Source organism: Urocitellus parryii, chromosome 6 (assembly GCF_045843805.1).
Source record: "Urocitellus parryii isolate mUroPar1 chromosome 6, mUroPar1.hap1, whole genome shotgun sequence".
NCBI classification, from domain to species: domain Eukaryota; kingdom Metazoa; phylum Chordata; class Mammalia; order Rodentia; family Sciuridae; genus Urocitellus; species Urocitellus parryii.
Genome location: NC_135536.1, coordinates 169,377,706 through 169,512,245, shown reverse-complemented (window position 1 = coordinate 169,512,245; position 134,540 = coordinate 169,377,706). Strand labels below are relative to the sequence as shown.

General features: G+C 42.6%; 1 protein-coding gene across 2 annotated transcripts; it reads right to left on the bottom strand.

Moving 5' to 3' along the window:
* Positions 1 to 17,057: 17,057 nt before the first annotated feature.
* Positions 17,058 to 130,723, bottom strand: Slc23a2 (solute carrier family 23 member 2). Of its 2 annotated transcripts, XM_026385813.2 has the most exons (17): positions 130,647 to 130,723; positions 108,199 to 108,308; positions 78,302 to 78,548; positions 60,974 to 61,072; positions 59,999 to 60,115; positions 56,945 to 57,102; positions 45,877 to 45,965; positions 44,806 to 44,876; positions 43,629 to 43,810; positions 37,625 to 37,745; positions 36,979 to 37,135; positions 33,384 to 33,531; positions 31,832 to 31,937; positions 26,459 to 26,588; positions 25,523 to 25,660; positions 23,117 to 23,212; positions 17,058 to 21,729 (listed from the first exon to the last, which is right to left on the bottom strand). In XM_026385813.2, the coding sequence occupies exons 3-17, from the start codon at positions 78,407 to 78,409 to the stop codon at positions 21,497 to 21,499; spliced, it is 1,953 nt and encodes a 650-aa protein (XP_026241598.1). In that variant the 5' UTR covers positions 78,410 to 78,548; positions 108,199 to 108,308; positions 130,647 to 130,723; the 3' UTR covers positions 17,058 to 21,496. The 2 variants fall into 2 exon arrangements, with proteins under 2 accessions (XP_026241598.1, XP_077655955.1); XM_077799829.1 differs by lacking the exons at positions 17,058 to 21,729; positions 23,117 to 23,212; positions 25,523 to 25,660; ... (4 more) ...; positions 37,625 to 37,745; positions 45,877 to 45,965 and having other exon boundaries at positions 43,723 to 43,810.
* Between the last annotated feature and the right edge of the window lie 3,817 nt (positions 130,724 to 134,540).

Below are 134,540 nucleotides of genomic sequence, written 5' to 3'. Positions count from 1 at the left end.
TTGAGAGTGGCTTGTTATAAAACAAGTTTATCCCTTGTGTTCTGTCTCTTTGTCTCTTTTGAATGCACCTGCTTGCCCTACCATTCTTTACCACAAGTTGAAGCAGCACATGATCGTCACCAGATGTGGCCAATCAATCTCGAACTTCGCAGCATCCAGAATCGTAAGGCAAAAGAAACTTCTTCTCTCTCTCTCTCTCTCTCTCTCTCTCTCTCTCTCTCTCTCTCTCTCTCCAAATTACCTAATCTCAGGTATTCTGTTATAGCAAACAGAAAATGGAGTAAGACACTAACCCAGAACTGACCACAGACAGCTGAGAGAGCCCATCTGGGTTCAGTCCAAATACCCAATAAAAGCACAACTAAACAGGTTGCCATTGTAAGCTACTAGAATTTGGGGCGGCTTGTTTTATAGCAATGGCTAACTGCTAAAGAACTTAACAGGTCCTGTGGTCATGGCTGATGTGACTGGGGTATCAAATGGACCAAGCCTGGAGGCCCTGGATTTGTTCATGAGCTTGTGAGGTACCTCTGGGAACTCCCCTGTCCTGCCTGCCTGGGTCCCTGAACCATCCAAAGCAGCAGAGAGGTGTTTTCAAATGGCTTAAGTGTGAATGAGCTGGTGACATTTAGATTTATAGCTGTTAATATGACTCCACTTTATTTTCTCAAGCTGGAGAGACCCAGGGAAATTTGAGTAACAAAGATGTTTGTCAGTAACCTCTACAAGTTTTTCTTTCATGGGAAAGAACTATCTTAATTAAAAGAGTCCACTTTATCTACCATGAAGAAATTTCCATGGTATCTAAAATATTTATATGGGACAGTGTCTGGATCCATCCTTGGAGATGGCAAGGGTATACTTAAATCTTTTGTAAAGCCCCAGACAGAAAACTTACCAGATGTTCCCTCCTGCAGTTAAAACACAAACAAAGGGTGATAAGAAGGAAAAAGGAAAGCAAAGAATCCAAAGCATATGATCTAGACTTACTCTTGCCACCAAATATGTCTCTTTTCACAAAAAGTATTTGCTAGTGAGCCTCAAGGCCAAACTCTCTCTCTCTCTCAGAAGCCATCCTGCTAAACAAATTGCTTATGAATAGTCTGGTAACTGAACTGTTTCAAATTAGATGGAATACTTCATAGAATTTTCCTAGGAATCTATTCAAGTTTCCTTTACCCCAGGGTTACATTCCACCAAAGATCCTTTCCCATTTTTGGAAGGAAATATCAGTTTCTTGGTGTGAATCCATACGTACCATCATAATAAATATTGAGTGTCCACTTAAAAAGAACCATAAAGCCCCAAACAGTATTAGGTAGCATCTTGTCCAGAAATATATTTGGTGGGTTCAACGATTGGAACTTAAGAGAAATCAAGTCACCATAGCATTTGGTTGCAAGAAACAGAAGCCATTTGAACGAGCTTAAGTAAAGAGAGATTCATTTTAAAGAACTAAGGTTCTCTGGCAGGGCCCACAGGAAGGAAGTGAGCCAGGTCCAAGGTGGGTCATGACTGCAACCTGGAGAGTCTTCTCTCCCCTTCTCTTTCCTTGTTGCTCCCTGATTCTTGTATTACCTTCTCTTTCCTGCTCCAAGTTATGCCCCGATGGCGGCCTTCCTTGACATGCACTACAACGTCTACATTGTTGAAGCAGCTGTCATCAACTCACTTGACCTCTGGTGCCATCAGCAGTAGCCAGGAAGGAAGTGGGGACCAGGATGTGGTATGGGTCCATGTTCTCAGAAGGTGAGGGGCAGGCAGCTCCTATGGCCTGTTCATCTCTCCCTTGTTGGTGCTTATACCCAGGTTTGTGGCCAGGCTTGAGGGCTCCTCTCCACCTGCCTCTGGCCCTGAGCATCCCTAAGTGATCCTAGATGGGGGAGGGGGTCTCTGATTCACACCTTTTTGGGGGGTGTGGGGATACCAGGGATTGAATTCAGGGGCACTCAACCACTGAACCCTTTTTTGTATTTTATTTAGAGACAGAGTCTCACTGAGTCGCCTAGAGCCTCAGTAAGTTGCTGAAGCTGGCTTTGAACTCGTGATCCTCCTATCTCAGCCTCCCAAGCCTCTGGGACTACAGGCGTGCTGATTCATGCCTTTTCTTTCTCCACATATTTTCCCAAGTATTTTCCTTCTCCTGAGATGTTCTTACCTCCTCTCCCTGCTGACAAAGCTAAGGGTGGTCTTTCCTGGGCCATGGTAACTTTTTCAGTGCCCTCTGCTCTTCAGCCTCTCAATTTAAACATATAATCTAATTAAAAAAAATCATCAAACATACCACCCAATACATCCCCTGAGTTCCTTGGTTCAACTAGAACTGTTCCCCAAACCCTCATTTTGGAGCTGCTCCTCAGGCCGACTCATCTTCCAAAACTTGGCCCAAGTGCCACCTCTCCTGGGGACCAGGCCCATTTGGGACCTGGCCCCCTCCCTGACCAGCCTTTCCTCACTCACCACCCCCCCAACCACCACTTCCTCAGCCTTCTCACCATCTCCAAATGCAGCACAGTGAGCACTTCCTCCAATCTACCAGCCAAGAACCAGGATGGGGATTTATTTACCAGTTCATCTCCTTCTCACCTGCCGCCCTGAGAACAGTGAACACAGAAGAAATTCATCTAGCCGTTGTGTTGGGTACTCACAGTGTGGCAGAGGAGAGTATAACATAGGTTATACAGGATATGTATAACTGCCATTCAAATCTCATCCCAGTACAAGCATTAACTCATTCATCCTCATCCACCTAAGAGGTGGCATGATTATTATTCTCACTTTAGACACAAGGAAACTGAAGCACAGAGTAGTTAGATAACTTGCCCAGGATCATAGCCAGAAGGGACCAGAGCTGGGATGTGAATCCCTGAATCCATCTCTAGTCTCTCTCCCAACTTCTGTGCTTTCTGCCCCCGCCCTGTGCAGCCAGGTTCAGTAGAGGTATGATACCCAGACTGCTAGCCTCAACCAACACGTCAAACCATTCGGGCAACCTGGGGCTGGAGGTTGGCATAAGTCCTAGGGTGAGGGAGAGAGAGTCAGGGTTATTACTTCCTTGCAATTTTCCCAGGGTTGGGCATAGGAAGCAGCAGAAACCTCACTACAGAGCCCCTGGGGTGACAGTTCAATGTCCACCAAGCTGTGAGGCCAGCACAAGTTGGCCTTAGTGTACGACCCTCACTCCCATTTCTTCCCCTCTACTCACCCCCCTTTTTTTCTTTGATTATGATGTGGAAGGCTCCGTCATTCACCAATTCATTCAGCAAACATTTAACAGGCATCTGCCATGACAGAACTGTCTCCCCACTCAGAAGGCAAAGCCCTGTTCATCATTATAGTGCGATGAGAGAAGTGAATATGTATCACCCTAGTGAAATAATATATCGACGTGTTCACAGATCTCCCCACATACACACACACACACACACACACACACACACACACACACACATCTGAGTTGTTGAGCTTTCCTCTGAGCCAGAGAGAGACTACTTGCCAACACTCGAGAAAGGCTTTGTCTTCACTGGATAAAAATTGTGACCAATAATTTTCTCCTGAATTCAATAACATAATGAAAGCAAAAAAAATAATAAAAATAATAAATAAAAAGTTAAGTACACAAGAAAAGATAAATACACAAGGAAAATAATACAATGGAAACAAAGGACAACTATAACTGCTGCCGGGGCTCAGGAAAAAAGTAAGACAGAAAAATAAACCATCACTGAAGTGAAAAGACCCAATAAAGGAGAAAACACTGAAGAAAATTTAGAGAGGACCATGGGAGGTCCTTCGGAAAAAATGAACACAGCAACATGGAGAATAACAAGAATTCTAAAAGGCGGAAGATGAAATAATAAGTGTGGGAAATCTAACATGTATAATTGGCATTCAAATGTATAAATTAAGAAAAATTTCCTCAAACAATTTGATTTTATAGTTAAAAGAGCATACTGTATTGAGAAATGGATATAGTCTGTTTTTCTTTTTTAGTTTTTTACCAGAATGTTCCGTGGGGTGTGCTGTATTAGTCAGCTTACCGTCACTGTAACAAAATATCTGAGATAATCAACTCATAAGGAGGAAAAGTTTATTTTGGCTCATGGTTTCAGACCATGGTCTCTTGGTCCTGTTTCTTTTGGGTCTTATCAAGGGTCATAGTGGGGAGGGTACAGTGGAGCAAGCTGTTTACCTTACCACAGCCAGGAAATGAAAGAGAGAGAAAAGGAAGGGCCTGGGGTCCCACTGTCCCCTTTGAGGTCATGCCACTAATGATCCAAATTCCTCCCACCAGATTCCAGTTCTTAAGATTTCTATCACCTTTCAATAGTGCCACGCTGGGGACTAAGTCTTTAACACAGAGACCTCTGGGGAGCATTCTAGATCCAAACTAGAGCATCCGAGGACAGAGATTTTTATCCTTTTACATCAATGCTATGCTCTTCATGCTTAAATCATGCCTGGTACCTGGGAGGCCCCAATAAGCATTTGACAAATTAATAACTAAAGAAACAAGCCAACTGACACCAATATATCCCATCAATGTTACCTTATTTCAAAATAAGTATTCTTTGATTACTCAGAAGAAAGGTCAAATTACCCATTTATTTATTTATTTTTTTGAGAATTTTAATATTTATTTTTTAGTTTTCGGTGGACACAACATCTTTGTTTGTATGTGGTGCTGAGGATCGAACCCGGGCCGCACACATGCCAGGCGAGCTACCACTTGAGCCACATCCCCAGCCCCAAAGATTGGCAAAATTACCCATTTAAAAAAAAAGAAAAAGCCTAACTAGAAATTTCAGCCCAATAATGCCAAAGCTAGAGTATAAAAAGTTAGTCTTGTCCTTTTTATGCTACCATGATGTTCTCAAGAAAGAAAATAGGATCCGGGAACTTTATATCCACTCAAACCCTAAGCCAACCATAAATCATGCAATTAAAAAAAAAAAAAAAAACTCAGTTATATTGAAAAAAAATATTAAAAAAACAAGTTTGGTAAACAAATAAAGGAAAAAAAACGGTAAAAACACCCATAGGGAGCACTGAATACATTTAGTTTGAGATTTAATTTAAAACAACTATTGCAATTCTGGTTACAAAACGAAACATAAATGTTATAAACCATTATGGTGTAGAAGCTAAAAAAGAAATGAAAGTAAGAATTTGTTAAGTGTCCTGAGCTCCTCATGTTTTAATGGAAGGGAATGAGAAGTTTTGTTTAAAGTAGGTGGCCCAACTAGTCGAGAAATAAACGAATTCAAGGTTATGCAAGCATCCAGTAGTTAGAGGGAGGCACCCGCATCTTTGGTGGTCTTGGGGCTCAAGCAGCGCTGATGTCATTTCATGTGTTGGACCAAAGACGAAGAGCAGACTGCAAAGTGCTCCACTGTCTTGGACAAAGAAGATTTGTCTCCTACAAACAGAGTGTCCCTGTGGAGAAATAAAATACTGGAACTAATAATAGCAATAAGCAACCAAAACAGAGGGGAGAATAGAAGGGGGAGGAAATGGAAGCAAAACGATTTGGTCCTTGATTGTAGTGGACCTTCAATTCCTTATGCCCAAAGAGGATAATAGAGGATTAAATAAAGAGTATAAAAAGATGAGGACTCTTTTGTACTATTTGGCTTGTTTCAATATACATATGTTAATCAATATACATATATAATATACAATATGCCTATATTAATCAATCAAAAAAATAATAATTAAAATGAAAAGAAGAACAGCCGGGCACGGTGGTGCATGCCTGTAACAGCAGCTCCGGAGGCTGAGGCAGGAGGATCACAAGTTCAAAGCCAGCCTCAGCAATGGAAAGGTGCTAAGCAACTCAGTGAGACCCTGTCTCTAAAGAAAATACAAAATAGGGCTGGGGATGTGGCTCAGTGGGTGAGGGCCCCTGAGTTCAATCCCTGTTTAGCTCCACCACCCCCCTCCCCCCCAAAAAAGAAGAGTCTAAGGGGTAGGGAGGGGAGAGAAAAGGTGGGAAGAAGCAAGCTGGGAGGGAAGCCAGTCAGCTGGGTGCTGATGGGATCCTGAAAAGGTGACTAGCATGCTACCTTCTCTATAGGTTAATCCAGAAGGATGGGAACGAGCAATGAGACCCTCTACTTTCAAGCTGGGGTGGGATCTGAAAGCAGAAAAGTGTACCCACTTCCCATCAGTCTCCTGAAGCAACATGGCATCCATGGCATGTGGCCACTTAGGGCGTCCTCAGCAGTGATGGACCAGAGCCAGAGAGCTTCTGCAGGATGCAGGGAGCTGTGGGAAAGAAGCCAACGGTTCCCCCACCCCAGAGAAGGCCCTGGAAGCCAGAGGGAGGAAGCTGGGGGTTCCAAGTCCATCTCACAGTTGGGATAAGAGGACCCACAAAGAGATCATGTTTAAGCCATGCTAGAGATGACAGGAGGCTCAGACATCTTGGGGGAGCCAGGGTGGAAGATGCTGTACCCAGAACAAGCATGCCACCTGCCCAGGGCTAGATTTCCCCACTCACCCCCCAAAATTGCCAAGATGTTACATAAGCCCACTGCCCCCACCAAAATGGAGATGAGACTCGGAGGGTGGGGCAAGCAGAATTCACTGATTTTTCACCTGAAATGAATGAGTTTACCAGAAATCGACCCTCCATGTTTTTTTGTTACTAACTGAACGGAAATTCAAAATAGAGGCTAATTTTTTTTTTTTAACTAAAAAGTTTCTTCTAAGCAAAATAAACAATCTGTGAGGTGAATAGAGAGCCTACATCTTGGGAGCAAATCTTTACCCCTCACAATCAGATAGAGCACTAATCTGCAGGGTATTTTAAAGAGCTCAAAAAGCTAAACACCAAAAAACCAAATAACCCAATCAATAAATGGGCCAAGGAACTGAACAGACACTTCTCAGAAGAGGATATACAATCAATCAACAAATAAATGAAAAAATGTTCATCATCCCTAGCGATTAGAGAAATGCAAATCAAAATTACACTAAGATTTCATCTCACTCCAGTTAGAATGGCAGCTATTAAAATACAAACAACAATAAGTGTTGGTCGAGCAATGTGGGGAAAAAGTCACACTCATACATTGCTGATGTGACGGCAAATTGGCGTGGCCAATATGGAAAGCAGTATGGAGATTTCTTGGAAAATTGGGAATGGAACCACCATTTGACCCAGCTATCCTTCTCCTCGGTCTACATTCAAAGGACTTAAAAACAGCATACTATAGGGACACAGCCACATCAATGTTTATAGCAGCACAATTCACAATAGCTAAACTGTGGAACCAACCTAGACTCCCTTCAATAGATGAATGAATTTTTAAAAATGTGGCATATATACATAATGGAATATTGCTCAACAATAAAGGAGAATAAAAGCATGACATTTGCAGGTAAATGGATGGAGTTAGAGAAGATAATGTTAAAGGAAGTTAGCCAATCCCAAAAAAACAAATGCCAAATGTTTTCTCTGATATAAGGAGGCTGATTCATAGTGGGGTAGGGAGGGGAGCATGGGAGGAATAGAGGAACTCTAGATAGGACTGAGGGGTGGGAGGGGAAGGGAGGGGACATGGGTTAGAAATAATGGTGGAATGTGATGGACATTTGTGGTGAGCCGTTTCTGTGTACTGTGGCAGCCATTACAAGATGGCGCTGGTCTCCGCTGTAGTCTGTGACAAACAACTCCTTATCAGAATGAGTTGGCACGCTGTGACTTGGCACCCTATGAGAAAAGTCCACGTGGCAGTTGTGCATTGGGGCTTTATCTGCTTTATTAATGCTGGGGCACACGGGAGTAGAGAGAGAAACAAGCTAAAAGACATGTCAAAACAAAGGCCTGAATAAACTGCTGAAGGAAGAATCCTGTGTCGTGTTTCCTTTGCTGGCGAGGGGTCGCAGCAGACATTATTATCCAAAGCACATGCATGAAGACACGAATTGGTGTCAACATACTTTGTATACAACCAGAGATATGAAAAATTGTGCTCTATATGTGTAATAAGAATTATAATGCATTCTTCAGTCATATATAAATATAAAAATTAATTTAAAAAAGAAATATACCTTGAGTACAATGTGAATTAAAAATCTTTTCATTAAAAAAAAATTCCATATAGTCATATGTCAATGTATTTGACCTGAAATTTCAAGTGAGAATACGAGATAAATGTTTTAGATCTTTCCAAATCAGAGTGTGGTCCAGAGGCCAGCATCATCATCATCACCTAGAAGTTGGTGATAAATTCAGAACCAGGCCTCAGGCTGTGTTAAATTGTAATAAGACGACCAGGTGCTGCATGCAAGTAGGCAGAGATCTCGACTGTAATACAGTGGCAGGTGTTACCTGGCAGCACCTAGGAAGATATATACATAAGGTATTTAAGGGGTGACCTTGAGAAGGAGGTGACATCTGGTTTGAGTCTTAAAGGTTAGCAGGAGTTCCTGAGATGGGGCAGGACAATGCAGGCAGAGGTAGTAGCAAGTTCAAAGCCATGAAAAATCTGGCTCAGTCAGAGATCGGTGTGTGGTCCATTGTGACTGGAACAAAAGGTGGGAAATGAGAGGTGTTTTATGTTCCCCTTATGCAGCCAAGAAACAAAACTCCAGATGAGCGGAGTTCCCGGTTTCCTGTGGCGCTTCAGGGACACAGTGCACCTTCCCCTGTGTGTGAACCTGGTTCAAACTGCAGAGCTGGCTGGGGAGCAAAGCCACCTCCTCTCACAGGGAGATGCAGACCCTTCTGAGAGGAGCCAGCTGGGGAAGTTTCTTGGAGGACACATGTGCTTCCTGGGCCAAGAACCTCAGCAAGGAGCCAAGGAAGGAGGGGGGGCGGGGTTGGTGCAGCCAGCGAGGCAGCCCATGAGCGCCTCTTCCAGTCTGTCCTGAGATGCTGACCCTCTGCCCAGAGCTGGCCACACCTCTGCAGTTGCAAAGCCAACTTCCTAAGTTGTACTGCTTTGAGACCTTGACAGCCTCTCCTCCCTGTCCCTGGCCCACCCACTCTCCACTCTGCACAGAGATGAACGCACGTTTAGCGTGTTCTCACCCACCCTACCTCATCACTTTGCTATGGAGAGTTCCCCTCGCCTTCCTGCTGTGCCCCGATTGAGAACAGGCCCCAGCCACCCAGCCCTTCCAACAAGCTTAACCTCTTCTTCTCCAACCCCAGCCACCAGGGAGGAGTGGGGAAGGAGGGTCTTAAGCAGTTAAGTGACCCACTGAGAATGGAATTGCCAGCGCTCAGTCGAAGGGCTCTTGCTCTGTGGGAAGAAGTTAGTGTCCAGGTAAAGCAGGGAGGGTGTGAAGAGATGGGCACTGGATCTGGAGGAGGAGAGAGGGGCCAGGTCTGGTCTTGTGGGCTGTGGTAAGGAGTTTGGGGTTTCATTCATATTGCAATGGGCTGCCCTTGCATAACGGACTTGCTATAGAGCTGAGACCTCACGCCCTTGTGGGAGAAGCTGGTGAGGTAACATCTATAAGAAGACCATCGGGAGCTCAGAAGAAAGTCACAGGGGAAGTGATGAAGAAATCTACGGAAGGCTGTTGCTTGTGTGTGCGGTGGTAAGCCTGAGTCAGCAAGGGAGGCCTGGGAAGAAAAGGTGGACACAAAGTGAGGGAAAGAAAGGATGGACGGAAACTCAGGGAGGGACACGGAAACCCGTGAGGACACACTGGAACATGTGTCTTTCCCACAGCTGGGAGTGACTTGCAGGAGATGCTAATGCACTAAGACTCACAGCTGCACGTGGAGGCAATCCAGGGTGAGAAAGAGGAGCAGTTGGCCTAACTGGCCTCGCACTAAAGAAGCCAGGCAGTAGCAGCTGGGGGATAGGGACAGATGCAGCTGTGGTTGGTGGCACCTGGATCCTGCACTTATCTTCCAAGTGCTGCTGCTGCTGCTGCTGCTGCTTTGTGTCTTTTTTTTCAGAATGTGCACAAGTTTCTCTCGTGAACAACTTTGACTTGGACCTGCAGAGGGAAGAGAACTCCAGGAAATGTGATTCCAGCTTAATCTGATTGATACAGAAGAAGCGACCGCAGAGTCCAAGCAGAGACCTGGGGGGAGCCTAAGTTGAGAGCTCTAATTCTGGTTTTGTTTAATATTACAAAGGCACTCAGATCAACGACTTTGTACTAGTTTCTGAATGCTGTTTTGAGAAACTGCATTTATAAGAGTGTGATGGCATTCAATGACTTTGCTCTTAATTTTTTTTTTTGCATTCCATCTTTTACTCGATAAGTGTGTTTACCTTCTGCTTTTCATGTTGAGGTGCATACACTTAAGCCTTCTAATAACTGTATTAAAAGTACTTTAACTGGGGCCAGAGATGGAGCTCAGCGGTAGAGTGCTTTCCTAGTATGCATGAGGCTCTGGAATTGATCCTCAGCACCACAACCACAAAGTGCTTTAATTGATCTTAAAAAAATTACAATAGAATGCCATAGATTTATTTGAGGTAGGAAAGGATTATGATTAGAACATGTAAACTGGTTGAGGAGTTATTATGGAAGTTGAGGAACAAAACTGTTACATCAGTCAGAGTTACATCAGTCTAGAGTTACATCACTCAGGGGTTGCCATGATATTCCTTTTTTAAAAACAGCCCTAAAGCTCAGTGTTTAAAATGATGTTCATTGGTGGGGAGCAGTTGGGACAGTTCTGCTTCCTGCTGCAGTTCTGCCCTGCCTGTCTCTCATAATCACCAAATCAGTGGCTATCTGGGGACTGTTCTTCTCATGGTGATGTCTGAGGTGCAAGAGAGCAAGCCCTACCCAAGCACATTTCGTGTCTTTGTGACATCCCATTGGCTGAAGTAAGTCACACGTCCAAGCTCAAAGTCAAGGTTTATAGAAGTATACCCTACCTGCAGAGGGAGGAATTGCAAAATCACATGGCAAAGAGTGTGGATCCAGGGTGGGTCAAGAATTGAGAAAAGGGATGCAATCTATTACAAGAGGTAGCAGTGTGTGTTCGTCAGCCTTCTGTCACTATAACAAATTCCCGAGATACGTCAGCATAAAGGAGAAAAGGTTTGTTTACTTTGGCTCACAGTTTCAGAGATTTTAGTCCATGGTCAGCTAGTCTATTGTTTGGGGGCCTGTGGTTATGCAGAGCATCCTGGTGGAAACACCTGGTTGAACAAAGCTGCTCATCTCATGGAAGGAAGTGAAAGAGAAGAGGAGGGGCTGGGATCCTAGTATCACTTTCAAGGACACTCCCCCAATGACCTAACTTCCTTCCATTAGGCCTCACCTTCTAAAGGTTCCATCACCTCCTAATAGCACCATTGACTGAGGACCAAGACATTCGGCCATGTCTTGGGACATAGGAGACATTCTAGATCCAAAATACAGCCCAGTGGATGTGCAGAGAGGAGGACAGACTCAGGAGGCGGTTGCAAGGCAGAACTCCCCGGCTTTGATGACAGACAGACGTGTAAGATGGCAGACAGAGAGGCACTGCAAGTGACAGCCAGGTTTTCAGTGAGGGTGTTGCGGCTGGAAGAGAAGGATCTCTGGTGAAGAGGGGAGGTGATGTCTTCAGTTGGAGAGGATCCGTGGTTACTTCAGGTAAGCAGGAGGCTTTAGGGCTGGAAACTCAGACATGAGGTCTGGGTGAAGTGTAGAATTTCTAGTCACCAGCTTGTCAGTGCCCCCCAGAGGGCTTTGAGTAGCAGTAACCCATGATATCACAGGAGATCTGTCCTCCTTTCCCCAACCCACACCTTGACATGGACCCCTAAAGACAAAAGACCCACGAGACTAAGTTCAAGGGGCACCGCACTGCCACATGAAAGAACCGTTCTCACTCAAATTTGGAGAGCTCAGAGGAGGACATAACTCTACAGAGAAAGTCTGTGTTGTTTTGAGAAAATTATCTGTAAAAGCTTCAGAGTAATGTGCAACCTCCCAGGCCTCTACCCCTAAGAGGGAGCACCTGTGAAAATTGGTGATAACTGTGGTGGGTGTCATAGTTTGGGGTCTCTCAAATGCAGACAGTGAGGCACAGATTAAAAGTGCAAGTTGCTAAGGTGGACAGTGGGTGTCGAGCGGGAAGGGGCAGTAAATGACCCTAACACACACCTATGGAGCAGGTTACCACCATGGGCAACTGGGCTCCATCCTGCAATCCCACTTCTAGGGATGGATTTTATCTTGTTTAAACTTATAGGCAACAATGTTTTTTTTTTTTTTTTTTTTTTTTGTGGCTCTATGTGATGATCAAAAAAACTGGGAATAAAATATCCCTGAACTCTGAATTCAAACTACGGTAAATCCACAGAAAGCAATATTATAAAACCAGCATGAATAAAATCAAGAGTGATGCCAGCTAAATTATTTCCACAAGTTATCACTGAGGGTTCCATTCAAGGTACAGAAAAGTATGTCTATATTTTCACTTTATGGTTTAGATATGTCCCCCAAAAGCTCATGTATAAGACCATAATCAGTGGATTAATTAATCTACCAATGTAAATTAACTGGGTAGTGTAGATGTGACTAGAGTTAATATGTCACTGGGGGTGTACCTTTGGGGTTTATATTTTGTCCCTGGTGAGCAGAGCTCTGCTTCCTGTCATGTCCTGAACTATTTCCTGCTGCCATGGCCTTCCACCATTATGTTCTGCCTCACCTTGGGCCCAGAGGTATGGAGTCAGCTGTCCGTGGACTGAACCTCCGAAACCATGAGCCAAAATGAAGTTTTCCTCCCCTACATTGTTCTTGTCAGGTCATTTGGTCACAGTGACATACACACACAGTGTGTGTGTGTGTGTGTGTGTGTGTGTGTGTGTGTGTGTATGTGTACAAGTAGAATAGCTAGACAGATAGATGTTTACATGGTTATATGAACACAGAGAAATATATGAATGATACAAAGAAGGTTGCTAACATGTATTACTACAGCAATCAGAAGCTGGGCAGGAGAGGGAAATGGAAGAGGAAAGGCAAGTAAACAGAGAAGATGAATAAAAGGCTGAACTGAAAAGAAATCCATGGGCATAGGGTCTTGTTCATAAGACTGCATCTCCACGCACAAAATGTTAGAGAATGCAGGATAGGTCTCTCTCTTCCCATTTGTAGGAATGCCCAAGCTGCATTCCTAAAGGGAAAAAGCCAAGTTACACAATGTATATGCTACAGTTCTATTTCAGGAAAACAAGCAGGCAAGCCTGGCCCTTGTATATGTGCCTTATGATGGTGTCAGATATGTTAAACAAGGAGAACACAGTGAAAGGACACACCTGGTGGAAGTAATGGGTTACTCTAAGGGAGGGTGGTTTGGGTGCAGAAGAATAGTAGTTTTCACATCTTTTTTTTTTTTTCAGAGAGAGAATTTTTTAATATTTATTTTTTAGTTTTCGGTGGACACAACATCTTTATTTTATTTGTATGTGGTGCTGAGGATTGAACCCAGCGCCCCGCACATGCCAGGCAAGTGCGCTACCGCTTGAGCCACATCCCCAGCCCAAGTTTTCACATCTTTATATTGATTCCAGTGGTTCATGGCCCCTAGCCGGGCCAGTTTGTGCAGCTAAAGCACACACACCATGACAGTGGCTCTATAAAGCTATTGATGTATGCCTGGAAAGGAACTGAGGAGGAATGGAATCGAATTTATTGAGGATCTATATTTTAACCTCTCTACTCCTTTCTACAACTATTATTTCCATTTTATAGAGAAGAAAACAGAAGACCAAAGTTCAAGTTGCATGCTCCAAGGAGCTCGGATGGTCAATTGTGAGGTTGAACGCTATGAACTGCTAGTCTAATTTCAAATTACTTTGTATCTACAAAATCCCTGATGGTCAAGGACACAGCTGTATTGATTACAGCAGACACTCAAGTAACAAAGGTTTAAATAATTGTTCTCTCTTGTGCCAAAGTTTGGGCTGAAGTCATCAGAAGAAACCCTGGGATTTCGGAATCCTTTTGTATTTTTCTGCCTTGCCGGGTGCTGTCCTTGTCTGAATGGACCATGTTGGTTGACCACCATTCTACTTTTCAACAGTGGGGGCAAAGGCAAAGATGGGGATAAACAAGATACTATTTAAGAACACAACTCAGAAGTTGCCTGCCTCTCAGGTTTGACTATGCCTCACTGGCTAGAGCCCAGTCACATGTCACACTGAGCCACCAGAAAGGCTGGGAAATGTAGTCTTGAGTACTTCTCAAATTCTACAGCTGTGAAAGAGTGGGAGAGCAGAGCCTGGGGGACACTGGTAATCTCTGTCCTCTTGGAAGAGGACACTTTGCGATCTGAACATGGATGACTACCTACCAAACTCCTTGTCTGATCACCGAACCACACCAAAAATGGTTAGGATTTTACTTGAGGTGAAAACTTTTTATTTTTCTAAAAGTCTTTTCTTGGGCATTCCTAGGAGGACCTCCCTGGAGGTTATTTATTTATTTATTTATTTATTTATTTATTTTTCTCCTGCTTCAAACTCATTCAGAATTTTTCTGAGGCCACAAGGGATCATTTGCTTCCCAAGAGGCAAAGACATAACAGATAAACTGTATGAGTTCATAAGTATACAAACACGCGCACATGACCCACAGACATCTTTAAATCTCCAGACAGCTGCTTCATCGGTGCAACACTAGAATGTTAAGGCTCACGGTATCTCCAAGGGGTTTGAAGCTTGGGGCTGGAATAGAAGTTTTTTTTTGTCAATCTGCCCAGGGATGTGTCCACTTCTGGATACTGCTCAGAGGCAGATGCCCAAATCTCACCATCCTAGAATCTTTTATCTGGTTGGAGCTTGTGGTTTCAAGCCCAATGTCGTCCCCACCTCCTCCCACCCCCAACCCATATTCTTCTAGAATACTCTGGACAACCTCATGTAAGGAAAACCTTCCCATACAGGACAAAAGGGAGCAAATACGAACGAGATAGCTCAGGAGTAATATTAGAGTGCTAAAGCTATGTTAAAACTCTTTAAAAGTCAAGAACAAATTGAGGAAAAACATAATAAAGTCTTATTTTAGTATTCAAGGAGTACAGGGGCTTTCCTACTTCTTCAACTCTGGTATTACCAAATATTTGTAATAGAATTTATACTTGCTACTGACCTTACAATGTTACTTAAAAAAGAAAAAACTTAAATCTTTGAAAAAAAATTTATACAATTATTGTTGTTAATAGTAAGAGGAGATACTAAAAAATAAAGATGGGGGGGAAGGAATAAAAGTCACTCAGAGCTGCACCTCTGAAAGAATGATCTTTCAAGCACACCATCATTATTTAAAAAAATACACACTCACATAAATATGAAGGTATCTGTAATAAAACCAAAATATCAGCATATCTATGATGAGTTATTGATGCTGAATAAAGAGTCTGGCAAGCGGATGCAGCCGTAACCTAACAGAAGTGGATGAAATGACAGGCCAACTCCATAGTCTAAGGAATTTTATGTCACTTCATGAAACAAGTTTTTTTTTTTTTGGGAAAAAAAAAATCACCCACCCAATTCTGCTGCTGAATACACACAATCTTCCCTCTTCAATAACAACAGTAAGAAAATCATCAGATATGTGAAAAGTTTCGAGTTGGAAGAAACGTGCCCATGAAACAACTTACATGAAACGGCTCCCTAAGTTATCTGTGCAGCAGGACTTGAGGGAATAGAGCATCTATGAAAAGATCTTATGGTGGAAGACTGTGTCTTCCTTTAAAATACAACCTTAGACATGAGATGCAACTCGAGTGTTCTGACCCAGTCAGAGGTGTTACTCACTACGCTACTGGCCCCATTGCCCAAATGGACCCAAATCTGTTCCAGAAAACACTGAAAGCAGAGAAACGTGTTAAAAGGGGATGTACTCCACATCTACTGAAGGAAACCACATAAATCACTCAACAAGTTGTAAGGAAGAGAACATGAGAGAGACCTAGACACTTGGGAAGACATGACTTATCAGCCAATGGCAAAATGTGGATCTCAGGTGGAATCTATTTCAAATATTTGAGACTGGAAATTTAAACGCTAGCTAGATGTTTGATTGTATTGTGGAAATATTGTTAATTTTTAAAGGTATACTCATTGCATAAGGTTTTTTTTTTAAATTATCTTTTAGTTGTAACTACTAAAGTGTAGATGAAGTGCTGTCTGAGATTTGCTTCAAAACAACAGGAAAGTGGAGGAGTGTATTTGAAATAAGATTGGCATTGAGTCCATACCTATTAGCTGGGTGATGGGCACAAGGGGTTTGGTTTTGGGGTGGGCTGTTTTTGGTGATGAGAGATCAAATCCAGGGCTTTGGGCATGCTAAACAAGCGTTCTACCACCGAGCTGAACTTCCTGCTTCCCACAGGGGTTTATTGTGCGATTCTCTCTACTGTTGTGTTTGAAAATGACTAAACACAGGAGCAAGAGGTTGGAACTGGGGTAGGAGGGGGTGGGGTTGTGGCTCAGCAGTAGCGCTCTCGCCTAGCATGTGCGAGGCGCTGGGTTCAATCCTCAGCACCACATATAAATAAATAAAAAAGTTATTGTGTCCAACTACAACTAAAAAATACATATATTTTAAAAATTAAAAAAAAAAGAGATTGGAATTCTATAAACCCCAGTTGGTGATTCAGATAATTGCTCTGGAAATTCTTCCAGACTCTTTTGAGGAAATGGAAAGAGAAAATGAGTGACAGTATATAAAACAGATCTAAGAGATGCAGTATAAATGGAAAAGTCAGAATTGCAGAAGGAAACCAATAGAGAAAAAAATGATAAGATTTTTGGTGGGGAGGTACTGGAGATGGAACCCAGGGGCACTCTACCCCTTAGCACATCTCCAGCCTGTCTTTTGAGCCTGTCTTGCTAAGTGGCCAAGGCTGGCCTTGAACCGGTGGTCCTCCTGCTTCAGCCCCAAGTAGCTGGGATTATAAGTGTTTGGCACCACGCCTGGCTAAACTGAATTTCTTATAAGCTGATTTTTCTTGCCTCGGTGATGGCTTTTAACAAATTACAATTTTCTTAAACACTGGCCAAAGGAGGAGGCATGCAAACAGCAAAACGGCATCCAGGAGAGCTTTTATTTGTACGGAACAGTTTTAAAAATACAGAATAAAATAGCTTTATCTCTACTATTATTCACAACATCTGGTCCAAATATTACATATTTTTAAAATACTTAAACGTTTAATGAAGCCATGTTAGAAAAAACAATATGAAAATTCTTTTTTAAAAACTCCATAAAAGAATTACACATCTCAAAAAACAACCCCACCCCAAATACCCTCGGTATGCAAAATAAAAAAACAAACAAAATCCCAGAAAGGTATATAGGCAAAGTCAGTCACAAAAACTCAAGGAAAATAGAGGCATCTCCACTGTTTTAAGAACAGTCAGAAATTTATTAATGTGTCAAACAAAGGTTGTTAGGAACGAACAGAAAAGGGTGTTTGTCTGAACTGTCAGTTGGGTGGCAATGCTGGTAAGGGTGTCCAAAGTGCCTGGAACTACATACAGCAATTCTACGGACGCTGGATGTCAGAGTGATGAAGAGGCACAGTCAACAGCAACCTGAAGGGACGGGAATGTCTGCGAGGCTGCTGACGGAGGCCAGCACTGCCGGGCTGTGGGGGCTGCAGGGACCCAGCGGTGGAAGCTGAAAACTGGCGACACGGGCAGCCTTCTTGCACTACTCGGGTTCTGACTGTAGGAGGAGGAGAGGGTGGGAGATGTCCTATTCTCTGTGTCCAGATCACAGGGGACAGAGGACAACATGCAGCATGTGAAACCCCAGCTTCTTCTCTGAAGCCAAGGGTCAGTTTCCTGGAGATGGGAGTTGTGTGAACACTCAGGCATGGGAGCTGCCTGGGTGTGGCTGGGTGTGCACAGTAGGCCCTCACGCCGACCCATCCCAGGCCACCCCAGGCCTGCAGCCAAGTGTACAGCCCAAGCACAACCACCTGCCGATACCAACTCTCCTCCGGCCAGATGGAATGAGGCTTCTGCCACTGCTCCTTATTCACCTTCTGTCTGGCCTGTCTGTTCTTGTGGCACTGGTATTACTGAAGATTGGACTTGCCAACTTTAAAACTAAGTTGCTAGTTATCAATATCTCAGCAGGGATGTGAATGAAAGAAATTACAACTTAGCTCATGGTCATAAAATATACATACGGGTAAATAAAGTATACACACAATACTAGAGATTCATCAATGGAGAAATTCTATCAGCACATGACATTGTCATGAAAATTATATCATTCCCTCCCTGGAAAACTGTGACTATTATCCTGGGCAGAAATGTTACTTTACTATATGGAAATACTGCGAGATTCATGCATAAACCAAGTTGTCGTGAAAGTCAGTATTCTACAGTATAAAGCAAATTTTGCATGTGAATTTGTTACCATGAAAATAGGAAACCATCGGGACCCGAGATGCTTCATTTTAGCTGGTCTGGTAAAGCCACTTCTCTTGCCTTAATCAATCCCAAGAAACTAAAAGTTAACACTGGAAAAAGGAAGATTCTGAAAACAAATGTATCCATGAATCTAAGTTTAACTCCCTAATGAGAATGAAATCACAAAGACTGGAGCCATTCCCCAGTATTTTCTGGACCTGTGGAGGGGTCTCCCCATTTGTGAATCTGTCAGCATCTCCTATCTGTTAAATGCTATTTCTATCTTCCATGGCCAACACAAATGCCTTCCTTCAGGGACCCAGGCAGGTGAAAATGGTGGACAGGTGGTCACTGCAAAGTTAAGAGACTGAACGCCCTACAAGAACATGCACATCTAAAATACTCCGTTAACATTCTATTGGCAAAATGAAGCACAGCAGTGCACAGCCCCACGATGCAGGCCAACAAATGTGCACGAGAAGGATACCAGGCACAGAACATAGGTGACCACTGTATTCAAAAACTCCCCTTCAGGTATGGCAGGGTTTCAAGCAGAAAAATATATCCCTATTCCTTTCAATTACAGACTTTCATTCTGTGACACATTTGCTAGCAGGAGGACTACTTCCTAAAATGGTTTGCATACTTACGCATTCTATGTGCAAGATTTACTAGTGATGAAGGAACTCCAATCACTCAAGGCTGTGCAGAAACTACCAGACTCACTGGGGGCATCTGATCTAGCTACTCTTTTTTTCTCCCACCACCTGTTGCCTCTCTCCTTCCTTAGAACATCAGAGCTGGCCTCAATGGAAGAAGGAGGGTGGAAACTGTCTCCCATGGCAAGTGTGGGCATGTGGATGCTTGCTGAGGACCTTCCCCCCCAGACCAACAGAGTTGAAGCATCACAATATAATCTGGCCCAATGAGGTGTTCAGAGGTCCACACCCCGAGTGGAACTCACCAGGAGGGGAGATGCCTAGTGCCCAGTCAAGCTGAAGGGAAATGTGTGTGAATCATCAATGGTTCTGATGGCTTTCCTTGGACATATGCTGCTGCGACTTACCTTAGAGAGCTAGGATTCTGAAAATGACATATTTAGCAGTTCTCCCCATTTTTCAAAGCAGAGAAGTTGGGCGATATTGAGAAAAACAGGAATATTAGGGAAACGTAGTGCAGGAGAGCCGTCCGGCTCGGGGGCTTACCAAGGTAAGAGTGATGGGAACCATTAACCAGTGTGCTTCTAAAGTAAATATGCACTGAATAAACATTTTTTTTTAAATACAAAAATTAAATGCAGTTTAGAATCTAAGATCTTTACTCAATCTGCAGTAAGATTTTGGCAAAACAAGGCAGTGGCTCTGAGGTGTTCTTGAAGCCCAAAACTTCCAGAGTCAAGAGGGCTATAGTGGCAACCAAAGACCTCATAATGTGGTGAAATCAAGTCAGCCTGGGGGCTGAGGGCACAGAAATGCACCTTGTGGACACCAGGCCACCAAGAACCACACTGTACTGTGGGAAACAGGAACACCCACTGCCACCCAAAGCTCAGCCAGGTCAATGACCACGTGAGAGGCAGAATCTCATGAACCAAGGTCACTACTTCATGTCTCAGGCTTTTCCTTTGGCTGAAAAACTTCAAACTGAATCCAACAGAAGTCATTTTGTCAGAAAGAATTTAGTGTTATAAAATAGAACTCTTAACAGAGGGAGCCTGCTAGGTTCTTTTCTCACGGTCTTCTGCAACAACATAAATAAGGCAATATCTGGCTAAGGAATCTAACCTTCCCTTCTGTAAAATCAAGATCCAGTGGACAAGTACTATGACAACCCTTCAAGTCTCCTTAAGCCACGACTGCCAAAAATGACTTGCAACAGAAGAATGAATTTATCAGGATGATGGACCGTTCAATATGGGGGTTCTGTTTGTTACCTGTCCCAACTTCCCTTCTTCACAAAACAAATTCACGTGTAACTTGACCCATGTTTTCTGGGCTCTGGTCCAGTAGTCAGTTTTGATAAATAGATTAGGCATTATAACAGTATTTACACTTTCATGGTATCAAGCAATACAAAACACAACCACAACAATGGTTACTGGCCTTAACAGCCGTTACAACAAGCTTCCCTGATGGTATCCACAGCTTTACAATGCTGGTTCTTTTCTTAATGGGGATAGGGGGGTGCAGGACAAGTAGTAGGATGCAAGGGAAGAAGGTCAAATGGAAAAACACTGGATTTCGAAAATCTGCTATAGTCAAAAACATTAAATAGGAATAAAACCTCGTAATTACAGACGCGCGCAACAGTAACATCCACATGACAGGAGAGCCAAGACGCCCACAGACGTATCTGACTGGTGCCCCTGTGTGGCACTCTGTACCCATCACACCAGCCAGTAGTGACAAATGCCAAATAGGGTGTCTCAGCCACTAGAAGAGGCCAGTATGAAATGTGCTGGCCACAGAGTGGCAGGGAGAAGGGACAGTTGAGGATAATATTGACTTCAGGGTCCTTTCCCTTCCTTTTGATCCCCTGAACAGAGTTGGTTCAATATCTGTATTATTGAACAAAGATGTTAAGCATGCCCACATCTGGGTCAGTCAGGTCAAGAGCCCCCTACAGGAGTATCAGGGACAAGAGAATCTCACTTGACCAGGCAACTGTGATAATGCAAGGACACTCATGTCCCTTGGCCACAGGAGGTCTCTGAAGGTACAGGGTAAGGTCAAGTGCAGAAAAAGTGGGTCCAAGTGCTTCTGAGACAAAAAACCCCCGGACCCTGGAGGCTGCCTGTAGAAAAGCCAGCAACAGGGACTGGAGAGGACTGCGAGGAAGGAAGAGGAACGGCTGCAGATTTCACACATCTATTCCCACAGGAGAACTGGAATTTCAAGTTCAGTGACCATGGCCAGCAATGGACACTCTCAAGGGGCAAGAGGTCAAGGGCTTAAATAAGGACATAGGTGAGACACCATATTAGACACAAATCACTACCCACAACAGAAAAGCAATGTGCAACCTGTCTCAGCTCTGGGGTGCAGGATGTAAATGTAGATATACAAACATATACTTTACTTCTTGTTTCTCAGTAAGGAACTACAGATACTGCCTCACTGCGGCCAAGCCACAGGGCACAGCTAGGGCTATACTGTGGCCTGTGAGTCTTCGTCTGAACTCCGGCTATTTTCATTCTTCCCGAAGCCTTTCCACGTGTAACCTGCAAAGGTTGGGCTGATGGGTAGGTAGCTGAAGCATCTGTATTTTTTAATAATGTTCATGCCAAATGGCAAATTGTAGGATTCCATGCCATCGAGTGACTTGTTCCCTTTGCTCACACCCTTCTTCCATTTCCTGATTCCTCTTTCCTCTGGGGTACCTGTCACACACACATGCACACAACAGATAAAACAAAGGAATGCTTAGTTTGAACTCTTCTGTCAGGAATGAGACTCAAGATTTTATTTACACATGTGTGCGCGCATGCGCACAAACACCGTGCTAGAGATCAAACCTGCCTGGATGACAGCAGAGAAGTTGAATGTACTCAGTTCTCCAGGTGCCCAGACTCGAAGCCTAAGAACCACCAGCCCCTCCTTATCCCTCTTGCACCACATTTAAGTGACCTCCTGATGTCTTTATGTGTCCCTGACCTGCTGCATGACCCACATTGTTGATGTTGATGGCTAAAGTCTGGCCCAAGCCACATTACACCTTTCCTTGGCCTCAGTGTCAGTACTATACACACCTAAATTTTATACTGCTTTGCTCTATTTTAGGTATGGTATGGAGTGGGGTACACCAGCCTTGTATTGGGCTTAAAGACTTTGCAATTTCCCCCCTTAAAACAATCCTTCTCCAAAATGCTTCAATCAAGAGACTGCTTGGGGGTTCCCTCGGTAGAACATCAGGCAGCATTACATCATTCTTCCTTGAAGGCAGCATGTAGAAGCCATCTCTAGGACACTGAGAAGGCTCCAGGTGGGACCACATCCCAGCAAGTCTATTGCCTAGTTCTCCTGAAGGACCACTTACCCATGAGGGCTCCTATGCTGCAGGGACAGCTGTTTTCTTATGTCTCATCACTGACCTGGCCTTGCGGATCTCAGCCCTTGCCTACCATCCTTCGGTAGTGGGCTGAAAGTTCGCCTTAGGAATAATTCATTTAAAGAACAGGGACCGGGGAAGAGGTATCACAGGCTGTAACCAGCAACTCAAGAGTGTACCAATGAGTCTGTGAGTCCATGGAAGCCACAGTGGAGAGACCCAAAGTCAATCAACTTATTAACAAAAATAGATTCACATATCATCTCAACTGCTTTAGAAGGCAGTTTTTTGCTTTTTTAAACTTTTTGGTACCAGGGATTGAATCCAGGGGTGTGCCTTGCTAAATGCTGAGGCTGGCTTTGAACTTTTGATCCTCCTGCCTCAGTCTCCCGAGTTGTTATGATTATAGGCATGTTTCACCATGCCTAGGTAGATGACAATTCTAATAAATGATGGCTTTTGATCTGTTTTACTTTTCTTGATTCTTTTTTATTTATGTTGGAAACAGGGTCTTACTACGTTGTCCAGGATGGCCTCAAACTCCAAGGCTCAAGCAATTCCTCCTGCCTCAGCCTCCCAAGTAGCTTGGGACTACAGGTGCATGCCACCACAACCAGCTTCTGCTTCTTGTTTTCATTTGGCAAAAAACAAAACAAAACAACAACAACAACAAAAAGCCCTCACACATGTAGTAAGCATGATCGATATACACCACATACCTGGGATGGTGTTGTCCAAAATAAAGGCCACACAGCCTCCAACAAACATAGCCGTTGTAAGAAGGACATTCAACACTTGATCAATTCCTGTTATGCCTAGAAGAAGAAAGAAACCATCATGAGGTCATCACTGCAAGCCTGCCCTTGACTCAGGAAAGGGTAGTGGGTGGGCACGACTCTGCCAGTCAGGTCTACAGCATATGAAAGTGTACATTTCCCAGTTGTACATCAATAAAGTTTTGCCACTAATGTTTTAAACTAATATGAATACTTCAACAATAATCCAACGATACCTCCATAAGGAAAAGTCCTAACAGTAGAGCATAGGAGATGAACGTAATAGAGTGACATTGACCCTATAACAAACTATGAAGCCACTATAAAAGCATTGTTTATAGTTTTTTTTTTTTTGGGGGGGGGTACCAGAGATTGAACTCAGGGGCACTTAACCACTGAGCCACATCCCCAGCCTTTTATATTTTATTTAGAGACAGGGTCTCCTTGGGTTGCTTAGGGTCTTGCTAATTGTCCATAGATTTTTAAAATAAAGACATCCTCCCATGAAATGTGACAGATTAAAATGTAAAACACAGCAAGGATATCCTTGTTATTAGGAAGTTCTACACTTAAAACATGATGATCCTCAACAGAAAATAAATGTTGATGAGCATGTGAACAAAGGAATTCTGTGTACACATAGCTGATGGGATTGTAAAATGGTGCAGTCACCATGGAAAACAGTTCAGCAGTTCCTCAAAAAGTTAAATATAGAATTACCATATGACTCAGCAATTCAATTCTTGGATATCTACCCAGAAGAACTCAAAACAGGTACCCTAACAAATATAGTCTATGTTCATCATTTGCAGTTTTTGTGTTTGTGAATTGCACTAAGACTTACCCGTAAACTCAAAATGAACACTCTTGGTGCTCATGCCATCTCATGAGCATGCACAACAGTGGAAAATCTGAGTTCCCAACACACATATTCCTACCTGAAGTCAAACAAGGTGACCCCTACTTTTCAATTCTCCTCTAAATAAATCTCCTTTCTGTAGTCTCTATAAAGCCATGTTTATCACACTTTGTGCTTTTCCTTGGTGATTTTGTGATTTAAAATGATCACCAAGTGTTGTGCTGAAGTGCTGTCCAGTGTTTCTCAGTACAAGAAGTCTGGGTGAGTATCAGGTAAGATTCACTCAGACATGAGTTATAGTACTACTGGCCACATTCCCCCAGAAGCAGTGGTTCAGTGTTTGCTAATTCTGTTTGATGCAATTATATAGAACATAATAATAGTCATACATGAGAAGTGTTTATACATGTGTACCACTGGTCACAAGAGCTAAAACATGGAAACAAATGCTCATTAAGGGGTGAGTGGATAAACAAATTATGGCATATACATGTTAGTCATAAAAAATGAAATAACTATTATGCTAAGTGAAAGACAGACACAATAGGTCATATATTGTACAATTCCATTTATATGAAATATACAGAATGGGTAAACCCAGAGACAGAAAAAGCCAGATTGGTGGAGCCAGGAACTGGGAGAGGAGGTTAACAGCTTAAGGAATATGGAGTTTTACTGTGACATGATGACAAGTTTTAGAAAACTGGATAGAGGTAGCGGTTGCACATAACATTGTGGATGTATTAAATGCCATTTTAAATTGGTTAATTTTACATGGGAATTTCACCTAAAAACATACAAAGAATGGTTCTCAACTGTGAGTTTGCTAAAATATCAGTAGCAATAGCTACTTCTTAAGATGGTTTTTCCCTTGTTCGTTCTTCATGATATCAGGATATTAAAAATAGAAGTTACAAAGGTTAATTTTAAATTGAAAATAGCCACAATCCCAGTAGGAAAACATGTATCTCAAAGTCTATCAAGTTGAGTTTTAAGAAATTACGCACCTTTTTTCTTTTTTGCAGTGCCGGAGATAGAACCCAAGGGTTCTCTACCACTGAGCCCCAGCCCATTTTTAAATTTTTATTTTAAGACAGGGTCTCCCTAAGTTGCCCAGCTAGGCATTGAACTTGACATCCTCCTATCCCTGTGTCCCAAGTAAATGGCATGCACCACTATACCTGGCTAAGAAATTATAACTCTTAATACAGAACTAGTCTGAGAAATCAAAAGATTTTATAGAGAGGCATTCTCCCTTAGGGGGTCCAGGTAGAGAAACAAACCGTAGCTTCCCTTCAGTTAGGTGTACGTTGGCTTATGTGAGAGGCCCCAGGCTTCCAAAGAAATGGCCCAGGGTGAGTGAGATTCAGGAAAATGCAAAGATGAAGGTTCAGCAACACAACTGAAGCCGCAAGGCCCTCTTCCTACTGGAAAACGGCTGTGAATGCAGCCACCCACTCACCCAGAGATTTAAGGCCTGTTTTCCCTACCTGTGACTAGAGGGTTCTGTCTGAGGTAACTCGGAAGGACGAGCCCAAAGAAGATTGAGAAGCCAAGCACAAATAAGTTCCGGGAAGAATTTAAGTCGATGAACTGCAGGTTAGAGAGGCCGACGGCTGTGATCATTCCTAGAGAGAAAACACCAGACACAGGTTCCATTAAGTTCACCTGCAGCATGGTGATGGGTCACTCAGGGCAGTCCTTTCTCTATCAGAAACAAACCAGGAGACCAGCACAGTGGCGGTAAGAGGAGGAGTCCTGGGGGTGGAATGGGACCACTCTGTCTCTGGTCCAAAACATCTACATCACACTAATTTGCCTTAGATGAAGGAGATGGAGATGGGAACTGGTTCCTTCTCTACACAAACACATCAACTAAATTGGGAACACACTCAAATTATCTGGTCATGTCCCTGATTACTGTAACCAAATAGTGCACCCATTAAATTCAGAGCGCCCTTTAAAAATGATCAGTTTTAAATGGTTCATTCACAGGAACAATATTTGAACTAAATCAATTAGAAATTCTAACTAAACAGACTATTCTTAATTAATTTTTGTAGCATAATTTTCTAATTGCTGGCTCTACCTTTAATGTAAATTCAACTCAGAGAGTGATGTAGTCTTTAATTTTTTAAAAAAATATATTTTTAGTTGTAGATGGGCACAATACCTTTATTTTCTTTATTTTTATGTGGTGCCGAGGATCAAACCCAGTGCCTCACACGTGTCAGGCAAGTGCTCTACCATTGAGCCACAACCCCCGTTTGAAAGACATAATCTTTTATATTTTAAAATAGAAATTTATTGTTATCTTCAATTTTAATAAAGGGAGTTGGCAAAAACATCATGATCTTATTAAAAATTAACAAATGTGATGAAAGGCGCCTGGGAGGACACCCACTATTAAGGAGGTAGAATTTTACCAAAGAGAGTGCAGAAGAGGGCTCCGAGAACAGGGTCCGGGAGGGATGCGAAGAGCGCGCTGAACTTGCCAATCATGCCCAGCCCAAGCATGAGTGCTGCGCCATACTGGATCACTCGGCGGCTGCCAACCTGTGAACACATCAGAGGGCAGACAAGGGCTCGCCAGCCATCCTCTAACAGCATGATTTCCAGCCCAGCCTCCCAGGGCCCAAGGCAAATGTGACGAACCCTCAGGCAGTGCTGAGAGCCATTAGCCAAGTAGGTATGACAATTTCCTTGCCAGCGTACCCCATGTTGCTTAGAGGAAGGACTCGTGGAAATGGACTTGCCTTGGACATTTGCAGTGACATTGCATGTATGTTTGAGAAAGGTGACCCTGCTCAAGGACCAGGGTGGATCCGGGTTTAAGGAGGATCCTACTGGATTAGGGCGGATCCAGGTTTAGGGTGTATCCTGCTGGGAATAGGGAGTATCCCGCTCCTTGGGTTTAGGGCGGTTCCAGGTTTAATATGTACCCTGCTGGGAATAGGGTGTATCCTGCTGCCTCAGGCACGCCCGCTCCCAGAGTATTTGGGATTCAGCACGTGCTGAGAACGTGAATTTTCCCCAGAATGTGTGTAGAGTGCCAGTGTGAGTTCGGGAATAAAGAATTGCTGTTTGAATCTACAAGGTGTGTGGTGGCTCGTGATTTTGTGCCCAGCCAGACTACGGCAAGGCAGAACCTAGATTATTTGTTAAACCTTCAGCTAGCAGTGATTGAACTCCAAACATAATTACTATAAGGACACCCCCAAGTAGAGCTTCCCATCTCCAATCCTTCCTCTATTCTCCCTTCCCCCTCCGCTGAGTCTTCTCATCTTGACTGTGGGCAGGTGGCCCCAGGGATTGGGGACCAACCTTTGCTTCTCCATTCCCTGAACAGGGTCACCCTTGCTCAGGTCTTGGGTCTCCAATGACTTCCCACATGGTCATTGGCTGGGATGATCCTCTGGGGTCTCAGATGCTACATTCTGGTTCTTTCCTGGGTTTCCTTGTACCACCTTTTACCTAGTCAACTCAATCAGAAGCACTGCATCCTCAATTCCATCTTCCCTACCTCTCTCCCTGAGCCAGACAAACCACAATTCCAGCATTTCTGGAACTACCTCTGTTATTATCTGTGAGAGATGGTACGGTTCAGGGCCAAGAGTACAGAATTTTCGAGCCCAACAGCTATTGTGTATGCCCACTCCACCTATGTATGACTGGGCAAGTCAGCCTCTCTGGGTCTTAGGATCCTTACTCTATGCAGCTACACCCTATGATTTTGCTTAAAGGATTAAATGACATAATATGCCTGAAATAGCTGAATGGTGCCTGGTCCTTACTTCACCCACCGAAACAGAGTGATCTAACACACTGATTTGGGGATGTCAGCCCCTTGCTTAAATCCTCTGGGGCATAGGAAATAAAGCACACTTCTCAGACTCTTCTCAACAAAGCTGTACCTGTTGGTGAGCCCCCTCTCCGCTAGTTGTGTTATGAGCTTATTTCCTATTAACCCTGGCCTCTGCTTTCTAGAGGCTGTATCTTGCTGGGATCTGACTCAAGAATCTTGTACTGGTGGCCCCTATTCTTTGTCTCCTCCCTGGAGACTACACTCTGAGGTTGTAAATTAGGTATAAAAGGTCTTGGAAACATTTGGGGGAGTGCCCACAGGGCTTTACATATGACTTAGAGTGAGGTGGTTAATGAAATATAGATCAATTAAAATGAAACTCAACTTTAAATTCTTCCTTTGCACTGGCCACACTTTTAAGTACTCATTAGGCATGTGTGACTAGTGGCACAGATGGTGGAAGATGGTGCTAGTCCCCAGCTCCTGGCAGCCTCAAGGATCCAGAGGCAGCTAGATAAGCATCAAAGCCTAAACTTTCACTAAAAGAGTGAAAAGATGGCTCTCTGTTGGACAGCTGACACTGGCTTCCAGTTACTTCCACCCCAATTCATCCCCTCCCCACTCCCAAAAGAGCAAGTAAACAGTGGGAAAGACCACACAAATTGCTGAATGAACAAAATGACTCATGCCTGGCTCTGATTACATGATAAGGACCTTATCATCAAAATGATGCAATTTTCAGAAAACATTTTGAGGATGTGACTAGCACGCACTAGAGGTGGATACAAGATGAATAAGTCACATGCTTGTGATCAAATAACTGCACTGTTCCACTGTGAGGCAGTCCAGTGGCAGGGAAGAAATTTGAGTTTGGGAGAGTTTTTGGAGATGATCTTGAGGTCTGAGTAAGAGTTCACTGTCAAACTGAGAGATTAGCCTATATGTGAATTCCCAGGAATACCACAGCCAGAGAGACAGTGTTTACTCTGTTCCTAGAAATAAAACAAGGGCTAGACAGCACCAATGAGGGCACCTACAGCTTCCTGTGTACCTGCTACACTCCAGAAGGCTGAGCTAAGTGCTTTACATCAGTGACTGATTCCAACACCTTCAGAAACAAGGGTGTGGAGACCAGAGAGGTAATGAAACTTGCCTATGGTCACATTGAGATTAAGTAATGGAGCTATGGCTGGAGTCCAAAGCGCCTCCCCACCGTGTAGTGCTGCCTCTCTGAAGGACGGACATGGAATGCACTTAGTGAAGAGCAAGGGTAGGTAACCCCAACTCTAAATAAGATAGGTGAGCAATTCCATGTATAGAGAACGCAATAATTGAATGAACATAACATTCAATAACAGAATTGCCAGGAAGTGGAGGCAGAGCCTATGGGGAAGCTGCAGACCATCCTTTTATATACCACAGGAGTCTGGTTCAATGGTCTGGATCAGTACTGTTCAGTAGAACTGAGTGTGGATACATCCTTCAGCTGTGCTGTCCAGTAGCCATTAAGCCACAAGGTATCGGGAGTCTAGACGTGGTCAGTGCGACTGGGGGAATCAGTGTTTAATTTTGACTTGTTTAAACTTACACAGCCAGATATGGCTCCTGACTACCCCACCGGACAACACAGATCAAGACACGTAACCCTAGGACTATAGAGCAGAACTCTACTCCGAGAAATGGCTTATCCAAGGCTCCAGCTGGATGAAGGGCAGGTCATAGCACAGAACTCAAGCCTCCTTTCTCCTTTCCCAGGTGAGGATCTTCCCATAGGCTGTGGGGCTTGACACACAGATATTCCTGAGCTGCAAGTCTCACCTTCCCACTCAAATAGAGATGGGAAATGACCTCAACTGTACCCTTTTTCCTGGAATTGAGTCTTGAGATTCAGGGTAACACAAATTGGATTCCAGAGCTGACACTGTGACTCTGACTTGACGCAGCCTTTGCCTGGGAAAGTAGCCTGGATGTCTGGGTGCAAAGGGATTCAGGACAACATCAATTAGTTCACTGAAAAGTGCTGGCAGAGTGCCTTTTCAGAATAAGCTGGCACCATTCAAATTTTAATAAAGATAATAATTCCCTAAGTCATTGGTAATGATGTAGAACAATACTTTGCTTGCTTCCTTTAGTGACCTTGGCTAAGTTATGTAATGTGTTTTAAAAGGGTCCAGAAAGGGAGGTGGCTAGTTAAACTGTTAATTCTTCCAAGAGTCGCCCTCCATCTATAACAATTTTACCGCTGTCTTCTTATTAGGGACCAGTTACATGTTCATGGCAGCAAACACTCAGGAGAAACATGGCTTATGCCCCACTCTGTGGCCATTAGACCCTTCCCTCAGTTCCTTGGGCTCCACACCTGCTTCTCACCACAGCCAGCAACAGGACCTCAGGAATAACCCTATAGGAAGTGCCCATTGGGCAGCCACCTCTCCCATGCCATGCATTGAAAGCAACGGGCAGCAGATGGGGTCATCAGTACACCTGAAGCTGAACTCTGGCCCAGCCCTATCAACTTGGGGGAAAAACAACTAACAAGCCAAGCATGCACCCTGCATGTGTGCACAGCTCCTTCTCACCTGGATTTGTAATCAAGATTAGTGGAACTTAGTATATGGTTTCTTTTTATCTGATTATAGAATCTTACAAGGAGCTAGGGTGAAGATTTCTTTGGAAATTCACTCCTGCCTAATTTCACAGAGGTCAAACAGGTCTCGAAGGCTTCTGGGCTTGCCCCCAAGTTCTCAGATGAAGGGACCTGTGATTCACGCAGGCCATTAGGTTTGGGGAACCAGTTTTAACAGTCTCTAGTTGCAGAACACTCAAGGGCCAGTGAGTTGAGCTGTATTCCTCAACATCCTGGCAAACAGCACTCTAGCCTAAGGCAACCGGAATATAAAGTTTATTTGCTAGCAATAAAGTCGAAAGGCCTGGGAGCAGGATCCTTCTTTCGGAAACGGAGTTTTGGGGTGGGTCAGTCCCAGGTTTCCTAATCTGTTGTCTAGCTAGGGTGGAGTTGGGTACGGTGGGGAGGAGAACTAGTGGGTAGGACTGGGACTCAAGCTCTGCTTCAACTTCATGACTCACTGTGACACGAAATCAGATTTCACTTGAAAGAGGATTCTGCCACTGGAGTTTGAAAACGATATTACTTCTTTAACATAAAATGCACTTATTTTTCTGTGGTGAGTGGCATTACCTCTCATTTAGAACTACTGACGCCCCTAACTGGTCCCCTGTTTCTACCCTGCCATGGTCTAACCTCTACACTGCAGTCAAAATCAGATCAAGTTTCTCTCTAAAGTGCCCTCTTCTACACCAGTGTCTATGGACACCAACAGGCCCTGTGTTACCTGTTCTTCATTTCTGTATTCTTCCCCCATTGGCCTTGGTGCTAACCTTCCACTTCCCGAAGACTGTTCTGCACGGGCCACACCCTTTCCTGGAATGTCCTTCCTCAGATTATCTGCAGGCTCCCTTCCTCCATCCTGGAGGTGCGCGTTCAGGGTCATTCTCTTGGTGAGGCCTGGGTTGATCACCCTATTTCACTTACTAACCCTTCCTCTTGGTCCCCTACCTCGTGTTCTCCCCTCTTCTCTTCCCTGGCTGACACACTATTGTTTACTGACTTGCTATGCTGACTAATGGGTGTCTTGCTAGGATGCAAACTCCCGCATTTCTATTGACTGATGTACCCACAAGTACCTAAAATAGCAGTAAGGCACAGGTTCCTGCTCAATACGTATTTGTAGACTGCATGAGAATGAATGACAGCACCCGAGAGTCTCCCACCAAAGCTCCTCCTACCAAAGCTGGCCTGCCTCCAAACAAACAGGCATTCCAGAGACTCATCAAAGGGAAAAGAGGAGATGTGGGAGGAAGATGATCTCAGAATCCCAAACCCTTCTTGTTGGAACTCGCAGAGGTCAAACCAACCGGTGAAAAGAATAAACGCTTAGTGGCCCCGATCATTTAATTAGAAAAATATGTGTACCTTCGTAATTCCCAAAACTCCAATGTTGGGACTGGATGAAGTAGAGCCATTCCCAGTACCAAATATGCCATCGAGAACACAGGAGAGACCCTCCACGAAAATCCCCCTAAAATGTAAAGGAATCGGGGAAAGAGAAACATTCAATGGGGAAACACTGAAAACAGGCTCAAATGTTTGCAACCCATACATGTGGTCCACAGACCTACAGCTTCTGCACCTCCTGGGAAGGAGGGGTTAAAATGAAGAATCCCAGGCCCTACCCAGACTTGCTGAAACAGAACTGGTATTCCAACAGGATCCCTGAGCTCATGGATTCTAAGAAGGCCCTTTCTAAAAAAAAAATCCCACATTAGACACAGGTGTTTTGAAATCAATTGAAAACAAAGACTTTAGCCAGACAATAAAGCCATTTCCTGTCCACTGAAGTAAAAACTTACTAATCTGATTCTTTCCTATTAAAATCCAGTTTCTTCAGAAAAAAAATACTTTGAAATTTGGTAAACACTGAAATTATTAAAAGAATCGATCCACAAGCAGGTTTCATCAAATGCAACAACTCCATTAAAGAAAGATGGAAAACCAGGAATGAAAACCCCTGGAGAGGCCACACAATCCCTTTGGAGAAGCAGCAGATGGCTGGGACCTGATCTGGACTATTCTCTTTTCTCTGCAGCCTCCGTAGGGTCAGTTCCCCACCAACTTCCAGAACTGTCTGGAGGGTATAACCCCAGATTTCATAAAGCTCTAGATCCTGCAAATTTCACCTCTCCCTGATCTTTCCTCCCTATTTCTATGAACTGTAACTGTGAATAGATCACATAGCGCCTCCTCTTAAGAGCAGCTGGAATGCATCTAACTAATAAAACTGGAATAGTTACCATCTGCTGCTAAGATTTCCAATTCAGATGCAAGAAAAAAGTGTTCTTGGGGCTGGGGCTACGGTTCAGTGGTAGAGCACTTGTCTGGCATGTGTCAAGCACTGGGTTTGATTCTCAGCACCACATATAAATAAATAAAATAAAGTTCTATCAACAACTAAAAAAAATATTTTTTTTAAAAAAGTGTTCTTATGCCTCTGTCTGATTGTGGCAGCCAATCAAATGGGTGGGTAGGGTATTGGCACAGAATTTTTGCAATTCAGAAATAACCTTATAAACTGTGAAGAGGCTGTTTTATTCAAAAGAGTCTAAAATTTTAATTTACATGGAAAAACTAAAAGAATAGTTGGGAAAAATAGACAACAAAAAAATCAAAGTAGACATATCAAAATGACACAAAACCAAGCAAACAATGAAGGCAATGCTTGGCATTTGTTCTGGTGAGTTACAGGTTTATGGTGGTCTCCCAGAGTGTCTGATTGTCACTGGGAGGTAGAAAGGTTACAGATGAGGAAAATGACAGAAAATGGGGGCAGTGAGTAATCCAAAGACAAACAGCCATAAGTAGATTGTCCTGCTGTCTGGCTGCCCTCATGCTGAAACTCCTGCTTTCTCCTCCACATGTATCTAAACCAACAGCCTGGATGAAGAACAAGGTCTTCTCAAGGACGCACCTGTTTATTGCGTGGATGGGAGGCGGTGGGGCACAGGAGAGCCTGGCGCAGGCGTAGTAGTCACCAATGGACTCGATAATGCTAGCGACGACGGCGCTAAGCATGCCAATGACACCAGCAGCAGACACGGTGGGCAGCCCCCACTGAACTGAGGAAGGAAGACAACCGTGAAAGGTGCATGCACTTTCCTAGAGGAACAGCAAAAGTTACCGAGACCTCAGGGGACCATGCAGGATCTGCTCGGGTTTTGAATTGCATGGAAAGTGTATTTTTAAATCTTAATGATGGACATGTCAGATGCCTGGGAAAGTTACTGAGTGAGGGCCCCAGTGAAGACTGATCTCCTCTGTGGCTTTATTTTAAAAAAACAAAATCACTTGGCTAGGAGGCAGATTCTTTTCCTCCTGCTTCAAAGTCATACTCAGTGTCTACTAAATTACTATTTAACACACCCAATGTGCAGGGGTAGAAATTTGTATGAGGGATTCATAGCACTGCTGTAGAGAGCATGGTATACAATAATGGAGATCTTTCCCAGAGGGTGGTATCAAATGAAAGAGCAGTAAGAATCACCAACTAAATCCATATTTAACAGTAAAGTGTGCCACAAGGTATGGTCAATCCTTCTCTCCTATGCTACTGGCATTTTTTTTTTAAAGTAGACCACAAACCATATTATAAAAAATAAATTTTATTTTAGAAAGCAAAGCAAAGCCCTATAATAGTTTCATTTGGAATATCTGATTTAATTCTTCATTAAATCTTTTTTTTCTTTGAAAGTATAGATACATTTTGACTATTAGTACCAATAGATTCCTTTGATAAAGTTGCTGGCCTTTCTATCCTGATTCTTAGGTATAAGGTACCCAATAAGGATAAGGCACAGTGGGAAAAGAAAGATGGGTAAAATTCAGTCTATCGAACAAGAATCAAATCCAGTAGCTTGGGATATAGGACACTGACAGGAGGGGGTGGGGCGGGGGTGGGGCAGGGGGGGGGGGTCCAGAACAAATTCAAATGAAGGCAAGCCAGGTACAAGTAAATGAGGAAATGCCCCTATCCAGGGAAGGAAATGAGAAGGTGGTAAAAATGCAGGTGGCCCTTGAGGAATGGGGAAGGTGGGGGGCAAATTTCGGGAATGGGCTGGTGCTTGGGAGATAGGGACCTGTGAGACACACATGAACTCCACAAGCCACCTAGAGGGGTGTGGTTTGTGTCACAGGTGACATGGAGCAGATTCAAACTTGGGAAGATTAAAACGACACAAAGTAAGTGTGAGGACAGAACTGCTCCCACATGGGGCTGTGCGGTCCTGCGGGAACACAGGAGGCAGAGGCATCCGGGGTCAGAGGCACAAGGTGCAGGTCCTAGGCACAGGCTCCCCCTCACCAGCAACCTACTTAGCTGTCAACTCTCAGGGCTGGTTCCGGGGCCTTCTTTACCAAGTCACATTTTGGGTTTTCTAAATAACCTTTTATGCTGTTACCACGTTACCTGCTACGGTACTGTGGTTCATTTTGGTGTCTTGATTTTGAGATGGTATTCTTATTTTGTTTTTACAGATTGAGCATCCCTAATCTGAAAATCCAAAATGCTCCTAATCTGGTATTTTTTGAGCATCATCATGACAAAAAGTGCACTAAAAATATTATATAAAATCACCTTTCAAGCTCTGTTTAAGGTTATAAAACATAAAAGAAACTTCATGTTTAGACTTGGGTCTCATCCCCAGTATGTATTATTAGGATATGCAAATATTCCAAAATCTAAAAAATATTCAAAATCCAAATACTTGGGCTGATCCTAAGCACTTTGGAAAAGGGATATTCAGTCTGTATTATTTTTCAGAAAGTGTTTTTTTTCCTCAGTCTCTTTACTTTTTTAACCTCTTACCCTTTGTCCTTATTATGATTTCTAAAATTTTTTTTTTTTTTTGTACCAGGGATTAAACCCAGGGGTATTTTACCACTCAGCCACATCCCCAGCCCTTCTTATTTTCTACTTTGAGACAGAATCTTGCTAAGTTACTAAGTCTCATTAAATTGCTGAGGTGGTCTCAAACTTGCACTCCTCTTGCCTCAGCCTCCCAAATCACTGGGATTACAGGTATATCTTAAAGCTGTTATTTCATCTCTACCTTTAACTAGAACTTTAAATTTGTTCTGTTACTTTATAGCATTTTTTTCTAAACCTTGGCATTGCTGACTTTCAGAACAGAAACCTGAATGTTAACAGTCAATCCAGGTAATTCTTAGCATACCAAAGACTGAGAACTGCTACTCTTGATATTTGAAAACCTGCCTTTGAATTGATCCCCATCACTGGGGAGCACACAGGATGAGGTCTCTGGAGCTGGTTTTTCATCCTGGAGAGCTGGGGCAATTCACCAGCTCTCAAAGCCAGGGACTGCTCTGAAGAGGAGCCCTATGTGCGCCTCACGACTGTCGTTCCAGTGAGAGGCAGCATCTCACACACAGCTTGCGCAGTGCTCCTACTGGCGCTCACCTTGGGAACCACCTGCATGTGCTAAGGAGGCTTCCTCCCACCTGTGCTCCTATGCCACCTCCTGACTCACCAAGTGACTTTTAATCTCACAGGTATGTTTATGAACCATGCACATTCTTTTTTTGAAACAGGACAGATACACACTTAAACCCCATATGATCTGATGAGAATGTTCTTTTAGAAAGACTAAACTTTAAAAAGTTTTTGTGAAAGTATCCAGAGCAAAGGGGACAATATCCAAACTGTCATCATTCAACATGCTTGAAGGAGACATCTTTTGATATTCTTGGTTTTTCTTCCTTGTCATTATACAATATGAAAATAAGATAGCTTGACAGGGAAATGAATTGGCTCAACCTGAGCAAGCTCAGGCTTCAAGTCTAAAAAAAAAATCCCAATGCTGCATATAGAATCTTCACAACAGAACAATGGAATGTGTTAACAACCACTGGCTCATGTGAGTCGTTTTAGGGGCTGGGGTCTAGAAAATGCTACATGTGACTCCAGGTGATACCTCAGCTAGAGATCAAATTCTCTGTCCCACAGTGTCACCCAACACTCAAATTATAACTTAAGATCCATCTTCTGGCCAGTTGTGACTATCAACTTACCTCTGCAGCTGTGACTAAATTAAAAAGATTATGTCCACCCATTAAGCGATTATCTAAATTCCATCACGCTTGGGCGGTTTGCTCCCTAATCTCCAGGTCTTGCTCTCTGGTCTTTTCATTTTGGCAGTGCTGGTACTAAGCAGCTCCGTACTTGCCTTTCTCAGAGCTGCCCTCAAATCCTGGCTGCCAAAACTCAAGCTTGGCAAGAACCCTTGTCCAGGATTTCATCCTAGTAGAGCCCAAAGAACCAACTAGCTAATCTGAGAAGGGAGCTGTTGATCTGTGTTGATGACTGTCCTCTGGGGACAAGGCCTTCCTTTTCTGTAGTCTAATCCTCTAATGACCAGAACAGCCAGACTCTTAGGAGACACTCTGGGACAAAAGAGGCTTTTCATGTTGTAGAGCCTTCTGCCTGTTTCCCACCCCTTAAAGGAAGGCACTCCTGGGCTCCTGACCCCTCTGGCCGCCTGGATACTTACACGGGTATGGTACCTTGAACCACGGGGCTACCAGGAGCACACCCTGTCTGGCATCTGTGCGTGCATAGAAGCCATACTTGTTGCTGTCAGGAGGGAAGACGTCTGTGACCGTGAAGATGAAGCAGAGAAGCCAGGACACGAGGATAGCCAGGATTATCTGAAGTGGTCAAGGGGAGAAGCTTTGTCAGGATAATGGAGCTCGTGACTATCGACCACACAACCTTTCCTACAGTGAAACCACCACACCTCAGAACCCACCACCATCAGTATTTTACAGACACACTCCCTGAATGGAACTGCACTGAGAGCACCTTTATGCAGGTAAATTCACTTTGCTTTCCGAAGTCTTGTTAGTCAAGAATGGCAATATGCTTGTGGAGGCCACACAGGGTCAAATCTCAGTCCCAAAGACAGTGAGTGTCCTCCTCTTGACACCACTAAAAGGATGGAACTGGAACTTGCACAGCTTCTAAACTTCAAGGCCAAGATGACTGGGCTGGTCATAAGTACCCCAATGTCATCCCCAGAAATGATCACCCTCAGGAGGACCTGCTTATAATACAGACTTTCCTTCATCTAAATATCTACACACGAACTAAAGGCAAAACTGTCAGGGTTTAAAAAAAAAAAAAAGCCAACTACTCACGGGGAACATTTTGAAAAGTTGTAACTTGTATGCAGTCCACCCTTTCTTGGATTTGTAAATCGGGAGAGGAAATTTAACATTCCTGGCATATTGAGAAAATAGTAATACAAGGAAAATTGTCCTAAGAAAGAAAGAAAATAAATGAGGTTAAGGTTGCTATATCCTTGAAAAAGCCTAAAAAACTGACTATGTGTTCAACTCATTTAACCAGAGAGTTGTTAACCCTCTTTGCTACAATTTGGAAATCATATCTATCACCTGGGGGAAGATGTCGCACAGCTCACTTACCTAGCATTTTTTGATATAGAAATGAAAATGCAATATTAAAGCTTTGGTTAAATTTTCCCAGGAAGAGTATGAAAACACAAAGAATATACATACTGAGGGGAAAACTCACAGTGTATCAGGGAAAGATGCCAGAAACTACACATCGAACAATATATTTACAACTAGGAATTAACTAAAAAGCAAACTGAGAAAATACATTGAGCATGTGCACATACACGCTACTGGGTGAGAAGGATGTGATCCAAAATGCTCAAGGGGACTGACTTTGGAAAATATGATATGTGACTACTTTTTCCTACTTTTATGCATTTTCTGATTTATACACAACAAGTATAAATTACTTTTAAAAAGCAAGAAGTGAAACTTCAATATTTAAGAAAATACATTAGGTAGAATCAGTGATAATATTCTGAGAGGTTTGTGTGTGCTGGACATTACATTAAGGCTTTTCTATGCATATCTCAGATTTCTGGAGTGGTTTCCAGATGCTCTTTTTATAAAGACACAACGCCAGTGTTCCAAGATCACACAGTGAGGTTTGCAGGGTGTAGGACCAGGATGGCAGCAGAAGTCCTTGATCCCTAAGCCTCACATTCCTGACCCAGCTTTGCTGAGTGCTACACAGAAGTCAGGGATAGGTAGCGACCTCCCTACAACAGGAAGCTGACACTTCCTCATCAGTCTGATGTCCCCATGTGGCTGGCAAGTGTGGGACCACTTCTCATGCTCTTGGGTAGACATCATCACCAAAATAATATAGGCAAGCAATGATGTGCCTAATCACCCAAGAAGGTGCCTAATCCTCCACTTGGACTCACGCTTTCACTTACAACCTGAGGTAGAGTTGGCAGGAATCATGGGTTCTCAAAGCTAAGCTTAATTATTCCTGGGCACTGCTCCAATTGGCAAGATGGAATTATTAGCTCCACTGACAGCTAGTCAAGCACAGCTCCCTTGTCACATTCCTATTGAGATGCAGACCAAAGCTTGGCTGGAGAACATGTGTGTGTTCCACAGGCCTCCTAGCCTATCTAGACACTTGGGTGAACTGGTGAGCCCTCAGAAGTGTCTGACAATACCAGCTCAAGGTGGAAACATGGTGCCCAAGTTATTTCAATTCCTCTGGGATAGTGAAGTCTAACAAAAAACCAATATAGCAATGAGAGATGTTAAAACTGACATTATTTTAAGTTTGTAAATTTTTCATTTTTTTTAAAAAAAAGCTACTTATTTGTTTCAAAGTAATTAATACTATGAAATCCAAAAAACACACCAAGTTTGGTGCTATTATTATTTCAGATGACACCCACCTGTGCAAAGTGCTCACTTTTCAAAGCACATTTAAGAGGGGATGGGGAACACAGACAATCTAGGAAAGACAACCAGATCCCAGGCCCCACCATGTGTCAACTCAAATTAAAAAAAAATTTTTTTAGTTGTAGATGGACACAATACCTTTATTTAATTTATTTATTTAAATGTAGTGCTGAGGATCAAACCTAGGGCCTCATACATGCTAGGCAAGTGCTCTACTAATGAGCTACAACTGCAGCCCCTAAGTAAGTGAGCAGATTAGGCAGATAGACACACTTATTTTCTTCCTACTACAAAAGCCATCTATTTCTATATTATTTTTATCCTCAAATGCATGGGGTAGGGAACAGGCATCTGCTTGACAGGGAGACAAGAACAGAGGCTCAGAGTGGGGGCATGCTATGCTCACAAAGAAAAAGGACAAAGGTCTTAGCCCAAGTCCTCAGGCTGTGGTACACCTACTGCCCTGGGTACTTTACATGTTACCTTTAAATTTCACCTTACATTTACATGTTGCCTTTTTAAAAAAATCTTTCTTTTACTTTAATATAAGGCAAGTGATGCATAGTAAAGTGTAGAGAAAATTTAAAGGCAGATAAGCAAAAGCAAAGAGACAAAATTCTGAAGCTCACTCATAATCCATTAGGTGATAAAAAAAACACATAACACTCCCATCGATCCAAAAGGGATTTTATTCTCTGGATATTCATGGGAGGCTGGACACTGGGATCAAAAAAGATAGGTGACCATTGGTTGCCACCATCTTTGGGGCACAAGGAGGTCATTATCTAACCCAACCTGGGAGCATACTTTACAGGCTGCTTCCTAACCAGATTTTAGCACTTACTAATGCCAAGAACACCTTTAGACCTCAATATATGGTGTAAACTATCAGTGCCTGAATGGCTGCTTAGCTTAGCATTCCATTTAATGGGCATCTTGTTTAGCAATTTCTGTATACATGACAACGGAAGCAATGTGAACAATGATGTAAGCCCAAAGAGACCAAGAATGTCCATTTGCTACTTATTGCAACATGGGGTCTTATCATACTTTTAAATGCTTGCCAATTTCAACAACTTAAAAAATATCACTTATTTTAATATTATTCTTTATGCATAAGGATACATATTTCAGCATATGTTTACAATAGCAAATGGCTTAAATAGCGTGCATGAGTATCAATTGGGGAATGGCCACATAAATTACAGCTCATTCATACTTAATTAGTGTACTTTTAGAATGAATCAGACCCACCTAAAAACACTATCTTGGAAAGGTGAGCCCCCAAAGAACAAACTACAAAATAATCTGATGTCAACACTATACATGTGCATGTTTATATTGATCTGCATGAAAACAAAAAAATATGGGAGAATAAACATTGAATTACAAGTTATCATGAGGGGTTGTTTCTGAGAGATAGGTGAGTGGGAAGACTTGCTTTATGTTAGATTTCTCTGTTTAATAACTTAATTTCAAATGAATAGAACCAAGTGAAATGGAGGGGGCTAGGGAACAGTGGGGTATAGGTGAAAAAAGACTGCTCCAGAGTGTTTGGTGACAGAACATGGGCCATTAAACTAATCTCTCTTCTTTTGAATAGTTTGAAATTTTTCATAAGAAAAGCAAATTTTTAAAAATTAATGTTCTTAGGAAGAATACTGTTCCTATTAAAGATATATGCACTGTGCTGGAAATGGCAGTCACAGATGAGCTACCCTTACCAACCCTGGGGATATGTCCCTAAATGCTGACTGTTGGAGCAAACCCACACTTGCACAACTTGGTCCACTCTCACTCCTAACAAAGTTGGTGTAGATAACACACATTTTGATAACTAGGAAAGATAAACCTTCTTACATGTCATTTAGCTATTTTTATTTCCTTTTTGCTTTACAGCTGCTCATATTGTATCATTTAATCATTACTCCACTGGGATTCTCTGTCTTTTAAACTTTATGAATTAAGGACATTAGCCTTTCTTGAGAATTTGTCTTCTCAGATTCATTTTAGATTGCTTCAGTGTTTTTTTCTAATATTTTTTAGTTGTAGATGGATACAATACCTTTATTTTACTTATTTTATGTGGTGCTGAGGCTCAAACCCAGTGCCTCACACATTCTAAGCAAGCGCTCTACCACTGAGCTACAACCACAGTCTCTGTTTCATTGGTTTTTAAATGCAGCTGTGGTGAAATCTATCAAATTTTATCTTTTCAGTATCTTTTAAAAAAGATTTCTCACTTTAGGATTAAATATTTATGTAGATTTTTTCCTAGCACTTTTTTCCATATTCATATTTTTATATATACGCATTTATTAACATGTGGTGCTGAAAATCAAACCCAGTGCCTCCCATGTGCTAGGCAAGCGCTCTACCACTGAGCCACAGCCCAGCCCTTTTCTAGTTCCTCCATTTAAGTATTTAATTCAACTGAAATGAATTGCTATAAACTAGGAATCTTTTTTTCCATAATTATCTAATTTTTCCTACATAATTCTTCCACTCCTCACTAGTTTCAAGTATGTCATCTTACACTAAATATTTTTTAGTGTGTCACGGTTTTTTAGTCATAAAAACTTATTGATAAAATACACTATGGACCCATGATAAGTTTTAATAGATTGTCTGATATTTAATCATTCTTGAATTCCTGAAATGATACATAATGCGCTATTCTTTCAATTAAGTATGGGCAGTGCTGGATTCTCAGGCTCTTTTCTGGGAAGAGTCTTACACATTTGCATCTTAAAAAATCCCAGGGAACCTTACAGTAGACAAAGATGCTGAACTTTAGCATTCTACCTGAACATATATGAACCCAGAACTCTTTGCTTGGAACATCCTCCAAAACCACCAGTCAACTCTGGGTTTTTTTCCTTAACATAACCCTAGAAAGGAAAAATGAGAGCCAATGGTTCTTCTGTATTATTAGCTCAGTTAGGTTTCACCATTAAAATAAAATCAGGAAATTTTCCTTCTTTCTCAAAGCTCTAGAATACTATAAACAGGAATTCTGTCTTCCCTGAAGATTTAATACACTCGCTGTCAACTATTTGGGCAAAGCTTCCTTAAGGATCATTCTTGACTGTTACGGTGGACGTGGGCTTTCTCCACTCCCAGGGCTTCCCACACTCACTCATATGGTGCTTACCAAGCACCTACTTTGTAACAGAAGGTGGACCAGGTGCTGGGTGTGCCATGGAACTGGCCCATAGCTGACACCTGCTCTCAGGTGACATCCCAAGGACAAACGGTCTTGGAAACCAAAAATCACAAGAGCAGAAATGAAAAATCCCACCGAAGGATTAACAGGTACAGTTGAGGAAAACAGAGGAGAAAAACAACAAGATAGAAAAGGAGAGAGAAGTGGAAGAATCCAGGAGATCCAACATCCTAGGAGTTCTAGAAAGAGATGAGCAGGAGTGGAGGGGAGGCAGACATCTGAGAAGGAATTCAAATTTCCCACCTCTGCCTGTCGGAGCTCGCAGAGAAAGGCCCCCAAGCACCAGGCCAAGAGATGCAAACAGACTCACCAAGAGGCAGCAGGTGAGGTTTCAGATGTTGGAACAAGACCTAAAAGCTTCCAGAAGTCTAGCTGTGTCCAACTGGAGTTTCAAAAGGAGGGGACAGAGGAAGAGGCCTGGAAGACACTAATGGATAAGCATGTTACAGGACTGGGAATGGTCAGGAAGGGAGAGGAGATAAGCTGGAGAACAGTGAGGAGTCAGTGGCTGAGGGTGGGCCATAGAGCAGTGAAGGCCTGGAGAGGAAAACAGACCCAGGGTTTGCTATAGAGTCAAGTGTACGACCCCACTGTATGTGGGGAATGGAGGAAGGGAAGAGTCAAGGACGTCACTAGGGTTTCTGGCATAAGCAATGGGGAGCGTATCAGTTTGAGTTGTCTTGTGAAATATCAAGCAGAGACAGCAAGCTGGGCACTGATTCTGGAAGTCCGGAGTTCAGAGGTCTGAGCTACAGGTTTATGTGAAATCTCTGACATGGATAGGATGAGCTCTAAAAAATGTGGCTTCTCAGTATTTCAACTCATGCACAAGAGACTTGGTGCGACTCACAAGGTGAGAGCTGGTGGTGCCTCCATGTTACCCCTCATCAAAGCTTACGCCTTCTGGACCCTCCCTCTCCACATCACTGCCACATCTGCGTTTGTGACACCGACTATATGTCACTTCCCAAACTCTAAGAAAACCCTTCAACTATTCCCAAGCATGAATCAAAGTTTAAAATGTCAGAACATTCTTCTTCGGTTTTTTCTTTTTCTTTTTTTATTACGGCTTTCTGAAGTCTGTGCAAACGTTCCAAATACTCTCAAAGGTTCTCGTGGCAGTAGTGGGGGAGAGTCTGCCTGTCCCCACTTGGGTGCGTTCAGAACACTCACAGCATGGCGATGCCCCAGTGCTTTCCTGCTCTCTCTCCTGCTGCCTGGAAACCGGAGAGCCCAATGAGGGCCACTGTAGGCGTGATGGTCAGGGGCCCGATGTACCTCAGCAGAGCCCCAGGCAGGCCAAGGAATCCGATGACCACTTCTATCAACGAGGACATGATGATGGCCCCCTGGATCTGAAATAAGAGAAAATACAACATGAGAATGAGCAGCTTGGATGTCCAATACTTGGAATGTCACCTGTAACCACAACTGACAACTCTGCCAGGCCATAAGTTATTATAATGTATAGTAGGCCCAATAGCTAAAATAAATCCTTGGGAACCCACCAAAAAAACTTCAGTGGAGGTATTAAGGTCTAGAAAACTTGAGTATGACATCGGCAATGTTAGAAAATTGTAGAAAGGGGCACTGAACACAAAGCCAGCTTGCCTTTTCCACTGATAAATGAAATATATAAAATGTATGATTCTCGTTTAAGAAGACATTTCCAAACCAGCCTTATAGGAAGAGTACCACACTGGCTTTAAAGAGCGAGACCCAGGGCTGGGGCCACAGCTCAGTGGTAAAATGCTTGTCTAGCATGCTCAAGACCCTGAGTTCAATCCCTAGTACCACGGGAGGTTGGGAGGGGGGGGTGACACAACATTTAAAAGACAATATCACGACAAAACTTCTAGAGGAATGGCTCTATCCTGCAGAATGGTCATATCCAGGCTAATTCTACTGATCTTGTGAGCCTGGGAAGATATGTATACACTGTCAGCTGCTCTTCATGTCTGGAGTCTGCCACACACCGCTAGGTTCAACCGCACTTTAGTAGACAAATATCTTCACTTCTTTCAACAAACACAGGCAAATGCCGAGGGCAGCACAGCCAATTCTGCTGCCTGTGACAAGCCTGGGCAGCTCCTCCAAGTGAGCCGTGAGCCTCAACTTACTAGAGGGTGTGCGTGGGCAGGTCTGTGGGTCTGCAGGAGGAAAGAACAACACTGTCTGGTGGCACGAAGCCATGGAGTAAATTTAGTTTAACAACAGGAATAAACATCTCGGTAACTGAAGAGAAAAAGGAAGACTTGTAAAGCAACGGTGCTTTCTTGGGCACACCCAGCACGGGAGCCGAGAAGAAGAAACACAGAGAAGCTGCAAGCCAGTGGCGCGGGTCCTTTACCTCGCGGATCCGGGGGTACCAGATGTGCTCCGTGTGCAACAGCTCAGCTGTCCCGTTGGCAACTGAAACATCTTGAAAACAAAAACAAAGACAAAGTTTTCCTTGTAGTGACGGCGATGTTTCACAGGACATCCTCATTTTACCCTTTAAGAGGAATTTTCTCCCTGTTTTAAGTATATTTGTGACATTACCCATCCCTAGAATTCAACCTACAACAGAAGGGCTTATCACACTGCAAAGTGGAGTCCCCAGCACTAATTTAATCAATGTACTCGTCTTCTGAGAGCTCCCCAACGTGTCAAAAACGGACTGAAGTGGTGCTACCCATTACTAGACCAGCTTCACACAGAAAACCAACCTTTGCAAGCAGCTAACTGAAATGCCCGATGGCAAGGTGGCTGGACTGAGGTTGTAAAACCCTAGATAAAACAGAGGGTCTTCTCCAGTTCCTAAATCAAACTAATGGTCACAAAGTAACTCCTAGGAGCAACAAAGGAAATGAAGGCTGAAAAGTTTGGCTCCTAGAACCTCAAAATGTAACTATTTTGAGAGTACCACAGGTCTGAGTCTGATTTCCCAAACTTCCCTGTCTTTTCCTGTCCTTATCGGGTACCTTAAGGATCTTTGCAATCACTAAGAAGGGGGAATGAAAGTCATTTGCAGAAAACCACAGTAGCCAGATCCTTAAAAAGCAAAGATGTCTCAGAGAAGGGATGCTGACGCAGCAAGAGCGGTAACTACTGGTGGGTCATAAAATCCACTGAAAGAGACAGGCAGGAATATAGCAGATATTGTTCTATTCCAGTCCCATACTTATCAATTTCATTAGCATAGAGAAATGAGGTCATTCCTGGTCCTTATTTGCTCTAGGGTTAGGGATGAACGAGTGGATAGAAAGAGAGAGAGAGACACGGTCCACAGACTGGAGCGTTCTAAGCTGTTTGGGGGTTGGTGTGTTCTGCACCTAATTCCAGAAGGAGTGAACGCTGCTGAGGGCAGTATGTCCAGGCCTCCCTTTTATCACCTGCATTAAAGGACCCCAATGACATATGTGGAAATAACTGCAATTACCTGTGGTGTTACATTTCCATTTATCTAAAGACAGGATGGCTCGAGCAGGGGCCAAAAATGCAAAAGCACTGGCCTGAAACAGGGGTAACCTAAAAGAAACGAGACCAAAACCATGATCACGGCATCGGGAACTACTGAGGTACTTCACTATTTGACAGCTTAACAGTCTTTTCCATAGACACACAGCACATGAGTAACCGCAGGCACACCTGAAAGAAAGAGCCCCCATCTGAAAAGAACTCCTATGGCCCCCAGCCAGGGCCACTGGCTTCTCCATCCTCCCCTCCTACTGTTCTGCACCAAGGCAGCTTTAGGGGAGACTCTGGGGGGCCCCTGTGGTGGTGCCAGCACCCCAACACCAGCCCCTACCACCACCTTTCCCCTCAAGGGTGGGGGCCATCCAGCCTTTGAGCTTCCCTCTTTCCTGCTGAGCTTGTGGGCTGCCTGTTAAACATCAGCGTACATCTGCTATTTCCCCTCCTCCCACTGCTCTTGCAAATGTTTATAGAGTATATCACTAGGGGAAAAAAAATCTACCTTCCCCTGGTATTCCATTTTGTGAGTCAAGAACCACCGTAGTCATAAAAAGTAAGTCTTAAAATCATATTAGTGATGTGATGTGTCAAGGAGAAAAAAGCTGTAAGTTACAAAGTAATGGCATTACTGCTTAATCATAAAAAAATATTTACAAGTGTTCTAACACATTTTTAAAGGGCCCAGAAAACTAAAAGAGTCTTCATTAAAATTTCTGACCACATCATCAAATTAAGTGCAAAGATTCTCAAAGTTGTCATTTGATTGTATTTTAGATAATTCATATGGACTTTATGAATAATTTAGGTTGGCACCAAGAACTTAATCACTGTTTTTCACATTATTTAGGGGGTAAAATGTAAAACTGGTTCCTTCTGTTTGCAGAGACACCGGAACTGCCAGACACCCAAATCCTTAAATGACTTGGTCAGCCTGGCCAGTGAGACAGCAACTGGCCTGAGAAACGGAAGTGGCTCTGGCGGAAGGAAAGCAGCTGTTTTCAAAGTCCAGAGCCCAGCACACTCCAGTCTGAGCCAGATGAGGGTCAAGACTCTTTTGTCACATTTTAATCATGCAATAAAATCAATTGAGAGTAGGCAGGATGCCAGCTTTAAGGCAAAGGTGAGCCATGCAGTACAAACCAGATGCACTGCTGACAGCCACTCCCACGGGCACGCCCTCCACACACATCCAGTTGTGACTGCCTGCCGGAGGGGCCTGGAGCACAGAGCTACAGAAGTGGAAGTGAGGGCCACCCAAAGTGAGAATGTATATCAAAGGGAAAACATCATTTGACTTAAAAAAATCCCTTAAACACAAATTTTCAGGAATATACCACAAGGATAAAAGAGGTGAGCATGTCATCTCCAATGGCCCAGAGAATATCTGTTTTACCATAGTTTCAGGTTTCAAGCAAGTCCCCCAGGGGTGCTATAACACGAATAATGAGTTGCATTTAAAGACCTTGTCCTAAGGACTATGGACATCAGATGGCATTGGTGACTCCCTGGAAGTCCAGAAGTCGAGACTGGCTCTGGATTCTACTCCTCAAAGCTCAGTCTGAACCTGATTTTGGCACCTTTTAAGATAAGCATTTTATGATTTAATCAGGACAAAAAGCCCTAAGTGCACTGCTGCACAGAACCTCACTCACTGGCTGGGACCCTGGTTCCCCTAGGAATAGAAAACAAAAAAAGGTTCCCAAGAGGAGTGGGAAGAGCTAGCCATGTCGACATCACACGTCCACCATGAAGGTGGGCACACTACCTGCACAGGCTGGTGACAGCCTATAGACAGTGTGGGTCTAGAACTGGCAGCACAAACCAGCACCCTGACTGCAATGTCCTCAGGAAGTTCGAAGAGTGCATGCACACAGGGCGCTTCCCTGGACCACAGTTAACAACTGACTTAGGGAGGAAAAGAGGGAAGCTGACAGTGACAGCGTGAAGCTGGCTGATCCTGGGCTCTTGGCTCGGACCCACAGATCCCGACTCAGAATCTCTGGTGGGGGCATCAGATTCACATTCTGAACAATTACCTCTAGGTGAGGCTGAACCTGCCAACCGTAAGAGAGGGATGTGTCATTTTGTCACATGATAATCGCTTCTTAGTTATCTGCTTGACACAGGCATGATTAAAAGCAGATACGACAACAGAAAAAAACCACCTGAGCCCTTGAGGGGTTCCTGCTATGTGAAGGAGACGCTGACTGTGGCCACACAAAAGGCAGCAGCGTATATGGTGCCACTTGTTGCGGGGCTCTGTGCGAACAGTCCCTTAAGCTGACCTTAAAGAACAAGAAGCACTTTGTCATATCTGTAAGGGGCTATGAATATTCCAGGCAGAGGAGAGAGGTACAAAACGAGAGCCGCATGACAGACCCAGGAGCCACAGATATTTTACTGAGGGGGAAGGCACAGGGAGGGACAGAGTGAAGGTCAGGGGGAGCAGCAGCCAAGGCCTTGTGCTCTTCCTACAGGCAAGAAGAGTACTGAAGGGCCTTGCTCTGAAAGGATCTCTGTAGGAATCAGGGACAGATGACCTTAACCTGGAAGACATCCTCAGTTTTGAAGGAACCAAACCACACAGAACAGTCCGACAAGCTGTGGCATGATTCCATGCGCGGTCCTTGCCCCACTGATTCCCGCCCAGCCTTTGTGTTGGCTCAGGTGAAGGACCAGTCAGGCTCAGGTCCCACATATCCCTTGGCCTCTTATGGCTCCCTTCTGTGCTGCCACTAGACTGACACAGTCCCCATGCTAACCTGCCCATCACACCCTTGAGGCTGAGATGACTTGACAAGAGGAGGTGTGCCCCTTTCACCCACCATCTTTTCCCCAGAGCCAACAAACACTTAATAAAACGTTCTTTGAAAGGAATTTTGTTAAATTAGAAGAGGTAGCTGGGTGCAATGGTGCCTGCCTGTAATCCCAGCTATTTGGGAGGCTGATAGATTCGAAAGTTCAAGGCCAGCATCAGCAATTTAGCAAGGCCCTATGCAAAGGCTAGGGATATGGCTCAGTGGTTATACACCCCTGGGTTCAATCCCTAGTACCAAAAAAAAAAAAGTCAGAGGTTAAGTATTCCTGATGTGTTGATTTTAATTGCAAACTGGGGAAAGGGCACTACTTAGATCAAAAGTACTCAAAAAGAGAGGAAATGTACATGAATGGATTTCACAGTAAACCCAGACACAGATTCCCTTCTGGTACCATCAGAGAAAGAAAGGTTTAAAAGGCACTGGATCCTATGAGAATCACCAAAGGTGCAAAATATTGAAATTCTTTAATGAAAGTGAATGAAAACAAAAACAAGACTCAGTACCACAGAGAGTACTCTGTGCCTGGCTTCAAGTAGCCCCAAGAGCAACCAAAGTTGGCACAAAACCTTTCACTGCAAAATAAACACCTACTTGAGTCTGGACTGCAGGGCAATTTTTAAAACAATAATCTCTATGTGACATAGGCAAGTTTGAGAAGCTATAGTTTCATCACTGAATCAACCACCAGGAATGTGTATTCTAAGTACCACTGAAAAAAGCAGAACGGAATGTGTCAAAGAAAACAACTTTTATTCTTAATTGATAACATTTTCCGATTATTTCTCATCACCATCAGCTGAAAGGTGGCACACCTAGCATACTTCACCCAAGCACTTTGGCAGGCATCTCTTAAGAACAAGCATATTCTTCTACATCACCATCTTTCCTTTACCGTGTTCAAGAAAAGTAACAATAACATAATCTAGTATTCAGGCATATTTAAATATCTTATGCACTCCCCCCATACACACATACCTGATCCCATCCAAGTCTCTACATCATGTGTCATATTCAGGGCCAGGCTACACATTTACAGCAAGGAGACAACAAAAGTGTCACATCAGGGTACCTTTCATGTCAAGATGTTCCATAGGTAAGAATGCCTGGTTAGGATAGTGGCCACTATACCACTTAATTTGAATAAATAAGCAATCTGTAGAGTGATTCTTGGTGTGAATATTACCACTGGCTGTATATTCTAATGGAGGGGGATTTTAATACTATGATTTTAAGTTTATCATTCCATCTACATTTATTAATTGGTATCCTTTTGTAAAGGAGAAATTTCCTTTTTATCCCATTTTTTTTCTTCCTCTTTCTCTTTCCAGAACATCCCTATAGACTCATGAATTTCTTTTTATTTAAAGTTTTATAAAATTTACTGCCATGACTTTTTTGGGGGGGAAGGGTGAACAGGGATTAAATTTAGGGGCACTCACCCACTGAGCCACATCCCCAATCCTATTTTGTATTTTATTTAGAGACAGGTTTCACTGGGTTGCTTGGCATCTCACTATTGCTGAGGCTGGCTTTGAACTCGGAATCCTCCTGACTCAGTCTCTCATGCTGCTGGGACTATAGGCATGTGCCACCGCGCCCTGGTGGGCTGTTCTTAATAAAACTGTCCTAAACTTGATAGCACTATCAACTATCCCAGGTCAAGGGTTTGTCAGCATAAAACAGAAGGCTGTTCAAGCAGGTTCTTGTTCCTTTTGACAGGGATCCCCACCCTCCATCATTCTTCAAACACATTCCTGCTTTTGGGCACAATATGGACTTGTCCTTTCCTCAGCTCCTACCCTTCAGTCACAGCTCCTCCAGGAAGCCCTGGTTAATTACAATGGAGGAGGGTGGCTGGGAACAAAGATCTGGGCTCTAGGAGGGCTTACTGCCACCAATGTGTAGTAGTTTCTTGGCCCTTGAGTGTAGTAAGTGCAAATGCCATGCTGTTCTCATCAGATCGTGATGATATCTGCCACCTACTCCAATAGAACTGGGCCTATCTTTCTTTCCCTATTTCTCTCTCCTTTTCCTTTAGATAACCTCCTTTACAAACAAGGTATTAACACCTATTCCAGGTCAAGGGTTTTTTTTAACATAAACAATTTTATTTCTGAAAAATCTAGAGAACTCTTCCAGGATGTGGCAACACCCTATCTGTGGATCACAGTGGTGGTTAGGCGACTATACACGTAGGTAGAAACTCACCCAACTACACGTTAGAAAGAACAGATCTTACTGTATGCCAGCTACCCCTCGACAGATAGGACCTTAACAAACATGTTCATCAGCTGTCTTCGGTGGGTAGACAAAATGAAATAGACCTTAAAATATCAGTTATGCATAACAGTCTCAAAATTTAAGAGAAACAGAAAGAAGGAGCTTCCTTCCTTCCTAGCAAGCTCTGTCCTCTACTCCTCTATCAAGTGGCTTTTGCCAGTCACCCACCTAAAAAGGAGTGGTAAAGAAGTGAGCAGCATGAGGAAGAGGAGCAATACAGAGCACAGGGAGTGTGCCAGGCAAGCAGGATCTGACAGGCAAACAAAAAAGGTGTAGAAAATAAAAATCATTACACTGACATACAGCAAGAGCTGCTCTGGTGGCCAGCCTGGAGGCAAGCAGCCCAGCCTTGTACAGTACTCAGCTGAGGCAGAGGTGGCTCAGGATCAAATCCATTACCATTTCTGATGATCTCTGCAAGAGGTTCAGGGGTTGGTGTGGCCCCTCCCAGTCAGGATGCTGGCTGTGTGGCCAAGGCACGGCCCCACCACTTCATCCACCAATGACCTACTTTATTGGGCTGTAGCCTCCCCTTCCTCCCCTGCACCCACCTGCCTCCTTCCCTTCCAGAAGACTCACTATAATGAGGGCTCACAGGCAAGTGTGGACAAACACTACCTTGTTTGAGGCTCAATAACATTTTTATTATCATTTTATATCAGAGGGAACAAGGCTTTGAGAACCAGACAGCTTGGTCAAAGTCCCATGGCTAGTGAATGGTAAAAAGGGACCCAACACACCTGAGCCCAAAGCCTTACCTGGCTGGCCTGGGGAGTAAAATCTTACAAAGTCACCCCTCCAGGTTCTCACTGGTCTCTCATTTTAATGCACTACCCAAAATTCTTTCTTAATGAAGGAGGTGGTAAATGTTTTATTTGGTAGAAAACCCCCAGAACCTACTACTATGAGCCTGACAAAGCAGGATACAAAGGGCTTGATATCACCCACATGGTAATACTGGAAAAAATATTCACCCTGAATCATCCATGCCTCTAGCCCCATCTTCCAGCGTACAAATAAAGGGACTATAAAACAAAACACTGAAAAAACACAATCAGACAAATTCAGACTTGATGACAAGATGACTGGGCTGTCCTCTTTACAAGGATGACAATATGAAGAGGAAAAGGGTGGAACTGTTTACTATGAAGAGACACCGCAAACAAAAGCACATGGTTGGATCCTGGCTTGGGGAGGTACAGGCAACAGCTATAAAAAATATTTTAGGGACAACTGGGGAAATCAAATGTGCACTGCATAGAAGATGATATGACAGGCTACTGCTCATTTCTTCAGATGTGGTAAATGTGGTTACAAGAAACCTTCACTACTGGGAGAGTACTTAGGAGTAAGCCATCATGCTATTGGCAATTTTTTCAAAAAACAAAAACAACACATAGACAACCCCACACAAATACATATACAGAAAAAGAATGGGGGGGTCCCCAGTCTTCCCCCTCCCCATACTACAGCCCTCCATTCTTTTAAGCTCTCAGTAGTTAGGATTAAAGGCCCCAGATTTAAAACCTTGAAGTATCCTGGACTCAGCATACCATGTGGACAAGGCCCATTCTCAGGCCCCAAGAACCTAGGAAGACAGAAGACAGGGGAACCCTCTCCTCAGACAGACAATCTGGTTAGAGACTAGGTTCCTGAACAGGCTGCAATGACTCTTGGCCCCTCCCTTTCCCAGAAAGGAATACTGTGTGTCTAGGCACGTCTGTAATTAGCCCAAAGAGGCACCCCCGCCCCCACAACACCCAAAGTCTTATTTTGATGGAGAGGCCACAGTGATGGAGCAAAAGCCTGGAGGTAGCCCCCAAAGACAGTGGGGTTCTCCTCTAGCCATACCTAGGGGAAGGTCAGTGGGGTGAGGGAGGGGCAGGGCTGCAGAGGACCCTGCTCCTCCCTGCTGCAGGGGGTCAGTGCAGAGCTGGGAGACTCTGGGCATGGCTTGCAGGCTGGGTGACTCCGAGTTAGGGGTGCTCTGAACCCTGCCTGACCACTGAGGATTTTAAAGGCTTTGTACTAATTTCCAGAATAAGCCCCAAGGGTAGCTAAAAGTAACAGCACAAATCCACCAGAATGAGAACTGTTAACACCTCACTAAAGGGAACTCTGGAACAGGAACAAAGACCTTGAAAGTAAAGTTGGAGGAACCAAGGTCAAAGGAGGAGAAGGAAGAGGAGAAGGTGGGAGTGGGGAGGCAGGGGGAAGAGGCACCATCCCAGAAACCACCCCGGCCCCAGCAGACAAAGGCTCTGGGAAGCTATAAAGTCACAGAAGTCCCACAATTGAGGCTGAGACCCACAACCTCCAATGCAAAAAGATAATGGTCACTGGAGGGAAGGGAGACACTTCTGTGCAGGGGAGACGGCAGCGAAGAAGGAAGAGTATCCAACCACACTGCACCACACAATCCCTGCAGCTGGGGGGGGGTCAAGGACAGCTGAGGGATGGTGTGTATCTTGAAGAGCAACTGTGTTGCGGCACCTTGAGGCTGGCACCCTGTGCTCAGGTTCGGGTCTGCAAAGGCAGACACCTGTCTCATCATCATGGCTTCCCTATCAGTTCTGGCTATTTTTATTGGAAAAATCAGGTTTCCAGGGCCCTATCCCACTCTTTACCATGGAACCCAAATTAAATGAGGAGGAGAACCGACCACAGCACCTGCTCCCTCTAGCTTCCTCAGAGTGAAGGGCCTGTGCAGAGGCAGGGCCTGCAGTTGGTCCTTGGGGTCCCTGCACCCCAGTGTGATGAGTACAAGGTGCCAGCAAGCAGCAGCAGGAAACTACACAAACAGAACATAAAATGCAACACGGAAAGCTACCTTAGAGTTGGAGAAGTCTTAGAAATCATGAAAGCTGAACATGAGAAAACTTTCCCTCTGCTGCTTGAAGACTGAGGACAAAACCAAACCACTCAAACCTGCACAGGTCACCTTCAGTCCTCTGGTGTGAGGCTGGCAACAAAGCCCCCTCCGCACTATCTGCCTTTCCCTCCCACACTGTCCCACCCTTGTAATCCCCTTTACCCCAATTGCTTATTTGATTCTGTTTTGAGCAGGAAATAATACACAAACTCATTAAAATGATAATTCACAGATTATGAAGGTTTAGCAGAACTAAAAGGATACTCATCTCAGTTATTATATCCTACCACTTCCCAAAATATTTTAGGAAGCTTATAATCTACAAAAACACAATATATTAAGATAATGGCAAAATGCCATCCACAGGACACTTAAAGCAGAGTGTCTCATTTTCACAAAGGAAGCAGTAGCAGAGGTCACCAAACCAAGGTCCTAATGTTGAGTAGGCAGGTCCTTCCATTTGCCACATGCTGTGAGCTGCAGCCTTGAAAGCACAGTCTCAGCAGGTGGGCCCCCTGCTAAGAAAGCCACACAGGTTCCCTGTGGCCTACTGATAACCCAAGTCCCAGCCTCTGTCTGCTCAGGGGAATCCTGTGCCAGGGCATGATTTCCTGCCTCTGCTCCTGCCCCTGTCTGAATGGAAACACCCACTCTTCATCCTTTGTATGCCAAGAGCTGGTTGAGTCTCCAACACCTGTGTCTGCAACCATCTCTTCTGTGACTCCCTATCAACTCCCAGGCAGGACATCAGTGACCTGCTGGCTGTGTACTTCACTATATACGCAGTGACACCTCTGGGTGCCTCCATGGGTAACCTGCACCTTCCACACAGACAAGTCACTAGGTGTGTATGGGGCTGGGTTGGTGTTCTTCCTCTTTTCCCAGGGCAAAAGTGTGGATACACCACACCCCAACAGTCACAGAAACCCCACGTCCCAAGACCGGCACCATGCTAGGGTGCCTCAAGCACACCCTCTCTACCTGGCAGCATTTGCTCACTGCCAAGGTCACTCACTGAATGGGATGCCTGCCTCCTGACATACAGCCAAGCACAAGACCACACACGGTGAGAATGAGAGCCAAGGGGGCCCCTGCTGCTCCTTGCACACAGCACATAGACACCTCCCACACACAAGCCACAGTCCCCTATTACTGGTTCTGAGCCATTCGGGCAGGGTGTCAACCCCTCTCCGGTTCTTTCTCAGCTCACCACTCTTGCAGAAGGGAAGGGAGGTGAACTACACTGACTTGGATTGTTCTTCTGGGGTCTTGGGTCTCTGATGGGAAAGAGGGTACCCCCCTAGGACCAAACACACTCGCCCAAAGTCCCCCACACCTCCTGATGTGTCACCTTAGGCAGCTCTGCTTACCTGGCACAAAGGCTGGCCAGGTTAGCCCTTGGCATGATGTGGAGATGCAGCCCCAAGTGAGTGAGGCAGACAGTACTGCAGTAAACACACCTTCTACCCTCTCCAGCTCAGCCAACCATCCCATCTACAGGCAGTTCCTGAATTTACAGATTGGCATACAAGTTCACTGGTAAGGACCATGTCCCCCAGCCAACTAAATCACCTTCATCCACTCAGGTCTTGCAACACAGGGATACAAATGCTGTGCCCAAAGACCCAATGGTGCTGTCACCACTTTCAACTGTCTGGCTCAAGTGATCCATCAAAGGCCTGGGCTCAGCTCCTTCCTCAGCAGGACAATGACAACCCTGTCCCTTTCCTCTAGGTTCCCCGAGGAGACCCTCCCTTTTGTCAGGCATGGTGACTATAGGCTGTCCAGAGGGGCCTTCAGTGCACATGGCTTCCCTCTACCAGCAGACCTGAGAGGGAGCTACCTTCTACTCTCTCAAGACACCACCCACACTGCAACAAGAACACTCAGCACTGCTCACTGTCCCCCAAAAAGGGTAACCCTCTTGACTCTGGGTCTTTCAGAATGCAGACCACGACTCCCACCTGCCTTCTCTGCTGTGTTCCTCTCTCAGCTACTTCCCCCAGAGAAGGCCAACCCTAACTCAGACTATTTTTGATGGAGCAAGAGACAGAACCTGAATGCTTACTCGAGACAGTCCAGCCAGTGTGGACTTCCTACCACACCCCAGCAGAGTCTTAGGAAAGTAAGAAGCTGTGCTATGAAGAGGGCAGAAGATGGAGCAGAGAGGAAAAGGCAAGCTTGCAGGAGGAGGAAGGAAAGGATACTTCCATCCCTCCCTGGGCTAGCTCCACATTCACTTAAGTTGGGCACTAGGGATACAGAAAGAGGACAAGCTAAAGCCCTGGCATCGGGGAGGGCAGCATAAGGCAGTGACAAAGAGACATAAAACAAAAAGGGCAGGGTATAATAAAGCAGCATGAGAGGAATGAACATAAAGTGCACATGTGGGAATCCAGAGAATGGCAGAAGCTTTTGAGGAGTTGAGCACGCATCAGAGGAGGGAAGGGCAAGCCAGAACAGAAGATGAGCAGGTGTGCGCTGGGTGGGTGGGGAGGCAAAGACACAGCAGGGTGGGATGGCAGGGCACACAGAGATGGCAGAAGGCAGGACTCAGAGACACAGCTGAAAACAGAAGAGGCAGAGAGCAAGGGACACAGACACCAGGTACATCTCAGTTAAAACAAGGAGTGGAACTTCAGCCTGGTCAGCCCAAGGAAGAGGTGGAGGCAGAAATATGGAACGAGGCCAGGGCAGGGATAGGGTATAGAGTGAGTAAGAATGAGGAGCCCTGGAGGCAAAGAGACCAACTGGGAACCTGGCGGAACTGTCCAAGTCTGAACTACAGGAGGAGGTGGGAGGCGTGTGGGAGACAGGACGTGACTTGCCAGCCAACAGAGAAACAGGAGAGAGGCCGAGTTTCCAGGCTGCACAACTGGGACAGGTAGTGCTCTTCACCAAGAGGACAAACGTGGAGGGGAACCTTGTAGGGGTGGGGTGGGGACCAATGGCAAACAGGACCCTGTCCCAAGTCCTGCTGGTTCTTCCAAGAAGCCTAGGGCAACTGGCACGGCTCAGTGCCTTATGGGTTTCGGCATCCCCCTTTAACACACCAGCCTCACCTGCAGCCAAAGGTTGTCTGCAGCAAAGTTGTGATTCCCACGCAGAAGAAAATGGTCCCGATGAGCTGGCTGGTGGCCCACTGGTCATACCCCACACACATGGCGTCGGCCAGCAGGAAGGGCACTGCAATGGTGCCGCTGAAGCACGTCAGGTAGTGCTGTGGGTGAGAGAAGAGACGAGAGGGAAAGAGGAACCCTCCCTCATTTGCTCCTGGTTTTATCCCAGCCTTGCTCCTCTAGTATCTCAAATATATAAACACAGTTCACATGAAGAATCTCTTCGATTTCTCATGTGCCAAATCACATTTTTTTTTTCCTTTTCATTGTGTTTTCTTATCCTGTTTCCCCCTTATATGATGACTTACTAGTTTCATGAATCCAGGCCAGCACAAAGGAAGGACTCAAGACAGCTTATGTATTTTTACTGGAGACACCTGCTCCCCTGCCCCAAAGCTTTATTGGCACTGGGTCTTTCTCCTCTTATCCGTTAACTTTGTTATGTTGAACCACTCCCACGTTCTTCAAATAAACCCTGGTTAGTCAGGCTGTACTTTTATTCTAGGAGTTGATCTGCTAGTATTTTTTAATCTGCATTACTAAGACAGTCTATAGTTTCTTGCTTTTTAAAAAATATATATTTTTAGTTGTAGATGGACCCAATATCTTTATTTTATTTATTTATTTTTATGTCGTGCTAAGGATCAAACCCAGTGCTTCACACATGCTAGGCAAACGCTCTACCACGGAGCCACATCCCCAGCCCTATTTGCTCTTTTTTAATTCTTTCAGGTCAGGGGATTAAAGCTACATAAGCTTCATTGCATAGGGTGTTTTCCAGATTTTTCTATGGTCTGGTATTGTTCAGCAGACACAGCATTTTTCTGTTCTTGTCAAGACAGGTAAAGACACAGTGGCTCCATCTTTGAGGACCCCTCCCCACTCCTTGTGACTCTGGACAGTCCCAGCACTCACAACTCACTTCTCTGCTTGGCTGGTTCTCATTTCTGTTCCGCAAACTCCCTACTTTTCTTCCTCACAGCTTTCCCATCTGCCCATGTTTGCCAAACACGTTGCCTGCAGCCCATGAAGCCCAACAGTACAGGTGTTTCCTTGGCGATGAAACAGGCTACTCAGTTTGTGTACTACACATTATCAAGAAGAGCAGTACACAGGCAGGATTTTTCACTCCTGTGTAACTAGGGGAGACTTTTAGACACATCTACAATAGGAAGATTACAAACAGCAGGTTTTCGGCACTTGGTTCAGGATACTCGGCCCAAGGTTAAGTATTCACTAAGAGTGCTCAGCTCCTTTGGCTCTGACTGCTCCTTTGCTAGACACCTTTGATGAAGGCTGCCATGAGTTCTGACACCTAAAGGGAGGGCAGGGCCTGGAAACGTGACCAAAGCACCAGGTCAGCAGGCACAACCCCACTTCCACATAAGCAAATGTGTCTGGGCTCTGAGACCAACTTTCACAGCTTGTGAGAAACCCTAGGGCAACTGATCATGCAAACTTGAGAAAGGGAAAATAGAAAGTCAGACCTCAGAACAGGGTCTAAGCTAAAACAACAGAGCAAATGAAGGCCAGGAGGTGCCACTGAGGAAAGAGCTTCCTGCCTTGTCCCCTTTCTCCAAAAAAAACTTTAAGCCTTTAAGTGGGAAAAGGAGCTAGAGAGAGAAGGGAAAGTATCAAGCATGAAGAAGGCCTCCGTGTGTCACCTCGCCTTGTCCCCCAGCCTACCTGCCCTTCAAGACAAAGTGGCCACTTCTATAGCCCTAGCCAAGTTTCCCTTCTTTTTTAAAGGTAAGACTTTCCAGTTATGTTCTGGCCAAAAGGGCACTTTTCAGGGTTACTCATATTTCATGGCAGAGTTTGCCGTGACTGTGGACTGGATTTAGCCAAGACAGGAATGGGCAGTAAAAATCAATCCCTCTGTGTTGGTCTGCTTTCTTTTCTTTTTTTTTTTTTTTTTAAGAGAGAGTGAGAGAGGAGAGAGAGAGAGAGAGAATTTTCAATATTTATTTTTTAGTTCTCGGCGGACACAACATCTTTTGTTGGTATGTGGTGCTGAGGATCGAACCCGGGCCGCACGCATGCCAGGCATGGCGCGCTACCGCTTGAGCCACATCCCCAGCCCTGCTTTCTTCTATTTTACCTTCTATTCCTTTTTTTTCCCCTTCTTTCTTCATTCTTTGGTTTCAGGGATTGAACCCAGAGGTATTCGACCACAGCTACAACTCCAGTCCTTTTTATTTGGAGTCAAGGTCTTGCTAAGTTGCAGAGGCTGGCCTCGAACTTGTAACCCTTCTGCCTCAGCCTCCAGAATCATTGAGATTAAAGGAAAGCACCACTGCAACTAGCCTTCTTTTGTATTTCTACTACCATCTTATTCTTCCCCCTTCATTATTCCCTGAACATTTTTTTTCTTTCTTTTCCCAGTTTTTCTCTTGCTCTGCCTTTTTTATTTTTTTTTGGTACCAGGGATTGAACCCAGGGGTTCTTTACCACTGAGCCACATCCCCAGCCCCATTTTATTTTGAGACAGGATCTTGCTAAGTTGCTGAGGCTGGCTTTGAACTTATAATCCTTCTGCCTCAGCCTACAAAGCTGGTGGGATTACAAGCATGCGCCACTGTACCAGGCTTCCTCTGCTATTTTGAAATTGATGTTAAAAAAAATTCCCATTCATGGGGGGCTGGGGCTCAGCAGTAGAGCACTCACCTACCATATGCAAGGCACTGGGTTCAATCCTCAGCATCACATAGAAATAAATAAATAAATAATTCCCATTCATGGGCTGGAGCTGAGCAGAAGCACAGTTGCCTGGCACTGTGAGGCACTGGGTTCGATTCTCAGCACCACATATAAATAAATAAAGGTCTATTAACAACTTAAAAATATTTTTTTTAAATTCCCATTTAACACTCTTAAGAGTAAATTTATAATAAAATATTCAATAAATAAAATTCAAATTTGAATTTTCCAAAAACTCAGGTGTTTGACAATTCAGGCATCTGACAGTGGTTACACATTCTGAAGGCACCATCTTACCTGCAACCCCAGAAATATGCACAGGTACCAGGGAGGAACATCTTCTATGGTGTAAATCATGTCTGACCTTTGGGGGTCCAGACTGCCAGTGCTGTCCAGAGTCTCTGCAAGAGAGCTCTGTGGGTGAGGGGAAAGGACATAATTAGTGAAGGCCCAGACGAGGTGCATTCAGCTCCGTACAGCCCGCTGTTGCTGAGAAATAACTCTAACCTCCAGGCTGCCTTTCTTTAAATCTTGAGCCTTGGCCACATCTGAGGCGAGGGTCAAGTACACTGATTCAGTGGGATTCTGGGTCCCTTGGTATCAACTCATCCCCCTAAGCACTCAGCTTGCTCAGAGCTTCTCTCCAAATCAGTGGATCCTCCTAGTTGGACAGAGATGCTCGCTCCAGGGTTTGGTACTGTAAAGTGACACCCTGAGACCTCCAGTGAACAGATGTTGTAAAAACGTCAACTGCTTTCAAACAAAAAGCACTGGTCTGCCCCTCCCACCCAACCCCATCCCATTGCATCCCTGGTAAGGAGAGCATCTTTGTATCTAAAAATAAAGTCTACACTATAAGGTTCACATCTTAACTACCATTAAGACAACTAAAACCCAGTTCCTACTGGCCCAAACACTGTTGCTCAGACAACAATAGGGGGTGGGGCTCTAATGTATATAGACCCTTAGGGTTTGAGTCAGATTCACAGCCAGAACCCACTTCAGTCCTCAAGCTCTTAACCTCTTCTCTCTGGCATCCTGGGTGAGGCTTTTCAAAACATCTAGATAATGAACTCTATAACATTCACATCTTAACTACCATTAAGACAACTAAAAACCAGTAAATATGATTCCTCTCTCCATTAAAAAGAGAACAGATCCACAGACATAGCCCTGCACAGGAGGGTAGACCCAGAGTCCCCGTCCAAGGACATCCCCATCCCTGCAGCATGGGGTCCAGGGCAGAGGCAGGGACATGGGACATGACAGTACCTTTTCAGCAATGCCATTTTCTGTAGTGTAGATTGCCATGAGCTCTGTGTCTTCATTGTCCTGCTCACCAGTGGACGTGGCCCCTCCATTGATCACCACCTGAAGAGAAACCCTCCATTAAGAGGCTGTGTCACAAAATTCAAAGTGGATCAAGGACCTAGGCATTGGGCCAAAGACTCTGCACCAACACAAAGAAAATGTAGGCCCAACGTTCTTCCATCACATCAGCTTAGGAACCAAATTCTACATCAAGAATCCTAAAGCGCAAGAAGTAAAATTGAAGATCAATAGTGGGATCGTATCAAACTAAAACACTTCTTCACAGTAAAGAAGGCAATCAAGAATGTGAAGAGGGAACCCACAGAATGGGAGAAAATCGTTGCCATCTGCACCTCAGATAGAGCACTGATCTCCGGGATATAAAAAGAACTCAAGGGCTAGGGTCATGGCTCAGTGGTAAGGCGCTTGCCTAGCATGTTTGAGGCCCTGGGTTCGATCCTCAGCACCACATAAAAATAGATAGATAGATAGATAGATAGATAGATAATAGAGGTGTATCCTCAGCGCCACATAAAAAACAAACAAATAAATAAAGGTATTAAAAAAAAAAAGGAACTCAAAAAGCTTCAACACCAGCTGGGTATGGTGGCGCACACATTGTAATCCCAGCAGCCCAAGAGGCTGAGGCAGAAGGATCACAAGTTCAAAGCCAGCCTCAGCAATTTAGCAAGACCCTAAGTAACTCAGCAAGACCCTGTTGCTAAATAAAATATTAAAAAGGGCTGGGGGTGTTGTGGCTTAGTGGTAAAGTGCCTCTGGGTTCAATCTCTTGTACTAAAAAAACTCAAAACCTTAACACCAAATATAAATAATAAATAAATAAATAAACCAATCAATAAATAGGAAAGCATTGAACAGGCACTTCACAGAAGAAATAAAATTGGTCAACAAATGCATTTTTTAAAAAAAGGTTCAAACAATTAGAGCAATACAATCTCTAGCAATTAGAGAAATACAAATTAAAACTGCACTAAGATTTCATTCCAGTCAGAATGACAATTATCAAGAATACAAATAACAATAAATGTTGGTGAGGATGTAGGAAAAATTGCTGGTGGGACTGCACATTGGTGCAACCATTCTGAAAAGTAGTATGGAAATTCCTCAGAAAACCTGAAATAGAACCATCATTTGACTCACTATATACCCAAAGGACTTAAAAATCAGCATATAACAGTGATACAGCCACATCAATGTTTGTAGCAGTGTAATTCACAAGAGCTAAGCTATGGAACCAATCTAGGTGCTCTTCAACAGATGAATGGATAAAGAAAATGTGGTATTTATACACAATGCAATATTACTCAGCCATAAAGAAGAATGAAATTATGGCATTTGCCAGTAAACGGATGGAACTGCAGAGTATCCTGCTAAGCGAAATAAGCCAATCCCAAAAAACCAAAGGTCGAATGTTCTGATATGCGGATGCTAACACACAATGGGGGCGTGAGAATAAAAGTTCATTGGGTTAGACAAAGGGGAATGAGGGGAAGGGAAGGGAGAGGTACTGGAATAGGAAAGACAGTGGAATGAATCAGACCTAAGTTTCCTACATTCATATATGAATACAGGACCAGTGAAATTCTACATCCTGTTCAACAAGAATGGAGTCCTACTTAGAATAAGTTTTACTCCATGTATGTATAATAGGTCAAAATACACTCTACTGTCATTGTACATATCTGAAAAGAACAAATAAAAGAAAAAGAGGCTGTGTCAGCACTTAACACTCTGCTGTGGAGAAACTTGTTTTTTCCTTTTAAAAAAGCCTCTGTAAGGCTCATAAGGGTCCAAAGTATGCAATTCCCCCATCATAGCAGTGAAGTTTTAGTCTTCTTAAATGAAATTCCAGTTTTTGTTTAGTTTTGTTGTGGTGCTGGGGACTGAACCCAGGGCCTTGAACATGCGAGGCAAGCACTCCGCCAGCTGAGCTATATCCCCAGCCCTCTTAAAGGAAATCGTGAGGCTGTCACTGTGCTGCAACAGCGACCAGGGCCTGCGTTTTTGATGGAGGCAGTGTCGTGTCTCACGGGGTGAAGACGGGTCTCTCGGAAGCTCAGCCAGAGGAGACCAGAATGCAATATCCCGAAGAAGCCTCAGGCCAGGGGAAGAGGCACAGTGCTGAGAGGCCAGCACTGCTGTTTAGATGACCAGGCCATCATCACCGAACAGAAGAGAATACCCCAAAGCCGCTCAGAGAAGATCCCTTCCGAGAAACCACCTGACGGCTGCCCTGGAAGGAGGAACTTCAGTTAGAGGAACTGGAACCCTGCTCTTCCCCGACTAGCTCGCCAGCTTAGTTAACACTCACTGCCCTTACATAAACTAGCCTGTTGTGTGGGCTCCCCTCGTGCCCCAGGTGGGAGCACACACCAACAGGCTAGATTATTAACAGTACCAATTCATATTCAATTCATATTCAGTTTCTGGGTCTCCCACATAAAGACCAGAACCCGTCTGGGGTAAGTTCAAAGGAGACACCTGGCACCCAGCAGTCCCTTCTCTGCCTGCCCTTGGTGAGGGGCAGCATGCTCATCTTGGGTTCCACCATCCTGCAGCAGGAACGTTAATATTTTTACTCTTCAGGCAAATGTTTCCGTTCCTAGCAATCTTTCCTGAAGAAGCAAAACTGGAAACCAAAAAGGCTTAAACCCAAAGAAAGTAATCACTGCCTAAGTATAACAAGTAATTAGTTAGAAACCATTTATTTACATCCAGAATACAAGAAAAATTAGTTTGTAATATCAAGGAAACTTGAACATTAAGTTAAAAAATGACGTGTAATATGAAATTTATTTTTTTAACACAGATTTGAAGAATTTAAAAGATGAACCTAGGGTTGACCAGGGTGTGGGGGACAGCAACCATCCTATGTTCTTGGTGGAATCGTCTTTGTGAGGGGTGATATGGAGAAGGGATTTAAAACAGGTATTTTTCTGGATCTAGCAACGGCATGCATACAAACTCATTCTTGAGAAACATCCATGCCTAGGGTATGTGTGTTTGAAGTTGACCACTGCAGCATTGTTTGAATTATTGAATACTTAGGGAAAACCTAAATATTCATCAAAAAGATAGATATTGGGCTGGGGGATGTAGCTCAGCACTATAGTACTTGCCTAGCATGTCCAAGGCCCTTAAGTCTTAAAATCAGCTTACTATAGTAATACAGCCATGGCAATGTTTATAGCAGCTCAGTTCACAACAGCTAGATTATGGAACCAACCTAGGTGTCCTTCAACAGATGAATGGATAAAGAAAATGTGATATGTATATATATATTTTTCCCCCCCAATGGAACATTATCCAGATTTAAAGAAGAATGAAATTATGGCATTTGCCAGTAAATGAATGGAGTTGGAGAATATCATGCTAAGTGGAATAAGCCAATCCCCAAAAAACCAAAGGTCAAATGTTTTCTCTAATATGTGGATGCTGATTCACAATAAGGCAGAGGGCACTAGAGAAGAATTACCTTAGATTAGGTAGAGGGAAGTGAAGGGAGGGGAGGGGAGGGGATGTGGGGATAGAAAAGATAATAGAAGGAAGCAGGCATTATTACTTTATGTATATATGTGACTGCATGACCAATATGATTCTAAAACATGTATACTCAGAAAAAATGAGAAATTATATCCCATCTGTGTATGATATATCAAAGTGCATAAATGTATTCTACTGTCATGTGTAACTAGAACACATTCAAAAATTTAAAATGGTAAATAAATAAAGTTTTAATAACCTGCTTACCTGTGCAAAGGTAAAGGATCCAGAAAAATCACAAATCAGTAGGAAGAGTGCCCCTGAGACAAGACAGCTATGGCAGACACCTTCTTCCTCAGAACCCTCCTTGGATGTTTGGATCTTTTATAATCAGTATGTATCCATATGTTATTGCATATTACTTCCAAATATTAGCAGTGGTTGTTTTTTAATCAATAGTCCTGAATTTTTTACCTTCTTTTCCCCTAGTTTATTTTGGCAATTTTCTCTAATGAGTACAATTTATTTCTACAAGGAAAAAGAACTTAAAAGACAAAAGGTCTAAGAAGCTTAGTGTAGATTGGAAATCTCTCAGGACCTTCTCAATCTACTTAACTTTTAGTCAAAGAAATGAGAACAGTGAAAAAATTAAACGGTTCTTTCAAGATCATAAAGATTATCCCCGGGGCTGGGGATGTGGCTCAAGTGGTAGCGCGCTCACCTGGCATGCACGGGGCAATGGGTTCAATCCTCAGCACCACATAAAAATAAAAGATATTGTGTCCACCGAAAACTAAAAAATAAATATTTAAAAAAAATTTCTCTCTCTCTCTCTTTAAAAAAAAAAAAAAAAGATTATCATCCAAGTCTGAGGCTGGTTTTAAAGTATTCCAGAGATCTCAAGTGACACTATGCATACTTACAGGGCAGAATTTTCTTACAGTGTTTTAAAAAAAAATCTATCTTTAAAACTATTGCTAAATCATGCTACAGCTTATACACAAGCCACCTGGGTTTGTGGCATTAGTTTTCCTTATAAAACTAGCTGCTAAGCCAGATACACACTTCCAGCCAAGTTCAGATCCACACAGGAAACTAACTTGCAACGGGCACTACACTCCAAACCATATCAAAACAGCACTCAACACACTGAGAAGCCATGAGGCGTGCACATTCAGATGAGCTCTCCTAAAACAAGGGCACTTAGTTATTAAATCAGAGAAACCCAGGTCTGGTTTGAAGTCCTGTGTGAGCTGAGGCTACCCTTCCCCGGCATTCATCCTGGATTGCTGGAGAAATAACTGCTCCCTGAGTACAGAATGCCTTATGGGGTGATGGAAATGTTCTTGAACTAGCTGAGATGGTGGTTGCACAACACTGTGACTGTGTTAAATGTCAATGAACTGTTCACTTTCACATGGTTAATTTTATGCTATGCAAACCTCGCCTCAATAATTTTTTAATTTATATGGCACCAAGGAAGACAGACATCGGCAAGAGTTAGCACTTCTTACTGCTCTTTCTGCTCTCACACACACATGAATTAAGTACTATAAAATGCAGACACTGCCAGGCCTACTGAAGCACCCTGTAATCCCAGTGACTTGAGAGGAGGACTGCAAGTTCAAGGGCAGCTTCAGCAACTATGAGATCCAGTCTCCAGGGGCAAAAAAAAAAAAAAAAAAAAAAAGCAAAACAGGACTGGGGGTGTAGCTCAGTGGTAAAGCACTCCTGGGTCCAATCCCCAGTACCAAATAAATAAGAAATAGACATTCTTCAGCCTAAATAAAGGCTTGCATACTCGTTCAACAAATCCTGGCCATGTCCCAAGCAATGAGGACGTAGTCCTATTGCACCCCGAGAAGTTCAGTCTAGAGGGGCATGTGGCTAAGGAATTCCAACTTACCATAGGAAGTAGCAGGGAACCATGAAGGGATGCCAAACATGGGAATCTACAATCAGATATGTGCTTTGAATAGCCACTCTGGCTGCAGCAGGGAGAACGGATGGGTGCTGGGAAATAAGGGGAAGACGAGAAGAGCAGAGGCAGGCTGACTGTTCAGGACAAGGACAGTGGCCTGGATTGAGATTTTAACAGTGGCCAAGGTAAGGTTCAAGAGAGAAAGAGGACACGGTTATGGACGGCGGGGGTGCCTGGATGGGAGCCGTAGCTCCTACAGAGCTGTGGGGGCGGTGGGCAGACACTGTAACAGTACAGTGGGCAACACCCCCGCCCTGGCCAGAGGATGGCTGGGCAGACAGAGATGCAGGTTCCAAAGAGACTGGCATAGGGGGCATAGAAATCACACCCTACAAAGGAAGTTTTCTTTCCTAGGAGGTCTAGGAAGTTTACTTAACTATAAATATTACTGACCTAAATAACCTGGGGTTTCTAAAGAATGTGCACAAGGTCTACCTGTCCTAGGGACCTCGAGGCCCACCTTGTACCTGCTGACTTCCGACAGCAGAGCTGAGGTGGGGCCCATCCACCTCCCTTCTCCCTGAAGGACAGGAACATGTCTCCCTCGCGCCACCAGAGCTCCCACTGGTAATGGGAACAAACCAGGAAGACTGGGCACAAAAAGGGGCTGAGGCCATGAGAGACAGGGCACCCTCAGGGGCGGCTCTTGCCTGACACCTGATCTTTTGTTAATGTCCAAGGAGCTGCCTAAATTTTAGTGCTCAAAGGCAAAGAATTCTATTCAAAATATGAATCTATTTTACTAATCTTGTTTCCTTTGGTTGTTGAAATCCACTTATTTCAAGGATGTACTTTTGAAAAGGCACATGAAATTTAATTTTAAAAATCAAAATGTTCAGGCTGGGAGTACTCAGGGGTAGGAGGCCCTGGGTTGGATCCCCAGCACTAGGGGGGAATAAAATCAAACATTAAATAAATTCTTTGAGAAAGACATTGAGTTGTTTTTTTCTTTTACGGGAAAAGATGAAAAATGTTGCTGATAGTATGAGTTTCACATTTGTGGACCTCTAAATGTTGTTTTAACCAGGAAATAAAACATATCTTAGAAAGCTTTCTAAACTAATGAAGCCTGGCTTTAGTTTGTGCTATTAGGAACAACACAGATAACGGGAGAAATTTGGCGTCTCTCCTCTCAGGAAATTAATCATGTTTTTATAAAAATGTTAGAAGATGACTTATTTATAACCCTTTTGGGAACAAGAGGTCCTTTTTCCCTCTAAAACTGTTTGAAACCAAATTTGTTTCCCAAACCACTACTATGCAGGCATTTCATCAGCTCTGAAAGCAGGTTTTTTATTTCAATTTGTTGGTTGATTCTTGTCTGTCTCCAAAACACAGTGAGTGCTATTTTGACTCTGGGGGTGGGGGGGTGTCTATGGCTCAGGAAATGGCTCTTTTTTGCTCAAGTGCTTTATTTCTGCTAAGCTAAGCCAATGTTGTGCTTGTTCCAAAAGCAGCTCTCCTGAGATATTGGGGGTGCTCCTACAGGCAGAGGGCAGAGGCACCTAGAACCCCACACCTCTGATCAAAGGATTCAGAACTCAAATTTCCCACCTATTCAGGATCTTCTATAACCCACCTACCACAGTAACATGTCTGGAAGCTCCATGAAACACTTTACACTAAGCCCATCACTTTCAGAGTAAAGTAATAAAGTTCCCTCAAATTAATAGCTTTCTGCTCTTTTAATAGAAAGGTAACACACAATTCATAAGCCCCCTTACAGCAGATCTACACAAGATAATTTCCTCTGATAATCCGACCTGTCCTACAAATTAAAGTGTAATTTGAAAAAAGACTAAAAATATTGAAATCAGTATTTCCCCAGTCTATATTTCAAGCCCCTCTTTAATGAACATAAACAATCTTCCACTTGCCTTCAATATTATTAGAAATTCCAAAATTAAGGGCTGGGCATGTACCTCAGTGGTACAGGGCTAGTCTAGCAGGCATAAAGCCCTGGGCTTGATTCCCAACACTGCAAACAACACTCCCCACCAATCAAACCAAAAAAACAAATCAACAAAATCAACTACCATGAAAAATAACTCAAGGTGAGCACACTGCGACATATGCCAAACCTCCAGAGGCAGTCAATCTCAGGTCAGCACACCCCAAAAGCTGCAGCTCACAGCTCTAACATACCACTCACTGCCCTGAAGTGGATGGGTGTTCCAAAACCCCAAATCTCGTTTTCACTACCTTTTCAAACAATATGGCCCCCACTGACACCCCTGGTAGCCACATGCAAGCAAAACCATCAGGAGCAGTCGACACTGCAGCCCACAGACCCCAGGAAGTTTAGCCTCTTGCACCTGCACTGCCAACTCCCGACTTCTCCAGGGGACTTCTGGAGGTGCAGCAGCCAGAGCAGCCTCAGGGCTCCCCGTGTGGCCCCTCCTATCCTCAGCACCACTTTTCCTTTGAGAGGAGCCAGAAGGTGCTCACTTCCCTAATTCTAGCCCTCAGCCCCTAAGCACCGGATGGGGTGATACGCCTGTCGCTATCCCACACTGAAAACGTCGCCGCATAGTTTGTGTTCCTGCTCCCACACGCAGCCCGAAATGGATAGTGGTGGGGGTGGTTAGTGTCGGCCTGGCACATATTCAAGTCAAGCACTGGGCTGGACACTTGGTCAACATCTCTCTGAGGTGAGGCTTATAAGTAGTTAACTAGAGATGCTGTGGTTTGAAATATGGTCTGCTCCTTCTAAAACTCATGTTGAAATTTAATTCCCAATATGAAATATTAAGAGGTAGGACCAGGTGGGACCTTTAAGAGGAGATTAGAGCCCAGCCCTTATGAATGAATAAGCCATTCAAGTGATTAATAGATTAATCGGTCATCTCAAGAGTGGGCTAGGCTTCTGGCACACTCCCAGTACCAGTCATGTGGCACTCTGCACCATTTCCAGATTCTGCAGGTAAAAAGCCTATCACCAGACACAGCCCTGTGAAACTCAGACCAGAAAAGATCCTAAGGCCACCTAAGAGATGACAGGAGCATGTCATGGTTACCAAACTGAATTCTCAGCTATAAGAAAGGTCAATGTTCCAACAGGAAAACAACCATGGAAATATAAATGGCCCATATTTTCAAATGTTCAACCTTACTTGTAAGACACAAATTAAACCATGATAAGAAACTTTTTTCCACCTACTACATTGGCAGAGACCACACATTCTGCTGCCCAGCATGTGGGAAACAGGCATTCATTCATACGCTGCTGATGAAATTACCTTAACCGAAGGCAATTGGTGGCACCCCTCTACTTTCCAGGGTTTGCTCCTCTGACCCAACAATCCCACTCTTGGAAATTTATCCTTCAATTACATCTGAGCGAAATGACTTATGTGCAAGGTTAGTCACTGCGGTGCTACTGGTAACAGCAAAATATCAGAAATAATTTAGATGTCTATCAACAGGGATTAAATAAATGATGGTATATTTGTACCATGGATTGCTCTGCACTTAAAAGAATCCAGGGGCTGAGGTTTGGCTCAGTGGTAAAGAGCTCGTCTAGCACATGTGAGGCACTGGGTTCGATCCTCAGCACCACATATAAAAATAAATTAATAAAATAAAGGTATTGTGTCCACCTTCAACTAAAAAATATTAAAAAAAAAAAAAAAAGAATCCAAACAGAGCCCCTTTAAAAATCAACTTCCTGGTAACTGCTTTCCTGCATCAGGAATAGAAACTGAGAAGTTACCTGTGGCCCAGGTAAGCATCAAGGAAAGGACTTAACATGCTTCTGATTAATACAACCTAACTGAATCCACATGTCTATTTCCTACCTTTTGTCCCATTGAACCCCTTCTCCTGTTATGAAAGCCGTTGGTACCCCAAAGCCCCTCAAGATGGAGATTTCAGATTTTAAAAAAAAGGTCTCCTTGCGATGGGGTTGTGGCTTGGTGGTAGAGCGCTTGCGTAGCATATGCGAGACACTAGGTCCAATCCTCAGCACCACATAAAAATAAAAAAATAAAGATGTTGTGTCCAACTACAACTAAAAACTATATATATTTTAAAAAACCCAAAAAAACAAAAATCAAGAGCACAGTGATAAGATACAGGCATGGTGATGCATACTTGATCTCTTGTTTAAAATTACCAACTATTCAAATTTAAAGTCAGCTGCAATGTAAGAATCTATATGAAACCTCAAATTCTAAACAGAAAAATTACTTTTTAAGGAGATCAAAAACTTAGAAAAAGGGGGTAAGGAAAAGGATCTCTTATCATGCAGAAAAACCTTCATTTGCTTCTCAGCTTTTTTGATGTTCGTGTTTCAAAGCACATATCTGTAAATTCCTTTTCAAAACTTATTTTTCTAATGGAAAAGGCTGATCATCTTCTTTGTTCTATTTTGACCTGTCAAGAGCACCGACTCCCCTAAATCATGGAACCTCTGTTCCCAGTAACAGATACTGACCACACACTAATAATACACTAACCATACATAGTAATCTACTTTTCTTACAGCAAGAGGAGAATTACACCAATTCTCTAGGCTGACTCCAGGAAATGGTCTCCTTTCACACTATGATCTTGGGATTAACAGTGTGATTCTGAGAAGGGTCTATTATTCTTATAAAAAGAGAATGTTCTCTAAGACAACTTTTATTTTTTGTTGTTGTTATTTTCATCCTTTTTACTTCCAATATAACATCTGAATGATATTGTAACAGAAGTAAAGTAATGAGAGCTATCTAAATCAAAGTCCCCAAATCCATTTAATCAACTATAATCTCAAGAGAACTTCAGCAATATTTGTTTTTCTTTTTTTTTAATTTATTATTTATTTATTTATTTATTTATTTATTTTTAGAGAGGAGAGAGAGAGAGAGAGAGAGAGAGAGAATTTTTATTATTTATTTATTTTTTAGTTCTCGGCGGACACAACATCTTTGTTGGTATGTGGTGCTGAGGATCGAACCCGGGACGCACGCATGCCAGGCGAGCGCGCTACCACTTGAGCCACATCCCCAGCCCCTTCAGCAATATTTGTGACACTAGCCTGAGCCTCCCTCTGTTCCCAAAAAGTCATGTTTAGATTGAGGCAACCCTAAGACAACTATTATCATTACCCAACCAAGACTTTCAACTTTAAGATCTAACCTTCTACTTAGGAATGTACAAGAAGGAAGCCCAAGGCACCTGGACAAAGTCAAAGAACAAGAACATGTTCTGGGCTTCCCTGTTTGGTTTTCAGAATAGAACTACTGATATTTAAAAAAGAAAAAAAAAAAACAAAACCCTTTCTGCCAGCTTTTCATTGCTCAGAATAAACATTCAGCTAGGCGTGGTGGTACATGCTTGTAGTCCCACCTACTCAGGAGATTGAGGCAGGAGAATCACAAGTTTGAGGCAAGTCCCAGCAACTCAGTGAGAACCTGCCTCAAAACAAAAAATAAAAAAGGGCAGGAGATGTTGCATCTCTGGGTTCAAACCCCAGTGCCAAAAAAAGGAAAACAAATTTGCCATCACATAATCTGAGTTTAGAGGAATCAAAGCTGCCATTAAATAGCCTCTTCATTCACACCAACAACCCATGTCTGTCAAGGTTGCTTGACTTAAAAAGATAAAGGAAGGGAAGAGAAAACAGAGAAGGGGAAAGGACAAGGAAAGCAGCCAGGCACAGTGGGCTCTGGGCTCACCATCTGGCCTCTGCAACACTCACCTCCACTATGCTCAGCAAACCCATCAGACTACAGTCCTTGGGGTCTCAGATCTCCTGGAGTCACTTCCAGGAGACAATCTCCCCCCACCTTTTTTTCCCCAAGCACATTTATTTTATTTTTATTTTGTTACATATGACATCAGAATACATTACAATTCATATTACACATATAGAGCACAATTTTTCATATCTCTGCTTGTATAACAGAGTCACACCATTCATGTCTTCATACATGTACTTAGGGTAATGATGTCCATCTCACTCCCCCATCTTTCCTACCCTCATGTTCTCCACCTTTCCCTCCCTCCCCTTTGTCCTATCTAGAGTTCATGTGATCCTCCCATAGCCCCCCAACCCCCATCCCCATTATGGATCAGCCTCCTTAAATAAAAAAAAAACATTTGGCCTTTGGTTTTTTGGGATTGACTAACTTCCCTTAGCATTATATTCTCCAACTCCATGCATTTACCTGCAAATGCCATGATTTTATTCTCTTTTAATGCTGAGGAAAATTCCATTGTGTATATATACCACATTTTCTTTATCCATTCATCTACTGAAGGGCATCGAGGTTGGTTCCACAGTGTAGCTATTGTGAACCATGCTGCTATGAACATTGGTGTTCTTGCCCCTTCTTTTTAAAGTGGCCACACTTCCAGGCACCGCTCCTCCTCCTAACACTCTCTCCAGGTTGTACTTCTGGTTGTACCTCACCACTCACATCCAACCCAACACCAATTCTGGTCCTATGTACCTTGTCTGTTCCTCATTTGCCTGACTCCTCCTCAATACTCCAAGGACCCCAATTCTCAAAGCTCCTTGACCCCACCAGGCCTGCCAAATACTGCACTTCAGTTCATTTCACTGTCCCGAGCCCCACATCACCCTTGTTTTCCCCCTTACCTGACCCAGGGTCCGCAGTCACTACGATACTCTTGCACACACACACCCCTCTGCTGCCCTCTTTGGTAAAGCAGAGTGCGCCCCAACACACACTGAGCTGAACCCTAACCCTGCTCAGACGTGGCTCACAGGCTTCCTTCATTGGTGTCCAAGACAGAGCTTTCCCGGCTCCCCTGCCAGCCCTACCCCCCAGCTGTCCCCTCTGCTGTCCCTCTCCCAGCCTCCAAGTCTCTTTCCTCTTTGGCAACACGTACCGCTCACTGTCCCCTGGCTTTAAAAACCATCTCCACACTGTTACCTCCCAGCCACTTTTTCCTTGAGCACCACAATCTCAAATCCAATTTTCTAACTCCGAAACTGATGTCCCCACAGGCAACGCTGTTCTCTAAACTACTCCCTCCTTCAACCTGGTTCTTCCCCTCAGGACTTGACCAGATGCTCGGGGAAATGGCTGGAAGTTACCCTTACCTCCTCCCCTTGCTCCCACCCTTGTCAGGCCCAGAAGACAATCCTCCTCCAGGGCTGGCCTCTTCTAACCTCCACGTGGCTGGTACCTGGCTAGAGCCATGTCAGGTCCCCTGTCTGTGGAGTCAGCTCTTGCCTGGATCAAAGCTTTTTGCAACCCAGAAAAAGCCAAAACCTTGATCTAGACCCTGAGGCCTATACAATCTCCAGCTGATTCCACCCCTCCAGCCTTGATCCCCAGCACACCAGGCACCTGCCTCCCTGCCTCAGGATCTTTACACTTGCTGCCAACAGTCATGACAGGCTTCCCTCCACTCCTCCAGGCTTTCCTCAAACACCACCTTGACAGTGCAGTCCTTCTGGGCTACCCAAACTTTCACCATGTTAATCCTCTGCCCTGTTTTTTCCTTAGTACATATTTATATCTAATATCATCTGCACATTTGACTTATTTCTACTGTGTTTTGTCTGTCTCTCCCCCAGGACAGAAGCTCCCTGAGGTCAAGGATTTGGGGAGGCACTAATACATACTTTTAAAAAAATTCATGCACAGCCAGTAGTTCAATATGATCCATCTGACCTCACATTCTATTCCTCACTATCTCTCTTTCCTGATTTACTTCTCTTCACAGAACTGGCCAGTGGCAGGCATAAGATTCATATATTTATCTAACGTCTGTCTCCTCTCGCCATTGCAAGGAAGCCAATTCTGCTATTCAAATCCACAACTTTTCAAATGAAATCATCATCTCCATCTCCCACCTTCTGAACTTACGGTTTTCCTTAGATTCCATATTTTTCTGCAAAGGTACTGTGTTAGTGAGCTTTTCGACACTGTGACCAAAATACCTGACAAGAACTTAGAGGAAGATAGATTTATTTTGGCTCATGATTTCAGAGGTCTTGGTCCATGGCTGACTAATGCCAGAGCAGAAACATCATGGTCGAAGGCTATGGTGGAGGATAGTTGCTCAGCTGAAGGAAGCCAGAGAGCAGAGAGAGAAGGAAAAAGTAAGAGTGAATAGAAGGGCAGGAGAGAAGATGAACACTTCCAGGGAATGCCCTCCAACTAGGTCTCACCTCCCTGAAGTCCAATAAGCTATCAATTCACCGATGTCAGAGTCCTCGCAGCCCAATCATGGCCTAAAAGCCCCACCTCTCAACCTTGCTGCATTTAGGGACCATGCTTTCAAAACATGCCTGGTGCTGGCCACTGGCTAGCATGGGTACCAACCAGGTACCTATGTAAAAAATCTCGACAGGCATCATGAATTTCCCCTTCTCTTGGTCCCCAAATCTTAGCATCCCTTCCATCAACCTCATCTCCATTCATATTGTCCCCACCTGAGTCCAGGCCTTTGGTACTGCCCAGACCCCAAACTCTTACTATCCTAATCTGTCCTCACTCAAATCAGTCACCCCAAACAAGGGGACTTCAGTCCTATAGTGGTGCCCTATAGGACCCCCTACTACAGTGGTGGTGGCCACTCCACTCCACTATGCTAGGATTGTCAACTCGCCATCTCTGCCTCCCTTACTACTCGAAAGCTGAGTAAACTGTAAAGCTTTATGCACAGACAATGGGCCACCTCTCACGGCATGCTGGGGCTTGAACCCAGAGCCTCACACACGCTAGGCACTTGCCCTATCACTAAGCTAGGCCTTCAGTTCACTCTTAAACCACTCCCAAGGATATCTGTTAAAATCAGTATGATCAATGCCCTCCACCTTCTATCAGTGTTGCTTAGGGGCAGTTCAGATCTTGGTTTCCTGCCTAAGACTTTCTTGGGTTCAAGAGCCTATATGATCCGACTGATAGAAACTTTACATAATTAAACGACTCATATGAACTAGATGTTTTCAGCAAATACCTGCATTTTACCTTCCACAGAACCACTAGGAAAGTTCTAAAGCCAATTTCAGCTCTAAGGCTGTTGGATTCTATTAAATTAGTGTTTGCATCTTATGACTAAATGAAGAACAGATAGATGCACATAAGCCTCAGAGAGGTCGTGGCCACATTAATCCCATTCCTAGCCTCCACCTCCGTCCTGTTCATTAGCAAGTCATTCAAAATGACTTATATTTATATCCAACTCTGGGTTACCACATTCCCAGCTCCCCTGTGCTTACAAAGACTCCCGGTAATGGTGCACCTAGACATTAATGCTTTGAAGAATGTGCCTTCCCAACCACACCCTTACAATTATAACAGTGACAGAGAGGAAAGCCCCCAAATAGGCAAACTTATTTTAAAAAATGTTTTCACACATAAGAAACATAAAGCAATAAACGGGACTGATGCTGGAACCTGCAGGGCTTGGACCCGGAAGCCCAACAAGAGGACTCTGCAGGAATCCACACTCCTTCATGTCATTGTGGGCACTCCCAGGGGAGAGAACAAAGTCTCCACTATATGACCAGATTCTGGACTTACACAGGACAGGAAAGTACCTTTGCACTTTCCAAAAGTTTTCTATTGGATCATAGAGAAGAAAATACCCAAAGATCCAGAAGAAAAGAAAACAACTGGAGAGAGACTGTAAAATAAGTATGTTAGTAACCAGGCCTAATAGCAATCTGTTACTGGGGAGGCAGAGGTAGGAAGATCACAAGTTCAAAGTCAGCTCGGGCAACGTAGACCTTGTCTCAAAATAAAATTAAAACATAAAAAGGATTGGGAATATAGCTCAGTAGGTAGAGAGCTTGCCTAGCATATTCGAATCCCTGGTCAATCCCCAATACTGTGGTTTTTGTTGTTGTTGTTGTTGTTTTAAAGGTATATTAGTGCTCTTAATGATTCAAATGAAGAAACATTTAAAAACAAATATATGGACTGGGGTTGTGGCTCAGCAGTAGAGCGCTCACCTAGTACATGAAAGGCCCTGGGTTCAATCCTGAGCACCACATAAAAATAAGTAAGTAAAGGTATTGTGTCCAACTACAACTAAAAAATAAATATTAAAAAAAAATACATAGGGCTGGAGATGTGGCTCAAGCGGTAGCACGGTCGCCTGGCATGCGTGTGGCCCAGGTTCGAATCTCAGCACCACATACAAAGATGTTGTGTCCGCCGAAAACTAAAAATTAAAATTTCTCTCTCTCTCTCTCTCTCTCTCTCTATATATATATATATAATCTTAAAAAAATACATATAAGGGCCAGGGGCATAGCTCAATGGCAGAGTGCACACCTAGCATACAGGAGGTCCTAGCTTCAATTTCTAGCACTATAAAACAAACAAAAACCAAATATATACAAAAATAAAAATAATAATTTATAAAAGTACACATGTTCAAGAAATTAAGAACTAAAGGTAAGCAGAAATGAACCAAGTGGAAATTGTAGAATAATCATTACAATAAAAATCCAATATAAACACATGATTTTACAAATAGATAAAGTAGAAATTACTGGAGGTTTCATCCAGAGGGCAGCCCTGAGAAGGGTGCGAGGAAGCAGTGGAAGAGAAATAGCGCATGGTTAGAAGTTTATTCACAAGTTGAGAGCAAAATACAATAATTTTTCAGATGCAAACACTAAGAGTCACCATCTACAAACACTTGGTGTGTTTTAAAAGAAAAGTGAACTAACTAGGAATCAGAAGGATGCAAAAGACAACAGGGAACAGGAGAACTGCTGTGAATTCTAGTATAAAATATCACCAGTTCAATGCTAAAATAAATTAACCCCAAATCCTAGACTATATGGCAAGGCAAGTGGGAGGTGAAGTCATGGTTCAGTTCTTGTCTCTGAAGTAAAGAAATATGGGAGTAAATAATCTGCTGGTCTCTAAGGCAAAAAAAAAAGCCAGGAGAGACCTGCAGGAAACTCCTTTTTACTCTTCAAAGCTGGTCTAATTTAAACATGAACAACAAACTAATGAATAAGTTATTCATTAATTTAAACATCATAGAAAATCCAGTTTTGTAATTTTCACTTTATAGGCAAAAAGAAAATAGTGATGCCGGTTGTAAAAATCAGAGAACATTTCTTTAAGAGCTAAGGTAAAAACAAAATATGAGCACGAGTAATCAATCAAAATAATGTAATCAATCAAAATACATGTTCACACCTTGCTTTTCTCACTGAGCACCACCCAAGACAAAAGGCAAATTCCAGAACCAGGTTTTAAGGAATCCTAGAATGGTATTCTTGACTTAACCACATTTCCAATCTTAAGAGACAAACACCATAAAGCAAGTTCTCTCTAAAGAGCTTTTTCCCTTTCATAACCAATACTTTTTAAGAAACTTTATACACATCAAACCATAATCTGACATCTGGGGGAAAATATTAGTACTGAATATAATGGATGAGTGTGATCAGCCTTGTCTGATACCACTTCTTTGGATAAAATTACTTCTATTCTGGATATTGCAGCCATAACACCAACCACAGGCACTGGGTTTCAAATGATATGCCATTCCCCTCCCACCTTGCAATAAAAGGAGAGGTGAGATTACCATATTATTTCATAACAGCACATTCTTGGATAAAAAAAAATTAAGGTTTCAATATCCGGCAGTAAGTACCGGCCAGTTTTACAATGTTATTAGCAATGCATGCTTCCTCCCTGGAGTTAATCCCAGCAGGGGACTCCAGGCTGGGAGCAGGGCCTTGGTTCAAAGACAGTATCTTTGCACTTGCATTTCAAGGCTTCAGCCTTCATTGAAAACATAATTATTAACGCTGACTCTATGCAGAATTACTTTAGAGTGATCTAAAGAATGAAGACAAGGAGCACTATTACCGGAAGAGTAAAGAAAGTGGGGTGCTTCGGGTCATCTTCATATTTGCCTTCTGTGGAACTCCCGGCCTCCATTGATTTGGATGTGGTGTTCTTGCCAATACCCATCATCAAGAGAAGCTGAGTAAGCCTGCGTGGTGTGAGGGAGTGAAGGCTATTCAAGCCAGGAGCTCAAATCAGTCAACTCTTCTGGTGCCTGCAGCACCGGATTCTCAGATGGATATGAAACCTGTGAGTACCATCTCAGCACCTGCAAGAGAGATTACAAACAAATCACCACAAAGCACACATACAACCCAAGGACCCAGGATCATATAGTTCCCTGTACAGAAAAAGTCATATTAGTTAGATACAAACATCCAAAAATATACTTCTCAAGTACCCATTCTCTTCTGAATGGCCCCCTGGAAACCAGGACCACTAAGTTAGATTATCAAAAATATCACAATATCAGGGGGGAAAAACAATTAAGGTAAGTCTCTGACATGCATTAGGATATATCTCATAACACAGTTTAACCTAACAGAATATTATGCAGTAGCAATGTTCTGTATCTGCCCTGACCAGGAGTCACACTGGCCACCTTTGGCTCTTATGTGCACTTGAAATGAGGGTAGTGCAAATGAGAAATTGAATTTTAATTAATTAAATTTATATAGCCACTTGTGCCTGGTGGCTATCACACTGGATGATGTGGATATAGGCAATTTATCATGACTGAATATTCGCTACATGTGCCCCATTAAGGGCAGAGGCAGGCATTCAAAGTATTAAAAAGAGGAAATAAAATCAACCTAGGATTAAATGGTCACACAGAATTCCAGGAAGGAAGCAAGGTGAGTTTTAAAATGGGCAGAATACCACAAAAAAAAAAAAAAAGGAGTCAAAACATTCAGTATGAATGAAATGACAAAATAAACCTAAAATAGAAACTCAAACCCTCCCTCTTGCCCCCAAAAAGGAAGGTAAAGTGGCAAGAAACAGGAAAAGACAGGAGGTGGAAGGAGAGGGATCAACATTACCAGACCCAGAATGCATCTGACAAGCCCAGAGAAATTGGAGAGACTCTGACATTTATTTAAGAAATAAGAGGCACTGGGTTCGATCCTCAGTACCACATAAAAATAAAATATAGGCATTCTGTCCATCTACAACTACAAAAAAAATTTTTTTAAAAAAAAAGAAGAAAAAAAAGAAATAACGTAATGCTTTGAACTAACAGATAAATCTAAGAAAAAGTCAAAATAAGGAAGTTTCTAGAACAATTCTATGCAGCCAAGCCTCAGTGAAGCAGCAGACAATAAAACCTCAATTTTAAACCATGAAGTGAGACCTAAACAATAAAAGTGACCCACCCTAGATTTACGAGCATTGGGAGAACTCAGCTTTGAAAATGAGAGGGCACATGGGATCCCTACGTGGACTGGCACACATAAATAAAACAGGCCTACGTATGCCTGGATTTTCATAAAGAAAATAATCAAGCTCACATGCAGCCGTGGGAGGGGCAGAGCCCATGGTCACATTTTATCACCAATTAATTAGTTTCCCGTCAAGAACAAATAATCCAACCAAAATGCCCTGCAAATGTGAAGACAGCCTACTACATGGAGTGTGGAAATACAAGTAGGAAACTCTGTTCAAGGAATTCTTCACGGGACACTTGTTCATTCAACAAATCCTGTGGCTGAGCGAGGGAGGGGAATAAAATACAAACAGATAAGAAAAAAGAAAGAATTATGCAAAGTTTGAGAGTTCAACAGTCAGAAGGTAAAAAGGGAAAATGAAAAGAAACAGCTGCTGGAACATCAACTTGCACCAAGAATAATAGAGAGAGCTGGGTTCGCCCAGCACATTCTTCTGGGGGGCTACATTTTCAATCCTGCCATATCCACGCTTGTTTAAAGCGGTAGTTCTCAACCCATAACGATTCCGCTCTCCACAGGACACGTGGCAAGGTCTGGAGGCATTTTTGGCCGTCAAGGCTGGGGGAGAGCTAGTGGTCTCTAGCAGGAAAAGGCCAGGGTGCTGCTCAACATCCTCAGTGCACAGAAAAGGGGATCTAAGGAAGGAAGCAGGGAGAGGGCTTCAGAATCAGGAAGGGGACCGCAATAGGGGTAGAGAGGGGAGGAACACAGTGACTACTGAACAAAAAATATATATTCTTGTGGCTCAGAGGTAGAGGGCTTATCTAGCACACGCAAGGCACTGGGTTCGATCCTCAGCAGCACGTAAAAAATAAATAAATAATATCCAACTACAACTAAATATATAATTTACACACACACACACACACACACGCACACACAGACACACACGCACATTTCCCCTCATCTTGGAAACTGTTCCCAAAACAGAGCATTCCGCACCCCAGTCCACAAGGCCAGAAACCACACATCAACCTGAGATCAGAGGTTTCATCCACACAGGATGAACTTTTGTGCGGGTAAATGCCAAGGTCCACAGGCAAAATGCAAAAGATGAAAGCCAAAGGGAGAGGGCAGAGTGAAGTTTAGGGTCTGTGTTCAAACTGATACTCAAACAAGAAGGAAAATCTGGGGAGAGTTCACCAACTCATGATGCCCCTCATCCCATCCTACTCCCTGCAAAAAGAAAAAGAATAAGCAAGTCTACCTGCTGTCTTATCCCTGACCACTTGACAGGGGAAGGAGGAGCCAAAGGATGAAAGACCAGGATGAAGATACAGCAGGATGAATAAGAGCAGTTTTCTAGTTGCTAAGTGCCAACATGCGACAGGAACATCTCTTACCTGTCCTTATATCAATGGCAGTTATTAATAGCCAGTGAGCATATGATTGATGTGCCCTCTAACTCCACAAAAGCAGAATGTGAGCTTCCGAGAAGTAAAGCTACTCACCAAAGGATACAGAGCCAAAAGCAGTGGAAGGGGATTCAAATTTTAATCAGTTTTCTCACCTGTCCTACTTACACCAACAAGACATAAAACTTCCCTTTCAATGCTTAGCTACAGATGACTTCCCTGGACAAACAGAGCCCATGCCAGCTGGCCTCTGAGCACTGCCTCCACAAGACCTGCAGGTCGTTTCTTCCCTCTTTGTCATTTCTGAGGGTGCTCCAGGGATAAGGGACACAGCTGAGTGCCTTTTCCAGAGATTCTGCCTCTTATTCCGACAGCCACCTGGCTAAGCAGGCAGGTGGCCATTATTTCTCTGTGTTACAACCATCTTAATGGCCCTAAGACACTGTGAGGTGGTCACAGAAGTACTGATGTAACTAAGTTACCCCAACAGAAAGGGGTGAAACGAGGGGTTCCCACCTTCATCAGATCAGGAACTCCCCAATCTGCATTTCTTTCCACCCACCTGGCTACTCCTCAGAACAGGTCACCATCATCTCTCAGCAGCATCTCCCCAAGAACTTAAAAACATCTTCCTGTTCCATCTTGATGGTCCTAAACACTTGTCCATTCTGCAACCACCAAGAGCATCCCATAAAATGTTAGCATGCTCTTTGATGACTTGACAATTAGTTTCAGAATGACAAAATTCCTTCCCCAGGAATAACGATGACACCATGATGATGACAACAGGACGAGTGAGAGATGAAAGGAACCTCCCAACCTCCTCTCCAGGTCTTGCTCTGCTTCAGTTCTCTGTAGGTGCTGGCCCTCTTCTAACCCTCTGGATCTTGAACATGCCATCCCTCAAAAATGGGCAGCCTGTACATTGCCCCTTTCTCTTGGGGTATCTTCTGTCGATACCTTCTCTGATTATCACCTCATCACTGTGTCTCAGGACCATGAAGATGGTCTCAAAACAGAAAGATAATGTCCACCTGCCTGCCCAGCCAGCTGCAGGAGCAAGAGGCAGAATCTAGAGTCTCACTATCAGACCTATGGTTCCCAGCGCTGAAGCTGGCTTGTCTATTAAAGGTTCCTCAAAAGTTCTGGAATGAGGTATTGTCTTTTTTTAAAGGAACCTAATATGTAACAGTCATTCTTGCTTAATACTCCTAACTGCATCACACCTATACCTGACAGGGCAGGTGCACTACGTCAGGAACAAGTCAGTGATTCAACATCACTGCTAGTCTAAAAGGCACTCAGAGCCTTCACTCTCATCTGCACCTCTGTCTCCATTTCGCATCTGTTTCCTGTGCTCCCGAGTCACCTGATTCCAGGAATAACAGACCTGATCAATAAGCATCTTGTGATAAACCAAAGTCCTCACCTCACCAATCCTGAGATAATGATGGTCCAGACCATACCTGATCAATATGCATCTGCTTTGGTGGATTTGCAAAGCTTCCAGCTGTGCAAACTGCGACCCTTGCCCTCATTTTTTCTACAAAACCTTAAGATTTTATCAGTCCCTCAAAGATAGGGCTGAAAACATGATCTCCCTTGCCCTCTCAGTATAGTTACGCTATAGGTACCTACTCTGCTTTTCACCATTACTTTTCTGTTTGGTTTTTGGGACAAGTGGCTGGACCTGATGTGTTGGAGCCTAAGACTCTGGTAACATCGGCACTGTACACAAAGATGAGAAAGTATTCAAAAGGAAAAGTCCAAATTACAACTGTATTAAGAGATCTGAAAATCAGAGAATCTGCAATTAAATTGCAGAACACATGAACAAGTGGTGTGTACCTGTAATCCCAGAGGCTCAAGAGGCTGAGACAGGAGGATTGAGAGTTCAAAGCCAGCCTCAGCAATGGTGAGGCGCTAAGCAAATCAGTGAGACCCTGTCTCTAAATAAAATACAAAGTGGGGCTGGGGCATATGGCTCAGTGGTTGAGTGCCCCAGAGTTCAATCCCCAGTACTTGGGGAAAAAAAAAAAAAAAAAAGCAAGATACTTTCAATGGAACCGAATCTAACATTTCCCAAATGCCAGCATTAAGGTCTACATCAGAGGCTGGCAAACCACCAGCTGGCCTCTTGGTCTCCAGTTAAGAATGATTTTACATTTTTTAAAAAGGCTGTGAACGACAACAAAGAAGAACCTATGACAGAGACCATCTGGCCCACAAAACCCAAGTTATTCACAGGAAAGTCTGTGAACCCAATGAAAATGAAAGGAAGGACTCCTGCTCAGAATGCCAATAATAGTGATAAATATTAATAAATAAAATTTAACAAAGTATGAAGAAAACAATAAAATATTACTAAGGAACATGAGAGAGGCAGACAATAGTCCTGAACAGAAAAGCTACTGCCAGGATGTTCACTTTCCAATAAAGATGACCATAAAGATTTAATAATTACTAGTTAATAGCCCAAAGGAAGACAGGAAGGGTTCTTAGAAATTTCTTTCTGGAAGAATAAGGAAGAATAGCCACAAAGGTCTGAAAAATAGTAAGAGGAATGTGCTCTCTCAGCGAGAAACCAAATCTAAGGCTGCAAGAAACAGAAGGGTTTAAGAGAGATACAAAATCAAACTAACACCAGGGAACAAAGAACCCACGGCTGACCTGGGCATGACATGGGCCACTTCAAATCACAGCACAAGATACGGATTTTCCAACATATATGCCAAGACAACTGGTTCACTGTAATAAAATCCAGAAAAGCAAGGCCTAAGGTTTAAAAAGAAAAGGCTGCTATGGGACTATATATAAGGATGGGGGGACGAGACCTGCTGTGATACACCGTGAAATACACTTGCCAATACTGTATTGTGGACTTAAAAAATTGGTTAAGAAGGCATAGATCCTGTTAACAGTACTAAACACAATTAAAAATTGAGTAGAAAATGCTGAATGTGATTTTTTAAAATGAGGCCATGAGTTAAAAGGATTAAAAGCAATTAATCTCATTAAAAATATACAGGTACAACACTAAACTACAATATCTGTGTAAAGTGTATGTTCACTTGACAAAGCATGAATCAAACTCAAATAACTTATTTTTCTTTTTATACTCTTCTATATATTCTAAAATTACTTACTTAGCAATGAAAAACAGGCTCCCTTTCTCCCCCGAGAGCCTGCTGATGTTTGCAATTAGCACAGTTCTTTCCTCCCTTCACACTCCAACCCAGGGCAGTGGTGGCTCCCTTTATAGCACCCCCCCAGCCCCCCGCCACACACACACTATAAAGGAAATTTCTGTTGAGAGCTAAAGACACAGCAGCGTGGAGCAATGTTTTCACGTTTAAAGTCCTAAAATAACTTATCAGAAAACACTGGAGAAAAGTGAAGATTCTGCAAATTATGCTTTGCATCTAGGTTATTTTAAAGCTCCCTGGCAGCCAGGGTTAAAAACCACTACCTTTCAGCAAGCAGGAAATCATCAGTCTCAAAATAAAATTCACCTCAAAATAAACACAAGACTGACGAAGAAGAAAAAATAGCAATTGGGGAAACTTATGAATAAGTAGACAAGTAAAACACTCAATCACTAACAAATCTTTTAGTGCCTAATAGTGAAATTACTAGCTCTCCAGTCACCCATAATCGGGTAAAAATGCAAAACAAGGGTTAGTTTATCGGCTATTTGGCAAGTAGTCATTTCTTTTGTACTCAATGTTTTTTACCTGGCCATTTCTCTTCCTATCCAGGAATCAGTGTTACCCTTCACTGTGGCTTAAGATACTGACTTGAAAGTATGCCAGTATTAGCCAAACAGAGGTTTTGTGTTCTTTTTGTACTGGGATTGAACATAGAGGTGCTTTGCCACTGAGCTACATTCCCTGCCCTTGTTTTATTATTTTTGTTTTCTAACAGCCTCTTGCTAAATTGCTGAGGCTGACCTCAAAATTGGGATTCTCCTGCCTCAGCCTCCCAAATCACTGGGATTACAGGGCTGTAAACACCACGAGGACCTCCAACCAGAGGTTTCAAGGACTGAGCTACTCGTAGAGATAAATACTAAAACCCTATGTTTCTGAAAAGAACCTAAAAAACATGTACTACCATGGTCAGCACCTAGTAGAGTTCCCAGCATACAATATACAAAGCCTCTGATCACTGAAAGAATTAACCACTAAAGGTTCTCTCCCAGTGTAGAATCCCCCCTGGCATATACAGCTGTTAGCATAAAACAGATGGCCAACAATACCAATGAAATACGCATTAACCTCAAATAGATGGCACTGAATGACCACTACTTCAAAAACAAATACACTGCAAATCCATCATGTGATCATGTGATCTAGGCACAAAACCTATAGTTAAAGGATGTAAGAAGGATAAGAGAGAAAAGATCAAAGAGTAAGAATCTGTGGTTCATACTTGTAAGCAAAAGTTCAAAAGCCGTTTTATTCCTAATAGCCTTAAACTGGAAATACTCAATGGTCCATGGACAGCAGGTGAACAGGTGAATAATGTGTCCATCCAAAGGAATACTACTCAATGGTAGAAAGGAGGCAACCGATGCCCTGAGTAACTGCATGGATAAAGCACACAGACACTGCGTTGAGTGAAGTAAGTCAGAAACAAGAAAGCAGAATTAACCTACAGGGACAGGATACAGTCAGGGGCTACCTAGTATAGGAATGGAGGCAGGGAAGGACTTCCTAAGGGAGAAAAGGCAGCTCAGGAGTGATGGGAGCATGCTATGCTTTGATTGTGACACTGGGGGCCCCACATGTATGCATACCTACTTACTCTAGGTAAACTCTACCTCAACAAAGCTGATTTTAGAAGGGAAATTTGAAAAACTTCAATAATTCCATTTTTTTAAAAAAATGTCTCTCCTCAAAATCTGATTCCAAAGATCTGCTCTGGGAAGCTACACTTTTAACAAACAATAATATATTCTCATGCTTGTGGTCCTCAGATCCACCCTGGGGAAGAGCAACCTGGGCTGAGATAAAGCTATTTTTTCTTGCACCAACCTATCCAGACAGGTGGGAGTGTAGCTAAGAAGGTGTTTTGGGAATGAGGACATCAAAACCCCAAGCTGCTGGCTGAAACTTTGGTCTTCACCAAGACAAAAACAAGAGCCACCAGGTTCAATGATAAAGCACATTTTAAAAGCCAAGTTGTGGTTCTGTGCTTAAACCCCATTATTAAAGGATTACCGTCAAACTGTGGCTGCTCCCGTTAAATTCTGCTAAATGCTAAACATGTGACCTAAATGCTTTTAATCCACGTAAAACAAAAAAAGATTATTAGAACAAATATCTTCAACTTATATATGATCAACTCCCTTCAAATAAAATTAGTTACCCAATACATAGTCCACTGCTTTAGGAAGCTTACAATGCTGATGCTGATCCTAACTATAATTATGTCATTTAAAGATCTCGCAATAATGTATGGACCTGTAAGTAGTGATTATTATTAGATCTTGTGATGACAACTATGCTCACAGGGCGTGTCTGAAAAACACTCAATTGTTCTGCAGCCTTCTCCAAAACCAAGAATTCTTTCTCTTATTTTTCACTCTCAAGTTAGTACCCACTAGTGGGTCATGAAATTAATTGTGTAGAATTTTTAATGTAATGGAATTTAGCAGAACAAAAAGCTTCAGAGCACATCTGACAAGGGAAGGGGGACCCAGTGTCACAGCCTGGCTATGGCTGATAGGGAGCGTGGTCCTCCATGTTAACAGGTCGTGGGACTTTCAAGAGGTGGAACCTTATGGAAAGCCATCTGGGGGCACTGCTTTTGGAAGGGCCCCCAGTTAATAACTTATAAGAGGCTTATTATAAAAGAGCAAGCTTGTCTGGGGGCCTTTAATCCCAACTACTCAGGAGGCTGTGGCAGGAGGATTCCAATTTCCAGGCCAGCCTCAGCAACTCAGCAAGACCCTGTTTCAAAAAATAGAAAGAGCGGGGAATGTAGCTCAGAGGTAGAATAACCCCTACATTTAATCCCTGGTACTGCCCCCCCAAAAAAGCAAGCCTGACCTCTGAATCATACTCTGGCTTCCATCTCAACATGTGATCTCCCCCTCTCACTCATGCCCCCTCTGTGATGACATTCAGCATGGGCAGCCTTGGAGAGAACCACCTCCATGCTCCAAAACTGAGAGATAAAGAAATCTCTTTTCTTTACCCACCTCAAATGACTGATAAACTCATAGTTTCAAGGTAAATGCCTTGCAATATGGAATCAATCAAAACAAGTCCTAAAGCTCTGCAGTTACACAAAGGCACGTATTCCCAGAGCCCAACTTAATTTTTGCTGAACTCAAACACACACCCATAGAAGTAATCTGCCAAAGTGAGAAAGTGGGGCAAGATGTCACCAATAACAAAATATCCTATCCCCCAACTCACTGCAACAGTGATCTACTTTATGCTTTGAAAATAGCCCTCGCTGCTCTGCCACTGAGACATATTTTTTTAAATGGACATGTTTGTTCCTCTTCCTGATCTCTCCTTCCTGATCTGATCTCCCAGGTCTTCTCCTCCTTCATCTTCCCCTCCTTGAGTTTGCCTCCCAAGTCTCAGGAAACAGTATTCCTTTTGGATCACCTCTTTAAAAACCTCTGCTCTCCCTGGTGGGGAGAAACAGCCTCTGGGATGGGAGTCCCAGTGTTTCTCCTTTGCTAAGCAATAAAACTTCCTTTTTCTTTTCTCTTAACACCACATTCTCGTTATTGGACTGGCATCAGAGACAAGGGCCAAGCTTTCCGTAATACCTCCAAAATGATGGACAGATTGCCCACCAATAATCATTACATCAGAGTGGTCGTTTGTTCATAAATATTAATCACAATAATCTACCAGAGCCCCATACATCCTAGGTGATGCCACTGAGAGGCTCTGCACTGTACCCCAATGAGCTATCTCTGCCTTCTGTCACTGTCTTGATTTATGGACTTATGCTCTTAAGAGGAAGAGAATTTCAAAAGAAGTCAGATAAAACCTGGATATCTAAAAAGGGGGGGGAGGAGGAGGAGGAGGAGAAAAATAAAATGTAGGGGCTGGGGATGTGGCTCAAGCGGTAGCGCGCTCGCCTGGCATGTGTGCGGCCCGGGTTCGATCCTCAGCACCACATACAAACAAAGATGTTGTGTCCGCTGAAAACTGAAAAATAAATATTAAAAAATTCTCTCTCCTAAAAAAAAAAAAAAAAGAAAAGAAAAAGAAAATGTATTAATCCCTAACCATTAAAGAAGCCACTGAAAAGCTGACTTTATAAAAACAAGTACATCATGGACTATCATTTCCAGAAATACAAACAAGATTTCACTTAATCCTTACAAAAATTCTGGGAAGGGTTGTTATCTCCATTACACAGTTGAGCAACTGAGACACAGAGGTTGGTTTAGTTTACCCTTAAACAAAAGTCAAGGGCAAAAGTGGAAGGCCAGATAAGAAATTTTTTGGGGGGTGGGGGGGTTCAGGGATTGAACTCCTAGTAGGTACTTAACCACTGAGCCACATCTTTAGCCCTTTTTCATTAATTTTTGAGAACAGGTTGCACTAAGTTGCTTAGATGTGCACCACATCTGGCCAGGTAAGAATTCTTGAAAATACAAGTTGGGCCATGTGTTCCCTTTCAAGTTTTACTTTATATAGAATTTTAGGAGTTTGAAAAGTAGTTTTTATATTGTCTTATTGTTCACAAAAAGGAATATAAAAATGAAACAGATTTCATGCAGAGATGCAGTCTCATATAGCGGAGTGCATACATTTTTAAATCCTTTTTAAGGTTTTTGGATAGTAAGAATGCTAGATTTAGCTGGGTATGGAAAGGCCTGAAAGATCACATCTGAAGGTTATTTTGAAAGAAGCTAAAGAAATCTCCTGGATAAATACTGTGGGAGGCCAACCTTACAAGTGACTGAGTTACATTCCCTGGATGCGTGCTGAGGCGCTCAGTCACAGAAAGAAATGTGGTCGTTGTCTCCTGCATGGGTGTGCCTTGCTACAGCCCCAGGGGTGAAGCTATGCTCACCTGTTCCTTTGTAATATAACCCCTTGCCCTGTTTAGGGTAGAATCTTCCATGGAAGTGCCTTGTGTGTGTCCCCTTCTCTTACTGTGCCCTTGGATGTGGCCTACCCAGGTGTCAGTCAACCTGCTGACAGTGGACATCAGGAAGATACTCAGCCCCCTGAAACCTGACCCCTTGCCTCATTTGAATAGCTTCCCTCAATAAAAGGGGTCAGCGTGTGAAGCGGGCCCTTAAGGTCAGAGGAGCCGTCACAGTAACCCCAAAGAAAAAGGTACTTGTGCTATTGTGTGGTTATTTTGTGCAGCCCAGTCAGCCCAGTTTGACTGGAGTGACCCCTGAGCCTTTTAGTCAGAGAACAGAAACCCGGCAAAATACTTACCCCTCTTCCAGGTCTCCAAACGCTCTCCGGCTTACGATGGCCCCACCTTCTGATACAGAGGCTACCCTGGAGGCTAAGGTAACATCCAGGAGAATGACTCTGCCCTACTACCAGCTCCACCGTGCCAACTGGTTCCACCCTTCCTCTCAGTTAGTCAATGACTCATACCTTCTCTTTTTCAGAGAAGAAAGCCTCAGGAGAACTATGGGTCACCTCCAGCTGAGTTTAAACTCACCCTTCCTCCTGGGAGAAGGGTTTCAAACAACTGTCCACTCCCTTGCCTCAAGCTCAGTACTTACCAGCTCTCTCTGAATTATTCTTAGGAGCAAACCATTCCACTTCCACAAGTTCTCACACCTTCTTTTGGCCTCAAGTGCCAAAACCAAATTTCCTTCCCTTACCTGCAGAGGCCTCATTCCACTTTCCCCTTATTTCCTAATTATTCATTATACCAGCTCAGTTTGGCTGGACTCTTGACACATTTTCTTGGTTTTCTCAACCACCTGCTCCCCATTCCGTTTGCAAATCACTTCTTCAGTATCCTTTACCTTCCTACCCACTCTTGCTGCTCCAAGAGTTACAGCTGTTCCCTACAGATCCTCCTGAGACAAGGAATGACAGCTCTGAAATTTCACCTCCCTGATGGATGAGGGCTGAACTGTGGGTTTGCTAAACTGCACTGCAATTACCTGGGCTGGGTCACAGGAACTGCCCCAGGTTAACACCAAAGCACATGATGATAGAAACAGCAAGACTTCTCCCTGATCCTTTGAACAATTCATGCCTGTATGTCACTTTTTTTTTTCCTGCAAAGGAACATGCTCCTCCTAAGAAATTCATAAATAACATACCGCTAAAAAAAGAGAAAACAATCACTTGGAACTACATGCCACAGATACACGTGGCTTCTCTGGTATTTGAACCCCTTTTTGGGGGGGAAAAGTACTAAGGATTGAACCCCAGGGACACACTGAGCCACATCCCCAGTCAGTCCTTTTTATTTTGAGGCAGGATCGGACTAAATTGTCCAGGCTGGCCTTGATGCAATCCTCCTATTTCAGCCTCCCAAGTAACTGAGATTACAAGCATGCACCTCCATACCCAGCTAAATCTAGCATTCTTACTATCCAAAAACCTTAAAAAGGATTTAAAAATATATGCACTCAGCTATATGAGACTGCATCTCTGCATGAAATCTGTTTCATTTATATCCCTTTTTGTGAACAATAAGACAATATAAAAACTACTTTTTATACCCCTACTTTTCAAACTCCTAAAATTCTATATAAAGTAAAACATTAAAAGAAAACAAAAAACAGAGCTCTAGCAGCCCCCAAGGCTGGACTTAGAAAATAAAGCAAATAGGCATCTGAAAAACATGGAATCTGACATCTAACTGCTGCAGATAGGGATTTTACTGTTACTCTTTTTCATGTACTAAATGAAGAACGCTGCCTTCCTAGAGTTGCATAAATGTTAATATTCAGCTATTAATATTTAAATAATGTCTGACAGCACTGAGAAAGGCTTTGTAGATTTTCTAATAACCCAGCTGGGCAAACTTGAACCACAGGCTCCTCGCTCATCTACACAGTCACACAGAGAGGCATGCACAGGCAGAAAGATATATGTGTAGAAAAATCCCACATATGTTCACAGATATGGACGCACGCAGATGCACACACAGAAACAGACACACTCGTGGAAGAAGCACAGACACATTCAGACACACAAATCAATCCATGCAGCCACAGAACTCACCCCCACCAAAACAGAGATTCTATACCAAGAAACAGTCTTACCTTCAGAGTGAAACCTTACCCTTCCAAAATAAATGTCTTTTAACCAGTGCCCCACCCACTACGCCTGTGCAATGCTGTGACTGTCCCGGTGCTCAGTGTGAGACGTTTTCAGGTACTGAAGCAATTTTGGCTTTTATAACCCACACGGGCTGGCCCAAATTGTGTAACCGCACCACCTCATTATAAATGCCATTTGTGTTACACAACAGCCACCGCCTGGTTACAAACGGTTACTGCAGGCCTCTATTATGGTCTCAACATCAATATGCGGCAGGTTTTGACTTGGCAGTCTGGATATTCTATCGTAGAACCCCAGCAGCTACTGGGATTACACTTCTAAACCCTCACAAAGAAGGGAAATTAAAACCTATCTTTCCAAACCCTACAGCTCAGATGAACAAGTCCACCCACGCTGCTGCCAGCTCAGTGAAAAGGGGAATTACTTTTACTCCCTACTATTTTTTCATTTCCCCAATCAGGCAACCAACAACAATTATGCTCAAAACTAAAAGAATCTCAGAGCTCTCATGGTAGGATCCCTTCATCAAATGGCTGGCAAAGCCAACAAGTAACTGTGATACTGAAGGGCTAACAATCAGTAACAGGAAAGAAGCCACACCTGAAGCCAGACTAGCCTTTCCAGTCCCAGCCTCAGGCCAGGGCCTTCAGAGCCTGAGCAGGTGATACCCTCTGCCCTTCAGATGTAAACTCCTGCCTCCATCTCCCCTACTCCAGGCTGAACGTCACACACCAGACAGGATCCAGAGAACCAGGCAGGAGGGGCATCTACCAGCAGCAAGGCACGTCTTAGACATCTACAGGAGAAAAGCTCTAGAAGTGTTGCTCATTCATGAAAATTTTGAGTAAGTAAACACTGACAAGAAGAGGAAGACACCATGTGATGAGAGAAGCCATGGTAGAAACTGGGGAGAAAGCTGGGAGCCAAATGCTGTCGGCAAGAGACTGACCCCTGCAAGTACCCAAACACAGCTTCCCACTGACTGCCCAACATGCCCAAGAAGCCAAAGACTACATTTAGGATACTTCACAATTCCACACCCAGAGAGGATGAACTGCAGAGCAAAAAGGAAAAACAGGTGGAAAAAAGGAGGAAACTATAAATTTTTTTTTTAAGTGGCATTAAAAAAAAAAAAAAAAAAAAAAAAAAGCAAGCCAAGCATGTGCATGCCTATAATCTCAGCTACTTGGGAGGCTGAAACAGAAAGATCACAAGTTCCAGGCCAGCCTGGGGAACTCAGTGAGAGCCCATCTCAAAACAGAAAATAGTCAGACACAGTAGCACATGCCTGTAATCCCAGCAACTCATGAGGCTGAGGCAGGAGGAGTCCAAGTCCAAGGCCAGCCTTGGCAATTTAGCAAGGCCCTGTCTCAAAAAAATAAAATAAAAAAGGGCTGGAGACTTGGCTGAGTGGTAGAGCATAGTTCAATCCCCGGTACTAAAAAAAAAAAAAAAATTCAGTAAAAGGAAAAGAATCAGATAATTATATAAAGAACATGAACTGAGACCATGAGATAACAAGCAGGGATGGGGAAGAACCTAATTAACTGAGAAGCAATAAAGAGAAACAAAACAATAGAAAGCTGAAACAGAAGCGGAGGACAAGCTTGAGAAACAGAGAAAAGAAAGAATACAGAAAGGCAAGCACAGCTCAGAGAAGGGAACGGAGGAGGAAAAGGCAAAGGGCAAAACCATGTCATGAGTAATCAGCATTTCCTAACTGGACTTAAACGAAAGGAACAAAGAGGCCAGTCATGCTGTGCAAGTCCATGTGTATGAAATGTCCAGAATAGGCAAATCTACAGAGAAAGCAAGCACAGAGAGGGCTGCCTGGGGCTGGGGTGGCAAGTGGATCTGGGGTTTCCTTGTGGGATGAGAAAAATTAGTCTGTGGTAACGGTGGTCATAGAGCTGTGTGAATATACAGAAAGCCACTGGATGAACTTTAAAATGGTGAGTTAAAACCATACCTCAATAAGTCTTCTAAAAGGGCCGAGGACCAGCTCAGTGATAGAGGGATTAGCATTCATGAAGCCCTGGGTTCAATCCCCAATACAAGGGGGGAAAAAAAACAGGGGGGGGGGGAGAATGTAGCTTGGTAGCACAATAAAAGAAACAAGAAAAATGGAATAGACTTACCTAAAATAAAATGTACTGAATAAAAAAACCTGTTCTGATATTAAGAAAAATCTCAGTGTAAGATTACAAGGACAATCCATGTTCATGCAAAATTGTAGAGAAATTACAGAGAAATCTGTACCTGGACACGTCCAAAATGGTTTGACCGCCAGGATGAAAAGATCAGACACAGGAAGGATAAAATGATTGGTTGTCTTAAGTGCTGTACACTGCGTATGGGAGTTTTTTGTTCAGCAACAGAGTGCCTACACGGTGGTAACTACACCAGACAGCCTAGGTGTGGGTAACAACACTCTATGATGTTCATGCAATGACAATATCTCAGAAAGTGTTTCCCTTCGTTAAGAACTGCATGACTGTATTGGCACTGCACCAGGACTTAGCCCCAGGATTGTCCAGGACAATCTGATATGGCAAGAAAGAGCCGGACCCAGTGGCACATGCCTGAAGACCAGCCACTCTGATGGCTGAAGTAGGAGGATCACTTGAACTCATAATTTCAAAAGCAGCCTGGGCAACATAGCAAGACTGCATCTCCTCCGCTCCCACCCAAAAAAGACTAGGGACTTGGCCCCTCTTGCCCACAGCTGGTTCCCTTTCCACTTTTCTATCATGTTGTAATGCAGCTTAAGTCCCCTTACTAGGACAATGATACCATGCTCTTGGACTTCTCTTTATAAAGTATGCAGTATCAAGTATTTTGTTATAGCAATACAAATCAGACCAATATGAGGAGTAAGAAGAGTCTAAAACCCTTCTCCCAAAGAGACAAGGTCTTTAACCATGACAAATGCAGATGCAGGAATATAAACTTTTTTAATGTTTTTCACTTGAAAGAAATCACTATTTTAGGGGGCTGGGATTGTGGCTTAGCAGTAGAGCGCTCGCCTCGCATGGACGGGACCCGGGTTCAATCCTCAGCACCACATAAAAATAAAGGCATTGTATTAAAAAAAAAAAGAAAGAAAAAGAAAAAGAAAAGAAAGAAAGAAATCACTATTTTGGGGATGGACTAGATGGGATCCTGGGGATTGAACTCAGAGCCTCATGTATATTAGGCAAGTGTTCTACCATCTAGTATCACCAGCCCAAGGAAACCTTTATTAGGATTTGAAACAGAACACAGACTAAAAACACAAACTAAACCTATAAACAAGTTAAATTCATTTCATTAAAAATACTCTTAGATCTTGTCAGAAAATAAAGGCCAACACTTGAAGACAATACTTCAGTAAATAAAAAAGAAAAGAAAGAAAGAAAATTAATGCTGCCTTATTAGTTTTTAAATGTCAAACACAGGCCAGGGCTGTAGTTCAGTGGTAGAGCACTCACGTGGCACGCACAATGTCCTAGGCTTAATTCTCAGCACTGCCAAGAAAAAAAGCCAAACACCATGGGATTCATGTCAGAAAGTATTAAATGAGTAAGAGGGTCATTTTACATTGCTGAAGTTTAAAATTCACAATGATGGTGTCAATCTTTACATTCTGAACATTCTTTCACTGAAATAAAACCCATATGTTTAAAAATCCAGAAGAAACATCAAAGACTTAACGAACAAATTTAGCCTTTTCCAAGAAGATACTTAACAGACAGTTAACACAGACTCCCTTTCCTCATCCATCTTGCAATGTAGGTTAGGGAATCTAACCTGCACAACGAATAAAGCTAACACAATGGGTAGCAAATTTTGAACCCCACAGAAAATAATTTTATTTACAATGGTAAAGAGCATTTGTGAAAAATGCCACAAGGAAAATTTCAAATCCCAAAATAAAGGTATATTTACATTTTCCACTGTCTTACTACAGTGCCAAAAAGAAACTAAATAAAATTATCAAGATCCCCTAACAATTTCAAATGTTTAACAATTCTCCTGAATAATCACTGGATCAAAGACAAAACTGAAATTGTAAAATTATCTGTACAGTTAAACAAGAAAATATAAGCCACAAAATACCCTAAAGAAAGTAAAAAGGGGCTGGGTTTGTGGCTCAGTGGTAGAGTGCTCGCCTAGCATGCATGAGGCACTGAGTTCGATCCTCAGCACCACATAAAAATAAAAAATAAAGATATTGTGTCCACTTAAAACTAAAAAAAAAAAAAAAAAGAGGGGCTGGGGTCGTGGCTCAGTGGCAGAGCACCTGCCTAGCATGTGTGAAGCACTGAGTTCGATCCTCGGCACCACAAAAAAATAAATAAGTAAAATAAACATATTGTGTCCATTAAAAAAAGAAAGTAAAAAGGAGTAAAGAGGACCATTGTCTAGAAAATAAGCAAAAGACTTGGATAAATTTGATAAATAAATTCAAGCAGGCTCTTGGACAAGTCTCCCAAGGACAGAACAGACCATCCACTCAACTAGGCACCCAGGGGCTTCCCAAGCAAGTACCAAAGGCCAAGGTGGAGTCACTTCACGCTACTCAGACAGCTCCAAAGCACTAGGAAAAGATCTGACAGATTAATATAATCCTGAGAGAAAACTGGATGAGAACCAAAAAAATGGGAAAGGCTAGTACATACTACCACTCACATCAGGAGATAGGAGGAGGAAAAACAGTAGGACCAACAGAAACCCAAAAAGGCATCTGATAAAACTCAATGTCAATTTTTGAATAAAACTCTGAGCATATAAGACACAAAGAAAAAAACAGTCGCCCGCCGCCCCCAAGAAAAAAAATTCCTATGCCATACCAAAAGCAAGGAACAACTTGGCCAGAAAAACGCTCAGGGATGCCTATAAAAGCCAGAAAAGGAAAGGAGTTTGATAGAACTTCCAGAACAGTCTTCTCTAACAAGGACTAACCAATACACAAAGAAAAAGATTTTGAAAGCTCAATTTATGAAAAAGGGAATGCAAAAGATTTACAAGTAGTGGGTCTGTCTACACAGAAAATGAGGTGGTTTTTGTTTGTTTGCCACACCTAGAATTGAACCCAGGGCCTTGCACATGTTAGGCAAGTGCTCCACCACTGAGCTACATCCTCAGCCCCAGAAAACAAGTTGTTTAAAATATATATATATATATATATATATATATATAAATTTTTTTTTACTCACATGATCTCTTTTTAAAAAACTGTGTATGCACATGTACAGTTGTGCTAAGGAAACAGATGGCTGCATCCCATGCAGTTTACATGGCAATCTTTCCAAAATGGGACTACAGGTGTGTGTGTGTGTGTTTTGATACTCAGGATTTAACTAGGAGTGCTTAACCATATCCCCAGCCCATTTTATTTTTTGAGACAGGGTCTCCCTAAGTTGCATAGAGCCTCATTAAATTACTGAAGCTGGCCTCAAATTTTCAATCCTCCTGCCTCAAACTCCTGAGTTGCTAGAATTACAGGTACGTGTCACTGCACCTGGCTAGATATTTCTTTTTGTACTTATCTGTATTTTCTAAACTCTAGTTATATCCCTCACGTTGTACTAGAAGGCAAAATGAGCAGCTCAATTCTTAGCGCCTATGTATGGTAAATAAATTCAGAAAAGAAATGAATGCAAAACAAGTAAAAAGCTAAACTTGGGAAAATACAGGAAACAAGAATTTAATTCTGGGGCTGGGGATGTGGCTCAAGCGGTAGCACGCTCGCCTGGCATGCGTGAGGCCCGGGTTCGATCCTCAGCACCACATACAAACAAAGATGTTGTGTCCACCGAAAACTAACTAACTAACTAAATAGATAGATATTAAAAAACTCTCTCTCTCTGTCTCTCACTTTCACACTCTCTCTAAAAAATAAAAATAAATAAATAAAAAGATCTGTGCCATTAATGACCAGTTTTCACATCTGTTAGTTTAAAAAAAAAAAGAATTTAATTCTTCAGAAATATATGTGCATTTACAAATATCTGGTTTTATTAATGTAATCTCTGATTTGTTTCCTATTTAAGAAAAAACTCTTAAGAAGACGAAGAAAAAAAAAATCCCTTTCACTTACAGTGATTATCTGCTTGTACCTATTCAAACAAATGCTATATATTGACACTTCATTGCCCCTATTGTTATCAAAAAGAGTAAAACAAAATATATTTAGAATGACCAGTTGGACAAAAACTACTCTGATGCTGTGATCAACAACGGGCTGGCTGCTGTTCCATAAATACTAAGAGCAAAAACAATCAAGTACATTAACCAAGAGCACCCTCTAGTGTTATAATATCTACTTGGCACTTGGTAAAGGTAAATCATAGGATAAAAAATTTTAAGAAAATCTATTTTGGAAAATTTCAAACATACAGAAAAGTAGAATTAAACCACATTTTTAGGGACTGAGGTTGTGGCTCAGCGGTAGAGGGCTTGCCTAGCACATGTGAGGCGCTGGGTTCGATCCTCAGCACCACATAAAAATAAATAAAGATATTGTGTCCAACTACAACTAAAAAAAAAAAAAAAAACATTTTTATTTCATACCCAACTTATTTCTGATTATTGATTTTTGTGCTCATGGCTCACTAGATACATATGTTTCATTAACATAAATAAGCCATTCTCAATAATTACAGTAAACCCTTGATTTTTAAGCAGAGAACACAACCAAATAAGACAACATTTCCCAGCTTCCCTTGCAGACAGATGTGGCCAGCTTTGCCCAATAGAACATGAGCAGAATAATCACACCCTCCCCTTCCTGTGTCTTTCTTCCCCCTACTGCAGAAAACAAATCTTAGACCATGTTAAAGAATCAATACTCAGGATTGAGAAAAAAAATACTCACAAGTAATCTGTGAGAAAGAAGCTTCTGTCAAGACTTGTTGAACAGGTTTCTTTTCATTATTTGAATATGTTAGAACACCCAACACTACACCCAACACACACACACACACACACACACACACACACACACACACACGCACATTTTAAAAATGAAGAATTCTGGGCTGGAGATGTAGCTCCAAAGTGGAGGGATTACCTACCATGTATGAAGCCCTGGGTTCCATCTCCCAGCACCCCCCCCACATACACACACATAGAGACAGAGAGAGAGAGAAGGAAAACAGAAAAAGAAACCTGATATTTCAAAAACAACTTTATACTTAAGTAATCTATAATGTGCTCATCTCAAAAACAAATCTAACATTTAAAAAAAAAAAAAGACTCCATATAGAGAAAGAAATAAATCTGAAGAGAGTACTGGCAAGATGGTATTATTTGGAATGACCCCAGTTACCAAATTTTCAAAAGGAAACAGATCAGAACATATTCAAACCTGGGGAAGGGGGTGGGGGGGTTGAAAGTTATTTTCCTTCGGAAGGGCCAAACAAGGTTCATGATAAAGGGTAAGTGTCTGGGCGAGATGAATAAATTCATTGTTCACCTTGGCTATCAGACTTATTAAACTGGCCTCTTTGGCAGACACTTAAAGGCTACCCAGTCATCCAGAATCTCGAGGCATGACTCGGAATGTGTGCTGACAAGCGCCCACCAGAATTCCGGCAATGAGGTGAAACCAAAGTTCACTCAACTTTGTCAATCCACTGTGAAGACTGCCGGCTTCGACCTCGAGACTGACATCAGAGTGCCTAGCGCCCACAAGAAGCCTCAAAGAGGTTAGTGAAGAAACGGCTCTGCACTAGGAGTCCATGGTGGGGAAATCACAGCAACGTCATTAACCAGTAGCCAAAAATGTCCCACTCTGTAAAACAGGGGTGCTGCCCTGCATCTGTGGGTTTCACACTTCCGTTTTTAGTAATGGAACAAGCATCCTCAAATTGATCAAAACCTGGAAGGGGGGGGAAATCACAAGTAGGTGGATGGTGTCATTAACATGAAGATTTACCGCTCTTCACTGCAAAAGTTTTAATATGTATTTTCCGAAATAATACCAAAGAGTCCAACCGGTAAATCAAAGATTCAATAATTTAATGAACTTACTCTCAGAATGAAAACACATTTATCGTATGTTCTAGCCTACAAATATTATGCTACACTAGACCTCAGAAGAAAAGGTTGTTCTAGAGCTAGGAAAGCATAAATCAATTACATTAAGTGATTTAAAAATAGAATCTGATTTTAAAACTTCATTCTTTGAATTCAAGAAAATCATATAACAAAATAGAAACAGCTAGCTAACACAATACCAAGTGCTGACAAAGACAGAAAATAACAGACTCCCAGTCATTCCTGGAACGTGTGCAAAAAGGTACTTTGGAAAACTGGTCACTTCTTACCACATTAAACATAATTTTATTCTAAGTTTAGAAGTACTATTTCCAGACATCTACCTTGTAAATGAAATCCTGTACATAAAAATTCATAGTGATTTTATTTGTAAATAAAACCATTATTTACAACCCCTGGCACATCCCTATTTAAACAATTGATAGCCAGGACTGGTGACGCAAGCAAGCCTGTAATCCCAGCAGCTCGGGAGGCTGAGGGAAGAGGATTGCCAAATTCCAAGTCAGACTCAGCAACTTGGTAAGGCCCTAAACAACTTAGTGAGACCCTATCTGAAAATTAAAAAAAAACATAGGCTGGGAAACGTGGCTCAGTGGTTAAGCACATACACATACACAAACACACAGACATACCCATACACACATAGTGGGCAAACAGGAATTCTCCCTGGCGTGTTGCCAGAAATGTAAATTGGTGCAAACAGCTAGGACAAGAATTTGGTAACACACAGTAGGTGGAAGAGGGTTGCACTATGCTCTAGCAAGACCAGGCCTCAACATGTTCTGCCCTGAAGATGCTTCCCCAGGTGAAGTCAGTCACCACGTTCATCATGCTGCTGTTCTTAACAGCACACTCAGCAGGAGAATCTGGAAGTCGTGACATATTTAAGCAGTGGAATAAAGTGAACAGTAACAGAAATGACCTCCAGCCAGTTGGGCCAACATGACTTGAAAACCATCACTCATACTCCAGAGTGACTGAGGAGGCTGCAGAACACACACCCCATGAGGTCTTTCACTTATGGTTTTAATGATGCAGTCAATACTGCACCGTGGTTTATGGATGTGTAAACATGTCTCACAGAAGGAAAAACATGGGCTGCAAAGCTGCTCTGAAAAGAAAGGAGGAGGAGATAAGATAAACGAAGTCACTAAAAGGATACCTGTAATGCTTTATTTTCTGTAAAATGAAAAACCTGAAGCAAAAATGACAATATGCTTAGACTTATTAGATCTGGGCACCTGGCACAAGTGTTCATTCTTTCATTTTCTTTATATTTGTAATTTCACAATTAGAAACAAAAACTCTTGACAGACTATCTCTATGATGGCACATGGTGGCAACACACCTATAATCCCTGCTACTCAGGAGGCTGAGGCAGGAGGATCCTAAATTCAAGGCCAATCTCAGCCACACAGTGAGACTTTGTCTCAAAGAAAGGTTATCTCCAGGAGGATCCACAAAACCCAATAAAGCAGTTGCCTCCAGGGAAGGGAACTGGAATCACACAGAAGGCAGACTCTCTCCCTACGCCTATCTCACGCAGCCTTTTGAATTTTATTCCTGTATCTATTTATTTTTATTCTCTACCTATTATTTTAACTACAAATAAATTTGATGCCCTCTTCACCTCTAGTCCCACTTTCATGGGGGAGGGAGGGCAATGACCCTCTAAAGTATTCTTACTAAGATTAAAAAGAAATGCCCCTGAAGACGGGATGAAGAAGCTCTGCCGTCTGGGCAGGGAAACCTCCCCACTCTGAGGGTCATACCACTTCTAAAACTCCATCTCCCATGAAATTATAGACATTTCCCCAAAAGCCAGACACCAAAAGTTCTCACTGTGCCACAGCAGCGACAGCAGTTCTGATGTTACCTGGGGAGGAAAACGCTCAGAATCTGTTACAACAGCTCCACACAGACCCTCTGCAGTGGTTGCCTTGTCCTCTGTGGACAGAGATGTACACAGATAGGCAGCCACCATCAGTCAACACAGCAGGAGGCGGGAGGGCAGGAAGTGGGGGTGGGGCACTTGTCTGATGACTTATTTTCTTAATGAACTGAGCAGTGGAGGTCATGGTGGAGACTAAGGAGGCTATGTATGAGAGTGGACAGAAGAGGCTGTGGAGGGAGGAAAAGGATAAGTAAGAGGATCTGACCAGAGATGAGGACAAAATTCAAGTCCCTTTGTGCCTAGAACTCAAATTACTGAGAGAGAAAGTTGGCTTCTCTCCAGCTGAGTTCAACCAACAACAACCACACACACACACACACACACACACACACACACACACTAAACAGGACTGAATCACTGAGGAAACTTGACAATTCCAGGGGTAGCTCAGAGTAAAGAAAGTGTGAAGCTAGTAAGATGACAGCCCCATGCCTACCTACAGAGTCAACTGCAGGTACAAGGGGCCAGGAAGGCGAAGCTAGAGACCACCAAAGGGTATGAAGAACAGGACTGCCGGAGCACAGGAGTGAGCTACAAAGGGCAGTGAGAGTGCACACAGGACACTCTCTAAACTTGAGCTCTCCAAAGTGTCACCTGGGAGATGACAAGGCTGTGATGAGCAGAGGTGAAGCTTCCTGTAAAAGAGAAAGCGAAGGGACAGAGAGGTCCAGAGGCCATATGAGCCTAGAAGAAACAGTAGAAAGAAAGTGACAAGCCAGGAGTTGACATTCAAGGAGCATAAAATATGGCCAGGAAGTGGGCAGACGACAGTGAAGAATCTAAAGGGTTTCACAGAAGACTGGGGCAGTCTTCAAAACTGACAGTGTGGTTGAACCAAAGACCTGGCCCGCTGCTCTCTCTACCTGGAATCACTGTGACCCTGGAGAATTCCTAGTCATATTTCAGATCTCTATTTAATATCGATGGTAGCAAATCCTTTTCAGACTCCTCACAATCTAAATCATACACTATGCCCTTTGCTATTCCCTCGAAGCAATGACTGTGATTCATACCAACTATCCTTCCTTATCCAGATCGACACTTGAGTTCATGCAGCGAGGAATCCACATGTCTGAATCTATGGTTCCTAAGTTGTGGCTAGCAAAAAAATGATATTTTGTAAAGGGAATACCTGAAAACGTGTTGGGCAAATCACAGTGTCAGGAGTGCAGGCCTCTTGCACACTGGCTTCAGGACACCTTAGCCACATAGCCTCAGAAGTAATCTGCTTCGATCCAAGAACTGCCAAAACTGCCAAGGCTCATTTTTTAGTTTAATGGGATTTCCATTGATTGCTGAAGGGAATATGATCATGTGTGAGCTTTCTTATAAGAAAAATGTGAAAAATCATAAAAAGAGCAGAAAATTAAATTTTACCACTTATAATTCACTCAACAAATCATAAAATTGCCAAATTATCATTAATGTCCCTTTAGCAGAGAAGCACATGACAAACTAAATTAGGCTCAAATTTTTCAGTACTGAGAGTTAAAATACTGCTTAGAGTAACCCAAATTGGAGAGGAAAACATTACTGCCTATGTTTTTTTTTTTTCCTTTTCTTTTTTTTGCAACACTGGGGATTGAACCCAGGTCCTTGCACATGTTAGGCAAGCACTATATAAGAGCCACATCACCAGTCCCTGTAATCTCAAAACAGAATATCATGGGCATTAAAATACTGGTAACAGCAGTGCTCACCGTCATGGCAATGTGTTGAGTGTATCTGTGAGTGGACAAGAAAATGGCAGGTCATAACCCAATGTGACGATCCCTTTTCAATGAGTGTACATATATGCAGAAAAGGGGAAACAACTGGCCAAGGTAGCGTGTACACACCCTTAACCCAGTGACTCAGGAGGCTGAAGCAGGAGGATTGCAAGTCCAAGGCCAGCCTCAGGAACTTAGCGATACCCTTGCCTCAAAATAAAAAAGGCTGGGGATGCAGCTCAGTGGTAAACCACCCCTGGTTTCAATCTCTAGGAACAAAGAAAAGGGAGAAATACCAAAATGGAAAGTGATTATCTCCAGATAATTGACTTTATGTTCTTGTTTTTCTACAATGTTTATGTACCCCTTTGAAAAAAGTATTGCCTAAGAACAATACTGAAACCCTAAACTTCAACTTGTCTAAGACTATAAGCTATGGAACATATTCGAGATTCTTGGGTTTTAAAAAACTGCTAAACATATGTATATTAATTTAGAATATGTTAAGAAAAAAAAAATGTTCTTTTTTAAGCCAGGGTGGTGGGGAAATCAATTTACCTGATGAACTGATTCATAAGTATTTTCCAGGAAAAGGAAAACCTTTAAAGTTGAAAGGGAAAAAGTGAGGAAAGGGAAGCTGTGGGGACATGACTCGGCTATGAGTATGCATTATTCTGCAGTTCCTGAAACACAAGTGGCCTACCCTATGAAATACCAAAAATCCCACAGCTTAGAAGTTGAAAACATTCCTCAGTGGTAGATTTCCTGGTGCAGATTAGCTACTACATAATTCCATATGTTTCTTTTTATTTTATTTAATGTAGCTCCGAAAAAGTTACCTGTGTGGGGCTGGGGATGTGGCTCAAGCGGTAGCGTGCTCGCCTGGCGTGCGTGCGGCCCAGGTTCGATCCTCAGCACCACATACCAACAAAGATGTTGTGTCCGCCAAGAACTAAAAAATAAATATTAAAAATTCTCCCCTCTCTCTCTTTAAAAAAAAAAAAAAAAAGTTACCTGTGTGACTCCTACTATAATTGTACAGGATGGTGTACTGGTCTCAAGAAAGTGGATTCAAGGAAATGAGAAAAGAAAATGGCACTCCCAAGCACACAACCATGGTGATCATGCTGAGTGTGAGAACTTCTGATACCCTGACTTTTCTCTCTCTCTCTCTCTCTCTCTCTCTCTCTCTCTCTCTCTCTCACACACACACACACACACACACACACACACACACACAGTGGCATGGCCATGTATCTTGGCCCAAACACCAAAACAAATCCTATAATTGATATTCTACACAATTAGCTCTGTAGCCTGCATGGACAGCAGCTGCCTGCCGTGACCTAAATTTTCACACATGCAGAACCAGGAGAAAGAAGGAAGGAGCCAGATGTGAGCAAGGCTGAAGCAGAAATCCATGTGCTAACAACAAGCGTAAGCTGAAAGGTCAGAAGGGCTGGACTCAGGGGCTCTTTGCTGGAAGCCCAGAACCAGCGTAAGAAATCTAAATAAAACAGAGCCCACAAGGTAAACACTGTTCAAATCCAGAAGGACTTTATAACTATCAAACTGCAGGTTCCAGTTGGGGATGGCAAACCTAAAACAAAATGATACCTGTATTTAAAAAGGATTATCATTAGAAAGAACGGAACAATTTATTGGTACATTTTTCCATAGCACGCAGAAAGTCAGCATAATCAGTTGGTCTTAATCCAACACTAACTTGCTGATTTAAAAAAAATCTCCAATTGAAAAGTCCAGAGTTGTTCTAATCTGCTTGGAATCTCTTTCATGGTAACCGTTACACAACCATTCCATCTTCTTTTCTTCCTTCTTATGTAAGCTCTATAATCACCACCAGTGTTTACATAGGTTTTTGAAACTGCCCAATTTCTCCAGTATTTAATTCTCTTGTTGCTATGAGTCGAACCATAAACAATACAACATTTTTATATAACATGTTTAGTAATGAGAAAATAAGACACTGATGTCAACAGCACACAGAGTCTATAAACCAAAAACACCAGAATTACCAGGGAGGCCTCTAGGAAATCGGGCACCCATAAAATGAGAATTTCTCCTCACTGCTCAAAGCTTTTGATTGAGCTTATATCCAACTCCCTCTACATCTGTGATATTCTAGCAACTTCTAAAATGCACCTGGACCAGGCTCCTGGCACTGAATAGAACAGGTGTTCTCAGCTATAAAGGCCAGGTACCAAAATGACACCTGTATGTTCTTGATGACAAAGATGAAAGGTCTTCTCTTTTCTCAATTTAATAAGGTAGTTTAGGATCTGTAATGAAAGCCTAAAAACAAATGGAATGAAACCAACTGTTGACTAGTTTCCTGATTCAGACAATGGTCTAAGTGTGGATAGGGAAACGGACCACATTGGAGGCAATCTGCCCGCCCACTGAACAGACAAGGATGATGAGTAAATAACAGAAGAAACACACAGTAACCACAGCGTGGCTCGGGAGAGTCGGGAGAACGGAACTCCAGGCTCGAAATCATCAGACATGGCTTTGGGAAGTGGAACTTGAGGTCAGTGTTGCAAGACAGCCAGAGCCTTACAGGAAGGCCATCAGGGAGGTCCAGATGAAGACTGGTGTATGAGGAGTCTCCAGAACAGAAAACACCAGCTTCGCCATGGCCCAGGGTGAAGTGGAGGAGAAAATCCCTCCACTTGGACACGAAATCCTCACTTGTTTCTTCAAAACTCTTATCTCCGTAGGTTTCAAAGTGATTTTCAAAGGGTCAGAGGAACCTCAAAAGTCAAACTAATTGTAACACAGCTTTAGGAAATACACGCTTTGGGCAGGTGACTACAGCAGAAAGGCCACTGCAAGATCATCTCAACATCAAGTGGCACAATGGCATATGCCAGCCATCCTAGTGACTGTGAAGATAAGGCAGGAGGATTTCAAATTCAAGGCCAGCCTTGACAAACTCTGAGACTCTGCCTCAAAATAAAAAATAAAAAGGTCTGGGGGTAGAGCTTCATGGTACAGTGCTTGCATAACATGTGCAAGGCCCCATGCTCCATCCCTAGCACTACACAGAAAAGAGGCTACTGTGTTAACCCAAGTACACTGTCACTGGGTGTCTGCTGGGGACTGGTTTCAGTCCATCCTTCCTAATCTATGGATGCTCAAGTTCCCATATAAATGGCATGGTTTTTGCATATAACATCATGGGTCTGTGTATTTTAAATCATCTCTAGATAACTTATCACAACTAACACAATGTAAATAGTTGTTATACTGTATTGTTTAGGAAATGATGGCCAAAAAAAATGTATACACATTCAGTACAGATGCAGTGATTTCAATCTGCTGTTCGTTAAATTCACAGATACAGAAATCATGGTCTTTGAAGGCCAATTATCTAAGGACCTTGGCAACTAAGAAGATGGAAGTGACAAAGTAGATGAAAGAGGAAGTGATTTCAAAGAAACAGGTGAAGACTTGGTGTCAGAGAAAAGAACAAGGATGCCCTCTCCAGAAATCAGTAAGGTAATGGGGTCTGGGATCTGGATCAGTGGTAGAGTGCTTGTCCAGCATGCATAAGGCCCTGGGTTCAATCTCCAGCACCACCAAAACAACCAACTAACCAAAACCCCTAGGAACAGAAAAAGTAACGAAATGGGCATATGAGGCAAATCAAAAAGAGTGTGGACGTGCAGAATCCGAGTGGGTACGAAGGAAATCTGAAAAGTGCCCACTAAAGACCACCAGATATTGTGAGAAGAGCTCTATGAAACAACAGCAGGCACAGAGCTTTGTGAATGAAACCCAAAGGTGATAACTGAAACTCTGAGAGTTGGAAACTATTTACTCTGCAGATACCCCTAGACAAAACTCTTTTCCTCACCTCCATCATCATTAATGTTTATTTTTTTTTATTTTTAGTAGTTGTTGATGCACCTTTATTGTATTTATTTGTATGTGTGCTCAGAATCTAACTCAGTGCCTCATACATGCTAGGCAAGTGCTCTACCACTGAGCCACAATCCCAGCCCCATTAATAAATGTTTTAAAGAATGTAACATATACACTTTGATGACAATGGCTTAAGGGGGAAAAAAACTCCAGGACACAAAGGAAAAGAAAATGGAAACAAATAGACAAAAATGTTCATAGTGGTAGGAATAAGAATACTCTTTTTCTTCCTAATTTTTAGGAAGAAATATACCAAGTTTGGTTCTGTTCCTTTTTTTCTTTTAATAGTAAGATAAGGCTTCTTTTACTAGAAAGTAGAGTATTTCTAAAAAAAGAAAATGATCCAATGTATGTATTAATGAAAGCTTTTATAGATGTATACCTAAATAGTGAATTTCACTATGTGTAAAAGCAAATAAATAAAAATAACCTTGACAGAACATTACACACCATACTGAATACATCCAATTTGGACAAGGTAAAAGCATCAGACCCAAATATCAATAGGAGTGTCATTTCTTGTAGCTTTTGTATTGGACAACTTGCCAATATCTATTAAAATTTTAAAATTATATACACTGTGCCCAATAATCTTAGCACTAGGTTGTTCTTTCCAAAAAGAACAAAGCTATTGTAATATTGTTTACAAGAGCAAAAAAACACTTAAATACCAAAAGTGTCCATTGAACTTTGGGATAAGGGAGAGGAAAGGAGAAGGAAAAAAGAAGAATGCTCCCTAGCAATGTATATGTGGTTATATTTACAGATGGCCTGGAACAGGGTGAAGGAACAGTTCTTGAATCACTTTACCCCAGTGTGCTCCTCTGTGACCCTGACCAAGGACCCAACAGTAGTAGGCACTGAACAAAGGACTGTTGATGATTTTTTTAAAGAGTCAAAAGCATGGAAAAAAAATATGAAAATATTTACCTCCTACCTTGTAATTAATATAAATGGCAAGACTGTGCCTGTTCATTTTCTAGTTTAATCTACTTACATGGAATTTGGCCTAAAGAAGTCCATTACCTTATCATTAACAGTAACCTAACAATTCGTTATTCCCAGTTTGTGCATTCAGACCATTCCTGACATGTACAAAGGGCAAGGTCAAGTACAAAAGGGTTCTGACGGTAAAGAGCTGTCAGCATAATTCTATCATGAAACACAGAAATGGGCATTGTGTTTTAGATCCACCTAAATGCTGTGGTACAGACCTGTCCATATGCTCTCCCTTTTACAAGTCGCTGAGCTACATTTCCTTGTGCTGCTGACGTCCAAGCTCAGAGCCCCACGAGAAGTCCTGGTTGGTGGAGTCAAGTCCTAGCTAGAGAAAAGCAAATGACAAATTAAAATTAAAAGTAATCATAGACAGGTACAGTGGCGCACACCTGCAATCCCAGGGGCTAAGGAGGCTGAGACAGGAGGATCAATAGTTCAAAGCCAGCCTCAGCAAGGGCGAGGCACTAAGCAACTCAGTGAGACTCTGTCTCTAAATAAAATACAAAACAGGGCTGGGGATGTGGCTCAGTGGTCCAGTGCCCCTGAGTTCAATCCCCAGTACCCCACCCCTGCACCCCCAAAAAGTAATCACAAACCCAGGAGACACTCTGCATGAATGGAGTCTATACTCACTCAGCCATGCCCAATCCTAGAACACACTCTATTATTTCTTCACTCTTTTGTTTTGCTTTTTTGAACCCAGGGCGTTTTACCACTAAGCCATATCCCCAGACCTTTTTATTTTGAGGCACGGTTTCACTAAGTTGCTGAGGCTGGCCTCAAACTTGCAATCCTCCTGCCTCTGCCTCCATATTGCTGGATGACAGGTATGTGTCACCATGCCAGGCTTGAAAATTCTCTTAATAAAATGTTTGAAAAAACTGCTTGCAGGGGCTGGGTTGTGGCTCAGTGACAGAGTGCTCACCTAGAATGTGCAAGGCGCTGGGTTTGATCCTCAGAACCACATAAAAATAAATAAACAAAATAAAGGGCTGGGGATGTGGCTCAAGCGGTAGCACACTCGCCTGGCATGCGTGCGGCCTGGGTTCGATCCTCAGCACCACATACAAACGAAGATGTTGTGTCCACCGAGAACTAAAAAAAAATAAATATTAAAAATTCTCTCTCTCTCTCTCTCTCTCTCTCTCTCTCTCTCTCTCTCTCTCTCCCCCCTCTCTCACTCACTCTCTCTTTAAAAAAAATAAAAAATTAAAAAAGAATTAAAAAAATAAAGATAATTGTGTCCAATTACGAATTAAAAAAAAAAAAAACTGCTCGCAAAGCTATTACCCAGATAAAGCCAGGCTTTCATTCACTTACATACATCTACATAAATACCAGTGGTCTCACCAACTTGCCAGGCTGGCCTTGAATTTAGGATCCTCCTGCCTCAGTCTCCCAGTCACCGGGATTACAAGCATGCACCACTGCATTCAACTATTACTTCCCGACTCTTACAGAATGTCTCTGAGGCACCAGCCCAATTCTAGGCTGGGTCACAAACTGCACTCTCAGTTCCTTAAAAATCAACTCTCGTGCTAGGAATGGTGGCATTTACCTATAATCACAGCAGCTCAAGAGGCTGAGGTTGGAGGATCTGGAATTCAAAGCCACTCTCAGCAACAACAAGGCACTAAGCAATTTAGTGAGACCCTGCCTCTAAATAAAATAACAAAATAGGACTGGGGATGTGGCTCAATGGTCCGGGTTCCCCGGAGTTTAATCCCCAGTACAAAAAAAAAAAAAAAAAAAATCAACTCTCCAATTGCACAAAATATTTTTAAACAATTGTATTTTAGACACCTGTAAAAAAGCAATTTTGCACTCTGTTGGGCTAATACACTAGCACAGGACTTTGATTTAAAAGAAAAAGAAATTAAGAGTTTTTTAGTTTAACTAAAAGCCAAACATTTTGATCACATGATCACATGTGCATCATTTCATCTTCACAACAACCCTTGGGAGCTACCAGGTCAACAGTTTGCAGTAAGAAACCTCAGGAATGCAAAACCTCCTCGTCAAGTTTGTAGACTTAAAACAGGAAGCAACAACGAGTGTAGGAGTCGGAACCCATCAGATGTACAGCAGAGCCCTCACCTATAATTGCTACTCTAGGCTACCTTAAATGCCAATGCAAATATAAACTGAAAGTATTGTCTTTATGGGAAAAAATAGACTCATTAATACATTGGGATAGTACTTCTCAAAAAGCTGAAAACACTATTTCTGAAGCTGAGTTCTCAGCAGGTACACAGATGTTCCTTTTATTATTCATTAAATGAACATGTTTTATACACTCTTGTACCTGTGCATGCATTTCACAACAAAAATAACTCAGAGCCACACTTGGTGGCTATCTCAGGAACAGCCGGTGCTGCCCCAGCCATGAGCATGATCCTCCCAAATGAAAAAAGATGCCCAAGGCAACCCACAGTTTAGCCAGATTCTCAGTGGAAAATAGCTGTGCCGGGAATCTTTCAACTCTTACCATTAGCTCTTGGGCGAGTGGGCATCGAGCCCAGAGGCCCAGAGGTAAATAAGCACTGAAATACCAACAGACTTACCCCAGTCCAGCCTTCAGTGAGCCTGTATTTTCTTCTTTTTTTTCTTTTCCTCCAGAAACTAAACATTGGTCTTTTACTTAACTCATACACACACACAAAGGCTAACCTTCAGCTAAATAAACTATAATAATGTATACTGTTCTTTGAAAAATGTAGGTTGCACAATATATCTAGTATGATCCCACTTTTATTGAAAAGAATAATTATACAGTACATATTTGTGTACACAGGTAAGGGCTGGCAAGGATGCACATCAAGCTGCCTTGAAGTGGGGAAGAGGAGTAGAAGAAATCATTCGGTTTTTCCAATTTACTTTACACAATTCTGACAAGTTAGAATTTTTCTAATATGTGTACACTTCTTTTGTAAATCCTTTTTTAAAAAACTAAGACGTGTTAATTAAAAAAAAAGTTCCATGAGGGCAAAATTTCACATTAAAAAAAATGTCATTTTAGCTGCAAATCCAGAAAAATTCTGAAAGATCACATAAAAATACTCTGACACCTTAAAGACTTATTCTTGGAAAGTACTTTTCTAGGCTGGTTAGTAAGATGAGTGGAAAGGCTTGGCTTCCTATTCCACTGGACCACACCACAGAATTGGGTCAGAAGTTTTTATACTGCAAAAATGCAAATACACTTTTGAGAAAGGAATCATTGAGAAAGGAGTTAAGCAGGAAGAACCACTCTACAAACAAAAACAAGACTGGGTTATCAGTGAGTAAGCACCCTTGAACTTATGTCAGAGTACAGGCAGAATGCCCCTCCCCTTTGTAGGCTCTACCAAGCTCTGGAAATATGAAAACTTGCCCTTCACACACAAGGCCACAATGCTGACTTCAAAGCCCAGACCCCTGCAACAGGCCAGAGGAACATCACAGGGAGCACAAGGTCGACCACCTGACTTTTCCCCATGAAGGCTATGCTGAACTCACAAGCCACTCTGTTGCTCTATAATTGTGGTTTGTAAAAGTACTTGAAGGTTAAACATCTCCAATTCAAAAATCCAAAATCTGAAGCTTTTTGAATGCAAACTTGATGTCATGAAACTTTGTTTAGTGCACAAAATTATTTTAATATAGTGTATAAAACTACATTCAGAGACTGGGGGTGTTGCTCAGTAATACAGCATGCGCAAAACCCTGGGTTTAACCCCTAATATAGGGGAAAAAATTACCTTTGGGCTCTATGTATAAGGCATACATAAAACAAATGAATTCTGTGTGTAGACTTGGGTCTCATCCCTAAGGTTTTTCACTATGTATATGCAAATATTAAAAAAAAAAATCTGAAACACTTCCTGTTTCATGCATTTAGGATAAGAGATATCCTAACTGAATATGCTGTAGCTTCCAGACTTTAATTTCATAGAGAAAATAAACAAATATCACCAAAAATTTGAGAAGGAAATCATACCAAACTGCCAGTTTTTGTCTTTTACCATGTTATTTAACATCCATCCCTGAGTCTCTCCATCATTTTCCTTAAAAAGGGATGTAAAATGTTTCAAAAACAGAAAGGATAGAACCCCAGGGCCCACATCAACCACAGATCAGCATCTCTGAGCTGCCAAATACTTGTTAAATTCAGTAAAGGCCAAAACACCTCCTGATTTACAAAACAAGAACTAAAACTTATCTAATGCAAATTAGAAACACTTCCTGTATAAGTCAAAGATACTATTAGAAAACTAGGGCAAACAACACACTACCTGTTCTTTATTTAGTTTTGTGTGTTTTCTTTGTTTTTTTAAGATTTAAACAACAACAACAACAACTTTGGGCACAGTGGCACATGCTTGTAATACCAGCGACTCTGGAGGCTGAGACAGAAGCATCAAGTTTGAGATCAACCTCAGTAACTCAGTGAGACCCTGTTTCAAAATAAAGCACCTATGGATTAAATTTCTAGTATCGTACAATGAATCAAAATGCTTTCTGCTGTCATGTATAACTAATTAGAACAAATTAAAAAGTAAAAAACAAAATTCTAGTACCAAAACAAAACACAAGTGTACACTTGGAACTCATGATGCAATTGGCAAATTTTTTAGGAAAACTATTTTTTTAAAAAAAAAACGTGAACAAGGCTGGGCTGAGTGGGCTCTACAAGTGGTAGAGCAGTTGTCTAGCATGCACAAGTCCTGTGTTTCATCCTCAACACTGTAAAAAAGAAAACCTGAACAAGTAACAATAAGTAGAGAAAATTACAAAAGCAAAGAAACAGCCTCAAAAAAGGATGCATGCTCAGACTAGTCCACAGGTTATGTTATTTCCCAACCTTTCGGGTAAGAAATGGGAAACGGGAAAGCTTCCCAATTTCTTCTGGAAAAAAACTGATAAACCAACAAAGTATAAGAGAAGGAAACTGAGTTAACCTCATTGCCATTCCTATTTTGTTTCAAAAGAAAAAAATTCTTGACATGAAAAGAATGACATCTGGTTCCAATCTTGATTCCTTTGATTCAACGTGTGTGTCTTCTTTTATGAAGAGTAAGTGCCTTTTACCCATTTTTTTTCAATAGGTGCTAGAGTTTTTCTTATTCATTTGCAAGAATTCTAAAGTTAACCCTTTGTTGTGTTGCCATTTGTTTATACCACTTAAAACAAAGGTCATTTAAAAAAGTATTTCTGAAGTCAAATCTGAATCTCCTTCTGCAATGACCTCCTATCACTTCCACACTTAGGAAGTCACATCCAACTACAAAATCAGAGAAACAGTCATCGTCATTTGCAGCTAGATGTTTTTGGTCAAAAATCATTTTAAGCAAGGTGCAGGGACGCACGCCTATAATTCAGGTAGTCTGGGAGGCTGAGACAGGAGGATCATAACCTTGAGGCCAGTCTCAACAACATAGTGAGAACCTAAGTAACTTAGCAAGATACTGTTACAAAATTTAAAAAGGACTGGGGATGTGGTTCAGTGGTTAAGCATCCTTGTGTTCAATCCTCAGTACCCCCCAAAATTTTTTTAACATTTAACATCCATCCCTCTAAAAGTACACATCGAACAAAAATAATTGTTTTATGAAAATCACTAGATGAGTATAACTGTACTCACTTTAGTTATAGAATAAGTAAATGTCCAACACTTAAGAACTACCTAAATAAATTATGACATCTGGGTAATCTGGGTATTTTATGATAAAATACTATAAAGTCATTCTGTAATACACTATCTAATGACATAGGAAAACAGTCCATCTGTTACTAAGTGGGGAAGGTAGAGCAGATCATTTCCACTTTATAAAAACCACCCTTGGTCAATACATCAGGCAGAGCGGGACACTTACCTATGTATCGACTGTGACAGATTATATCTAAGTATTGACTTCCAAGAGTGTCAGATGGCAGGTAATGTCCTCTTTATGCTGTTCTGCTTTATGTATTACTAATGAACATGCATTATATTTGTAATTTTTTCAATAGTTTAAAATTCATAAATACATATATAAAACAAGTCACTAAAAATAATCGTGCTCAAAGTTTAAGTTGACACAACCAAGTATCTTCAAAAAAATTTAAAGATGACTTGATTTAGCATGTTTAATCCCATGTTTAAAATGGGATATTAAACTTTCAATTCTAGGAAAACAAGGGAAGGGGAGAGAGGAGAAAATGGAGGCTTGGCCAATTCTAATTATGTGAAGGGTCTAAGAAGTAATGCCCCAATTTTGCCAGGTACTGTGGCACATACCTATAATCTCAGTGGTTTAGGAGGCTGAGGCAGGAGGATTACAAATTCAAAGCCAGTCATGCAATAGAGCAAGGCCCTCGGCAATTAGTGAAACCCTGTCTCAAAATAAGCAGGGTTGGGGATATGGCTCAGTAGTCAAGCACTTCTGGGTTCAATCCCAGGTATTTAAAAAAAAAAAAAAAAAAGGAGGAGAAGGAGGAAGAAAAGAAGGAGAAGAAGAAAAAATTTTCCCAATTTACAGCCTGGCAAAAATATCAAAAGTAAAAACACAGTCCAATGGCAATTACCAGGGGTAATAAGTCAAACTCAATAACACAAATGGTTTGGCTTTTCCCTTAATCAACTGTGCCTCTGCATATGAACTAGCGCTCCAACTCTGCTACAAAGGCTATTTTATGTGAACTATCCGCAAAACTTCCTAAAACCTTTTCTAAAATGTCTTGGAGTGTTGACTACAGTGACTTGGGGTCAGAATTTTGAACTCAGAACTAGGAAGACCTGGAAATGGTTTTGCCCGAGTGCAACGGAAGGCTGCTCCTCCCAGCTGTGCCCCCACATCCAACCCAGCACCATGCCCAAAGACTGTGACAGCACAGATGGGTAAAGGGATAAACACCAAGCCCAGAATCTGGCAGCCCCTCCCTCCAAGGACAGTGGAGGGCACAGACAGGAAGGACTCACCCAGCTGGAAGCAGCTCTAGAAACAGAACCCAGACTGATCTCATTTCTCATTAGAAACCGTCTGGAGGAAAATGCCATGGTGTGCACAGAGGGCGCTGAGCCCCATGCCCCGCCATACCAGATGCCAGGCAAGCTGCAAACAAAGTTAATTTACGTACACAACCTCAAGGAGTCAGGAAGACTAATGACCCCTAAAACCTAGTTAAGACAAGTGTTTCCAGAGACCTGAAATACAAAAGGAGGCTCATTTTTTTTTTTTAAATAACAAGCCTAAAGGATAACATTAAAAAGAGTTATTTACGGCTATCATAAGTCTGATGAAAAACTCTTAAATTTTACTTTGTAATTCTAAACTGGAGCAAAACTAAGAAATTAGAGCAAAAAAGTTCCATCAACCCAAAACAAACACTCTATGCACCCCAAGGAACTAAACACCAAAAGTACCCAAACTTAAAACTTGAGTGGAAAAATCTGTAAATAACTCCTTGGCACCTTTTTCTTTTTATCTGGAATACACAATCTCCAGAAGCTCTCGTTTATTGAGACTATGATGTTGAAAAATAATAAAGTTCAAGATTTGCTTTATTCCCCCCACTACCTACTTATAATAATATTTTAGTACACAAATTGAAATATAAAAATTACTTCAAATAAAATCATGTTCTTAAGGTTTTTATTCAACCTTAAGAAAAATCTTCTGAAACTTTGAGGTTTGAAAAATGAGACTTCTAATTTGAAAATTAAACCCAAGAAAAATGACCTACAAGTAAAATTTATTTCCCCAATGCATCATGAAATAAAATTACAAGACAAAATGGGGAAAGTATTTATAATATTTAAGTGCTAATATCCTTGATACAAAAGAAACTGTTATAAATCACAAGGGAAAAAAATAGACAGGAGACTAGAAAAACTTATAAAGTAAATGAATAAGCCAAATAAAATAACAAAGGAATCATTAAACAATATTCAAACGCACTAGCTATCAAAAGAACAGCAAAATAAACATGATGATTCTATTTTCTGCCCAAATGGGCAAAAAGTGAAAAAAATAGCAGTAATTCACAATATATTAACTTGAATAAATACAGGAGCTATCACATATGTATGTTATATATGTTTAAGTCTTACAAATGCAAATGATGTCACTTTCAAAAATTTTAAAAAATTATCAGAAAAGTGAACACAGATTTATACACAAGGCTGATCATCATCATATTATGTCATTCACAGAAAAAAAACAGACTCATAAGCTACAGACCCAACAGTAAAAGGATTTATCAGGTAAACCATGATGCATTCAGCACAAATGAGCTGTTAAAAACCATGTTTTAAAGAACGATTTAATGATTCAGTCATGTTCCTAAGACACATTGCTAAGAGGATTAAAAAGCCCCTGTATGATCTGCATTTTGAAACAAATACAGATACACATTATATATAGGTATATACACTTATAAATATACAAAAAAAATTTTACTTTCAAATATAACCAGAAAGGCTGAGGCTGTGGTTCAATGCCTAGCATGTGTGAGACACTGGGTTCAATCCTCAGCACCTCATTAAATAAGTAAATAAATTAAATTAAAGTTTAAAATATATAGATAAAACGAGGGGAAACGAAAAGAATACTCAATGAGTGAAATAAGCTACTTTCCATGTAATTTTTTTACCACAATCCTAATATTCCTTACTATCTCCAAAATAGGATTGCCAGTCCCACTTTCAGGTATTTTGCTAATCTTAATCTCTGACCAGTAGCTTCAAGTATTTCAACAGTAACACTAACCAATAGCCTCAGTGTTCTCTATATGATAATTCCTAAAAATGCTATGGATTTCCTGCATATTTTTCTCAATCCATTTCCAATTACAAAAAAGGGGCAAAGTACATAAAAAGTTCCTGAGAAATGACACTCTCCAGGGACTCTGTTCTATCTTTGCTCTCTACGTACAATAGACAACTCTATACACCCACGGGGAAATCAACTGCAAAAATCATTAAATTTCTTGGAAGAACGTCATCAGTGATCATATTAAGCTGAGATAGTGCGCAACCAGAACTCTGTCTATATGCGTCACCAAAGATAACACAAGGATCTATAATTAGTAATATGCCTGCACATTTCCATCCCAACTTATGTTCAGTCATCTATGCAAAGGCTTTAAAAGCGGTAAATACCTGGGCATAGCTCAGAGGTGGAGTATTTGCCTAGCATGCACAAGGCCCTAGGTTAGATCCCAGCACCACAAAATGTAAGTGGTAAACACCTGAGCTTTCACTGATTTTCTACAAGGGTTCTCAATCCTGACTCACGTTGAAATCACCCAAAAGACGTGTAGAAACTCCAAAGCGCAGGCTGAACTCCTAATCAACTGCACCCCAGTCTCAGGGATGACACCCGGCATCATTTAAAAACTGTCATCCAGTTTTTAAAAGTTCCCCAGATGAGCTGGGGATGCCTGTAATCCCAGCCACTTAGGAGGATGAGGTAGGAGGATCACAATTTAAGTAAGACATCAGTCTGGGCAAGACTCTATCTCAAAATGAAAAAGGGCTGGGGAAGTACCTCAGAGGTAGAGTGTGCCTGGATTCAATCCCCAGCACTGCAAAAACAAAACAAAAAGTTCCCCAGATGATCCCAATCTACTAACAAAACTGATGAGCACTGCCAGGCTCAGTGGCACAGGCCTTACATAATCCCAGCAGCTGGGGAGCCTGAGCCAGGAGGATGGCAAGTTCAAAGCCAGCCTCAGCAAAAGTGAGGAGCTAAGCAACTCAGTGAGACCCCGTCCCTAAATAAAAAAGAAAATAGGGCTGGGGATATGGCTCCGTGATCAAGTGCCCCTGAGTTCAGTCCCCAATACTAAGAGAAAAAAATCTTGTTGATACTACCCAAACTTATCTACCAATTGAAGGCAGCCACTATAAGAAGCTCACCTGCCTTTTTGGCCAAAATTGACAAATCCTGAAATTCACATAGAAATACACAGGACCCATAACAGCCAAAAACAATCCTGAAGATAAAAATGACAAAACAAAACTGAAAGACTTACTTTTCCCCATTTCAAAACTTAATACAAAGCTATGGTGATTAAGATAGTGTGGTAATAGGGCATACATAAAAATTGGTACAAAGATAAACTATAGATTAGAGGAAGATAATTCAGAATCTAGAAATAAACCTTAATATGTGATTTTCAACAAAGGGGTCAGTCAATTCAGTGAGGGAAGAATAGTCTTTTCTACAAGATGGTGCTGAGGCAACTGTAAAAGAATGTTAAGAGAAGGAGGTTGGACCCCCTATGACACAACATAGTAAAAAAAAAAAAAAAAAAAAAAAACTCAAAATGGATCTTAGAAGTCTAAGGCTTAAAATCTATAAAACTCTCAGAAGAAAATGAGGGATAAATCTTTATGACCTTGGGTCAGGTGTGGTTCCTTAGATATGACACCAAAAGCACAAGCAACAAAAAAATAAATGGAAATGAACTCCATTATTATGTGTAATCACAATGGCCTCATAACAATTTTTTAAAATCAGTTTCAAATGAATAGATAAATGGGACTTTATTAAAATTTTGTTTCAAAGGGTCTGAGCAAGAAAGTGAGACAACAACCCACAGAAGGGAAGAAAAACATTTGCAAATACAGAGCATTAAGAATTAATATTTAGCTGGGTGTGGTGGCACATGCCTATAATACATTTAAGATTTCAGGAAGGCACACACCTGTAATTCCAGCAGCTCAAGATGAGGCTGGAGGGTAGATCGTAAAGTTCAAGGCTGGCCTCAGCAACTTAGCAAGGCCCTGTCTTTAAGTAATAAAAAATAAAATGAAATAAAAAGGGGTAGGAATATAGCTCAGTGATTATGCATCCTTGGGTACAATTCCTAGAACCCTAAAAACAAAAAACAAAAAAAAAAAAAAGAGTTACAATTTAAATGCTTAATTCTATTAAGAACTCTTATAACCTAACAATTAAAAAGAATTTTTTTAAATGGGCAAAGGATTTCAATAGACATTTCTCCAAACATAGCACACCAATTGGCCAATATGCACATGAAAAGGTGCTCAACCTCATTAATCACTAGGGAAATGGAAATCAAAACCATTGCACACCTGTTAGGATGACTATAATGTAAAGGACAGACAATAATAAGTGTTGGAGAGAATGTGCAGAAATTGGAACTCTCATGTATTATTAATGCCCCCACTTTGGAAAACATTCTGGCAGTTCCTCAAAACGTTAAACATAGAATTATCATATGATCCAATAATTCCACTTCTAGGCATTTTCTGAGAAAATGAAAACACAACCAAACAAAATCTGTTTACAAATGTTCGTAGTAGCATTATTTTTAAGACCCAAAACGTGAAAATAATGCAAATGCCCACCAACTGATTATAAACCAAATGTGGCAAGATATTATTAGCAATCATGAGAAAGTACTGACACATGCTACAACATGGGTAAACCTTGAAAACTTTATGCTAAGTGAAAAAGTGAAATGCAAAAGACCCCAGCATGTAAAATTCCATTTATATGTCCAGATTAGGCAAGTCTATAGAAATAGACTAAATCAGAGGCTACAAGGGACTGAGGGAAAGGGCAAAGGATGTGACTGCAAATAAGTACAGGGCAAAATGCTCTGAAATTAAAAGTGATTACAAAACTCAAGGAATATGCTGGAAACAACTGAAGTGTATCTTTTAAAGGGGTGAATTTTGCCAGATACAGCAGTGCACACCTGTAATTCCGGCAACTCAGGAGGCTGAGGCAGGAGAATTCCAAGTTTGTGGCCAGCCTCAACAATTTAGCAAAGCCCTAAGCAATGTGGATCAGGAGGATCTCGAGTTTAAAGCCAGCCTCAGCAAAAGCAAGGTACTAAGCAACTCAGTGAAACCCTGCCTCTAAATAAAATACAAAATAGGGCTGGGGATAAGTGCCCTTGAGTTTAATCCCTGGTACCAAAAAAATAAAAGGAGTTGGCAATGTAGCCCAGTGGTAAAGTGTCCCAGGTTTTATTCCTCAGTACCAAAACAATACATAAAAAATAAAAATAAACAAAGGGGTGGGCGAATTTGGGGTATGCAAATTATCTCAATAGAGCTTTTTTTTCAAAAAGCTTCAGATTATTCTGAACATCAGTAGTACCTCCTGCCTTTCCCACAAAATCTCATGTGGTTGCTTATCCATAAGAGTATGACTCAATAACCTTTCTTACTCAAAGGCTTTATTTCAGAGCTGCATATGTCAATCAATTTAGGGTGTCATAACCAAGTTTGTTTTTCATGAAACAGAATCTCTGAAACAAAAACACAGCATATATAGTGATGTGGATATTTTACAAAACTTTGATATGCACATCAAGATATCTAAAAAAAGATATCTATCTATACAAATATATATCAAAGAAAAGTGGGTCAATCAAAACAAAGACTGAAAAATATAGTTTAGGAGTTCACAGACACCTCAAGAAATAAAACAATAAGGTGAGATTTCAGAGCCAAAAATGGAAACTGAAAGAAAGTTAAAGGCTCTGTGGTATATCACCATAAGCAAGCACTAACTAATACCACGAAAACTGAACCTGACCCTGTGTGGTTTTACTTTTGTTCATTTTGGTACAAGGGATTGAGCACAGGGGCTCTCAACCACTGAGCCACATCCCCAGCCCTTTTTATTTTTACACTTTTAATTTTAAGACAGGGCCTTACTAAGTTACTGAGGCTGGCTTTGAACTTGTGATCCTCCTACCCCAGCCTCCCATGTCACTGAAATTACATTGGGCCTGGTGACCCTATGTGTTTTGACAGATCACCTGCAGTCATAAAACAGATTCCCTGCCTAGCCTACCTCCCAGGCTTCTGCAAAGGGCTCAGGGGATCTTCTTGCTCCCACTAAATTCTTGGTCCCTGCAGTGGAGTCTATAGCAGGCCCCATAAGGTGCTCAGGAAGGAAGGGCACAAACACACACCCTGCACCAATCACACTGGAAAGCAGTGGGGGAATGCAGGGCTTTAGGATGGGCACCTTGGAATTGCAGAGCAGGTACTCACACTGGGTGGTAGCAGGCAGAAAATGGAATACCTCAAATGCATCTAGGTGGGCTGACCCAGGAGAGAAGGAAGAAAAAGCAAGTGACATTGCTAACACACTTCGCTTGTCTTTTGCATGGATAAAGAATAAAAGAAGAGAAACAAGAACCCATAAAACTTCTCTGAGGGAAAAAACATTTCCAAAGAATCTCTGAAACAAAAGATGTAAGCAGCTGTACTATACGACAGCATGGGCTAAAAAAATAAAAGCCCTTGGGATGAACCCAAAGACCAAGGATTCCAAAGTCAATGTCAAGGTGATGGATGGGCTTTGCTCATTAAAACAACAGGTATAGTACTGAGATTTTAATTCAGTGAAAAAGACATCAACAAGATGGCACTTCTTCAATACCATTAAAGACTGTATACAATATAATTCCGATAAATAACAAGAATAATGAACCAGGCATGGTGGCACACACCTGCAATCCCAACAACTCAGGAGGCAGGGGCGGGGGGGGGGGGATGACAAGTTTGAGGGCAGTCTCAGCAATTTAGCGAGGCCCTCAGGAACTTAATGAGACCCTATCTCAAAATAAAAAAATTAAAAAGGCTGGGGATATGGCTCAGTGGTTAAAGGGCCCCTTGGGTTTAATCCCCAGTACAAAAAAAAAAAACAGAAAACAAGAATAAGAAAGAAAGGACTACCATCACAGTTAAATCTGTTCTGCAAGTATTCTACAATGCACTAATAGAAATAGGAAGGAAAACAGCAACAACAAAATGACCACTTGCCAATATTGTCATGGCCTAATAAATTCAAATCAATCAAAAAACAAGAATAACAAAGTCTGATCAGGTAAGTATTGCAGACACAGTGCTATTTTATTTTCCTCCCAAGTACATAAAAAGACTATTTCCCAGCCCCCACGAATCTAAGAGTAAAAACACCACTTCCTTGCCTGGCCCATAAAAATGTCTTATGTGCACAAAATTCCATGGCAAATTTAGAAGCCACGCCTTCTTTCTTTTTCTTTGCAGTGCTGGAGATGAAACCCAGGGCCTTGCACATGCTATACACATCCACTGAGCTATACCCTCAGCCCAAGGTCACAATGTGAAGTCAGTTGTGCTATAAGATAGAAGGCCCAGATCCCTAAGTCACCATTTACAGAAGCACATAGAGAAATGTGAGCAAGAAATAAGTTTTTATTTTGCCAGGCAATTTTTTTGGCTAGTATTAAGTTCCTGACTGACACAGGCATCTGTTATGAGAGACATACCCTGTAAGCAGTACACTTGCTATGTATTTGCCCGATACCAGTTAGGAGGGGATAATCTCATTCTAAATAAAAAATATTTTTAAAATAAAGGAAATAAACAAAAAATCTACAGACCATATTTTAGGAAAAATCTAAAGAAACTGTCTTTGATCTGCTCGTGGGCAAGTCAATATTATCAAGATAGGCCCTGGGTTCAATCTCAGTCCTGTCCCCCACCCCCATCCCTCACACACCCACAAAAAGACAGTTCTCTGCAAATTAACTCATACATTTAATGAAATTTCCTATTTAAAGTACTCTGAAATCAGGTTGGGGATGTAGCTCAGTTGGTAGAGTGCTTGCCTTGCATGCATAAGGCCCTGGGTTCAATCCCTAGCACCACAAAAAATAAATAAATTTAGGATTTCAGAATACTTTATTTAAAAATATCAGGGAAAAAATTGAACATAGGCCCTACCAGATATTAAAGCCTACTATAAGGTAATTAAGATTAAAATAGTTAAGGCCATAGCAAAAGAATAATAATTTTTAAATTATTATTTAAAATCCCACCATCGAACCACAGATTCAGCATATGATTAAAGGATTATTTCAAGTTAATAAGAATGAATTAGTAAATGGTGATAGGAAAAAATGTAAACAAGAGGAAAATAATCCTTACCTCATAGCACACTCCAGCACAAATATCAGATTAATTATGTCCAAAAAATATTTTTTTAAGTTTAGAGAAAATATGGGTAAATACTGATAAACTCTCAGGGTAACGAAGGCATAGGAAAGAAAAAAGACTGACAGATTTGGATTCAAAGCTTACCACTTACCAAAAATATCTGTACCTTAGGACCAGGGAAAAAGTGCTTTTTTTTTTTTTGGAACCAGGAATTGAACCCAGGATGCTTAACATTGAGCCGCACCCCTGGTCCTTTTTTTTTTTTTTTTTTTTAGAAACAAGTTCTCCCTAAGTTGCTTAAGGCCTTGCTAAAATGCTGAGGCTGGCTTTGAAGTAGCAATCCTATCTCAACCTCCTGAGCCACTAGGATTACAGGTGTGCACCACTGCACCTGTCTAAAAATGCAAATCTTAATGGCATATTTCTCAAGTAGGATGGAAGCAAGGATCAAGCACAAACTATTTAGATGCAACAACTTTACTCAAAGATCAAGGAGCAAAAATGCCTCATATTGAAACAAGCACTGATGTTTCTGGAATAGAAGAGAAAGTCACATTAATTTTAGATAAAACAAAGGCTTAAGAGAAGTGTCATGCTTGTTATATTTCCAAACATTTCCAAATATTCACATATTCCCCCACACCAAACATTTGTAGAATATTTTGTGAAGCAATGTCTTAAAATATAAAGAGCTCTTGGTAACAAAAATGTATGAACTCAACAAAAAATTGTCAGCACTGATCACATCTATCTTTCTGTGAAAGAGGGATGAGCAAATCTTTCCTTATAAAGGGCCAGATAGCACATATTTTCAGCTTATCAATTATGTGATCTCTTGAAGGAACATGGCTGTGTTTCAACAAAACCTTCTGAGAACAGGGAATCAGAATTCTCATCACTTGTTAGAAATGCAAATTTTCAGGCCCCACCCCAAACCCTCTGCATAAGAAATTCTCCAATATGAAATCTACCATGTTAGACAAGGAAAAGTTTTAGTAAACCAGGATCCAGGTGATTTGCTTTGGAGGCAGAAAAGAATTTTAGCCAGGGCAAAAAAGAAGACAATGAAATCGAACCAAGTTTGAAGCTGAAATCCCAACTCAAGCAAAATGGCATGTTCTCGGCCAAGCTGTGCTTTCAGAGTCTGAACCAGGGTGGAGACGACTGTCCTCAGAGCCATAAAAACAATATCTTTATAATGAAATGACAATTCAGCTGGCTGCAGAGGTGCCGGCCAGTAATCCCAGAGACTTGGGAAGCTGAGGCAGAAGGATTGCAAGTTTGAGACTAACCTCAGCAATTTAGCAAGACCCCAAAGATTTAGCAAGGCCCAGTCTCAAAATAAAACATACAAGCTGGGTGTTGTAGAACATGAATAGTAACTCAGGAGGCTGAGGCAGTAGGATCACAAGTTCAAAGCCAGCTTCAGCAATTCAGTGAGGACCTCCACAACTTAGTGAGACTGTCTCAAAATAAAAAAAATTTTTAAAAAAGGGCTAGAAATGTGGACCCAGTGCCAAAAAACAAAAACAGAAAAAAAGACTGAGGATGTGGCTCAACGGTTAAGCAACTCTGGGTTCATTCCCTGGTAGGAGGGGAAAAAAAGGAAATGATATTCCAGAATGAAAATACTTATTCAAGTCAAGCAGAGTAGCACATGCCTGCAGTCCCATCAATTCGGGAGGCTGAGGCAGGAGGAAATTAAGTTCAAGGCCAGCCTCAACAACTTAGCAAGACCCTTTCTCAAAATTAAAAATTAAAAAAAAAAAATGGGAATGCAGATTAGTGGTAAAGCACCCCTGGGTTCAATCCCTAGTACAAGAAAAAATTAATCAAATTTAACTGAGTAAATGAAGCTGGAGACTTGTACGTATTTACTTGAGCAAAGGAAGCCAGCATAAAAAGAAAAAAGTTGAGTACTGAGACTGGGCATGGAGAGGTCCTACAGGGATCCCTACAGGAACAAATAAGAGAATTAATAGGGGTCACAGCTGGGGTACATAAAGAAAAACAATACAGTGAGAAACAAACCCCAAGCAGTCTAGAAACAGAAGCAGGAGAAGGACCCTGTTTACCTTAAGCCTTAGCCTCTTCCCAGTGCATCCCCCACCCTTCCCTGAAGTTTCCTAAAATGCACATCTGACACGTCACCCAAGTCCTTGAAAAACATCCTGGAACACAGCAGTACAGCGTGATGAAAGTCTAACTTTTGTGTTTGGCAGTCAATCTGGGGTCAAACCCTGACCCTGCTGCTCAGCAGCACTACAACCTTGGGCAAGGCAATGTCATTCCTCCAAACATCCTCAGCATCCTCAGCTGCAAGATGGGAATAGTTAATATCTATCCCAGAGGACTGCTGTAATTAAATGATGATTAAAGAACACAGGAGGTGCTGGGCAGAGCACCCAGCACCTAAATAAAACTGGCTTCTCTGACCTCTTCTACACCAAAAGGAATCTAGGAATCCAGCACTTCACACAATATCTGGGAATAGCACTCATATCATTGAGGGGACCACAGTTTTACAGCAAAATTCAAGACCCAGGAGTTACTTAAGGATATTACCCAGCTCCAGTTCCTTCATGGATAAAATGCAAACCAGAAACACCCTGCCTGCTATTTGTTAGGGCCAGTAAAACCTCTAGTGCTCAGCATATAATCAATACCCATGGGCACCAGCATTACTTCACTGGCCCTATCTCAGAGGCTGTCTCATCCTTCTAGGGAGCTCTCTATTGCTTGGAGAGGCTACTACAGAGAAGTGCATATTATTAAATTGCAGTAGTATTTAACTTAGAAGACAGGGTGACACAAGTTCTGTAAATTTCCCATACATAGAATAAAGATGGCTGTCTTGGAGGGTGACCTTCATCAAGTACTCAAAGAGATACCCACAGGCAATTGATACAAGGGAGCTTGGTCATCAGCTGCTTTGGGCAAAACCTATGGAAAGAACCTATAAGTGAAGAAGGCTTTCCTGACCATGGACAAAAGAACGTCACTGTCCATGGAGTGAACTTCCCTACAGGATCTTAAAAGCTGCCTGGACCTGAGACAGAAGAGAGAATTAAGACAAAGGACAGGGCTAGGGATGTCGCTCAACTGGTAGCGCACTCGCCTAGCATGCGTAAGGCACCGACTCTCAGTACCACGTAAAAATAAAATAAAGATATTATGTCCACCTAAAACTAAAAAATAGATATTTTTAAAAAGAAAAAAAAAGACAAAGGACAATGAAAAGTTCCCTAGAAGACTGACATTTCCAGTGAGGAGGAAATCTCAGAAACATCATTCGCTCACTCAGATCAGCATCACAACATAACATGCCCTGCACCTGCTCCTCGGGCATCTAGGTTAATGGCCACTTTTTGTTCAGGTGCTCAGACCAGGAACCTTCCCTTGCATCTGGTTCATCAGCAAATCTCCCTTAGCCCCACCTCAGAATCCTGCCACTTCTCACTGCCTCCCTTCCCCCCCACCACCATGCTGATCTGAATCACGGCCCTCAGCTCTGCCCTACTTTTGGTCTCTCCTCACACACTTAGGTCCACAGTGTCCTTGTTAAAACCTAAATCAGGGCTGTGTGTACAGCCCAGTGGTAGAGCACATGCTTAGAACTCACAAGAGCCTGGGTTCCATCCCCACACAAAATACACACACACACACACACACACACACACACACACACACCCTAAATCAGGCCAGAGACCTCTTTTATTCAAAATTCTCCAGTGGCTCCCACTCCCTTCAGAGAAAGCCTACAGGCCTTAGTATGGTCCACATGACTTTACATAATCTGACCTCAAAACCAAATTTTCTCCTCCTCCTGCCTCTGGGCCTTTGCATCTGCTGTTTCTTCCATTTAGATCCCCCCCCCCCCATAGCCACAAGCCTTATTTCCTACATATCTTTAGTCAAAGATAACTCAAGATGTCTTCTATGAAGACAAAATTCACATATTGACGCCCTATCCCTCACAGTGTGACTGTATATGAACACAGGGCCTTGAGGACATAATTATGGTTAAATGAGGTCTTAAGGGGGAGTTGTATGGCTAATATAAGATTGATGATTGAACCCAGGCCCTCACCCAGGCTAGGCAAGTGCTCTAGCACTGAGTGACATCCCCAGGGTTTTTGTTTGTTATGGGTTTTTTGTTTTGGGGGTTTTTTGAGACAGGGTATCATTAAGTTGTCCAGAACTGGCATTGAACTTGTGATCCTCCTACTCAGCTTCCCCAGTAGCTGGGATTTCAGGGGCACTTCACCAAGCCTGGCTAGATTTGGTAGATTTATACAAAGAACAAAGAGAGAGATGGTACCAAGAAAAGGCCATGTGAGGACTCAATGAGAAGGCAGATGCCTACAAGCCAGGAAAAGAACCCTCACCAGAAACCAACCTTAACCTTGGACTTTCCTCAACCTTTGAAACTTCCAAAAGTTTCAGTTCGTACCCCAGCACAAGTGGGTATTAAACCCACAAGCCTGCCAGCTTCTTCTACAAAGCCTGGAGTTCTGCGCCTGCTTCCCCACTGGAGTCCAAGCTCCATGTGCCCCAGGAATCTCCCCACAGCATCTGACCACCAAGAACACTACCCTGCACAAAGCAGGCAGTGCAAGATATTAAATGTGTGGAAGGCTGGGTGTAGGGGCATGCACCTATAGTCCCTGCTACTCAGAAGTCTGAAGCCAGAGGCCTGATTGAGCCCAAGGGTCCAGGGGCAGCCTGGAGAAACAGCAAAACCCTGTCTCAAAAATAAAATAAAAGTGGGAAAGGCACAAGCTGAAAGCAGACCTCAATTAGGGGAGAGCCAACCACCTAGAACCTGTGACAAAATAACAGGCTAGAAATAGCAAAGCCAGGAAGAAAATGAGAAGAGTGCCACAGGGCTCACAAAGGGCTCGTTTAAACCCTGAGGCAGTAATGCACAGGTTAACCTGGAGCAGAAATAAAAGAATAAAAGAAAGCCCAGTCACTCTGGCCCTCTGAGGGGAGAACTACAGGAAGAACAGCAGGATGTGAAAATGAATTAATGAGGTTATCAGGCTTTAAGAACCAACCGACTGCTTTGTTGGAGTTTTATGGGCAAGACCTGGAAACAGGTCAGAGGTGGGCTGTAAGATGTTTAAGTTTAAAAAGCCTAAGAAGATTAAATAAAAATGAGGCTTTCCATTTACAGATACAAAGCACCATATTTATTACAAATTATTACTGCTGACTTTTAATTTCCTAAACCAAAATGAGAAAATTCCTTAAGCTACCAGGGGTACTATCTAGGGTCCCCAAATGGAGCCCAGGCTTGTCTTTAGAGATGCTGAAAGGAATGGCAAAAGGAACTCAGAATTTCCAATAATCAACAAAGTAGAACTTAGGTTCCTTGACTACAAAAAAGACTGGGTTTTAGTCAAGTGATTTGTTCAACAGCACCTCGAACCAAATGAATGGGGAAAAGGACAAGTGAATGGAGGTATTAGTGGCAAGCTACAGGATGGGTAACTCATTTCTGCAATGCAAAGTGAACCAGACTTTGCTACCCAAATGAGATGTAGGCAGTGTGGCAAGAAAGCTGGCAAAACCCTCTATAATAGTCTAGGCAAGTATGTTCATAAGCATTTTTCAAACATCTTAACAGATGTTTAATCTCAGTCTAATGTGCCATAGACAGAAAGCTTTAAAAAAAAAAAAAAAAACTATCTGGCAGGTAAGGTGGTGCACACATGCAATCCTAGCTGAGGCAGGAAGATTGCAAATTTGAGGCCAGCTTTAGCAACTCAACAAAAAGAGCAGGGTTGATAGACCACCCCTACTCAATCTCCAGTATCATGAAAAAACAAAACCAAAAACCAAAAAGAAGTCAACAAAAAACTTTCCTGAAATACCTATTTTTTTCACAAAATTCATTCTCCCTTACAAGCAAAGAAACCAGAATAAAAATGCCCTAGTAGAGAGAGAAAAGGGGAGGGGAGGGGAGGGGAGGGGGGATAGTAGAGAATAGGACAGACATCAGAATACATCAGACACTAGAAAGGCAATATGTCAATCAATGGAAGGGAAACTGATGTGATACAGCAATTTGTATACGGGGTAAAAGGGGGAGTTCATAATCCACGTGAATCAAACCGTGTAATATGATGTATTAAGAACTATGTAATGTTATGAACGACCAATAAAAAAAATAAAAATAAAAAAAAAATGCCCTAGTATTAAAAGTAAGAAGCTGGTCACCATTTTGGAAAAGGAAGTAGTCTAGAAAACAGATAACTTTCTCACCTAACACTCAGGATATCAGGTGGAACAGGTAGCCAGATGGGCACAGCCGCTGTCTTCTTTTAACTAGTAAGTGTGTCATTAGGGCTTCCACTATGCACACCCACAGGTGCCCAAAAGCTATTAAATTCTGGATGAGTGAAGAATGAACAGTAGTGTTGCATTCATAAGTGACCCTGATATGGCTAATCTTAAGGCCAGTACAGAATTCTGAATTTTTGAGCTAAAAGGGCCCTTTATAAATCCCACCAGGGTCAAACACTTTCAGGGATCAAGCAGGCAAAGTCATGTGCAAAGCTGAAAAGGCACTGTAGACAAGCGGAAACCTTGAGGCCAGAGATCAACAGCACTCAAATACAAAAGCACAAAAATAAAAAAGTTCCGGCCACCCCCGTTTCTAGCCTTTCTCTTTAGAGAAGAGGAAACTGGCTGAAGGAGGTCACATGGCCAATTAATGACAGCTCAAACCAGGCAGCCTCAGGACTGGTCCCATGTCCTCGCACATCCCAGGCTTTCTCTGGGAACAGATGACCCAAACGTCAGCAGGGACCGCATCTTCCCCCTCCCATCTCCCAGCACTGCAAAAATAAAACTAACAGCTACTAAAAATGCCCCAGCCCAGAAAACCCTTATGGATAACTTTCTCCCACCTGCAGTTGCCCTCATTTAACCTTTGCCCAGATAATCGATAATTTCCCATCGGTCATGCTTAAAATTCCGCAGCCTGTAGGCCGAGTTCCTATCAGCTACCCATCCAATGGTTCATATATAGGGCCAAGCGAAGGAAAATATTCCCGCGCCCTTAAAGTAGTCATACTCGAAATGTCAATTTCTCTCGAGAAAGGTGGCAACAAGGGGAACCCGCGACCCCCGGGGAACAGACTAAAGAGAACAATCCTAAAGTCGGTACAGACGCTTCTAAAAATTACTTGGCACCGCCTCTGTAGAAGGAAAGAAAGCAAGAATGTAGAAGGCATCCCCCACCGCTGCCGCCCCTCTACATGGCCCTGAATTCCGGGGGCGCGAGGATGCCCGCGCGCACCACCTGGAGAGGGACCAGCGAAGCGACCCCTGGGCGCGCGGACGCAGCGCCCGAAGGAGGCGGCGACAGCCAGCCGTCCCGAGGGGACCCTACTTGCCTCCCCGCAGCGCGGCCTGAGAGCCGGAGCGCGCGGTGGCTCCGGCGGCAGGCAGGGGTGAGCGCCCCGGATCCCCGGCCGGGCTCGGCAGGACGACACAGGCGAGGAGCCGCCGAGCATCACGGGGCGCGGGACCCTGGTGACCGGAGGGCGCGGGGCCCCGGGAGAAGGGCGGTGTGGGAGGTCGCAGGCCGCGCCGCGGGGCCGGTGACAGCGCGCGGGGGCTGTGCCAGGCCGGCCTCGTGGGCGCACCGGGCAGCTCGGGGCCCGGCCGGCAGGTGCGACCCGCGGGCGGGCGTGGAGCGCACGGCCTGACTCTCACCTGGCTGCAGCTCCCTGAGCTCCCGTCCTGCTGCCGCGCCTCAGTGCCTACCACCGCCGCCGCCTCCGGTCCCCGCGACAGCCGCCTGCAAAATGGCGCCGCGGAGGGGCGGGCCGGGGGCGGGGAGCCGCGCAGCCGCCCGCCCCGCGCCGGCCTGGGGCCCACCTCCCTCCCCGCCCCCGACCCCCGCCCTCCGGCCTGCGGGGAGGGAGGGGCTGCCCCCTCGCCCTTGGGAGTACTGCCCCCAGCATCCCGGGCCTCGCACCAGCCGCCCCCTTCCTGTTCCTTTTATTCCCCTCCCGGGTACTGAAAGCACGCCCCCCTTCTCGACCCTTCTCGTCACACCTGCTCCTGGGGACCCACCTGGAATGCAGAGTTCTCGCCCTCCAGATGCCCCCTTTTCAATCTACTGCGGGACTGTGAGCCCTGCCATCGCCGCAGGGTGATTAGCAGCTTGCGGTGCACTGGACTCAAAGGGGTTGGGTGTTTTAAAACAATTTTCACCGCTTCTCCAGTTAGGCCGTCAGGTTTCTTAACTCGAAGAAGAGGTTACATTATTATACGACATTACAACATGCGGACACCGTAACCTACCCCAAGGCTTCTCAGACTTGAATTCCCTGGGAATCGTGTTAGGGGTGACTTCTGATATAACGGGTTTGAGGGAGTGCAGCCCGGGATTTTGCATGTCTAAAGTGACCCAGGTAATGCCCATAGGTTAGGTACTTGGGCCACTTAGGGGAAAAGCCATGCGTAAACCTGGGCGCTTAGTTTTCAGGCACAGCAGTCTCTCTTTGAGGGCTCCATTAAAATGCACTGGCTGGGCCCCACCCCCAGTGGTGCTGAAGCTGGAGGTATTGGAGGGAGGCTCCAAAATTTGCATTTCCGATGGGTGATGCTAATACTTCTGGTCTTGGGACAGCAGGTGTGAGCCTTTGCTGAAGCCATCTGAGTACACGTTAAAAAAAAAAAAATCTAGCAATTAGCCCTTTCTTAAGCCTTCCATCTTGTGACCACTTGTCATGGTTGCTTTACTAACCGAACGATAATTCAGTAGTTCCTAAAGCAAAGCAACTCTTGAGAGCCATAAAGAACTATGGACCGTCGGGAGCGGTGGCGAACGCCTATAATCCTAAGGGGGAAAAAAAAGAACTGTGGACCACATCTGACCTCACATGGCAAGAAGCAGATTTTTTTTTTTTTTTAGCATAAATTGAACCCAGGAACGCTTAACCACTGAGCCACATCCCAAACCCTTTTATTTTTTATTTTTTATTTTGAGACAGGGTTTTGCTAAATTGCTTAGGGCCTCGCTAAAATTTCTGAGGCTGGTCTTGAATTTGCGATCTTTCTGCCTCAGCCCCTGGAGCCTCTGAGATTACAGGCATGTACCTGTAAACCCATCAAGAAATAGATTTTATCACAGGAAATATCTGCTTTTTCTGCAGTTTTGGGAACTCGTATACATATCAATAGGACAAGGGCAGATGTGTGTGTTAATCAGCAATTATGGGAATCTCATGAAACAGAAAAAAGGTAAGCTGTATCTTTGAAAATCAATGTGAGCTGAGCATGGTGGTGCATGCCTGTAATCCCAACCACACCCAATTTAGCAAGACCTTGTCTCAAAATTAAAATAAAAAAGAGCTGGAAATGTAGCTTAGTGGAGAAGTATCTCTGGGTTCAATGCCAGTACCTAAAAGAGAGAGAGAGAGAAGGAGAGAGAGAGAAGAATCAATAATGTATCATTCCATGTATTTATCTAATAATTTTGTATTTTAGAAAATATAAGCATTAGCTTATATATTGGCAAAATGTTTAATCCTCATTAAAGGTGGAGAAAAGGAGACCAAGATTCTGTGACCAGCACCCAGAGAAAAACTCATGGACTGACTGGCCAACAACTATCTTTCTACACCAGTGAGATCATTTTCCAGCCAGTCAGTGTCTATGTCTGTCTCTTTCTCCCACCATCCCCCTCCCTCCTTATTTATGTATTTATTTTGTACCAGGAATTGAACCCAGTAGCACTTAACTACTAAGCCACATCTCCAGCCCTTTTTATTTTTTTTTGTTTTGAGACAGTGTCTTGCCAAGTTGCTGAGGGCCTCAGTAAATTGCTGATTAATACTGACCCCCTGAGCTTCTAAAAATCTACCCCTTCCCCATTTTTTATTTCATTAATTGTTTCATTTCTTTGTCTCCCTCTATCCTCTTAGGCATTATGGTTTTTCTGTATTCAAAAAAACCTTCCAGCCTGGCTCCATGTCACCGGCCTGTGGGATCCCAGCAGCTCTGGAAACTGAAGCAGGAAGATGGCAAGTTCCAAGCCTCAGCAATTTAGCAAGGCCCTAAGCAACTCAGTGAGACCCTCTTTATAAATAAAATAAGAAAAAAGGGCTGGGGATGTGGCTCAGTGGTTGAGTGCCCATGGGTTCAATCCCCAGTACCAAGAGAGGAAAAAAAAAAAACTTCCATCATCCCCATCTTCCCAGACTTCCTAACTCTCCTCCTTCCCCCACCCTTATTCATTACTTCTGAATAACTGTCAGATGTCATCTGTGACCTTCTAATCACCAAACCCCATCAGCCCTTTCGTAAATGGCTCTGTAACATTCCATTGACTTCTATCTCCTTGAACTTCTTTTCTTATAATGCCCCAATCTTGCTTACTGTCTGCACTTCCCCTTTCCTTCCTCTCAGGGATGTTAAGAGTTTCTCAGGTTCACTTCTAGAAATGTTACTTTTCCAGCTAGGCACAGGGGTACATACCTGTAATCTCAGCAGTTTGGGAGACTGAGGCAGGAGAATCATGAGTTCAAAGCCAGCCTCAGCAAATTAGTGAGGTCCTAAGCAAAAGCCCTATCCCGAGGGCTGGGGATGTGGCTCAAGTGGTAGCGCGCTTTCCTGGCATGCGTGCAGCCAGGGTTCAATCCTCTGTACCACATACAAACAAAAATGTTGTGTCCACCAAGAACCAAAAATAGATATTAAAAAAATTCTCTCTCTCTCTTTCTTTAAAAAAAAAAAATCCCTGTCTCTAAATAAAATATTTTTAAAAGGCTGGAATGGACTGGGGATATAGCTCAGTTGATAGAGTGTTTGCCTTGCATGCTCCACCAAAAAAAAAAAAAAAAAAAAAAAAAAGGACTGGAATGTGGCTCAGGGGTTAAGAGCCCCTGGGTTCAATCCCTGGTACCAAAAAAAAATAAAAAATAAAAAAAAATGCTAGTTTCTCTAATATCTCCTTTCTCCCCATCTGCCTGCTCCTTCTCCAAATCCTTCCAAAGTTCACTCATCTCCTCATGCTTCCTAGGCCTTTCTCACCAGACCAAATTTCTTTGAACTTCTAGACACATTTCTAATATCCCCTAGACAACCTGCCCTGGATGTTCTTCAGGAATTATAAATACAGTTGGCCATATCCATGGGTTCTTCATCTATGGATTCAAACAACTGTGGGTCACATTTGGAAGTCAGGCACAGTGGTGCACACCTATATTCCCAGCTGGGAGGCTGAGGCAGGAGGATTTCAAGTTCAAGTCCAGCCTGTATAATTTAGTGAGATCCTGTCTCAAAATAAAAAATACAAAGGTCTGGGGATGTATCTTCATGGTAAAATGTCCCCCAGTTCAATCTCTAATACCAACAAATAAATAATTAAATATATTTTTAAAAATTTAAGTTGGGAATGTAGCTCAGTGGTAGAGTACTTTGCCTAGAATGCATGAGCCTTGAGTTTGATACTCAATGTGGAAAAAAAAAAAAAAAAAAAAAAACAGGAAGAAAAACCCCATCTATACCAAAAATGTAGACTTTTTTTCTGTGTCATAATTGTTTAACAATTATTTATACAGCATTTGTATTGTAGTAGCTTTTATAAGTAATCTAGAG

Coding starts and splice junctions, on each gene's coding strand:
- Slc23a2 (XM_026385813.2), bottom strand. CDS start 78,409: ATGATGGGTATTGGCAAGAACACCACATCCAAATCAATGGAGGCCGGG. Junction 61,073..78,301: donor CCACTTTCTTTACTCTTCCG/GTAATAGTGCTC, acceptor GTTTCTCTTCAG/GTGGTGATCAATGGAGGGGC. Junction 60,116..60,973: donor AAAATGGCATTGCTGAAAAG/GTACTGTCATGT, acceptor CCTCACCCACAG/AGCTCTCTTGCAGAGACTCT.